The sequence below is a fragment of the Neomonachus schauinslandi genome, chromosome 9 (assembly GCF_002201575.2).
Source record: "Neomonachus schauinslandi chromosome 9, ASM220157v2, whole genome shotgun sequence".
NCBI lineage: Eukaryota > Metazoa > Chordata > Mammalia > Carnivora > Phocidae > Neomonachus > Neomonachus schauinslandi.
The window spans coordinates 15103277-15247455 of NC_058411.1; the positions used below are offsets into that span (position 1 = coordinate 15103277).

Genomic DNA, 144179 nt, shown 5'->3' on the forward strand with positions numbered 1-144179 from the left:
GTAGTCCAATGTAGGAGGAAATTATGAAATCAGGATTAATTCAGGCAAGTGTCAATATTCAGGAAATTTTCTCTTTTTACAACCTAAATACTCCGTTAACTCTCTGGGTTTATGACATGTTTTAAGTCATTTGAAACAGAAGTTTCTAATAATCATGGTTACTTATTGATGATTAAAAAAAAATCGTATGTTAAAAAAAGAAATTTCAATTCCATGGTTTGGGCATGCAAGAATTGTAGATGGTAGGTGTTTTAGTCAGCTCAGGCTGCCGTGACAAAATACCATATACTAGGAGGCTTAAACTGATTTTCTCATAGCTCAGGAGGCTGGGAGTCCAAGAGCAGGGTGTCTGCTATTCAGTTTCTGTTAGGGGCTCTTTTTCTGTCTTGTAGACAGCTGCCTTCTTGCTCTGTCTTTACCAGGTGGGGTGGGGAATAGAAGGGTGGAGGGGGGGAGAGAGAGAGGGCTTGTGTGCATGCAAGTGCACTAGCGTGAGCACTCGGGTGTCTCTTCTTATTAGGACACTAATCTTACTGTATCAGGGCTCTCCTCTTATGATCACATTTAACCTTAATTACCTCCTGGTAGGCCCTATCTCTAACTACAGTCACCACAGGGGGCTAGGGCTTCAACATATGAATTTTGGGGGAAACAATTGAGTCCATAGTATTAGGCAATAAAGTCTGAGATGGGAGTGGGAAAGCATGTTGTTGTCCAAATTCTCCTTTCCTGATGTTGGGGAGTGGGGCAGTAAGGGGTAGTGGGAACCCAAACAGTATTTGAGGCTTCTATGGGGCTTCCATTATCTAAAACTGTTGGTGTCAAAATCACATAAGCAAAATGGGGAGCCAGGGCTGCTGAGGTAGCCTCTAAGTTGAGGTGGAAGGCCAAGAAACAATATTGACAGCCGGAGTATGGAGCCAGGGATCTAAAATCTAGGGCGCAAGATCAGAGAGCAGGAAGACAGTACGAATGCAGCAGGTAGTTCATGCAAACAGGCATGAGTACAAACGATGGGCTTATGTTTGCTGCAGGCTGGTGCATGGGAGGACTGGCTGCTACTATGGTCTGTTTCCACCCAAGTGCCTAAAGGATTAGAACTTTTAGTCCAACTAAAAGTTGGACAGGAAGTTGGACTAAAAGTTCTAATCCTTTAGGCACTTGGGTGAACACTTTTGATACCAAATATGTATGATTTCCCCTTATACCAACAAACAATTGTCCAACACTCCAGACACCGGTTACATGTCCTACAATATAATTCGATTTTGTTACTAATTTCCTGGAGCTAGAATTAGATCCCACAAGTTAAGGGCTCTGTTCCACAAGACCACCCCCACTTCAGATGCCAGTCAAAAGTCCTGGGCCTCCACTACTTCTGACCAACAAGCAATAAATGGGGGTTCCTACAACCCCTTCCTCAGATTTGATAATTGCCTGGAATGGCTCCCCAAAATCAGGAAAGCATTTTACTCACATTTATCAGTTTCTTATGAGGAATATTTATATAAAAGATTATGTAAGGATATTTTCAATGGTACAGATAAATGGCCAGATGAAAAGGTACCTAGGGGAAGTCTAGAAGTGTCCTGAGCTCAGGAGCTTTTGTCCTGTGGAATTGGGCACTCCACTTTCCCAGTATGTGGTTGTATTTACTAACCCAGAAGTTCTCCAAACCCCACAGTTTATGTTTTTTTTTTTTATGGAGATTTCATTACACAGGTATAATGATTAAATAAATCATTGGCCAATTGGTGATTAATTCAATCTCCATCCCCTCTCCCCTTCCAGAAGGTCAGGAAGTTGGACTAAAAGTTCTAATCCTTTAGGCATGCCTTGGTCTTTCTAGTGATCACCCCTTATCCTGAATCTCCCTGGGGGCCATAAGCCACCAGTCATTTCATTAAGATAAAAAGGGATACTCATCATTCTGCAGATTCCAAGGGTCCTTTAAGCTCTATCAGGAACCAGGGACTAAGGCCAAATATTATAAGCAAAGATGCTTCTATCACCTTGATCACTCACAAAATGATGAGGGTTTTATTTGGAACTCTGTGCCAAAACTGGGGGCCAAATATATATTTCTTACTATATCACAATACTACAACCACATTAAATGGGACAGAGATGGGGTGGACATTTGTGGGTCCCAGGCATTCAAACCATTGAGAGCAGGACTCAAGGTGGCAGGCAGAGAAAGAAGGACCTGGCCTGGTTCCTGGGGAGTAGGCAATAAGTAGGGAACATGTCAGGCCCACGTGAATGCCCTGAGGTTGGGCTAAACTCTAATCCTGGCCCCCAGAATTACAAATAGAAAACAGAGACAGAAGCCCAGGCCAAGGCCAACATAGTAGTAGGATTAGACTAGAGTCATTTCCAACAGTTCATTTTTTCATAGGGTCTTTGTTCTGACCAGGGTCCATTCTGAGTACAGTGATAAAACTGGTTAAGCCTCTCAGTTCTATTCTGTTTTCTACTCCTTCCCTGACTCTCTCAGATGCCCTGGACCTGCTTGTTTTATTCCTTCCTCCTGCTATCCAAATGTGATCACTTGAAAGATTCTGTGGCTAATGCATTTTAACAGCATCTTAATCACATGGGCTGAATCCCCCAGGATGGAGTTTTGGCAGCGGGTTAAAGAGGTACTATTTTGAACCTTCAGATTAAGTATTCTTTCAGCAAATCTTTCCACAAATATTTATCAACACTTATTAGGTGTCTATTATGAACAAACACAGTCTGTGCCATAGCGTAACACTGTGTTGCTGTAATAGAAATTATAATGAATCACACATAGGGCTTAACCTTTGTCCAACCTTAGAGTCTTATAAAGAAGATGCATGAGAGATCAGAGGCAGGGACGTTTGCTTTAAACAGATAAATCAAGGGAAACATAAAGAGGTAGCATTCAGATGTATCTTTAAAAACGAGACTTTAGACATTTAGATATGGAAGAAAGGATATTTCCAAACCACAACAGCATGAGGTAAATCATACAAAAGAGCACCTGTCAGATGTGTCCTGGGAAGAGCAAGTGATCATCTTTAACACAGTCTATAAGAAGAAATGGGGAACTATTTTTTCCTCCTTCCAGTCTTAATGTGACTTTTGTGTGCACAGTTGTGAATTCTCAAAACATACAGTTTTCCCTTGGACACCAAAGTATACATTTATGTTTTATGAAGAAAATTCTAAATTCTCCTAATGACTTTGGTTGTAAGTTTATTGATCAGAGATCAACCATATACTCGATAGTGTGTTATTGTTGAGCAATGGGGTGATACTTACCCACGGTTAGAGACAGTATGGGCTGAATTGTGTCCCCCTCAAATTCATGTATTGAAGCCCCAACACCCAGTGCCTCAGAATGTGACTGTATTTGCAGACAGGGCCTTTAAAGAGGTGATTAAGTTACAATGAAAGTGTTAGCATGGGCCCTCGTCCAATCTGACTGGTATCCTTATAAGAAGAGATTTGGGCCCATAAAGAGACACCATTGACTTGCAAGCACAGAGGAAAGATCATGTGAGGATACAGAGAGATGCAGCCACCTGCAACCCAAGGAGAGAAGCCTGAGAAGAAACCAAATCTCCTGTCACCTTGACCTTGAACTTGAGAACTGTGAGAAAGTAAATTTCTGTTGTTTAAACCACCGTTTTGTTGTATTTTGTTATGGTGGCTCTAGCAGAGTGGATATTCTTCAGCCTCATCGTTAGCCACAGAGGTAGACATTTACTGAGTGTGCCTAGCCCAGGACCCAGCATCCACTAGATCTGGTCTGTCCAATACAGGGGCTGCTGACCACATGTGGCTATTGTGCACTTGAAGTGTAGCTAATACAAACTGAGATGTGCTGTACATGCAAAATACACTCTAGGTTTTTGAAGACTTAGTATGAAAAAAAGAACACAAAATATTTTATTAATATATTTTATATTGATTACATATTTGGTCATACATGGTATTTGGGAATAAATAAAACATACCATTAAAATTGATTTCATCTGCTTTTTAAAAAAATGTGTACTAGAAAATTTCAAATTACACATGTGCTTTGCCTTATATTTGTTGGACAGCATTGCACTAGATGTTTAAAAAAATCTTTTGAGTGGTGGAAACCTCTTGCACTGTCATTTTCTTCATGCTTAGGATTTGGGATTAGGTGGATTCTAAAATTCTTCCCCTGACAGCAGTGAAGGAAAAGGTATTGACAATCCAAAGAAGAACAGACATATCAAGGGTGAAACATAGGAGGAGAGCAAAACTTCCTGGAGCTCTCTTATTTGAGCAAATCCACACAGTCACAATGACCAAGGGAAGGACGAGAGGTGGCAAAGACAGTGTTTTTGTTTTTTTTTTTTAAGATTTTATTTATTCATCTGAGAGAGACAATGAGATAGAGAGAGCATGAGACGGGGGAGTGGGAGAGGGAGAAGCAGACTCCCCGCCAAGCAGGGAGCCCAACGCCGGACTCGATCCCTGGACTCCAGGATCATGACCTGAGCCGAAGGCAGCCGCCCAACCAACTGAGCCACCCAGGCGCCCCGGCAAAGACAGTGTTTTAAGGCCGGGGGCGGGTAGGGGTGGGGCTGCAGGGGGGCGGTGGGGAATGCAGACACAGGCTGAGAATTCTTTTGGATGATTGCCTTCACTCAGGATCACCACCTCGTATACTGGTCATGGTTCTTTGCTGAGGGCAACAGCGCCACCTGTGGCTGACTTGGGCAGCAAACGAATGACTTAGAAATCAGGACAGGGCGCAGAATTGCTGCTGAAGCTGTGGAACCAGGCTTGTGAAACGGGCCAGAGCCAGAGGACCAGAAAGACAGTCCAGGTCACCCTGCCTGAGCCATAGGTTAGGATGGCACTTCTGACCCTGCTGTTCCAGGCGCTCGGGACTCCTCTGATGGAGCCTCTGTACCTGCTCCTCCTCTGGACTCTGATACGGCTCCAGGGTGCTTTCTTGGCTGTCCATACATCTAGTTACCCTTACACGATCAAAGTCGCAGGTTCAAGGAACTGGCTGAGGGAGGCTGGTCGCTGCCAGAACCCTCGCTGCTGGGGGCAGGAAGAGGGATGATCTGCCTCCTTTACTCCTGAAGGAGTGTGGAATCCGCCTTCTACGAAGACTCGCCCTGGGGAATCAGCCACACGGGGCATGGGTTTGAATGACTGTAGATAACAAAAACGGAAAACAATTTCAGATTAGTATGAAGACAGGAACAGTCTTCCCCCCCCAGAATTGTCTTAGTTTCGTGGAGAGTGGTAAAGTAGGCGGGGACTTCAGGGCTGATTCTAACTACCGTACCACATTGTTCTCAGCTATAGCAGTTTTTATCTGAGTTTTACTTAAGAAAATGTTTAGTAAACAATATATAATTTATTCCATTATGTGGGTTCTGTCCTCTGAACTATTGTTATTGTCTTTATATAAAGTCCCGAATTAACAGAATTCCTACACATATTTTAGAAGTCACTGAACAGAATGACATTATTAACAATTGCAATCAAGCCATGTACATCAAAGTAAAAAAAAAAATCAGATTAACAGCAGATGTTACAGGATAGTTCATGAAGAGAATATATTTTATATTCTTTTATGCCCCAGGAGATTCTACTTTAAGAAATGTTACTACATTCTTTTATAAATAATCCTTTTTCCTTATCCCCTTATATTCAGTGATTTGTTATTATTTAAAAAAAAAATTAAAGGTTTTATTTATTTGACAGAGAGAGGGAGTGTGCACTTGAGCGCACAAGCTGGAGGGGGTGGGCAGAGGGAGAGGGAGAAGCAGACTTCCCACTGAGCAGGGAGCCTGACCCCACTGGGGCTCCATAGATCCTAGGACCCTGAGATCATGACCTGAGCCAGAGGCAGATGCTTAACTGACTGTCCCATATTCAGTGATTTTTTAAAATTAAACTTATTTTTTTTGCATTGAGATATTAAATCATATTTAGACCCCCAAGTTGTACAGGAATTTACCCATGTTTTGTATTAGAAAATGTAAGGTTTCATATTTTACATTTAGAGCTCTATCCATTTGCAGTTTATGTGTGGTGTGAAGCATAGATCTAAAATTTGATCTTTTTCCAAATACTTATCCAGATGTCTCCATATGTTTTAAAAGTTCCATACTTACCCCAGTAATTTGAGGCACCATTTTCACAGTGATTTTTTTTTTTTTAAGTTCAAGTCAACTAATACATATTGAGTACCTACTGTGGTTTGGACACTGCATTTAGAAAGTACAAAGAGGATAAAGACTTGGCCTCTGCCCTTGAATTTGAGTGCTGGATTCAGATTTCTAAAAGTAGAGCCATTTTCCAGAGACAACAGACTACTATCAGACTTTATTAGTAACTTTTCATTAAAAGGCAAGATCTCTCATCTTTCTCAAGAGACCATCTGATTTTAATCACACTTTTCACTTTGGAAAAATGAGAAATTTGTGGTGGCTGAAGTGCGGTTGTTACTCCAAAACACTGTTCCTTTAAGACAAAGACAGTCTTTACTTTCAAAACTCATCTGAAATTTGAGAACTGAGAGGCACTCATTTTCTTGTTTAGCTCATGCCCCAAACCACAGAAGCAAGGGAAGCTGAGCACATGATTACTTGTCTGATAACTGCTATTTGATTTATCTCACCTCTTGAGCAAATCTGACTCCTCTGTCCAGCCATCCATGGATCTCTCTTCCTCCTTATATTTAATTGCCTTTTTATTAGAAACTTCTTTTCTAATGGTTTACTGAACAGAGATTAGAAATTTGAAATGAGATATTTTCTGTGTAAGGAATTACTTTGGTATATGAACTAATAAGAACTAGTGATATGTTCTAGGGATGAGAACACTTTTTCTGTTAAATACTCTGTGTTTCCTCTTCTACAGAGATCACAAAGTATACAAATATTTGTGGTGTGCCTTTCAAATACTGGTGTAATGGTGTGTTACAGGATGATGTATGCTGGGCACTGGTTTCAACTTCTCAATTAATTTGTGTATGGTATTTTCTTCTATTTTCACCCTGGTACTTCCCTTCTAGTTGCATTATTACACCTATGTTATATACACATCACAGATACAAAATCTCAGAATTGGTAGGGAGCTTAGCATTCCTTTGATTTATCATCTATGGCTTGCATCCACTGGCGCTCAAATTCTAGCTTAAAATATTGTATGAGAACGGATAGATCAGAGTGAGTTCTGGGAAGGTAAATCTATGGAACCTGCATAGTTCCTGACTTGTATCATAGAATGGTGGTGGTAAAGAAGGTAGAGTTCAGACATGTGCTGTACTGGAAAAAGAAGAAATGGAAGAAAAAGTGGCCCATTTGTAGGGATATAACTTATCATCCAAGCCAGAACACTTTTGAGGGTGAAAGGGGCACTATTAATAATTATACTAGAACAATAGACATAAGCTGGGACTGTTCTTGGTAAACCAAAATAGATCTACAGTAATTTAAGAGGAGAAAAAGCAAGCATAGCTATTGTTCATTAAGAACGAAGGGATAGTAGAAGGGCCTGACAACTTCGTTTTTGGGACTGCACAGATACTTTTCTTCCTAGTATAATTGTGATCCTGAAACTTAAGTCTAGGTTTGTAGTTATGGGGCAAAACAATCTGACTCCAAATAGGGCCCTGAAGATAAAGACTTGTGTGTCCTGTAGCCTTTGGGTCTTCTCTTTGACATTTTGGGGTCTCCAGGGCTTGTGAAGACACTGAAAACCAATTCCATGGGTCTACAAAGGGAGATTATGGGATCAGAAATGCTTTCTCGGCAGCTACACAGTCTCTTCAATTTTCTCTGATACCAAGAAAATCAGAAATCTCAGATTGACGCTGAACGTGGCAAAATCCCATGACACAACTTCCCTACCAATTTAGGGTTATCTGCCTGGAACCACGTCAACCGGCAACGTAGGGTAATTGATGAAGCTGAAAGCTAAATACCTATAGTGGTTACCAGAATGGAGAACCTTGACAGCTAACGTTTGCCAAGTGTGTAATGCATTCAGCTCATATTTACTGAGGGCCTATTACCCTGTGTTTCAATTAATCACATGTTCCCCACATACTTATCCAGATGTCTCCGTATGTTTTAAAAGTTCCATACTTACCCCAGTAATTTGAGGCACCATTTTCACAGTGATTTTTTTCTTTTTTTAAGTTCAATTCAACTAATACATATTGAGTACCTACTGTGGTTTGGACACTGCATTTAGGAAGTACAAAGAGGATAAAGACTTGGCCTCTGCCCTTGAATTTGAGTGCTGGATTCAGATTTCTAAAAGTAGAGCCATTTTCCAGAGACAACAGACTACTATCAGACTTTATTAGTAACTTTGTGGCTGCTCTTATTTCATCGTACACAAAAGGAAACTCAGGCTCAGAAAACTAAGTGACTCAACCAGGGCCACACCTGAACTGGGACCTAGTTAGGGGCTGCGAGTTGGGTATTTTTTCTTGCTTTGCCACAGACCGCACGTGGTAGATGCGCTCTCAGACGGTGAGTTCCCTAAGCGGTCTTGAACATCCCCTGCGTTAACGTGCTCCAGCAGATGAGGCCGGAAGAGAAGCACGGAACTGAGTACACTTGAAGGCCCCACCCCAACAAGGTCACAACCAGAAAAGGCTCGCTCGGCTACTCCACAACACTACTGCGGCTGCGTAGGCGACCTGTGGCCCTCACTCAAGATGGCGGCTTCGGCGTCAGCGGCCTTCTGCCCTTCCCCATCATGGCGGCGGCCGGACCCGCCTCCCTGGGCGCGGGAATCATGTGACCCACACAATGGCCGAGCGCCTACTCCAGGCTTCCCGGCAACGCCGAGTGAAAGCCATGACGGCCGCCGCAGGTTCGGCGGGCCGCACCGTGGTGCCCCTACTGCTGTGCGCGCTGCTGGTACCCGGCGGCGCGTACGTGCTGGACGACTCCGACGGGCTGGGCCGGGAGTTCGATGGCATCGGCGCGGTCAGCGGCGGCGGGGTGAGCAGCAGGCGGTAGGATGCGCGGGCGTGGCCAGGGGGGCGCCCCACAAGCCCCCGCGACGCAGCCCCGCGTGTCGACAGTCGCCGGTCCCGACTCCGCTCGCGGCGGGCGCTTCTGGGCCAGGGGTCTGTGCTCCTACAGGGTTGGAAGCGGGTCTTGCTCGTTTAGATGAACATATAGAGGCAATTAGTTTTAAAAGAGGAGGGTGCGGAGGTCCACCGAATAAGTGACAGGTGTAGATAGTGACAAGGCTGGGGCTCGTACTCTCATCCCGGGCGACGGAGCCTGGGCTCGCTTTGCCGCAGAGAGGGCATTCCTGAGGGTCGTTCCAGAAATGGTCAGGGAGCCGGGGAGCATCTCTCCTCCCAAGGGGCTGCCCCACTGAGGGTCGGGGAGTCGGAAGCCCTGGACCACAAGTGTAGGGTGCGATTGGCTAACTTCAGAGGGGCCAGTGCGCAATACGTTTTGTTTGGAGGCGCGACAGGTGCCTCAAGGCCTCTGTAGGAAGGTAAGAGGTCAGGCTGGGTCTGTTTTTGTTTTTTTTTTTAGTTGTTGTTTGTTTTTAATGGCAGGCTATGCTAGTATTAACTGGTAGTCTAGGTTGTTTACTGTTGGGGGGCTGTGTTTCTTGGGAGTCATCAAGGCCCAAGGTGGGGTGAGTTGCCCAACGGAAAGGTCAGTGCCTCTGTGACTCTTTGGTGGCTATTTTTGTGTACAGGGAGGGGGAAACATTGGATCAGCATCCAAGGAGGTTCGCCACCTTTAGGGTGTGTAAGAATCACCTGGTATGCTTGTTTAAATGCACTCCCCATTCTGACTGTAGTTCTGGATTGGGGCCTGAGAATCTGCATTTTACCAAGTACACCAATTGATTCTCATACTGAGTAGTGAGAGACCTTTTTCTTTTAAGTAAACTTAATTTTAGAATAGTTTTAGATATACAGAAGAGTTTCCAAGAGAATACAGAGTTCTCATACACCCTGCACCCATTTTTCTGTTATCAGCATCCTACATTGGTATGGTACATTTGTCACGATCAGTATTGATAACTTATGAAAATCCATACTTCATATTTCCTTAGTAGTTACCTAATGCCCATTTTCTGTTCCAGGATCCCATCCAGAATACTAACTGCATTTAACTGGCATGCCTTAGTCCTCTCTTGGCTGTGACAGTTGGGATGAATGAGTTCATTTTCCTGGACATTCCTTAAGATTTATGTGAAGGGAGACAGGAGGGCCATTCCAGCTTTGTGTAAAATTGTATGGGCACAGCTGGTAATTGTCTGAATTTCCTGGTCATGCTGTCATGTGGCCTCTAGGCCTGGGAGCTTGGTTTAGTAGCATGATTCTTTTTGGCTCTAACAAAATTTACTTGCTTCTATCACATGCCCTCTGTAACCTTTTTCCTGTCTTTGTGTTATTCCCTTCCATTTTACCCCAAATCAACTAGAGTTAATTTTATTTGATGTTAAGGCCTAACTCTTAAATGGGTTGTTTGTTGGGTTGAGTCAGATGGAGCTTGTATATTCAGATGCATTTCAGAACTAGCTTGACTGATTGCTTGCTGAATGGATGTTTTGTGCTGATCTCAGCCTACTGATAGCCGGTGTTGTGGCTGGACTGGCCCTTATGGTTCTTATGATTGTAAGATGTTCTCAGCAATAACCATCAAGAAACTTAAAAAAAAAGGTTTATTATTCACAGATCCTGGCAAGCATATGGCACACTTGGGACCACACAGTAAGGTTGTGGGGGGCCGGGGGGAGGAGAGGGGAAGAGAGAGAGAGAGAGCACTGGAACTTGAGTGTTCTGTCCTGCTTTTATTGCGGGCTCACTCATTGGTGAATTTAAAACTTAAGAGGGGGAGTTTAAAGTGCAGGAAGAGAAAAATCAAGCAGCCTCTGTGGTCAGTTACTGAAATCAACCAAGGTCTTTAAAACAAAGAAGGCTGGGGTCCCAGCTGGGGGAGCCTGGCTCTTTATCTAGAAAGGCAGTGTGGTTCTTTGAAACAGCCATCTTTGAAGTGGATGCCTCTTTGAAGAGGATACCCTCAGGCACTTGCATTACAAAAAAGAAAAAAAACTGTCAGGGTTTATACTACAGTCCACCTTGATGCTGAGGCATTAGTCAATGGTGACCCTGGATACCTGATAGGTTAAAAGTCAGGGATAGGGCATGTTGTAACCCAGAAAGTACACATCTTAAGTAGGACTATACAGCACTTCTATAATAATTATACAGACAGTAGTCTGCAATCTAGTCCGTAGCCATTGTCCCAAGCTTAAAGGGACATGAAACCAGGTCAGGGATCCTAGGACTCAGGAATGTGTTCAAAGATTTGGGTAATATTGTGAAATAATTAAACATCTTTGGCCATCTCATGAAGTAGGTCTGATCAAATAGGCTTTTCTTTCTTTCTTTCTTTTTTTTTTTTTAAAGATTTTATTTATTTATTTGACAGAGAGAAATAGTGAGAGAGGGAACACAAGCAGAGGGAGTGGGAGAGGGAGAAGCAGGCTTCCTGCGGAGCAGGGAACCTGATGCGGGGCTCGATCACAGGACCCTGGGATCATGACCTGAGCTGAAGGTAGACGCTTAACGACTGAGCCACCCAGGCTTTTCTAAGTGTGCTTTGCTGGATTTTTTTTTCATAAGGAATCTCAGATTGGACTCTAAAAGTCTCTCAGGGCTGGGCAGTCAAGCCAAGGACTTGCCTTCATACTTCACCTATAATACCTGTAGATTTGAGTGAATGCCTCTCTTCTCAAGGTCCCCCAAATATCCTGATATTTTTGGGCCTCACAATAAGTGGTTTCCATTATTCACCTGGTAAGGCTGCTGGGAACACTTAAAGGCTTAAAAATAGCCACGTTAAATACCTATGGGAGTTCATTACAATGCAGTTGGCAAGGAACTTTGGTTATTTCTGTGACATATAACATTCTACGATAATAACTAGAATTATAAGTGACAGCATCATATCAGGACACAGCAGATGTCTAGGAATTTCATATGATTTCTGGAACATTTATATCAGTCACACATATCCATACAAATTTAATCTAAAGAGGGTTTCTCATTACTTATTTGATAATGCTTTCCATGTAGTTTAACATATCAAATAAGCCTAATTAGTTTAACATCTCTCTTTTAATAAGGAGAAGGAACAAATCATTTGAGATGTTCCAGGGACCCCATGGAAAATCCCAAAGTTAGTTCAAGGTTTAAAAAGGCTTCATTTAGAGGCGCCTGGGTGGCTCAGTCGTTAAGCGTCTGCTTTGGGCTCAGGTCATGATCCCAGGGTCCTGGGATCGAGCCCCACATCGGGCTCCTTGCTCAGCGGGGAGTCTGCTTCTCGCTCTCCCTCTGCCTGCTGTTCTGCCTAGCTGTGCTCTCTCTCTCTCTGTCAAATAAATAAATAAAATCTTAAAAAAAAAAAAAGGCTTCATTTAGAATTTGATTCTGGGAAATTTGTCAGAAATATCAAAAGATTTTGAAACCCTTGATTACACTGGATCATAGATTGCTCTGAAATACTAGTTATCCATTTAAAAAACATTCACCAAAATTACAGCTAAAGACTTCATAGGCAAATACAGAAAGCTACATAGTTTATTAGGAAAAAAAAAAAAAGAACTTTAGCTCTTTAAATAGAGAGGACTTGTTTTCTTAAGTAATCAAAAGACATGATAAAAGACAACTTGAGATACTGGAAGTTATTTTGGTAAAATACAGAATCTTTATTTCCTAGGCAGATTACTTAAAAGGTAAATAAAAACATTGCACAGTCTTATCAAGAACAGACCAGTAATCCAAGAAAACTATCCTTTTAGCAGATAAAATAAAATTAAGCTTTAGTTTTCAGAAGTACACTATTTATTAAAGCTTATTTAAAAAATACAATAAATTACTTCATTTTTAGCCAGCTTGTCTACACAAGATAAAATTCTCCCTCTCTTTTTTTCTTTCTTTCTCCTACTTTCTATATCCATTTAGTTTGTCTACTTTAGGACAAAATTACTTTCATTTGCCTTAACAAAAATGCATATCCATACCTTATACCATAGCTAAACTACATCCTATTTCTCTTGCCTAGGTTGTTTCTCTTATTTCTTGTACTTTTAATTACATATATTGTTAGAATTCTTGACTCTTAGAAACCCTAATTTCTAGTGAAAACTAGTGAGTAAGCAGTTGTGAGCTCTTTACTAGCATTCTGTATATTGACAAATTTATGAATACATTTCATAATTTCTAGAGGCATATGCCTCTTTAAATTAATTAATTAATTTTTATTATGTTATGTTAATCACCATAATTACATCATTAGCTTTTGATGTAGTGTTCCATGATTAATTGTTTGTGTATAACACCCAGTGCTCCATGCAATACGTGCGTAGTAAGTTTTTCAGTATAGCACAGGACATGTTTACCAACAGATCCAGACATCTAGCTTCTCTGTTACAGAAAACCAAAAGTAGATAAACCTGTGGTTCAGTAATGTTTCAATATTTAATATCTAGCAATGATCTATATATTTAATGAATTTCCATCATTGAACTTGGCAAAACTCTAAGGTTTCAAGTTACCAAAAAGATTTGGGTAACGTTTTAAGTACACATACCATAAAACATAATTGTTGTTGTAAAGTGGATGCCTTAGCAATCAAAGCTTAAGTCAGATATTTGCATTACAAAAAGAAAAAACCCAATCACTGTGGCTTACACTAGAATGGATGACCTGGTCTTTAGCTGATCTCTCCAACTTTGTGTGTGTGTGGGGGGGGTGGGGGGTAGGGGGGTGTTGGAGTGGGGACAGACAAACCTTTTCCTTAACCCAACTTATTCTTCTTGATTTTTATGTTTTTATTTTCTGATGTTGCAACCTTCCTCATAGGTGCTGGAGCATATTTCAGAGTCACCTGGACTAATGGGTCAATGTGTGTGTTTTTTACTACAGTCATTCTTCTTTTCATTTTTGTGGTTTAAACCTACAATAGCCAGTATTTCATGAAATGAGGACCCATCTGTCCTAGTATCTTTACTTGTGGCATTAAATCCAGTATTTGAACTTGCTGAAAAATGGAAGTCTTCGTTATTTATATTTATTAACTCAGTTTAAGAGTATTAAAATGAGAATATTGCATAACTCAGAGTAGGATACTCTTATCTATACGATAGTGTCCCTGTGTATAGTGCGTGTCTCATCTTAGAAGCTTAATATTAATCGAAGGAAAATGGTTGCAACACTACCTTTGCCCATCACTTTAGATTTCTATGTGGAGTCCCTGGTACGTGGCACAGTTTATAGCAGTTCTCACTTGGTCTTCCAGTCTGATAGGGAAGGCAGTATGGGGCAGTAGTTAAGAATGTGCTTTTAAGGGCAGATTGTCAGGGGTCCATTCTGGGCCCTGCCATTCACTGTCCAGCCACGGACAGGTTACTTAACCTCCCAGTGTCTCAGTTTCTTTTCTGGGGAGACCTTGAAACCTGGTGGGAGCATCATGAGGATAGATGTAAAGTGCTCAGGGTGGCATCTGGCACATGATTATTTTGGTTAATATCATCCTGTTTCATTGATTAGGAAGGAGGAAGTTACATGAAAAATGTATTTGGGTATAAAATATCTGCCATTTATTGATAACTTACTGTGTGTCCCCTCTTGTGCTAAGGCTTCTTCCTGGGCTGGTTGGAAACAGCCCCAGGCCTTTTCCAGGGAATGTGACTGTAATTTGTTATTCCTTGATGGTGCATTTCAACATTTGGCTATACTGCTCTGAACTATTGCCATTGACTAATGCTTTTGTACTGAGAATGACATAGGCTTGCAGTAGCATGGTGATATGGTGTGTTTGCTTAAAGTTGGCACTTTCTGTGTTAAGGATAGGATTGCATAGACGCAAAATAACCCCCAAACAGCCAAACGCACTGTTCTAATGACATAATTCAGGGTCAAAAGAATTGTTTCCCTTTGATCAAGGATGGGTTATTGGGTATATACAGGGTTCATTCACTTAAGGAGTGCCTGCTTTAATATTTGAGCCTCCGCCAGTCTGTAAGCTCTTTGAAAACAGTGACTGTGTTTTTAAAAACAATTTGTATAATGCCTGTCATTTATTGAGAGCTTACTGTGTGCCAGCTACTGCGCTATGTCCTTTACATACATCTTATTTCAGCCTTAGAACAGCTGAAGGAGTTATAAGGAGTAAGATAGCCTGCTTTACAACAGATTGCCCTTGGTCACATAGCTTGTAAATGTTGCAATCGGGATGTAGGCTCCTTCTGACTCAAAGCGTCCTGTATTATGTTGCCTTTGCTGGTGGAACAAACAATACCATAAACGATATTAAATGTTTACTAAATAAGAGAATAAATGGGGACATGAACTTGAGTAAGACATAGTCCCTGTCCTCAAGGAACTCAGAGGTGAGTCAGAGAAGTATGGCAATGAGGAGGGTGCAGGGTTAGAAGAGTTACAGTAGAGATGTAGACCCGAAGCCAGAGGAGTCCACAGGACTACATCAAACTACTACTACCTACATCAAACCAGTGGGCGGAGAGGAAGGGGTCCTTCCCTGAAGAGGATGCATTGAAGTTGGCCAAACGAGGGCGTGGAATGCATTCCAGACAGAAGAAAGAGAAAAAGTAGTTAGATATGTCAAGATAGAAGGCGCGAGAGTGGTACTGGGTAAAGTGTCAGAGTTAGGATCCAAATAGTTAAAGAGATTTGGGTATAAAACTGAGCAATTTAACTTTATCCTGAAAGCTCTTGGCAGAGGGGAGGTCTTAGTAGGTTTAAACAGAGTACTTTCATGGTTGTGTTTTGGGAAGATTAATGTGGCAAGTAGTGTGGAGAATAGAATATAGGGAGGCAGACGGGAGGCCCTGAGACCATTTAGGCTATTCTAACGATTGAGGGGGGCCTGGATGAAGGAGGTAGGGTTGAAGTGAGGGGATGGATTTGAGAGATACTAAGGAGGTCTTGGTGACTAAAGATGGATGGGAATTGGTGAAAGGGTAACCCTAAATTTATGGTTTAGGCAGATGTTGTCCTTTGCTAAGATAACAAGTAAAGGAGAAAGAACAGACTTAGGAAAAAGTGCCACGTTTGATTGGTGATGTGTTGAACTTGAAGGGATGAGAGGGTAGCTCCATGGGTCTGTGTCTCAGTGGCAGGGGCTGGGAAGATTGTGGGTGTGAGGGAGATAGATATAAGGGTGCCACTAGAACGTCAGTGGAAGCATAAATGAGAGTCTGAAACGGAACACTGAGCCCCATAAAAGTCAAGTATCTTGCCCTTGGTGTCAGTTTTTTGAACCTAAGTCCTGTCTGGCTTCCAAGCCTAGGGGCATGCCACTGTTTCATGTTAAAACCTATTTCTTTTATTCCCCTTGTGTATATTGCTCCCCAGAAGATACATTATTGGTCCACTGTTGGTTTTGTGATTTCTTTGTTGAAGCAGTCATCGGCCATGGGTTAGTTGTGATCAAGTGTTGGTCTCTGCACCCTCCACCTCTCTCTTTCCATGCATTCTGATGCCAGTCTTGTGTGAGGTTTCCTTAGTACAATTTGGCCTGGGGATCATTGTATGGTCATTCCTAATAGTAACAGCACTTATAAATCTCTAGTAAAGAAGGGGGGGAGTAGTGATTCCTTTCAGCATTGCTGCTTGTAATAATTTCTTGCAAGATGTTGAAGGAGAAAATTACCTGATATTTATCCTTTCCATCCTGGCCCCCCAATGTTGTAGTTGACAAATGGTCTTAAGATAGAGAACATAAGTTTCATTTCTTCTAATAACCACTCTCTGAGTTAAGGTCCCCAAGACAAGTCTGTAATCATGGTGTTCATCAGTAGACTTTGTTAGCTTACCTCCCAGCCAACCCTCATCTCAGTAGAAGAGAAAACTGCTGTGGCTTAAAACCTGAGTTTTAGCTATTGGATAAACAACAGCCCTATTTGCCCAAAGATGGGTAAAACATAGGCAGGTAAACAAATAACCTGGGAAATGACTTTTCCACATGGGCCTGCCGGGTGGAGTGCATCAGCACTTTGAAAACATGTTCGTGATTGGATTTGATTTATTTATACTTTTGAACTTTTTTTTTTTTAGGCAACCTCCCGACTTCTAGTAAATTATCCAGAGCCCTATCGTTCTCAAATATTGGATTATCTCTTTAAGGTAATGAGAAAATAATTACTTAATGGCATCTGTGGTATTTTTGAAGCTATGGTGAATTCTAGCGGTAGAATTGATCGCCTTCACAATTTTAGCTTTAAAAAAGAATGGCAAATTGCTTTTGGAATAAGTTGCTATTTATTTGAAATTGGTTTTCTCATCTGTAATTGTCTTAATGTGCTTTGCCCTTCATGCAGTGAATCACAGTGTTAATACTCCTACTTCCTTCCCCAGCCAAACTTCGGTGCCTCTTTGCATATTCTAAAAGTCGAAATAGGTGGTGATGGGCAGACAACAGGTAGGAGATTTGGGAAATGGGATTGATTTCCTTCAACGTTTTAGTCTATACTTAAACTTCGGGGCTGTAAATCAGAATATAAATGATATGAACATTTTTGATGTTGATTATTGCTTATAGATTATTTCATATTGTTCCTTTTTTATTCTATTAAAAATATATCAAAATACTCATTTTTTCTCATAAAAATAGCATTTGGACTTTAGATTGCTTATATAGTTGGATTAATCAGTAGTAAACAAACCCACAGTTTTTAAAAAAACTATATTCACTGGGAGGATAGAGACAGTTTGAAATTTTTATTGAGGAGTTCAAAAAATAAAACTCTTAATGTGGAAAACATGTAAAATGTTATAATGTTAATAGCTGTAAATCAAATCATGTGGCAAACATGTAAGTCATCAGTATTTTAGAGGTACAGCTTTTTTCTCTTTTAAAAACAAAATTATTTTTAACCATTAAATTTTCAGTCTTCATTATCACCCTTTTGATTGGCTTTGTGTAGTCCATGTAGTCAGTTAATGTACAGGAAGAAGGAAATTCTCTCAGTGATAATGCAGCTAATTACTTACAGGCCAGATTCCATCATAGTGAACTTTATAGTATTGTCTGTATACGCGTGTTCCTGTTGGTGACTTGGGAGTAATTTTTGTTAAAGAGATATGTCTGTGTGGTCATATTAGTGTTTAATTAATATTGAAAGAAAAAAGAATGAAAATCAAAAAACAAAAGAAACTTCTGTAACACAGACTTCCTCCAAGTTACCATAATAGGACATGTATTTTATTGTCCACTCCTCTTATGCAGGATTGGTAATGGTTGGCCATCTACATTTGCTGAAGTGAAATTAGAGGTAGAGATACAGGAGTGGGTAGTTCTTGTGAATCTGATGTTTAAGAAGAAAAGGGCAAGACCCCTCTCCTTGTGAGGCCCTTCTTAACATGGGCAGATGTTTGTGAAATGTGGTAACATATGAGGACTGATATCAGCTACCTACCTTGTCACACCATGGAGGTTAGGATAGAATTTTCTTATAGAGTGGTATGCAGATGTATACTCTTTCCTTTTTTCTCTCAAAGCGCTGTTGTCTTGGTGTAACAGGGCATGTTATAGGCTCAAGGCCTGGGGTATGAGAATGGGGCTTAGGAGCCCGGAGATTCACATCTAGGATTGAGAAGCCAGAAGTTGAGGTGATCTGAACTCATGTGTTGAATGTGGGGATTTGAAAACCCCAGAAAGACCAGACCAAAGCCTGGGAGAATGTAGTCCTAGGACTTTTCAATTACGTGAATTGATAACACTTCTCTCAACGCTGCTTATAATAGAAAGATGTGGTTTTGTTTTTCAAGACCTTTATGATACTTAGAGTAATGAAAAAACATGAAATAATACGCTTTGATCATCCATCCTCAAGTTATATAAGTTCATTCTTATTTGTCCCACATCAGGATTGGAACCAGAAAATGTCTTCTCTGAAATGTGTGTATGTATAGGGGAGAGTGGCCCTATGAAACACCATTAAACACCATGAAGTGGTTTCCTTTCTCTTTTGCTCTCTCCCATGCAGATGGTACCGAGCCCTCCCACATGCACTATGCATTAGATGAGAATTATTTCCGAGGATATGAGTGGTGGTTGATGAAGGAAGCTAAGAAGCGGAACCCTAATATTATACTCATGGGTAAGAAGTGAAGTTTGCCATGCTTTTGCAGTCTGTTTAACTTTCAAATTCTGAATTCTGTATGTGGAGTCACTATTAATACTGAAGTACTAATAATGTTAATACTACCATTATCCTACTAGCAGCAAAGCATGTGCCAGGCTTGATTCTTTCTTTGCCCTTAGATATTATTTCTGCTCTTTATATGTAATACTTCTGGAGTGAGGCATTACTCTTCCCATTTTACAGAAGCAGTAGAGACTTAGGTTATGCCACTGACTTAAGGCCAGGTAATTAGTAAATGGTAAAATCAGGTATAGAACCTAATTCCATTCTGGTTGTTTTTGTGATTGCTAAACTCTTATCTTCAACAAAATTTCTTACCAAAATTTGTAAAAGGGCAATACTCTCTAGAAAATTATATATTAGGTGCAGTAGTATATACCAACTATTTGTAAAATTATGCATTACATGCAGTAGTAGACCCCATTTCTAAAAGAGGTACACATAAAAGTTTGTTTTGAACCTCAGCAACGTGGTGGTCACTGTTCTAGGCATTGGAGATACCGAGCAATCCAGCCCCGGCTTCCCACCCTTGTGGAGCTTACGTTCTAGTAGCAGGATCATTGGATTTCTCAAACAGGACTACTGTATTCATTTTACAGTTCTCATATAGCGATGCAGAGACCTGTAAGATATTGCAAACATACCCAGTGATGGCAGTCATCATTTGAGATGAATTTGATATTTTGAAACAGGCTTCCACATCCAGTCTGTGTGAGACCAGTGAGATCCATTTTATAGGCTTGATTTCAGGTTATTTTAAAAATCATTTTCAACAATCAAATTAAAGGACAAGCGTTAAGTTTTTCTAAATTAAAAAAATGAGGAGTTAGTGTGTTCTTTCAAAATGGTCTTTTGCAAGAGATTCCAGAAATGTTTGGAGCAGTAAAAAAAAAAGCATCATTGACTTCAGCGCATACTCACCCATTGGGCTGCTTTCAAGGTCAGTTCTCATTTAAATGTAGAAAATCTGGCACGCTGAACCATGTTCTAACAAAGACTTACACATGCTGGGCCTTGAGAATGTATTTGGCATTTCATTGTTCTAAAATGTTCCAGTATTTTAATGTCACATTTCTTATGGGATACACAATGAGGCATTCCTCCTGCGCTTAGAAAAATAAACATTTTGTTCTTTTGTTCATTTTGATTTTTTTCAGTGGTGAACTAGATTGGTGATATATATTAACAGTTGAGGAACTTAACTGTTGAGCTTATTTTGATATATTAATAACAGAATTAGGATTTAGAATTGTGATTAGTGCTTCTCTACTATTCTCATTTTCTTACTTGAAAACAGTAATTAAGGTGCTGGCAGGATGTGGGTTATTTGATCTAAATCATACCACAAAGAAATATTTTCCTCTTGAGTCATTGGCATTTATACTGATATGATGACAAACTAGTTTTGCTGAATTTGATTATCTGACTAATTAGTATTTTAAGGAACCTTAAGTTTTAAGAAGTTGTACTAGTGAATGAGGAATTTGTATTATACTTAACCTGTAGGAATGATTAGGCATAAGCCTTTCAGAATTCTTTGATTTGACTTCAGAGGAAAGAAATTGAATATTAAATATCCCTATAGCAGGTGGTGGGCATGTTAAGTTAAATTGTATGTTACATTTCTTTCTGTTGGTTAGGATCTTTGAAAGAGTGTTTTTATTTCTTTTTCTTGAAAGAGCATTTGGAATTATGGAAGCTGATTCTAGGGATCAGTAAGTAGTTGCTGAGTTCATAAACTAGAAGGGATTTTGAGAATTTGTGCACAGTATATAATCTTTAGGAAGATCTGTGTTGGCTTTTTGCTTAGCCTGTGTTCTTCTTGGTTTCTTTTGCCTTGTTTCTAACAGTGCCAGCATGGGTATACCCACTCCACCTTTACCTTTTCCTTTCTGCAGGCTTGCCGTGGTCGTTCCCTGGATGGCTGGGAAAAGGTTTCAACTGGCCTTATGTGAATCTTCAGCTGACTGCCTATTATGTCATGACCTGGATTGTGGGCGCTAAGCATTATCATGATTTGGATATTGATTATATTGGGGTTAGTAATACATTGAAAACTTGATTAACTTTTGGACGTTTATTTGTAATTTCTTAAAGTAATTTGATTCTGTGGCATTTTGTCGACTAACCATTTTGTGTCTTGGGACTGATTTGTTCTATTGGCCTCTGATAACAAATTAACTACACGTGACCTTTTATTCCTCCTCTTGCCCGTCCAAATTCTAACCCCTTTTGAAAACTAAGTGTTTAATACCTTCTCTGAACTACCTTTTTTTTTAATTTTGATTTTGGTATCACCCAGCCCACATTCTCCCTCTTCAAAGCTTTCCCTAGTTTCTCTAGCCATGCAAGAATACTATATTTACCAGACAGTTTAATGATTAGTCTCATTTTGCTCTATGAATCTTCTATTGTCCTAAACCAGGGGTTGGCAAACTTTTTCTTAGTGTGTCAGACAGTAAATATTTTAGGTTTTGTGGGTCACAAGGCAGTATTAAGGATATAATGTAGGTAATTATACAACCGTTTAGAATGTAACCGTTTAAAACTGTAAAAACCGTTTCTAGCTCTCAGGTTATAAAAAATACAAGCGGTGGGTGGGCTGGATTTGGCAGGCTGGCTAAAATTTGCCTACCCTTATCTTAAACTGTTATTTAACACCTTTTAATGACTGAAAAAATGTAAAAATAATGTCTTTCCAGTTGGTCTGTTGGCAGGCCGAAGGCATCGTACCTCACAGAGCCTCACACATACACATGGTGGTCTCTGTACATGTTTGCTTATTAATATGCCATCTGTCAAAACTGATTTTAAAAGCGTTCATGCAATTGGCAAGCAAGTATCGAGCTCCTACTATGTTGCCGGCACTGTGACTGTTATGTTCTAGGGATACCAAGATGAATAAGCCCTTAAGGAGGTTAGTGAGAGAGAGAGAAACTGGGACAGATAAACTGTAGTATCACAGGAGGAGAGAGGACATGAGGATGGGCCAAGGGCTGTAGGGAGCCAGAAGCAAGAATATACTTGTTTTTTGTTATCTTTCTCCAAATTATAATTGAAAATTAGTTTGTATTTGAGAACTTTCAAATGTCAGGGTATTTTTAACCTGTAGTGAAACTAAATGTAGGTTTGGATCTAAATAGCATTTTATTATGGTGAAGTCACACTTAGAAAATGTTTCTGGTAAAGAACGGGTAATTCGCATCTCTTTTAAACTCACAGGCTGTGGTGAGGAGCTTCTTTGATAAGAAGTACTTTCCTGTATCACAAGAGTAAAATAAATTATAGTGCCTAGACTCTAGGCCATCTCAGTTATTAACAGTTTTCTCAGCTGCAAAATAAATGTCATGGAAATTCTCTTTCAATTCTAAAACCTCATCCCCCCTGATTCTAAACCAATGAGAGCTGTGCATCTTCCTCTTACCTATCCTCATTAAGAATTTGCCTTTGTAATGTGGCACATCATGTGGGCTAAAAAAAATTACTTCTACAGTGTACTTATTAATACTTGGCTTTAGGTGTGCTGGTAAGATCTTGTAAGAATTATTACAACACTCCCCATGTCTGCTAGGTCTCCAGTGCCTAATAGAGTTCTGGCACACATTACATTGTCAATGTTTGTTGAATGATTGAATTGGATATTCCAGTTTTAGAAATCCGTGGAATGGGGTGCCTGGGTGGCTCAGTCAGTTAAGCGTCCGACTCTTGATTTCAGCTCATGTTGTGATCTCAGGGTCCTGGGATTGAGCCCCATATCAGGCTCCATGCTCAGCGGGGAGTCTGCTTGAGATTCTCTCCCTCCCCCTCTTCCTCTGCTTGCCCTCTCTTTCTCTAAAATAAATAAAAATAAAATAAAAAAAAAAAAGAAATCACTGGAATAAGTGACTAAAAATACCCGCCAAATATTCAAGGCTTTAAAAGATAATATTTTAATTTTAAAAAGTTATGTTGTCTTCTAAATAACTCTAAATTCAAGAACAGGACATTTCATAAAGTAAGAAACATTGCTTTTTAGACGATATGAAAGATGACGAGAACAGTGGCATCTTAATGGGAATGTCTACTTTCTGACCTTTAACTTTCAATTCAGACTGTTTGACTTTCTGTTTTGCAGATTTGGAATGAGAGGTCATTTGACATCAATTATATCAAGGTCTGTATGACTTGAAAATCTTTTTATCTTAAAGTTATTAGTAAATGATTCCCTTATGGTTCCATGGAAATTAGTAGTAGAACACTGTTTTTTACAGTACAGATATTTGTTTGCTAGTTGTGACATAAAATTCAAGCAAAAGCTTAATCATATTTAAATTCCTGATTAAAGCATAGGTAATTCCTTGTGAACCACAAATTTCCTTTGTCTGAAGACTTGTGTCGAATTTTCCTATTTTGAAATTCATTATTTGTGGAATTATGGTAATCATTATGAAAACAACTGCATCATGTTAGGCTTTTAGGATTTAAAGAAATGTAGCTTTTTTTTTTTTTTCATTGTCAGATGAGAAAAGGAGGCAAACCTAAAAAAGAACAAAGATTTTTATTTGGGGTGTCATAATTGCAACTCAGGGAGCACAGATTCTGGAGTAACCAAAAAAGTGTCCTGCTCCGGTGGGGAGGGCAAGGAGTTTTTATGGCAAAGAAGGAAGAGGTAATTCCATGAAGTAGATAAAGAAGAGAAAAGAAAACACTGCTAATTTGGGGCTGACCAAATTAGTTGAGCCATTTCTGATAACTCTCTCATTGATTATTTTATTGGTGCTATCATAAACAAAATTATCTCTGGAATGTATTAATTACCTTTACTATCCTCATATGGTCTGAAGCCAGTTGTTCTGTTGAAATGTTATGAACAATTGCCTGTAAGACTCTTGCCACTTCTGGCCCAGGTCAAGAGTTCATCTGTTGGAAAGGAAAATGGAGCTTGGAAATGGAGTCTCTTCTGGCCAGAAATTTTATACAGTTCCACATCTTAAATCAAAATTTCTCATATATAGTCTCACTGTTATTTTCTTTGGAATGCCTATTACGTTGGAATGTTCTATATGTTTCTTTTTTTTTTTTAAATTTAATTTTATTATGTTATGTTAATCACCATACATTACATCATTAGTTTTTGATGTAGTGTTCCCTGATTCATTGTTTGCGTATAACACCCAGTGCTCCATGCAGAACGTGCCCTCCTTAATACCCATCACCAGGCTAACCCATCCCCCCACCCCCCTCCCCTCTAGAACCCTCAGTTTGTTTCCTGAGATTAAGAATTCCTCATATCAGTGAGATCATATGATACATGTCTTTCTCTGATTGACTCATTTCGCTTAGCATTAGCAAATGGTAGCAACTAACATTTGCCAAGTGTGTTTTTTGGGGTTGTTTTTCCTAGTTACTTATCTCCATTTCATTCTTACTTACTCCCTTATTAGGTAATTACTATTATTGCTGTTTTTCAGGAAAGGAAAAACTGAGAATAACAACTCCTCTGTCACTGGGAAACTCATGGCAGATTAACTTTTCAGGTGGAGGAAGTCTATGGTTTACTTTCCAGTTCTATTTGTCTTGTGTTTCCTCCAAAAAACATAGTTTTATGTTAGATTTTGTGTTTCGGTTTTTAAAAAAATTTCTTTAAGTGTCTTATGTTTTTAAGCAGGTAATACCCACTAAATTTCTTTCATTTATTTATTCATTTATCCCATCAGCAAGCATTGACTCAACACCGGGGGGGGTGTCAGGCATTCCATGCATGCTTAGAAGACAAGGACACAAAATACTGTTGCTGCCCAAAAGGAGTTCACATTTGAGAGCTATAGAGTCCCGGATGGATAATGAAAATATCAGTCATAATTTCTCTAACAGAATAATGCCCATGCAGGGTTGTCAGAAGGTATAGAGTGGACATGACACTTCTGCCTGGGTGGATTAGGGAATGCTATTAGAGAAGGTGACGTGAGGTTGGAATCTTCAAGGTGGGGTGGATAGGAACTCCCCTGGTTGCTAGGGCAGGGGCAGGACACCGCCAAGAAATGATGATTGAGAGTAAAGGGATTTGGGGGAAGAACAAGGGTGAAAGACAGAGTAGACAAGTGGGGACTCTGAGCCTCACGTAGGCCTCTGTGATCGCTAGGGGACCGGCATATACAACATACACTTTAATCTGTAGCTGTGGGGTTTGATGGGGTGGCTTGCAGCCAGGTCCGTGTAAGTCAGGGTCACGTCCAGGCTGCAGGCATTATCAATGAAGTAGTGAGAACGTGGTGGAGGGGGCATTGTGGGGCTGTGGGAGGTGGAGCAGTGGAACTAGTATAAGATGGAAGCACAGGGTTGTTTGTGGAAAGTTGTGGCTTCTGTGAGCACAGGGCTGATGAGCGCAGCAAGAGCCTAGAGTGGAAGCCAGGTTCGTGCATGTGTTCTGTGTGACCCTGCAGTGGGGGGCGGCTTCATGACAGGGTCCCAATAATGAAGGTGGGGAACATTTTTATCCACCCAGATTTGACATTTCACAGCTTATGTTTTTCCTTGTGATTATTCATATGCCTCTCTAGTTGTGCTCATTTCATTTGAAGGAAGCATTGGAAACATTAGACTCTGGTTTCCTTTTTCTTTTAAACTAATGATCTGCAGCTATGGTGGTGGTTTATTTAATTTTTTTTTTACTATTGTGAGTCTGTTGTTGATTCCATTAAGGTCAGAGGGAGAATCCCTCTAAAGCATTTTTACCTCTTGGTTTTTTTTTTCTTTTTACATTCCCATGAAGTAGGTTATCTTAATGCTTTATGTTTTCCATAGGAGGCACATTTCTATTGAGAAATAATATTAATACTATTTTCCAGGATGCTGATTTTGAAAGATACTTCAGCTATTGTGGTTGTAATTCAACAGCTGAAAACTTATTTGTAAACTTTCCTGCATTCTGTTTATCTCTCCAAAAGGTGTTAAGAAGAATGCTGAACTATCAGGGTCTCGATCGAGTGAAAATCATAGCGAGTGACAATCTCTGGGAGCCCATTTCTGCTTCTATGTTGCTCGACTCTGAGCTCTTGGAGGTGATTGATGTTATAGGGTAAGGAAAGTTTTGCTTTGAAAGCTTAACAGTTTCTGATTGCTAGCTTTCGAAACTTGACTGTACCTTTGTTTTTGCTTTTCCTTCCGACTTGATTACATTTTCAGAGGGAGCTTTCTTGTATTTACTTAACTGAAGCACATGTAACTGATGTTTCATTCCTTTCTCTTTGAAATGTATGTGCAGGTGACCCTTGAATAGCACAGGTATGAACTGAGCCAGTCCACTCATGTGTGGAATTTTTATAATACTTTAAATGTATTTTCTCTTCCTTGTGATTTTCTTAATAACATTTTCTTTTCTTTAGCTTCCTTTATTATAAGAATACAGTATATAATACATAGAACATACAAAATATGTGTTAATCTACTGTTTATGTTATTGGTCTTCTGGTCAACAGGCTATTAGTAGTTAAGTTTTTGGGGAGTCCAAGCTTATATTTGGATTTTCAGATGCACATGTTTGGGGGGGTTGGCACATTGTTCAAGGTTCAGCTGAACTTTCATCTTTCTATGACAATGAAATATATTGGTACTTTTCAAAAACTGTTAATGTTTGGAGTAATGACACATGGCTTTGTTTCAATTAAGGGACAGAGTAGTATTTAAATTTTAGAAATTACAAGAGGCAGACTTCCTGTGGTTGGGAGTTCTTCCATGAATGAACACTTATGTAAATTGCACAGCTGATTACTGACCATGGCTCTTGTCATGTTTCCTTAGCAGGCTGGCTTTGACCCTGCTCTTTAGTCCAGCTCTGCCAGTCAGTCCTCTGGGCCTTGGCCTTCTTGAGTTCCAGTAATTTTTTTTTTCTTTTTAAATTTTTTCCAGTTTTATTGAGAAATAACTGATATCCATCATGGTATAAGTTTAAGGTACATAGCATGATGATTTGATTTACATATATGTGAGATAATTACCATGATTAGTTAACATCCACCATCTCCTATAGATACAGTCAGAAGGAAAAATAATTTCTCCTTATGATGAGAGCTCTTAGGATCTACTTACTTAACAACTTTACTAACACACAGTGTTAATTATAGTCATTGTGGTGTACATTACATCCCTAGTACTTATTTATCTTATAACTGGAATTTTGTGCCTTTTGACCACCTTCCCCCAATTCCCCCTTCTTCTACCCCTCACCTAGCAGTATTTTTTAAAGTGAATTTGAAGTTTGTCTATTGTGATAACATATACAAACATTTGAAAAATAGAATACACATATATGTGGAATGTGTTCTTTATTCAGTGTGAAGACTACTTGATCTACATGTGCCTTTTTCTTTTAAAGGAAGCATCTTGAATATACACGAAGTAGGCAGAATAATATCATGACTATCCATGTTCCTGTCACTCAGCCTTGATAACTATGACCCCATGGCCAGTTCTCTATCCACATAATTGTCCATTCTGTTACCTGAAACTGGGTTCGCCTCTTGGTGCATGTGGAGCCAAAAGACACAACGAAGCCAAAGAATAAGAAAAGGAAGGGTTTTACTTGCAATAAGCAAAGGAGAACAACGGGAATGTTTCCCAAAGCAGGGTCTCCTCGAACAATGAACTGGGGAAATTTTAGGCGAAGGGGCTTGCGCAGTGGGGCATTCAGCGTGGAACAGGGTCAGAAATCATCTTTTTTTTTTTTTTTTTTTTAATTTTATTTATTTATTTGACAGAGAGAGAGACAGCGAGAGAGGGAACACAAGCAGGGGGAGTGGGAGAGGGAGAAGCAGGCTCCCTGCTTAGCAGGGAGCCCGATGTGGGGCTCGATCCCAGGACCCCGGGATCATGACCCCAGCCCAAGGCAGACGCTTAACGACTGAGCCACCCAGGTGCCCCGGGGCAGAAATCATCTTAAAGTGACAGAGTCCAAGTCATGAGGGTCAGCATCATCAGTTCCTGGTATCTGAGTGCTCAAAACGGTTCAGATCCTGCAAAGATAGCTCAAGAATGTGCGTCAGGTCGGTCTTTATTTTTGAACCAGCACTGGAAGATTTACCACTGATTTGTTGTCCCTGATAATGATTAGGTTATCTCCTGGCTTGACAGTGGCTTTTTGTGCTTATGTTTTTTGGTTCCCTTAAAATTGTTATCTACTGGGATCTACTGTTCCGCAATTTCAACATATCTCAGGAAGTTCTGCAAGAAATGTGCTTTGGGCAAGTAGTGCCAGTCAGGCAGAGATGGTAAGATGGCTGGGGGCCCAAGATGACTTTTCTCATGTCAGGAAAGCTTGTCTTTTCTTTCTTTTTCCGGAGACCCCTAGCTCTTTCTGCTGATAGTTTCTCTTCCTCCTTCCACATTATTCTGAGGCAGATTCCATACATGACGTTATTTCTTCCATAAAAATTTTACCATGCATCTTTAAAGATAAGAATTCTTTTTCTTGGGGCGCTTGGGTGGCTCAGCTGGTTAAGCAACTGCCTTCAGCTCAGGTCGTGATCCTGGAGTCCTGGGATCGAGTCCCATATCAGGCTCCCTGCTCAGTGGGGGGTCTGCTTCTCCCTCTGACCCTCTTCCCTCTTGTGCTCTCTGTCTCTCATTCTTTCTCAAATAAATAAATAAAATCTTTAAAAAAAAAAAGAATTCTTTTTCTTTTTATTGTAAATAATACCATTACTACATCTAAAAATGTAAATATTATCAAATATTTGTTATTGTTATTTTATAGTTTTAATTGAATCTGGATCCAATTGAAATTCATACATTGTGATTGATTGATATTTAAGTCTCTTCTGATTCCTGCCCCATCTTTTTTTTTTTTTTAAGATTTTATTTATTTATTCGATAGATTGAGAGAGTACGAGCAGGGGGAGTGGCAGGCAGAGGGAGAGGGAGAAGCACAGGGAGCCCAATGTGGGGCTTGATCCCAGGGCCCTGGGATCATGACCTGAGCTGAAGGTAGACGCTTAACCAACTGAGGCACCCGGGTGCCCCGCTGCCCCATCTTTTTATTCCCTTTCATTTGTCAAAGAAACTGGATTGTTTGTCCTGTAAAGTGTCTCACAGTCTGGGATTTTATAGTTTCATCCTTGCAGTTTGGTTTAACCTGCCCATCTGTCCTGTTTCTTATTGGAAATTGACAGAGACATGATTAGGTTAGATTTAGGCTTATATTTATTTATTTATTTATTTTTGGCAAGAAAAGTAAGATGTATTTAAATACTTCATACATTGAAATTAGAATATAATTTTTTGCCTTTATTGTTAAAACTTTCATAAATAGCTCAAGTCTTGGGGGAAAACAAAGTTGTATTGATTTTGAATATATTTGGCCAGGAAAAAATATTTAAATGAAGGTATGGGTTTTGCTGTGTCTTCATGAAGAAGTTGGATGTTAATTCATTGTATCTTTATTCATGTGGGCATCTAATGCTGCAAATACTCCTTTGAGCACTGTTTTAGCTCTTTTATTTTCTCATTTCATCGCACTGTGGTCATTTAATGTCGAATGTATTTAAAAATTTTTTTTCAAAAACTTTACCAGGAGTTTCTTTTTGTCTTATTATATTAGGATGTATTTTTCTATCAGGATATAAGGGTTGAGTGTGTATTATCTACCTTAGTGATTGCATCGTTCAGGTGTTCTTTATCCTAATTATTTTGTTCACTTGAACTATCTAGGGTTACCCAGAGTGCTAGTTTCCTCTCACTAGTGGGTTTCAGTTTCATGCAGTTTATGCTTTCGAAAGTTGCTCTGTGTTATGTCGCAGGTATTAATGTCTTATCTTCTTATCTTTGTAACTGTTGACATTAGAAAATGTCATTCTTTGGGGTGCCTGGCTGGCTCAGGAGGAAGAACATGTGACTCTTGATCTTGGGGTCATGAGCTTGAGCCCCACGTTGGGTGTAGAGATGACAAAAATCAGCGAAAAAAAAGAAGGAAAATGTCATTCGTTGCCTCATTGTGCTTCTTGGTATGAATTTTTTTTTTTTTTTAAAGATTTTATTTATTTATTTGAGAGAGAGAGAATGAGAGACAGAGAGCATGAGAGGGAGGAGGGTCAGAGGGAGAAGCAGACTCCCTGCCGAGCAGGGAGCCCGATGCGGGACTCGATCCTGGGACTCCAGGATCACGACCTGAGCCGAAGGCAGTCGCTTAACCAACTGAGCCACCCAGGCACCCCTTGGTATGAATTTTGCTTTGCCTGTGACTAAGAAGGAGATCTCTGCTTTCTTTTCATTTATAATTGCCTGAACTATCTTTGCCCATACTTTCATTCTTTACCTCCTGAGGTCATTTTATTTTGTGTGTGTTGCTTGCATAAAGCATAGATTTAGATACTGCTTTTTTAGCTGCTCTAAAAATCTTCATATTTTAATGCTTGGTTTAAACTCATTTATACTTAATGATATAATTGAAACCATATATACTTAATGATATAATGATATACTCTATTCTATATTGTCTTGTTATTTAATTATATACACTATGTATATACCAATACAAAATCTTGCTATGTGATTTTTCTTTGCTCTTTTTGAAGGAGGTATCTTTTTTGTTATTTAGCAAGGTTTGATTTTTGGTTCTATTGATTGCATTTATACTGATACCTTTATACCAGTGGTTCTCAGCTGGGGATAATGTGCCTCCCAGGGAACATTTGGTAATGCCTGGAAATATTTGCGATTGGTACTGGCATGATGAGTGGAGGCCAGAGATGTTTCTAAATATCCTTCCAAGCACAGGATAACTTCCCCACAGCAAAGAATTATCTGGCCAAAATGTCAATAGTGTTGAAGTTGAGAAAATGTTTATACTGATACTCTTAGTTCCTTTTCTATTGAGTTATTATGTATTGGTTTACTATAAGCAATGTAAAACTTATTTCATTACTCCCTCTTTCTCTCCTTCTCGCTCCTACAATGGAATTTAAATTACCGAAATTTCTTAATCTTTGTACTCTTACATGAGCTTAAGCTTCTACTGTCTTGATTTGTCAGCTGCAAGCTGTAACCTTTAACTCCCAGACAGTTGGCAAACTTTGTTTACATTTCATTTTCTTTCCTCCTCCTCCTATTTTGCGTCTGCTATATTAGTTATACATTATCAGAACATGTAACATTTGGGCGCCTGGGTGGCTCAGTTGGTTAAGCATCTGCCTTCGGCTCTGGTCCTGGGATCGAGTCCCACATTGGGCTCCCTGCTCAGCGGGGAGTCTGCTTCTCTGTCTCTCCCCTGGCTTGTGCATTCTCTCTCTCTCTCAAATAAATAAAATCTTAAAAGAAAAAAAGAACATGTAACATTTATGTACTAAATTACTCTTTCTTTTAGTCTAGTTCTACCATTAAGCATATGCAATGTTCACCTTCAAGTCTTTTGCTGAAGTTTCTTCCTTAGATTCTTGGGTGTCAAAAGCTTAGTATTTGTCATATTTTTCAGGAAGTGCTAATGGAAACAATATTTCTTGATCTCTTACATGTTTATTAACTCTTTTTCTGTGGCCTTTATATATGAAGGACAGTTTGGCTAGGTATAAACTCCTTGACTCACACTTTCTTAATCTGTGAATGTCATAAAATTTACTCCATTGGTTACTTACATAAAATGTTGCAATTGAGAATTCTGATGCTAGACTTCTTTTCTTTCTTTCTTTTTTTTTTTTGTTTTCCCCCTCTCTTGGGCCTCTCACTTACCCTAATGCAGAAGAAGCTGCTGGTGATCTACCAAAACCTATCCTATTCTTCCTGGGCCCAAGGCAAGACTATCAGCATTCTTTGCAGTTAACATATGACAAGATGGGGCACCTGGGTGGCTCAGTCGGTTAAGCATCTGCCTTCGGCTCAGGTCATGGTCCCAGGGTCCTGGGATCGGTCCCACATCGGGCTCCCTGCTCAGCGGGAAGTCTCCCTTTCTCTCTGCCTGCCACTTCCCCCTGCTTGTGCTCTCTCTGTCTCTGTCAAATAAATAAATAAAATCTTAAAAAAAAAGATATGACAATATGATTAAGTTTCTGGTGATGAAATGAGAGCACAATCGATAAGTAACACCTGAGGGTTTATACTCTAGGATATTGGGTACATTCTCTTCTACCCCTTTTCCTTCCTACTGGCTGGAATCTGAAGCAACCATTTGACCAAGGAGAAGATATAAGCTCTGCTTCCACCAACCTTGACTCTCAACTTAGGATGATTAAATGGAAGAAACATAAACTCTTTTTTTTTTAAATTTATTTGACACAGGGAGAGAGAGACAGCGAGAGAGGGAACATGAGCAGGGGCAGAGGGAGAGGGAGAAGCAGGCTTCCCGCCAAGCAGGGAGCCCGATGCGGGGCTTGATCCCAGGACCCTGGGATCATGACCCGAGCTGAAGGCAGACACTTAACGACTGAGCCACCCAGGCGCCCCATAAACTCTTTTTCTTTAAGCCACTACGTTCTTTGTAGTCTGAGGCCTCTAAACAGTATTTCCTATTTTTTGTGTAAACATTTTATTTTGCTCCTGGAATTCCTTATTTTTGCAGAATGGAAATAATAAAAAAAGCCTCATATTAGTCAATGAAACCGTCTCCAAGAATAGCAAATATCCTTTTGTAGGTATGCTTATCTTATATTCCAGTATAAGGAATTAGTTCTGTTTCCATGGTGAGATAATTGAAACTATAACCTGGCTTCTTGGATCATTGAGCTATGTCAGACATCTCCATCTCTAGCTTCCATGTGTTAGGATATCATTTAAATTGTTTTAAATTGCTTTCATAGACCAAAGCAGAATGTGATTAAAGTAAGATAGATGCTTATTTCTTGAGTAAAAGTACAAAACAGTATACAAGAGGATCGAGCAACTGTGTTCTACGAGGTGCTCTTCGGTCTTGTGGTTCTGCCATTCTCGAGTGTATTAGCCTGGGTTAGACTTATTTTTTTCTTCCTTATAAATGACTTGGCACAATTCCTGTATATCCAAAGAATATTTTTCTTTAACTTTAAGTCTAGTAGTTCTATATGATTTAACATTTCCAGGTGTATATTATATGCCTTTTCAGTATCTGTATTTAAGTGTTTTCTTATTTCAATAAGATTTACTTAAATTTTAATTTAAGTAATTATCCTGCTCCATTACTTTGGTTTTCTTTCTAGAAGACCCAGTTATGCATTTTGGATCTTGTTTGCATATTGCCTTTGTTCTCTATTTCTCTCAAACCATTGCTATTATTTCTGTTTGATTCTCTATACTTTTATCCTTGCTAGCCTCTATTTTCCTTATTGTGTTTTCCACAATGTCTGTTCTATCTTGTGTTTCTTTTTCCTGTCTTCATTTCTAAAATGTATTTTTTATAATAATTCTATAATTCTCTCATTTTAGTTTCCTATACCTCTGTTGTCTAATAATCTCATCTCCTTAAAACTTTTTTTAACAAAGTATAGCATACATACATACACATACCAGCATGCATACATAAAGGTATGTAAATCATAAGAATATGGCATAATGAATTGTCACAAAGTGAACATACCTGCATCACCACCACCCAGGTTAAGAAATAGAAAATTATCAGTATCTGAGCAGCTATTCCCTTGGAAATCTTTCCAATCATTTGCCCCTCCTCTGGTGCCAAAGGCAACTACTAATGTTAGCCCTAACATCATAGACTAATTTTGCCTGTTTGAAAACTTTATTTAGAGGGCATGTGATGTGATGAGCACTGGGTGTTATATGCAACTGATGAACTACTGAACTCTACATCTGAAACTAATGATGTACTATATGTTGGCTAATTGATTTTAAATAAAAAAAACTTTATTTAAATGGCATCTTAGAGGGGCACCTGGGTGTCTCAGTCAGTTGAGCATCTGCCTTCGACTCAGGTCATGATCGCAGGGTCCTGGGATGGAGCCCTGCCTCAGGCTCCCTGCTTAGCGGGGAGTCTGATTCTCTTTCTCCCTCTGCCTCTCCCCCTGGCTTGTGCTCTCTCTTGCTCACTCTCCCTCTCTCAAATAAATAAATAAAATCTTAAAAAAAAAAAATAAATGACATCTTAGAGTATCTATTAATTTGGTCAACATCGTATTTTTGAGGTTAACTCATATTGCCAGGTATAGACATGGTTCATTTTAATTCCTGTTTTGCATTCAGTTGTAGGAATAAGTCACAATTTATCCATCTGTTCTTTGTTAATGGTCATTTGGATGGTTTCCAAATTCAGGTTATTGTGGTATATTGAGATTTTGTTCAGGAGTTCTTCATTTCTCTGGCTGCCCCCTCCATGGGAAGCGTAGATCTCCCTGCCCCCTTCATGTTGTACTTGGCCTGCACTGTGGAAACTCTTGTTTTGCAGTCATAGTGCGTTCTGGGGTCTGCTCCTTCTGGGCCCCATTCTCCCTCCTGCCTGAATGTTGTCTCTCCCTCCTGCTGAGTGTTCCTGCCTTAATCAGTGTGGATTCTCGTCAAGCAGCTTATCTCATAGTGAGGCTCTACCATTCCAGATAGGATTGTTGGCTGCCTGTTTCTGAAATTGTGAAGAGTTTAAACCCGTATTGTCCAATATGGTTGCTGCTAGCCACGGTTAGCTAGGGGACACTTGAAATGTGACTAGTCTGAATTTAGGTGTGTTTTAAGTGTAAAGTAGACACTGGATTTTAAAGGTTTGGTATTTAAAAAATGTAAAATGTTATTAATTTTTTACGTTAACTACATGTTGAATGATAATATTTTGGATACACTGGGTTAAGCAAAGTATATCAGGAAAATTTCCCTTTTGCTTTGTTTAAATGCAGCTACTACAAAATTTAAAATTATACACATATTGCTCACCTCATTATTTCTGTTGGTTTAAACTGTCAACAGTATTGTGTTTGGATCTCTTAGTTATCTGTAACTTTAAAAGAGATACTTTTTCAGATTATAAAAATAATTTATGACTATAGAAAATTTGGAAAACGTAGAAACCTTGTAAAGATAGACTTAGAACTTACTCAGAATCCTAACATCTGGAGATATTAGTAACACAATAGCATATTACTTCCCAGGCTTTTACTTTTTTTTTTTTTTTATGATTTATTTATTTGTTTTAGAGAGAGAGCACGGCAGGGCAGAGGGAGAGGGAGAGAGAGTCTCCAGCTGACTCGGAGCTGAGTGCAGAGCCCCTTGTGGGGCTCGATCCCATGACCCTGAGATCAAGATCACAACCTGAGCTGAAACCAAGAGTTGATGCTTAACTGACTGTGCCACTCAGGTGCCCCCAGGCTTTTACTTTTTCTACAAGTATATATATATATATATTTTTTAAAGATTTTATTTATTTGACAGAGAGAGACACAGCGAGAGAGGGAACACAAGCAGGGGGAGTGGGAGAGGGAGAAGCAGGCTTCCCGCCGAGCAGGGAGCCCGATGCGGGGCTCGATCCCAGGACCCTGGGATCATGACCTGAGCTGAAGGCAGACACTTAATGACTGAGCCACCCAGGCGCCCCAGTCTACAAGTATATTTTGACAAGAGATACACCAAGTATACATTTGGCTGAGTAACAATGGGTTGAGTCTTTTTTTTTTTTAATTAAATTTTTTTTTTTTTTTAAGATTTTATTTATTTGCGAGAGAGAGAATGAGAGATAGAGAGCATGAGAGGGAGGAGGGTCAGAGGGAGAAGCAGACTCCCTGCTGAGCAGGGAGCCCGACGCGGGACTCGATCCCGGGACTCCGGGATCATGACCTGAGCCGAAGGCAGTCACTCAACCAACTGAGCCACCCAGGTGCCCTGGGTTGAGTCTTAATATTAGTGGCTGTATATCATGATCATAGAATGAAGTTTTGGGGTATTTTAGTTCTGGGATATTTTAGATTCATTCTTATGAAACTAAAATGTAAAAATTTGTTAAAATTGTTACAAAGATTAGTAACAGACTTCATGTGTTGGGCATTGTAGTGCCAGAATAATAATTTCTTAACCCTGTTAGGTGCTAGCTTGCTCTTGAGGTCTCTGTAAGTATAATGTATGTTTACACTACTGAATCAGATGCCTGTTTTTAGCAGAGTTCAGTGATGCTGCAACATCTTGCTGGTACCTGATTTTTCTCAAATACTTCTTTTTATGTCCTCTATTATCTGTTTCATGTTCTTTTCTTCCTCCTGAAATCCTGAAATGCCAAATTGATGCTGTGCCCTAATTCATCTTCATGAGGTAGAATGAATTCCCAAATAGGACTTTTTCTTGAAAGATTCATGACCTAAATGGAATTAAATAACTACAAACCAAAACAGGTCTTCATTTTTTTAACATAATGAATACTGCGACACCAAACTGTGGAAAGGTTAGAATTATGATATAATCCGGTCCCCATTATTCTGCTTGTATTTTTATTAAATTTTCTGTAAATAATTGTTGTCCTAGAAAGTAGACACTCATGTCCCTAAAGTTACTTAGCTAATGTGCTCTCTTGTTCTTGTGTTAACTGTCCATCTATTTTCTATTTCACATTTGAAATTTCTTAATTGTTTTTATTCAGTAATCAGTAACTTCCAAAATCATCATTAAGGCAATATTTTACTCAGAATAATAAATATACATTTATACTTTGACTGACTTTTCTTAAATAATGGAGTAAGGGAGGGGTTCTCAACCTCTGTACTTTTGATATTTTCACTGGCTAATTCTTTGTGGTGAGGACCTGCCCAGTGCATTGTTGGACGACAGTAGCAAGTCCTGCTTGGCCCCGCCTTCTCCACCAGACAGAATCACCAGGGTTAAGAACCACCACTGCTTTGGGATGATAATTTGTAGTTTACTCAAGGAAGTTTCTTCTTTTTATTCAAGAAATAACTCTCTGGGTTTTTGTTGTTGACTTTTTGTTTTTGCCTGGGAATAAATACCCAGCTGTCTTTCTCTCTCTCTACTTAGGGGTGGGTATATAATAGACTCATTAGTCTTATTTTTGGCTTTCTTCATACTCCTTTCTTCTGTTCTGAGCTCTCAACTTCCTCTGCGAAGTCTGAATACTCTCTCCATCTCATTCATCTCCTGGAGTGTTCTAGGCTGTGGCCTCCTCTGCTATCTCTGTCAACGTGCTTCCATCCATTTTATGGTTTCTAGAAACAACTCTCCCATCCACTGGTGATCTTCCTTCCTATTCTGTGTGTGGGTATAGGCTTATCACATTTTATGGGCATCCTTAGACACAAGAATGGGAAGCAGAAGCTTCTAGTTGGTATGACATCTACCCACAAGCTGCCCATTGTTTTAAAATAGAAAACACTGGTGAAGACATGTTTTTATTCACTCAACAAATAGAAATAAGTGGCGTGTTCTGCCTTTTCCCATTTCCACCCTTTCTTTTCTAGAGCTCATTATCCTGGGACCCACATAGTAAAGGATGCGAAGCTGACTAAGAAGAAGCTTTGGTCTTCTGAAGATTTTAGCACTGTAAATAGTGATGTGGGTGCAGGCTGCTTGGGCCGCATATTGAATCAGAATTATATCAATGGCTACATGACTGCGTAAGTTATTGAAAACCTTTAAAGGTTTTTATTTTGAAAAATTTCAGAAACACAATAAGAAAAAAGTACAATTGGCTTCCATATTCTCTCAGTCTAGATTCGATGACTGTAAATATTTTGCCTTATTAGCTTCATCTGTACCTACATCTACACCTAAGCTTATCTATTTTTTTATATTTGAATATCATCTATATTGAATAAAGTCAGGCTTATTGAGATATAATTTATTTATAGTAAAATTTATGCAGTTCTGTGATTTTTGATAAGTTATGTATACCTTTTAATGAACAGTTATAAATTATAGATGTCATAATACTTCACCCTTAAATATTTTAGCATGTGTTACCAAAACAAAGGATATTCTCCTACATGAGCTACTCAGGTGCCCCAGAACACAACTCTTTTTTATTTCTCAGGGAAGCATTTCTTAAATGCTCTGAGAAGCTTTAACTGTAATTAGATTCAAATTTGCTTTCTAAAACAATAATAAATAGAACAAAAGTAAGCCAATACTTTTATTTGTGATGTTAATGTGAGCTGATATATTCTTTTTATAGCTTTTGCTCTTTTTCTTTTCTTTTTAAAAGAAAAGATGCTTATCATGGAGAGTTTGGTTCTAGGAACTTAATTTGGTGTTAAGAGTAATGCATGCTCATGACAGAGAATTTAGTAACTGCATATAAGTACAAAGAAGGATACAAGATCACCCATATTTTTGCCATCTAGAGGTAACCATCCTTAAATATGTTGGTGTATGTCCTCCCATTTATGTTTATATGTATAAAATTTTAATGTAGAGATAAGATCATACTATATAATGTTTAGTAAAGAAGGTGCTTTTCACTCAACAAGGCATTATGAACTTCTTTCCATATTTAAGCATGCTTCTATTTCATAATTTTTAATGCTTATGTATATTCTGTTACGTAGAACATGGTTTCCCAAACTTGCCTTGTCTCAAGAAGCACCCGAGACAGTTGTTATATTGATTCCTAGATTTGCTGAATCATAATCTCTCCAGAAGACTTTGGAGACTCTGTCGGTGTCATCAGTACCCCAGCTGACTCTGATGCCCCACAAGTTTGGGAAGCATTGATGTAGAAAATAGACCTCATTGAATGTTCTTCTCTTCCAGAAATGGAAGTTGTTTCTATTTTAAGTTAACAGCTTTGTACACATTGAAGTGATCATTGTATGCAGATATCTTTGTACACATCTATAATTATTTCCTTAGGGTATATTCTTAGAAGGGGAATAAATATCTGGGTCAGAGGTATATAGATTTTTTAAAAAAGATTTTATTTATTTATCTGACAGAGAGACAGAGAGGGAACACCAGCAGGGGGAGTGGGTGAGGGAGAAGCAGGCAGAGGTATATAGATTTTAAAGACTTTTGTGTATATCACAAAATGCTCGTCGGGTAGTTTTTGGTTTGAACATCAATCCCTAGCCAGAAAAGATACTGTGCATCTTGTAATTCAGGGGTAAAATCATGGGAACTCTTAAAGTTTTCACTGGTAGTAAGGATTTTTGAAAGTTGGACCTATTATTTCTACTTTGTGTTGACAGAATTAGAAGGCTTTGATTTCCTAAGAAAGTCATTTTATGATGAGTGAGGACTTGGTAAGAAAAAATGAAATTCTGTGGGTAAGCTCTGGGTTTTTTATTGTTGTTATTGTTTTTTTTGTTGTTTTGTTTTTAACAATTTTATTTATTTTTTTAAGATTTTATTTATTTGTCAGAGAGAGAGAGAGAGAGCACAAGCAGAGGGAGCGTCAGGCAGAGGGAGAAGCAGGCTCCCTGCTGAGCAAGGAGCCCAATGCGGGACCGATCCCAGGACCCTGGGAGCATGACCTGAGCCGAAGGCAGATGCTTAACCGACTGAGCCATCTAGGCATCCCTGTTATTTTTTTTGAGCTGTGAGAAACCCAGCAGTACCAGGGGCCAGAGCTTCCCTTTTCCCCTTGGATTTTCCTGAAAACCACAGAGTCACTATTTCAGGGTTCAGTACCAGCTGTAGGATTCTGAAAGAATGGGCCAAAATGCAGACCAGCAAGCTGACCCACTAGTACTTGCAGATGAGACAGAATCATTGCAGTTTTAGACCCCAAACCTTGTTCTAGACACTTTACAGGCATTAGTACAGTGACTCCTCACAGCAATCACGTGAGCTAGGTACAGTTATTATCCTCGTTTTACAGATGAGGAAACTGAGGTCCAGAGAGGTTAAGTGGTGGAATCATGATTTGAACCCAGGCAGTCTGACTCTTAAAGAGTTCTCAATTGTAAAACTTTGCAGCAGCTCAGAGTCAAGTTCATAAAATTATGTCATGAAACTGGGACGTTAAGAAGGCCAACTGTCAAAGGGAAAGCAGGTATGGATAAAGCCTTTATTTGTATTTGACTCATATCTGTGACATGTCTGGTACTGGTAGGGCATGATTCTTCTTCTGGCTATACCACCGTTAAGCAAAAATTATATACCCCATATACATTTGTGTTTTTTAATTATGCAATTCACCATCAAAAATAACTAGATGGATCCAGCGCTGGAGTTTTCAAATGTGAATGAACTTAGGTGACTTACATTTTCTTGTTTTGGGTGGTCATTTTTTGGTCCTTCACATATATTTATATAAATTCTAATAAAGTTTTTTTTTTACTACAGTCTTCTAGACATTTACATTTTGATCACAAGCTGTTTTGGCATTTCTCTTTTATCAAACCAACGTTTTAGCACAATTGCTTGGAATTTGGTGGCTAGTTATTATGAACAGTTGCCTTATGGACGATGTGGATTGATGACTGCTCAGGAGCCATGGAGTGGGCACTATGTAGTAGAGTCTCCTATCTGGGTATCAGGTATGGTTCACATTCCATCTCTCATGCCTCAGATTTCTCTTTAGGAGAAAAAGCAGAAAACAGAAGGGATTACACAAATTTGTGTGTGTGTGTGTGCGCGTGCGCACGCATGTATGTGCGTGTCGTGTGTAAGTTCTAAGTTTGTGTCTCTGTTGTAAGCAGGATTTGCCATACTGTTGTATAAGAGCCTTTTGGATTACTAGACTACTTTTTGTATTCCATTCTTGGTTATCCTAAGACCAGGCTCTTAGAAAAGAAAAGGAAAGGGAGGAGAAAGGAGGGAAAAGGATTATCATCTGGTGATGGAAACAAATACATGAAATAGTTGATAAATGTATAATTATAAATTATGATAATTGCTAATAAAATGTATTTGTAAAGATTATTACAATTCAAGAGTATCTAAAGTCTTAAAACTAGTCTTGGAGATGTTTTATTGTTTTATATTAGTATAGTTATGTTGATGAGAATAGAGTGCTAACAAAATCAAATGAATTATTAAATGAATAAGTAAATGTAAAAGCTATGTGAGATATTGTGGCTTTATACTGTTGAGTATTGTTACAGATAATTTTAAGAAAAATGGAAAATCATGACTGTCACGCACATAAAAATGAACATATGTTAAAGATTTTATACTACTCGTGGTAAGTGGGAACCAGGCAGATGAATCAATTCAAAGGAAAAGTCAAAACAGTATACGTTTATTTAGAATAAAAGAATTTGAGATAAATTGCAAATGGAGACAGGTTGGGTTTCCCATAGCATGGAAGATAGGAAATCAATTAAGTCCTTACCAGATAGGAGATAATTTACACATCCATCAGTTACCTATAATTTACAGAGTTTCAAAATAGTTTAAAGACAATCGAGAGGGCTGTAGGAACAAAATTTTTGTTACACTATCAGTTTTTAGTCACAAGGGACATTGAGATCATGCGGACAGTGGATGAGACTGTACCACTTTTTCATGAATAATGTAACCATACTAAAAATAAATATAATTTAAACAGAATAAAAATCCTATTGTCAAATAATATTCAAGTTCTTTCTATAATTTTTGGTAAAAAATTAAACATTTATGATCATTTTGTTTTAACATCATAATTACAGTCTTTTAAAAAAATCCATTTCTTCAAAGGCAGGATGCTTTCCTAGGAGAATTCTGAGTATGAACATAGTGAAGTTTTCATTTTAAACCTTTATTTTGGGGATTTTATTTTTTATTTGATGTGTTTTCCTCAGAGAGATTTGTAGTCATGATGTTAGTCATGAAATTATGACATTATTCTAAACTCTAAATTGTACTTTCAAAAATGTATTTGTATGTCCTCGTGGGTTAACCACTTAAATGTTTTAATCATTGGTCCCGTGTTATCTAGGTTAACTACTCTTCTAATATTGTTGCTGTGTTTTGGGGGTAGGATGGGACATGGAATATTGCTCAGTACATTTTCAGGGCCAGCTTTGGAGGTACCCAATAAACATATATTCTGCAAATAAAACTTGTTCGAAACCATAAAACTTAATTTTTGATATGCAATATTAACTATTTTTTAGTCTTATTTTTTGCAGTTATATTAGGATGGGTTAAATAGAGAGGCGCAAAAGTTCAGAAGAGATAACTTTATCTTACTCTTGGGGAAAAAAAAACCCTTTATACTCTTGAATTAATAGTGTGGTTCATTTATCTTTAGCAATAATTCTAACTACAGTTATTCTTACTACAATTGTACCATTTAACTGAACTAATTATTCAAAAGTTGAAACACGAGGTTGGCAAGTATTTGTATCTAAAATAGAAAACAGCTTGTTAGGTTCGATCAGACTCAAGCCAGTAGACAGCTTTATTTTTTAATTTTTTAAAGAAACCCTTCCATCACTATTTTATTGGATCTTTCTCTGCTTTTCTATAGCTCATACAACTCAGTTTACTCAACCAGGTTGGTATTACCTGAAGACAGTTGGTCACTTAGAGAAAGGAGGAAGCTACGTGGCTCTGACTGATGGCCTAGGTAACCTCACCATCATCGTTGAAACTATGGTAATTCTTTGTTGTTTTTTATGGAATTAACTCATTCTCTTAGTATTGGAAAAACAGTAGAAAACACAACTAAATACTTCCTTTTTAAAAAAACCCCAGCTTTACCAAAGTATAATTGACATAAACAACATGTAGGGGAGGAAGAAACTTCTTCCTATTAGGTTCAGAAGCTGAGGCCCCACAAATTAAACTGACAAAAAATCCCAGATTCACAGGAGAAAAGAAAAGTTTATTTGTGTAAGCAACATGCATACACGTGGGAGATGCCCAGTGATGAGTAACTCTGAGGGGTGGTTATAATTTGGGTTTAGTAGTAAGTAATGGAGAAAGGGGAGAAGGGCACTTAATGGAAAATAAATGACTTTTTGGGAAGATAAATGGGTTTTCAGGAGAACAAACAGGAATGATTGTGACACTGTGTGTCTGTCCTGGAGAGTGGTCTTTCCTTCTCCTTCAGGGCTGTAATTTACAGTCCTCTGTAGAAGGGATTTGGGGTAGGTTTTATTCCCATTTTTCCGTTCTGGGAGTAAATCCATTCTAAAGAGTAGATCCATTTGTGGCAGTCTTATTTTCCAGAACTTGCTGCTCTGAGTAAGCTAAGGGAAACTCAGAGAAGACTTCTTCCTGGCATCTTTTGAATCTCAAATACCTTCAACTTTAAATAATCTTTATACCAAAGTAGCCTATTTTTTGGTGGCATATTCTGATCCCCTTCAAACACATACTTAAAATGCACAATTTTACAACTTTTAATAGGTAAATCCTCAATAAACCATTGTCACAATCAAGATAGTGAATGTATCTATGGGCCCCCAAAAGAACACTCATGTCCCTTGTTAAATATTCCCTCTGTCCTACTCCTCCTCATATCCTGTGAGTTCCCTGATCATTATTTTTTGTCACTATAGATTAGTTTGCATTTTCTAGAGTTTTGTATCCATGGAATCAGTATGGAATCATAACAGTATGTACTGTTTTTTGTCTTGCTGCTTTCACTCAGGGTAATTATTCTGAGATTCATCCATGTTGTGATATACCTACTGCTAAGTTGTATTCCATTGTGAGGACATACCGTAGTTTGTTTATCTATGCACTTGTTGATGGATGTTTGGCTTGTTTCTACTTTCTGGCTGTTACGTGTAAAGCTATGAACATTTGTGCACAGATTTTATATGGGTATATATTTCTTTTCTCTTCGGTAAATACATAGAAATGGAATGGCTGGGTAATATGATACGCTTCTGTTTAGCTTTTTAGGAAGCTGCCAAACTGTTCTCCAAAGTGGTTGTGCTGTTTTAAATTTCCATCAGCAGCATAATTGGAGTTCCAGTTTTTCTTTATCATTATGAACACTTGCTGTGATCAGTTATAAAAAATTTTAGCTCTTAGTATGTATGATATAGTACTTTTTTTTTTTTATGATATAGTACTTTATTTTGGTTTTAGTTTGCATTTCCCTAATGACTGATGATGTTGAACTTTTAATGTGCTTGGGCTTCATGTATCTTCTTTGGTGAAGTGTGTGTTAAGTCTTTTGCCTATTTTTTGTTGGCTTTTTCTTATTGTTGGATTTTGAGAGTTCTTTACATATTACATATTCTGGGTCCAAGTCCTTTACAGATATGTGCTTTGTAAAGATAATTTCCCAGTCTGTAGCTTTTCATTTTGTTAACAGTGCCTTTGGAGGAGCAGGAGTTTTTAATTTTTATGAAGTCCAGTTTATTCATTTGTACTTTCATGGAACATGCTCTTGCTATGGTTTCTAAGAAGTTTTTGCCTGTGGGTATCCATCTGTTCTACCACCATTTGCTGGAAAGTCTATTTTTCCCATTGCGTTGCCTTTGCACTTTTGTAGAAAATCAGTTATCCATGTATATGTAGGATTATTTCTGGACTCTATTCTGTTTCTTTGACCTATTTATGTATCTTTACACCAATACTATGATTACTGTGTGCATGTGTTTATAAAACAATTCCTAGAAATAGGTAGTGTTAGCCCTTCAAGTTTGTTCTTTTTCAAAGTTGTTTTGGCTCTTCTAGGTCACTTGTAGTTCCATGTAAATTTTAGAATCAGCTTGTCAGTTTCACCCCCCCCAAAAAAGAGAAAAGCTTGCTCAGATTTTGATTGGGATTGCCTTGCATCTATAGATCAATTTAAGGAGAATTAATATTTGAACAACATCAAGTCTTCCAGCCCTTTAACAAGACATATCCTCAAGTTTATTTAGGTTTTAGTTTCTCTGAATAGTATTTTATAGTTTTCAGTGTACGGGTATTTCATATCTTTTACCAAATTTTGGCTAAGTATTTCACATTTTCAATTTTATTATAAATATTAGTTTTTAAATTTTTAATTCAAGTAGTACCTAGTACATAGTAATACAGTAGATTTTTGTATGAAGATCTTGTTTTCTGTAACATCACTAAACTCACTTATAGTTCCAGTAGCTTTTTTTGCGGATTCCATTGGATTTTCTTTGTAAATGATCAGCAAGTAGAAATAATTTTACATCCTCCTGACCAACAATTGTTATTGCCTGTGCCTTTGTTATAGCCATTTTGGAAGTGTGAAGTGGGATCTTATTTCAGTTTTGATTTGTATTTTCCTAGTGACTGAGGGTGTTGGGCATCCTTCATGTGTATATTGGCCATCTGGATTTCTTCTTTGGAGAAATGACCCTATAGACCCTTTGCCCATTTTTAAATTGAGATGTGTGTCTTTTTATTATTGAAATATAAGAGTTCTTCACATATTCTAGATAAAAGTTCCTTATCAGATATAGGACTTGTAGACATTTTCTCCCATTCTGTGGGTTGTTTTCCACTTCCTTTTTTATTTTTATTATTTTTTTAAAGACTTTTATTTATTTTTTTGACAGAGAGAGACACAGCGAGAGAGGGAACACAAGCAGGGGGGAGTGGGAGAGGGAGAAGCAGGCTTCCCGCAGAGCAGGGAGCCCGATGCGGGGCTCGATCCCAGGACCCTGGGATCATGACTTGAGCTGAAGGCAGACACTTAACGATTGAGCCACCCAGGCGCCCCTCCACTTCCTTTTTTAAAATTTAAACTTAACTTAAAAAAATTACAGTATAGTTGACATACAGCATTATATTAGTTGTTTTTCCCTTTTTAATGATGCCCTTTCAGGTACAAAAGTTTTAAATTTTGATGAAGTCGAATATATATATTTTTCTGGTGTTTTTGTGTCATATTTAAGAAATTATGCTTAATCCAAGGTCATGAAATTTATACCTATGCTTTCTTCTAAGAGTTTTATAGTTTTAGTTCTCACATTTAGGCCTTTGATCCATTTTATTTTTTTAATAGAGGGTTAGATATGTATCCAACTTCATCATTTACAGGTGGATATCATTTAATTGTTTCTGCACCATTTGTTGACTGTTCATTCCTTATTGAATTGTCTTGGCTCCCTTGTTGAAAATCAATTGGCAATAAATGTGAGGGTTTTTTCTGGACTCTCAATTCTGTTGCATTGACCTATAGATCTATCCTTACGGGAGCATTATGCTGTCTTAATTACTATAGCTCTATAATATGTTCTGAAGTTAGGAAGCATGAGTCCTCCAACTTTGTTAGTTTTCAACACTGTGTGGCTATTAGGGGTCCCTTGCATTTCCATAGAAATTTTAGGATCAGTTTGTCAATTTCTGCAATGAGGCCAGTTTGGATTTTGACAGAGATTACATTTAATCTGTAGATCATTTGGGTAGTATTGCCATTATAACAATATTAAATTTTCCAGTGCGTGAGCATGGATACCTTTTCATATATTTACATTTTTACTTCTTTTAAAGGTGTTTATAGTTTGCAGGGTATAAGTCATGCACTTCTTTTTGTTACAGTTATTATTTCTGAGTATTATTTTGGTGTAACTGTAAGTGAATTGTGTTCTTAATATCATTTTCAGATTTTTCATTGCTAGTGTATAGAAATACAATTGATTTTTACATATTGATCTTGTATCCCACAAGCTTTCTGTACTTCTTTCTTAGTTCTAATAGTTTTTTAATTGCTTCTTAGAGGATTTTCTATATACAAGATTATGTCATCTGCAAATAGAGATAGTTTGCTTCTTTCTTTTCAATGTAGATATCTTTCATTTTTTTCCTTAATTGTCCTTTAGTAATATTGAATAGAAATGGTGAGAATGTATATTCTTATCCTGTACCTGATCTTAGGGGAAACACTTCCAGTCTTAAGTGTAATGTTAGTTGTGGTTTTTTGGTAAATATTTTTTATAAGGTTAAAGAACTTCCCTTCTATTCCTAGTTTGTGGAGTGCTTTTATTATGAAAGGGTATTGGATTTTATCAAATCCTTTCTGGATCTATTGAGGTGATCATGTGGTTTTTGTTTTTTATTTTATTGATATGGTGTATTACATTGATGGAATTTTGTCTGCTAAACTAGCTTTGCATTTCTGGGATAAATTCCACTTCATCATCATGTATAATCTTCCTGTTTGTTGCTGGATTTGATTTGCTAGTATTTTGTTGAGGATTTTTGTGTCCAAATTCATAGGAAATACTGGTATGTAGTTTTCTTGTAATATCTTTGTTTTTTTTTAGATTTTATTTTATTTAAATTCAGTTAGCCAACATATAGTACATCATTAGTTTTGATATAGTGTTCAATGATTCATTAGTTGCATATAACACCCAGTGCTCATCACATCACGTGCCTATCACCAGTTACCAGTTACCCCATCCCCCCACCCACCTTCCTTTTTGCAACCCTCAGTTTGTTTCCCAGAGTCAAGAGTCTCTCATGGTTTGTCTCCCTCTCTGATTTCTGCCCATTCAGTTTTCCCTCCCTTCCCCTATTGTCCTCTGCACTATTACTTATATTCCACATATGAGTGAAATCATATGATAATTATCTTTCTCTGATTTCTCTGACTTATTTCACTCAATAAATAAATAAATAAATAATAAATAAATAAAATAAATAAACTCATAAACTGAGTTGGGAAATGTTCCTTCCTCTTATGTTGTTTAAGATAAGTTGTGAAGGATTGGTATTAATTCTTTATTATGTGTGGTAGAATTCATCAGTGAAGCTATCTGATTTTGCAGTTTCCCTGCAAGAAAGTTTTGGTTTACGGACTCAATCTCTTCTTATAGGTCTATTCGGGTTTTATGTTACTTTTTGAGTCAGCTTTGGTAGTTTGTGTTTTTCAGAGAATTTGTCTCTTTTACCTATGTTACCTAATTTGTTTGCATGTGTTTGTGATAGTATTCCCTTACATATTGCCTTTTAACTTCTGTAAGGTTGGTAGAAATGTTCCTCTTTCATTCCTGATTTTAGTAATTTGTCTTTCCTTTTTTTCTTGGTTAGAAAACCTAAAGGTTTGTCAATTTTGGTCATCTTTTCAAATAAACAACTTTTGTTGATTTTTCTCTGTTTTCTTCTTTATTTCAGTAATTTCCACTCTAATCTTTATTCCTTTCTGTTAACTTTGAGTTTAGTTTGCTCTTTAAAGATTGTAGGTAGAAGAAGCTTATTTTTTGAGGTATTTCTTTCTTTAAATTTTTTATTTAAATTCAATTTAGTTAATATATAGTGTATTATTCGCTTCAGGAGTAGAATTTAGTGATTCATCTGTTGCATATAACACCCAGTGCTCATTACATCAAGTGCCCTCCTAGATGCCCATCACGCAGTTACCCCATCCCCCTCTCCCTTTGCCTGCCACTTCCCCTGCTTGTGCTGTCTGTCAAATAAATAAAATCTTAAAAAAAAAAGAAACGTTTTTCCTATATAGCTCTATTCTCTTTCCCCCTTTTTGTTGTTATTATATTTATCAAACCTCTATCTACTGTAAGCCTAATGAGACCTGTTTTAATTACAGCTTAATATATAATTTCAAGTCTTTTAAAAAATTTGAGAGAATAAAGGAGAGAATTATATGTTTATAATATTTATGTTAATCTTACCATTTTTGATTGTTTTTATTTATTCCTGTGGATTTGAGTTATTGTCTGGTAGCATTTCCTTATTCTACTAGTTTTTTCCTCACCTGGCTACTTTGTGCTGTTGTTGGCAGTTACAGCACATTTCTATATTTTGTAAGCCCAACAGTATGACTATATACATAGTATTTTATGCAGTTGCTTTTAAAAATCAGTTTATGGGAAGAAAGAAGAAATAGGCATTTTTACTGTCTTTTATAATTACATAATTATCTTTGCCTATACTTTTTGTTTGTGGATTTGAATTACGGGGTGTGATCCTTTACTTTTAGCTTGAAATTCTTATTTTAATATTTTATGAAAGTTGTGTCTGGTATCAACACATTCTTTCAGTTTTTGTTTATGTGGAAATGTATTTTGCCTTCATTTTGTGGAAGATAATTTTGCTGGATATAGGATTCTTGATTGACAGTGGGTTTTTTTTTTTTTTTTTGAGCATTTTGAATGTGTTACTTTTTGTTGTTTCTGATGATGAATCAACTTTTAATCTTACTGAAGTTCCCTTGTTTCTCTCTTAGTAACACCTCTGATTTAGGAACACAGGGTGATGGGTGGAGGTTGGGGACTCCAGTGTTCTCAGTATTCCAAGGTGAATCCATGAATAGGAGATGGGCAGAGCAAGGGAGCCCTCAGCTCCCTTGCTGCTAATTAGCCTTGGACTCAAATATCTGAGGGGGTGGGTGGTGAGAAATGCTGAAATCCTGCTTCTCCCAGTAAACTACTGTAGCCTTCAGCTGCGAGTTGGGAGGAGGGAGCCCTGTGTTTTTGGCTGCACCTACTTGGCACGCAGTTTCTTCTGCTTGGCTAAGAGAGACAGGGGATGGATAGATCGTGGTGTAAATGCCACAGGCTCTTGCTCTTTTTACTGAGTTTTTGTACATTTTCTTGAATAAATGTTTATTTGTTGCATGGCCTTAGGATCATTGCCATTTTTTTAAAAGATTATTTATTTATTTGAGACCCAGAGAGAGGATGTTGGGGGAGGAACAGAGGGGTAGGGATAGGGATAGAGAAAGAATCTCAGGCAGACTCTGCGTCGAGTGTGGAGCCCAGTGTGGGGACTTGATCTCAGGACCCTGAGATCATGACCTGAACCAAAACCAAGAGTTGGTTGCCTAACTGACTGAGCCACCAAGGCACCCTAGGTCATTTCCATTTTTAAAAAATATTTTTCACCAGTTTTGAGGGGCACAGCTTCATGGAGCTCCTCATATCATCATCTAGCTTTAGTTTTTTTAGATGTGGTTTCCTTTGAACATATTTAAATACCCGATTGAATGTGTTTTGTCTAGTAAGTCTAATATGTGGCAAGTAATGCCTGAGCTTCGTCAGACATGGTTTCTGTTGACTGCTTTTATTCCTGTGTATGGGCCACTCTCCTGTTTTGTTGTTGTTGTTGTTTGTTTTGTTTTGCAAATCTCATAATTATTTGTTGAAAACTAGACATATTACATAATGTATTGTGGCAGCTCTGGAGGTCAGATTTCTCCCGTCTAGCATTTGTGGTTGTTACTCTTTATTGTTGTTGCTCTTTATTTGCTTAGTGACTTTCCTGAGCAAATTCTGTACTTTGTCAGCTTTATTATATGTAGCCACTGAAGCCTCTGCTTAGTTACCTTAGTGGTCAGCTCATGACTGTACAGAGGTTTCCTTATGTTTGGAACTGGCAAGTCTCCTGGCCTTGGCCGATGGGCTGTGTGCATGGGCTCCGTGTCAGTGCTCAAGTAGGCAGGGCACAACCTGGTAGTAGCTTTACTTTATGTTTGAGCAAAGCTTCAAGGTCGACCTGAATTTCCCAGTACAGCCATCGGGCCTATTTGGGTTATCCATATCTTCTTCAGTGAACTTTGGGTTTTTGTGTCTTTTTTTTTTTTTTTAGAGTGGGGTTGATGGGAATGGGACAGAGGGAGAGGGAGAATCCCAAGTAGGTGCCATACCCAGTGTGGAGCCTGATATGGGGCTCAGTCTCACAACCCTGAGATCGTGACCTGAGCTGAAATCAAGAATCAGATGCATAACTGATTGAGCCACCCAGGTGCCCCTGGTTTTTGTGTCTTTCAAGAATTTTTTCTGTTTCATTCAAGTTGTTCCATTTCTGGACATAAAGTTATTGGTGTTATTCCCTATTATTCCACTAAATATCTCTGTAATTTGTACTGATGTCACCTTTCTTACTGTTGACAATGGCAAGTTGTGTTTTCTTTCTTCTAGCCTGATTTCCTGATTAGTCTAGCTAGAAGTTTATCAATGTTATTGATCTTCTCAAAGAATCAGCTTGTGGTTTCTTGATTATTCTCTCATTTTTCTCAGTTTTGTTTAATTGATTTCTTCTTTGATCTTTATTGTTTTCATTCTGCTTACTTTGGTTTTAAATTTGCTCTTCTTGTCTTACTCTCTCCAGGTGGAAGCTGAAGTCTCACATCCTTCTTCTCTAATCGGTGTTCAGTGCTATAAATTTGCTCCTAAATACTGCTTTCGTGGCATCCCACAAATTGTACATTGTATTTTTATTTTGATACAACTCAAAATTCTTTCTCATTTCCCTTTTTATTTCTATTTTTTCTTTGAGCCATGGATTATTTAGAAACTTGTTATTTAGTTTCTAAATATTTTGGAATTTTTCTAGAGGTTTTTCTATTATTTATCTCTGATTTAATTATCTTGTGGTCAGAGGACATACATTGTGTGATTTGAATCTTTTTGAATGTATTGAAAGTTCTTTTATGGCTAAGAATATAGTGTTCCTTGGTGAATGTTGCTTGTGCACTTGAAAAGAATGTGCATCTGCTGTTGCTGGGTGAGGTGATCTATAGATGTGAATCCAGGCAAGCTATGTGGTAGCATTGTGCAAATCGCCTCTGTCCTTGTTGATTTTCTGTCTAGTTGTACATCATTTACTGAGGATAAAGTATTGGAATCCCTAACTACAATTGTAATTTTTTTAGTGTCCACGAAGCCTGGCCCAGAACCTTTCGCTTAAGTGCTCTGGGATCTTTGTATCCCCTGAAGTAGGGATTATGGCTCATAATTCTTTTGATCCCAGTCAATAGTAGTGACTATTTAGTAAAAAATGATGTTGTCAATGTGAGAACTATTTGTTATATGTACTTACTGACTAGTTGAATATGAAGGTTATATTTAGATTGAGATGCCTTTTCAGTGAAAACATACAAGCATTTGCATTTTATTTGATGTGTTTTACTTGGAAAAGAATTATAATATAAAAATTAATCTGTGTGCCACAAAATGACTCTGTAGGTTAGTCATGAATTCAGTTTAATTCAGTCAAAATGCCATTGAACTTTACTTTGACTAGGCAACCACAGTAGACTTTCAATGCAGGTTATATTAGGAAAAAAGTCTTTAAAAATTTGAAATAAACTCTTATTTGTCACCTAATATGTGCCATTTCTGTTAATCTTGGGGCATTAAATGTTTAATTTTCTTTTCCTAAGGTGGCTTGTATATCATTTGGATAACTTACATGATTTTTTTTTCTCCTAGAGCCATAAACATTCTAAGTGTATACGGCCATTTCTGCCTTACTTCAATGTGTCACATCAGTTTGCTACCTTTGTTCTTAAAGGTTCTTTTGTAAGTAAATATGTGGGACTTTTATTTTGGTTTTCATTTGAGAAGTTATATATTTTGTCACAGACTAGCAGTTTATAAGTGAAGACTTCTATTAGGAGCTATAAAGTATTTGCATATAAAGGGATATAGGCACTGGTGTCTTCTAAATGCTGACTGGTCTTAGTCAAACAGTACAGAAGCCACTAGGAGGCAAAACTGTGTGGCTAAAACTCTCCTGGGCTTTGAAGAACACTTAACAAAAGTCAGTTTGTAACAAAGGTGTTCTTGTTGGTAGAAGAAGCATCAGATATGTAGTCTAGGGAACTTTCAAGCATTTATCTTTTCAGTACTCTGTACAGAAAAACCAACAACATAAAAAGACACCAGATTCTTGCTTTTTCTACCTATTGTTAGTTTTGAACACAGAAAATACAGTGCCTTTTCTGACTACTAATTTCTACTACTAATTTCTGACTGCAGTGCCTTTTCTGATTACTAATTGCATAAAAATTGTTTTTTAATACTAGAAAATTCCTAAAATGTGTTTTACACAGGTACAGTAGTGAGTATTTTTGAAGCAAAGGCACTAAAATCAATCTTTTTAAACATTTGCCAAAAGTCTGTGGCATTTATAGGAAATAAAATATTTGCTTGAACAATATCTTCCTACTTTCAGAATGTTACTATTTAAGATTTGAGGTGGGTCTTTTGGCAACTAGGAATAGACTGCACATTATCAATGGTTCATTCTTGCTGGTACTAATGTTGGAAATCCTCAGAGGATATGATGAACCACTCAACTATGACTTTTTTTGTGTGTTTTCTCCTCAGAGTGAAATACCAGAGCTACAGGTGTGGTATACGAAGCTTGGAAAACCATCTACGAGATTTCTTTTTAAACAACTGGATTCTCTATGGGTAGTTTTAAAATAAATTCCTATATTTTGAGCATTGCAGATAGTAAAAGAGACAGACATTTGATTAATGAATTAATAGTTTTTAATTTTATAATTGATTTTATGACTGAAGTATAATAGAGCTAAAGTTGTCCCCAGCTGTTGTTTTTTTAAAATAGAAATCTTCCTGAAGGCATAATAGAAGTGTGTGTGTTTATAGGTGTGTTTGCTCTTAGCATTTAGTTTGTTGGCTTGCCCTTGCCCTTGGCTGCCCAAGTCAGAAAATTGAGTTTCATCTGAGACTGTCTTTCCCGCCCACCCTATCTTTGTATACCCGCATTGGTCAAGTCCAGAGCATTCTATCATTTCTCTTAGACATTCCTTATTCTCCATTCCCACTGCTACTGCTTATTTCAGTTCCTTATTATCTCTCTCCTGGATTTTGGAAACTACTTCCTGTTTTTCCAGCCTCTAATGTGACTCTCTCTGGCCACCCATTACACTGCTACTAGAATGATGTGTCTAAAATGCAGATCTGAGTTTTGTCAATCCATTGCTCAAAGTCCCTCAGTGATTTTTCCTGTGAATTCACATCCCTTAGCATAGCACACGACCCTCGTTACCACCTCATGAGGTAAAAGACTGCTTTCATTTCTCGATGCATGTTCTTCTACTAATGTGGCCTGTCCTCACAGACCAAACTTCTTGTCTTTTTCAGAGCATGGCATGTCACTTTATTCATCTCTGTGACTTTGCACTTGCTTCTTCCTTCTCCTAGAATGCCTTCTCTTCATCTCTTTGTTGTTCTTCAAGACTCAGCTCAGGTGCTGCTTCCTGTGAAGCTTTCCCCACCAGTCCTAGCTCATAGCCATCTAGGAGTAGGTGCTTACCTAGTTAAGCATTTTCCCCACTACACTGGGCACCTTGAGGATTGGGGCCCTGCCTTCTTTAGCTTTTTACCCCAGGTCCCTGCTATCACACTTAGCACATGGTAGTTCCTCAGGAAACGTTTCAAAGAATGTGAATTGGTCCAAGTGAACACATTACTTCACCTAATTGACACAAATCTACTTTTCCTGGAAATTATTAATGTTCTGTGAATCAACTAGTCACTATCAGTGATTGAACACCATTTCTGTATTAAATTCTAAAAAAAGAGCAGTCTGCTTTTTGCACAACAAATTGCTAGAAATAGCACATTAAAATCAATTTTCCCCATAAGGAATATATCATTTGGGGTATTACCTGAGCCAGAATATGGTGCTACGTATTTCATAGATCTGACCAATAATTTATTATTAAAGCAAAGATATGGTATAAGCCCCTTGAATTCAAAGTAGAAAAAAAACTGCTCAAATTTCCTAAAATGGGCATACATCTAATGCCTACATTAATTATGCAGAGGATTCTAGTGTCTTCAGAGGTCTACATGTAGCATAGAACAGCTGTGATATAGGGAGTGTTTCTATAGAGAAGGTCATGCACTGAGCAAAGCACTTTATAAACAGTATGTTGTTTAATCCTTGCAACAGCCCTAGGAGGTATGTATTTTTCCCCCTCATTTTGTGGCGAAGTGGCTTAAAAAGATGAAGCTGCCAAAAGCATAAATGTGACATAAACCTAACTTGCTAATTGAAATATATATTGAACATGTCAGAAGTAGGACCTTTTTTTTCTTTTTCTTTTTCTTTTTTTTTTTTTTAAGATTTTATTTATTTGCGAGAGAGAGAATGAGAGACAGAGAGCATGAGAGGGAGGAGGGTCAGAGGGAGAAGCAGACTCCCTGCTGAGCAGGGAGCCCGATGTGGGACTCGATCCCGGGACTCCAGGATCATGACCTGAGCCGAAGTCAGTCGCTTAACCAACTGAGCCACCCAGGCGCCCAGACCTTTTTTTTTCTTAATAGTAAAAGGTTTTCTGTGATTAACAGCTGAGTCATCAGTGAGATTTTATGGATTTTTCTCCCTTAGTAAAGTCCTAAAAAGTAAATAAGCAGATCTCTTATTTATGTGTATTGAATATAAACAGGCTCTGAGGAGCTTACAGTGTAATGGCAAAGAATAGACAAATAGAAATTTTGGTGTCATCTAGTCCTCCTTCCCTCCACAGAGGGAAATTCTTTTAAAATCCTATCTACAAAGTATAATTTTATAAAGTCTTCTAAATAAGGAAAAAGACCCCCAAGGCCTTGATTTTGGGTGTGGCCTTCATGAGTGGTTATGAAGTTTTAGCAGAAGTGAGTCTGGCTTTTCTTTAAGTTGATTTTTCAAGAAGTTGATTTTGCCCAGATGCTATGAGCCAAAGCACCTGGCTTTGACCTCCGCATTTTCGTTTTCCAGCTTCTCGACAGCAGTGGCACCTTCACCCTGGAGCTGCAGGAGGACGAGCTCTTCACGCTCACCACTCTCACAACCGGGGGCAAGGGCAGCTACCCACTGCCTCCAAAGTCCCAGCCCTTCCCACGAATTTATAAAGATGATTTCGATGTTGGTAAGTTTTGTTTGTTTTTACTAAAACTTAGTGTGGTTTCCATTTCCAGCAGTAGTGGGTAGATTTCTACCTGTCAGACGGGTGTGTGATGGAACACCTGTAAAGTGTAGCTCTGACGTCCACATGGAAACTGAGACCTCATTTTGGTATTTCCTCAAGGAGACTCTCAGCTTGAGAGCCCTGTATTTTTCAGCGCCAGAAAAAACATAGAAGTCATTGTCAGAATGAAAGCTATTGGTTTTGGTGAAGCTTAAGGTTTGTGACCCTGCCACTGCCCTGTTACCCACATTCACGAAAGCCATTCCTGGTTTCCTCCATGAGTGTGGAGGTCAAGGTCCTTCACTTTCTGCAGGGCTAGTGGACTGCGTGCTGAGGGCAGTTATGCTCCCCTTGGGTACTTCACCTCATTATCTACCCGGGCATTTTATACTTGCACTCTCCTGGTTTTCTAGGAAGATCTGTCCTAAAGCTGCAGAAAAGCTTTTGATTTTAGGTAATGTAGGAAAACTGCTTGAAAAGTTGGAAGGCACCGTCCTTGTGGGTATAACCCCAGATCACTCAGTACGTGCCAGAACTTGTTGACCAGGAGACGTACAGCTTCTGGATCTCACAGACAGGGTCAGATGGCCCTCTTCTTTGCTCCTCAAATCCGCAGCTGTAGGAGAGAAGCAGGGAGGGGGACTGCCATTGAGAGCACTCTTGAACCTCCTGTCTGCAGGGCTGCTCTTTCCAGCATGGCTGGTTGGAGACTCCTGCTACCCCCTCCCAGTCACCCTCACGGTTGCAGGGTCTCCGCTCCCTTTCCCCAGAAGGGATATCTTGGTTAATTGCAGTACAAGGCCCTTTGGACTGTGTACTGGAGTCCTCTCGGTTATTTGCATAACACGGACAACAGGGACCCTCAGGGGGGCTCTGTGCTTTGTTTTCTTGCGATTCTCTAAAGTGGCCTCTTAGATGAATCCATGAATTATGCCACCAGGAATGTCTTTGCAATCTGTTGCTCACTTCGGTGTTGGCAAAGGTAATTCCTCTTGTCTTCAGTAAAGGAGTCTGTGTGGGATATGGCCTAGTTAACAAGAGGGAAGTTCCCCCAATACCAGAATTACTTATTCTATGACCTGAAAACTGAAAGGCAATTCTAAACCTTCAAATCTAAAGTATAATACTTCATTGACTACAAAATAAACTAAAAACTCTAAGTCAGGCTGTAGCACTCCTTTACGTGGTTCTTAATTTCTCAAATGATGAACATGAAAACACTTAGAAAAGCATGAAGTGTGAAATTAGGTGTAAGATTATGACTAAAATTGCTCTTCTATAGCCTTTGTCATTCTAAGACTGTGATTTAATTTAATAAAACTAAAAGAAAAGATTGATAGATAGCTTAGGCCCAACTGCTTTTGCTTCATTTTAGAAATAGAAGAAAATTTGTAATTTGTAAATTCTATAGTTGATATAGTGAGGCTTTTCTAATCCTCTGTCAGCTGATGCCTGTGACCAGGGATGTTGAACCTCGTTTGGCAGATACTAGAAATAACAAAACTATCTCTTATTGAGCCCTGGCTAGGTGCTGGTTTATGTACACACTTTACATGCGTTCTTTTATTTAATTCTCTTGTCCTCATGCCCACTTAGAAAGGAGGGTACTTGAGACACAGGGTAGTTAAACAACTTGGCCAGGAGGACAGACTGAACTAGAATTTAAACCTTGGGTCTGCCTTTCTCTAAAACTCATGATCTTTCCTCTTATGCAGTTGCAAGGATTAAATATGTAAAGTCTGTCTATCAAACTGATCATGTTGGTATTAATAACGATGATACAAAAATCAATCTCTTTATTAACCTAACTCCTAAACTTCCGCTTGTTATAAGTATCATTTACTTATTTAGGACTTTTCAAAAGTGTTTCAAAATATGCCATAAAATATCAGAGAGGAGGATTTTATACTAACCAGAGAATTTAATTGTGTTCTGAACAGATTACCCATTTTTTAGTGAAGCTCCGAATTTTGCTGATCAGACTGGCGTCTTTGAATACTTTACGAACATTGAAGACCCTGGAGAGCATCGCTTCACGCTACGCCAAGTTCTCAATCAGCGGCCCATTACTTGGGCTGCTGATGCATACAACACCATCAGTATTATAGGAGATTACAAATGGTATATAAAATTGGTGTCCTTAATGTAGATCTAGCTGAAATAACCTTGTAATATTGTCAGGTACATTCTGAAGTGAAGACTTTTCAATGGTCTTCCTTGTACAAGAACTAAATGGGTGTGTGGTAATTGTTGAATGTCATGGCCACAAGCCAGCACGTGGTTATGCTGCCTCAGTGTCCTTCCCTCAGATTTGCCCAGTTTAATAGTGATTGCTGCCGGAACAGATTGCTTTTAATATAGAAATTGAGGACTTTTGGATCCAGTTATAATTTAATATTTATTTATAAACAGGCTTTGTGATTTGTGTGTTGTTTTTGGTGTTGCTGGAGAGTTGATTTATTGATCTGGTGTTGCCACCTGCTGGATCCATTCTAGACTTACACCGTTTCAGCCTTCGTAGAAAATCTATTTGCCGGGTGACGGTAGATGGCAATAGTGAAAAGCAAATCAGCTTTTACTTGGTGAGTGAATTCAGCTCTTTTCTTCAGGCATTTGTTCAAGGGACAATGCGTATTTATTCTACACTTAAAACGTAATGACAAACCAAAACTTCACCTTCCCTATAAGTCAGTTGTGGGATTCTCATGTACTGACTTATTATACCTGTTTCAGGTGTTTCTTTTCTATTTTTTCTCTTAACTAGTATAATTCTGTAACACAGAAGTCAAGCATTCCAGGTTTAGTGGTAGTAACTGTTTACGCGAAGTCACCAGGCAGCCGTATCTATTACTTGGAAATCGGACCGGGCAGGGAAGGTAAATCTGAAAAGAGTCTTGACTTATTTATCTGTGGAATGCTGCACAAAGTCTTTATCCCTTCTCTATTGCCTTTCTCCCTATTAGAAATCCCAAATTCTAGTTCTAAGCTCTGCTGTAAGTCTTGAGAAATTTTCAGTTACCCGGTTTCCGGAACCTGTACAGTACCATGGAGATTTATGGGTACAATGAAGAATGCTTGCCTAATTTGCTGGCTTGTCTTTTTATACAGCAAAAATGCCATTTATCCCACATCTCTGTAGTAGACACTTTACCTTGGATTTTCTGATCGTGCCAGTGGGATGTGTGGTTTTTCATTTGCTACCTATGGTCTTATTATGAGACAGGTGGCTGGGTTTACTGGTCTAAGGGATGGGCCCCATTATTTTGGTTACCAGTTTGGAAGCCAGCCACCATAGAAAACCTTTAAGTTTCTGCAACAACTGTTATCCTCCTTGCTTGTGAATACTACAGAAGAGTGGCTCTCCCTGACAAACTCTTATTTCTGGCTGGGACTCTAGAAAAATCGAGAGACTCTTTAATTGTAGTAGAGAGGGGATAGAGCACTATTCAGAGAGTAACCAAACGACTTTATAACTTAGAAGATTTTGCATTATTTAAGTAGTAATGATCATCTTTACTGCTGCAGTGGGTAAGGGAGTGGGAGGGGGAAGCGGGGAAAGAGGGAAAGAGTGACATGGTTTGAATGAGAAAGAATGAGGAAAGAGCAGCGATGCCCTTCAAGAAGGGACTGTTTTCATCTTTCTTAGCCCTGCTTTCATTGTGCAACCGCCTGCTCAGGAATATGCAGTGACTGTCTCCAGCAACCCAGTCAGATCTACACGTCTATGCCTGACTTCCAAGACCCTTTCACATTTGGGCTCTTCCTATTTATTACGTGCTATTTCCCAATATTTGGGGATCTGTTCAGAGATCCCCACATGTGCCATGCTCATTTCTGTTTTCTGGCTGCAATCCCCCCTTACTGTAGGGAAAGGAGGGAGTGAAAACTCGATCATACTACCCACGGGTATGAGCCTCCCATAACTACCGATGGCAGAGTTATCATCCTCCCCACCTTATGGATTGGGAAACCAAGGCTTGAGGGTAAGATTTACCCAAGATCCCATACTTGTAAGTTCTAGAACTGGGGCGAGAGGCCAGGACTGTCTGGTGCTTAGCTTAGCCCATACCCTTTGGACTACCACCTCACAGTTTAATCATTGTCTCCTTCCTAAGAGGACGAGAGGGAGGATGAGGGTGGTTTACCTGTAGCGCTATTTTAAAGTCGGCTCTCAGTGTGCACATACTGTCATCAGTTCTTAGGATGTGTTTGCAGGGGGACTTCCTCGATCATCCTTAGATTTAGTTAAGTACCAGCACAGTAATTGGACTATAGAGGGTAGACTTTCCCAAAGCTACTCAAGACTTCCATCTTGTTAGTAAGCTTTGGTTGGGACCTGAGGACAATCACAAAATCACAGAATTACCTTTCACTGCACACATCCAAACTCTGCATCCTTTTGGTTAAATTTACTTAATGTACTGGCCAGTTTTTGTGTCCTCAGCACTACCAAGAGATTATGGCCCTGGAAGACGAGACCACACTTTTATTCTGTTTCATTCGTTGTCTTCGAAATCGCCTCCAAGTTCTGATGTGGGAATATTTATTCTGGAAAGGGATGTAAAAAAAGGAGGTTAGATCTTCTCCCACTCTGACTCTAAATAGAGTAAGTTTCTGGTGCTGACAGTTCTTACACTTCCGATGAACCAGAACAGAGGGAGGGGATGTATGGAGCACTTTTGATCCCTCATGGTTTCCTGCTGGGGACAGTCTACAGAGAGAAAAGCTCCCTCTACTTGGGAGGAGGTACAAGACAGATTGGGCTTTAGTTAACTTTGCATCTGATTTTCCTGTAAAGTAGCCCAGCTTTGATTAGATGATTCACTGTGGATTTTCCGGATTGTTGCACGTCTATTGTAGCTACTTCTTTTTTTTATATTTTTCTTTACAAAGTAAAATCTTATTGTGCAAAATTCACTGATAAGAAACTGAGAAATATAAAAGCCACATCATTCTAGGTCTCTTTTCCCCCCATTTCCAAAATATATTTCTTGACATTCTTAGTTATATTTTAGGTAAATTGCTCGCTTTATTACTTGGCTTTGTGCAGGCTTTCTTTCCTGTTTGCAGTTAGAGTTTGAGTAGGAGGTATATTATTTTCAGAGATCATGTAGGTTTGGGGATGGTTGTATCATTGCAGAAGGCATCTAGTAGCATTTATAAGAGAAGCCTGGAGCAGAGCTCACTATTAAAGCTCTAGTAGTTTCTGGTTGGCTGAATTTTCCCCCTCCTTTGATGTACCCCTGTCAATCAGTAATGGCAGGCAGGGTTTTACTGTCCCTGTATGGACAGAGAAGCTCCGTAGGGGAAAATGGCTCTCAGAGTAGGATTCCTGGACCAGGGACACCAGCATCACCCGGGAATTTGTTAGACAGGCAGATTCAAGAGCCCCATCCCAAACCTACTGAATCAGACACTGTGGGGTGGGGCCAACAGACTGAATTTAATAAGCCCTCCAGGTGATGTCAGTGCTGTTCAAATTTGAAAACCTGCTGTAGAGTCAATATAGAGTTGTCTCTGTGTTTGCAGAGAAATAATTTGAGATCTTTCTTCTGGAGTTTTTTTTTTTAAAGATTTTATTTTTATTTCTTTGACAGAGAGAGGGAACACAAGCAGGGGGAGTGGGAGAGGGAGAAGCAGGCTTACTGCCGAGCAGGGAGCCCGATGCGGGGCTTGATCCCAGGACCCTGGGATCGTGACCTGAGCCGAAGGCAGACGCTTAATGACTGAGCCACCCAGGTGCCCCTCTTCTGGAGTTTTTAAGTCTTGGTAGGGTTAAAGATAAAAATTAGCCCCAAAGTAGCTTATGTTCTCCTAGGGGCCCCTAGCTTTGCCTACACTGCTTCTCTTAGCTGATGGAAATTTAATAAACTTTCTTTGTTCTGAATTGAATGGATCTTTTATGTATTCCTAGGGAAAAAAGAAAAAGCCTTCTTTTAACATTATATTCTTAGGATGAGAAGTTGTTTTATTGTAGAGAGACAAGAAATGTGTTGAGACTTAAAAACAATAAATATTATTTTCCAGTAACATTAAAAGAGGCAATGAAATGACTTAACTTCAGCCACATAAAACTTAAAACTGTCATCAATGAAGATATTTTTTTTTTCATCACTGAAGATTCTCGAAGCCCATCCCTGCTATAAGCACAGACTTAGCACAGGCTGTGAAGGGACACGTTTGTGCGGCATCCGGAGCAGTACAATTAAGAGCGCTAACGAACAGTTTCATTCTGCAGGTCCAATCTGACTGTAACGTGTGATGTTTACATAGAGACTCCTGAGAAGGGAGGCGTGTTCATTGCCGGAAGAGTAAACAAAGGTGGTATCTTGATTAGAAGCGCCAGAGGGGTTTTCTTCTGGATTTTTGCAAATGGAACCTACAGAGTTACAGGTGATCTAGGTAAGTGACTTCTTCTGTAGCACATGACTCACTATGAAATATGCCACGGTGAGCTTGTCACTTACTGTGTAATGAGAGAGCTTTACCTCAAGGGGCTTGTACGTCTAACTGCGAAGAGACGCAACACATGTAAGCACATGCAACACATGTAAATGATTCAAAATTGGAGAGTTTAGAGAGGCAGCTGGTTAAAGGAAATGGTGCAGAGTTTTTTCAGGTAGAGCCGAGCTAGGCTGTCAGGGTAGGATTTGCATAGACTGGGGTGAGGTGGACGTATAGGGACAGAATGGCCAGGAAACCCCATTAATAAAAAGCAAGACTGCAAGAGTGTGCTAGTGTGCTTATGGAAATACAAGGAGAAGGATGGGTCTGCTTTAAATGGAGAAATCCTGTTTCCCAACTTAGTTAATAACTTGAAAGCAGCTTGACTTTTTTCCATTCATCTTAAACAGCCCTTGTCTTATGTAGAATAGCGTTTTATACAGGATAGGTGCTTAGAATGTGTCCGTGTAGAATTCTGTCCAATTCACTTTGGTGTTAGTACACCCCGCTCTGTTGAAACAGACCGTATTGGTGCTGCGTCTTCTTGATTCCTTGTCTCTTGGCTTCCCCCTGCATTTGTAAAAAATCTTCTCTCCTATAGTTTGCTACTCTTTGCCTCTTCCTAAGGTGGAGAGGGCTCCACAAGTAATAAAGAGTGGGTTATAAGGACCCTAGAGTAAGATTGCAAAATCATAGCATGACCCATCTAGAATGTTCCTCAGTAATTGCCCAGTCCAATTGATTTTCCCAAAGGAGAGGTTAATTGAGAGGTTAATTGATTTACCCAAAGTCTCAAAATGAGTTAGTAGCAGAACTGGAACCAGCAATTTACATCCAGGTCTTTAGTCCCCACTGTTCTTGTGTTTTAAACTGCCCACTCAACGTCTTATTCTGGTTTCTTTCAGGCATTCAAATATAATCTATCCCCAAATTAACTCACTGTTTTCTCCCTCTAATTCTCAGTTCATGCTATTCCCATGTAACCAGTTACGCCAGCTAGAAATCTTATAGTGACCTTTGACCACTACTCCTTATTCTTTATATCCAATCCGATCGAGCATAAATCTACGCCTGAACTGTAGAAGTTAACACATTATACTGTGGTTGGTTTGTAAGTTTATGTCACTGGTTCTCCTGTGAGCTCACATATGATATATGACTCAGAGTAGAATCCCAATACATGCTTGTGGAATGCATGCCTGAATGAAGGATGTTTTGTTTAAATCAGTGGTAGATCTGGAAATGCAGATCTTTATTAAGGCTTACTTTACTACATACAAATGCTGCCTGAGAACCCTAACTGAGCTATGTAATTCTGTAATTTCAATTTTAAAAATATATCACGTTAGGATAATCTTTTTGTGTTGCAGCTGGATGGATCATATATGCTTTAGGACATGTTGACGTTACAGCAAAAACTTGGTATACACTCACATTAATTATTAAGGTAAGTATTGCTGATCGGAATGCCTGGAGGTAAAATATTCTTTTCTTATGCCTTTCTGGCATTTTCTGTTATCAGATGAGAGGGGAAAAGTGTGATAAATGTAGTAATGGAAACAGGCAGAGAATCTGCCAGGATATCAGCAAACCAGCAGACCCCAGGGTGATACTGTGTGTCAGGGTAAACCCGCATGAGAACCACCAGCTATTGACTTTATCACTCCGCAGTTTTTTAAAATTTTGGTTCTGTTTTTTAAACTCAGGGGTAATTGGTAGATAGTCAATAATTGAATTATTTTTTTCCAAGTTGGCTGAACCAAGATTATAAATTGGAGCCTATAAATTTATTTCTGGTGGCTGAGAGTAACTGTCAGCGATAAGTACAATTTTTTAGAAGTTGGTTTCCGTGAATACTTTTGTCAAAGAAGATACCAGATTAATTGTAGGATTATGGCATCTAAAAATATTTGTCAAAATCACTGGGCGATCATGAGTTATTGATGGACATGCATCCAAGGGATGCTATGTAGAAACTTCTGTGTAATGCACTGCTGCTGTCTGGCAATATGGTTCTTCCGTAAGTTGGTGTAGTTTAGGGGGTGCCTGGGTGGCTCAGTCGTTAAGCGTCTGCCTTCGGCTCAGGTCATGATTCCAGGTCCTGGGATCGAGCCCTGCATCGGGCTCCCTGCTCCGCGGGAAGCCTGCTTCTCCCTCTCCTCTCCCACTCCCCCTGCTTGTGTTCCCTCTCTCGCTTTGTCTCTCTCTGTCAAATAAATAAATAAAATCTTTAAATAAAAAAAAAAAAAGTTGGTGTAGGTTAGAATAGCAGTTAAATATGGAAATCAGATAACTTTTTCAAATTGTTCTCATCTCTTACCCAACCACCCAAAATGACAATACACGTTTTTCAGGCGGTAACAATATGTTCTGAGCATCTGGTTTGGGTGTGGCGTTGTGTATTTAACTCGGCCGTACTCGATGGGCCCAGCTTTGTTCCCAGTTCTTCCCTTTCATGGCAAACAGAGGTGGTCTGGGCTGGCTTTACTTGCAGGTGGAGGGGAGGGTCTTTTACATGCCTCTTGGGGCGCACATGTGCTGGTATTTGATTAGGCAGATAATTAGAAATGGAATTGCACTTTGAATTTTGACAGATCCTGCCCTATTGCTAGCCAAGCTGTATCCATTTTATAGCAGTTATAATAATATTTGATACTACCTATTTTTTAAAAAAAGATTTTATTTATTTATTTGACAGAGAGAGACAAAGCGAGAGAGGGAACACAAGCAGGGGGAGTGGGAGAGGGAGAAGCAGGCTTCCTTGCCGAGCAGGGGCTCAATCCCAGGACCCTGGGATCATGACCTGAGCCCAAGTCAGACACTTAACGACTGAGCCACCCAGCCTGCCCTTGATACTACCTATTTTTTTTTTTTAAAGATTTTATTTATTTATTTGAGACAGAATGAGAGAGAGAGAGAGCACATGAGAGGGGGGAGGGTCAGAGGGAGAAGCAGGCTCCCCGCCGAGCAGGGAGCGCGATGCGGGACTCGATCCAGGGACTCCAGGATCATGACCTGAGCTGAAGGCAGTTGCCCAACCAGCTGAGCCACCCAGGCGCCCCGATACTACCTATTTTTAAGGATTGTTTTTCAAACTAATTGATATGATTTATATTTCCTTGATAATGAGGGAGCTTGCACCCCTTATGTTTATTGGTTATTTGTATTTTTCTCTCTTCTCTGAAGTTACCCGTTCATATTCTTTTCCTCATTTCTTATTGTTTTCTTTTTCTGATGGATTCATATGAATTTATTATATATTCTGAGTAATGACCCGTTGTCTGTTACATATGTCACAGATATTTTCTTCTGTCCTGTCATGTGTATTTTAATTTTGCTTATGGTATGTTTCATGAATAGAAGTTTTAAATTTTGGTTCTGTCAAATATTTCACTTTTTTTTTTTTTTATTGTTTTTGTGTTTTAGTTAAGAAGAACTTCACCTTTCTCAAGGTGAGGAACGTTTTTTGTTCTCTAAACTAAACCAAGTTTAGGATTTTTTTATGTTAAAGTCTTTTTTTATTTTTATTTTTTTAAAAGATTTTATTTATTTATTTGACAGAGAGATTGAGAGAGAGCACAAGTAGGCAGAGCGGCAGGCAGAGGGAGAGGGAGAAGCAGGCTCTCCGCTGAGCAGGGAGCCCAATGTGGGGCTCGATCCCAGGACCCTGGGATCATGACCTGAGCTGAAGGCAGATGCTTAATCGACTGAGCCACCCAAGCGCCCCTGAAGTCTTTTTTTTTTTTTTAAAGATTTTATTTATTTCGGGGGGAGGAGCAGAGGCAGAGGGAGAGAGAGAATCCCAAGCAGGCTCCCCACTGAGCACGGAGCCCCCACATGGGGCTAGATCCCAGCTGAGATCATGACCTAAGCTGAAATCAAGAGTCAGACGCCTAACCGACTGAGCCACCCGGGTGCCCCCATGTTGAAGTCTTTAATATATCTGGAATTTACTTGTGAATCATGAAGGGGAAGAGCCCAGTATAATTTTTTTTAAACAAATGGATAGCCATCATCATTTATTACATAGACTGTCCTTTTGCCTATGATTTAACGGCCACCTTTTTGATGTAACAAATCATCACAAGTGCATAGGTTATTTCTGAACTTTGTTCTTTATATTGCTTTGTCTTTTATTATCCAGCCTCACACTTTAAAGTGTGTTGACTTTCCAAAATCTTTGATTACATAGTTTACTCCCTTACTTCCTTCAGGTTCTTTCCTGACCACCTTGTATAAAACAGCCCCCATCTTCCTTTCTGCCCCTCTTCCCTTAGGGAATGAAGTGAGTGTTGTTAGCAGTAGGGATTTTTTTTTTTTTTAAAGATTTTATTTATTTATTTGACAGAGACACAGCAGGAGAGGGAACACAAGCAGGGGGAGTGGGAGAGGGAGAAGCAGGCTTCCCGCCGAGCACGGAGCCTGATGCGGGGCTGGATCCCAGGACCCCGGGATCATGACCTGAGCCGAAGGCAGATGCCCAACTAACTGAACCACCCAGGCGCCCCGATACTACCTATTTTTAAGGATTGTTTTTCAAACTAATTGACATGATTTATATTTCCTTGATAACGAGGCAGTTTGCACCCCTTATGTTTATTGGTTATTTGTATTTTTCTCTCTTCTCTAAAGTTACCCGTTCATATTCTTTCCTCATTTTCTTATTGTGTTTTCTTTTTCTGATGGATTCATATGAATTTATTATATATTCTGAGTAGTGACCCGTTGTCTGTTACGTATGTCACAGATATTTTCTTCTGTCCTGTCATGTATTTTAATTTTGCTTATGGTATGTTTCATGAATAGAAGTTTTAAATTTTGGTTCTGTCAAATATTTCACTTTTTTTTTTTTTTTTATTGTTTTTGTGTTTTATTTAAGAAGAACTTCACCTTTCTCAAGATGAGGAACGTTTTTTGTTCTCTAAACTAAACCAAGTTTAGGATTTTTTTATGTTAAAGTCTTTTTATTTTTATTTTTTAAAAGATTTTATTTATTTATTTGACAGAGAGATCGAGAGAGAGCACAAGTAGGCAGAGCGGCAGGCAGAGGGAGAGGGAGGAGCAGGCTCTCCGCTGAGCAGGGAGCCTAATGTGGGGCTCGATCCCAGGACCCTGGGATCATGACCTGAGCTGAAGGCAGATGCTTAATCGACTGAGCCACCCAAGCGCCCCTGAAGTCTTTTTTTTTTTTTTTTAAAGATTTTATTTATTTCGGGGGGGAGGGGCAGAGGCAGAGGGAGAGAGAGAATCCCAAGCAGGCTACCCACTGAGCACGGAGCCCCCACGTGGGGCTAGATCCCAGCTGAGATCGTGACCTAAGCTGAAATCAAGAGTCAGACGCCTAACCGACTGAGCCACCCGGGTGCCCCCATGTTGAAGTCTTTAATATATCTGGAATTTACTTGTGAATCATAAGGGGGAAGAGCCCAGTATAATTTTTTTTAAACAAATGGATAGCCATCATCATTTATTACATAGACTGTCCTTTTGCCTATGATTTAACGGCCACCTTTTTGATGTAACAAATCATCACATGTGCATAGGTTATTTCTGAACTTTGTTCTTTATATTGCTTTGTCTTTTATTATCCAGCCTCACACTTTAAAGTGTGTTGACTTTCCAAAATCTTTGATTACATAGTTTACTCCCTTACTTCCTTCAGGTTCTTTCCTGACCACCTTGTATAAAACAGCCCCCATCTTCCTTTCTGCCCCTCTTCCCTTAGGGAATGAAGTGAGTGTTGTTAGCAGTAGGGATTTTTTTTTTTTTTAAAGATTTTATTTATTTATTTGACAGAGACACAGCGGGAGAGGGAACACAAGCAGGGGGAGTGGGAGAGGGAGAAGCAGGCTTCCCGCCGAGCACGGAGCCCGATGCGGGGCTGGATCCCAGGACCCGGGATCATGACCTGAGCCGAAGGCAGACGCCTAACGACTGAGCCACCCAGATGCCCCAGCAGTAGGGATGTTTGAACCAGGCAGACCTGTGTGCATACTTCCTTGCTGACACCTGCTAACTTCCTGCAAGTTAGTCACCTCTTTGAGCTTCTGTTTCCTTATCTGTAAAAGGGGGATAACTTCTGTAAGGTTGTTTTAGGGTTAAATGTTTTTATTCTTTCATTCAATACATGTCTATTAAGCACCTTGTATGTATACTTTACTAGGTGCTAGGGATGCAGCAGTGAACAAGACACACAAGGTTCCTGCTCTCCTAGAGCCTGTATTCTTCTAGGACACAGGTTGGCAAAGTCTTTATTTTAGGCTTTGTGAGCCATCTGGTCTGTGCAACTTTGCTCAACTCTGCTTGTGTCGTGAGAAAGCAACTACAGACAGTAGATAAATGAATGTGTGTGGCTGTGATTCCAATAACATTTTATTTGTAAAAATAGGTGGCTGGCCTGTGGGCCATAGATGGCTGCCGCCTGTTCTAAGACAGTAAAAAAACAAATCAGTCAATCAAATTGTGAAGAAAAAAATGGGACAGTGAGACAAAGTAGCTCCCCTGTCTGGATTCTCTAGGTGGAGAGACCAGGGGAAGGGCTCTTGACGTTGGTGCTCTTTGAGCTGAGATGTGCCTGGTGTGAGGAGCAGCCTGGAGGGCGCGCCCAGCAGGCGGCTGTGGGGAGGGGATGAAGTGCAGCTAGGCTGTGTGACCCTGTATTGGCTCAGTGTTAATAGTCCCTATTGGCCCCTTTGAGGGCTGCAGAGAGCTGCGCACGTATATGGCAGTGGGAATGTGAGTTCCCTGAACGTGGAGTTGGAGAACTAAGATTCAGGTTCTAGCTCTGCTGGTGAATCTATGATTTTGACTTTAGTCTCACATCTCCGTATCTCCCTCCATAAGATGAAAGAATGAAATTAAGGCCCATTGCATTGTAATTCTGTGACTTAAAAACAGATTTTATTTTGGTCCTTAGCCTAGTGCTTTGGATCTTTAGCTCTTTACCCTTTGAAATTAGCTACTTGTAAATGTTTAGCTGCAATTGATATGCTGTGAATATATGCTCATACACGTGCTAGAATAATGATAATAAGAGCTAGTGTTTATTATCTGCTGTATCTGCTGCCGGGCACTTGGCTCTGCAGGAATGGCAGCTGTCTGAGGAAGTTATTTTTATCTTTCTCTGTCAGTGACCAGTAAGTCATTTCTATAGATATTTTCCCTTCTTACCCCCTGATCTCCCCCCACCCCAATCATCAGTTTAACTGATGGTTACTATTTTTCTAACCTAAGGGTGGGCTCTTCGTGTGACTTTGAAGTGATATTCTATACATGGGGACAAAAAGGACTTCAATAAATGGATGCTCTGGCTCCAGGAGCCACGTCCAAAGAGCTGGCGGCTGTTAGACAACGTGTGTGCATGCAAGTACTTGTAAATTACAAATGTTTATTTTAGTGGGCTTTTGTCTAAAACTTTATGATGTTATGGAAAGTTTTACATTTCTGTTGGTTTTACAGCATCTCGGTGGGGTACAAGGAAATCCTGAGGTCTTCCTTGTGCCTTGAAAACTTTTTACATATGTAGATAAGAATTTCCTCTAAGAGAATTTTTCCTGTGTTTCCAGCTTTTGCTCAGACTGTGGAATTGTGTTTTGCCATGGTCTGAAGTGAGAAGGATGTTTGCTCCACTGACTAGATTGGCCGTACATATTAAGAAACAGACCTCAGAGAATCACTTTTATACGTCTTCAAGGGGTGCGTTTGTCTTTCCTCCAGGGCCGGTTCTCCTCTGGCATGCTGAACGGCAGGTATGTCTGGACGAACATCCCTGTGAGTTTCCCGAAGAATGGCTGGGCTGCCATTGGAACGCACTCCTTTGAATTTGCACAGTTTGACAACTTTCATGTGGAAGCCACAAGCTAATATTCACGGAGCACCATAGAACCACTCTCTGGGTTTTCTTTCTTTCTGGTTTTGGTTGAGAGCCAGTTCTTTTGATGGATCAATATATGAGCCTCTTGGAGGCTAGCAATAGTGAAGAGTAAATGGGGAGAGAAATACATGTTTGCTTGATCTTCTGGAAGATATTTTTAGAACTAGTGCCCAGGGAAACCGATGAATCTTTAACATGACCTGATATGTCCCCTAAAATTCAAGCTGTGCAGCGGTCCTCTTGTGAGGCGTGGTTTGGGTGGTTCACACCTCGAAGCCTTGGCACTGATGCTGAGCTGGCTTTCTCCATCGCACGCGCAAGGGATCGTGTGGATGGCAGTAACCCGATCATCACAGACCGACTGTGTGTCTGAGTGAGTGGATGGCCTCGTCCGGAGGTCACACCACACCGTAGGGAGCTGAAGAACACTGGAAGTGCTGCTTTTTGAAAACCACTTCAACACATTAGTCTTAACACTCTAAAGAGTATTTTTTCTTTTCCTTTTTACGATGATGCTTTTGAATTATAGATATGATGAGTGGATGTGTCGTGATTGCAAAAATGCCTCACTAATAAACTACCTCTAAAGCTAGTCCTGCAGTAATCGATATGAGCAGATTAATTGGGTTATCTGCAGTTATTAATTCTTTTAAATCCAACCTTTAGTCTTGTAACCCTTAAGACTCTCTGTGAACATTTCCCCAGGTGGCTGGAAGGAGGAAGAAAATCCCACATAGCCAGTGCTTTCCGTGGGTCTACAGATGAAGCTGGAGCAATTTTCTTGTGTCTCATGTCATGGTGCCTCTCGCGGCCTTCTTGTGTGCTGCTGGCCATGGACTAACACAGCTAATGCATTCTCTTATCTTTGTGTGTGGAAGAAGGGGCACGCTAAGCTTCTGCTAGCTCATAGAATTGGATCATCCTTTAATATTCAGTGTGGTTAGATGCATTTATTTCATGAAAGTACAAATGTGTTTATATTTGAGTGTGGGGAGCATATTTCTCATGCAGTATAATTTATATCTAAGCATTAGTGGACCTCCTAGAAACAACTCCATTGTTCATGTCAATAAAGTAAATTCTGGAATTCTCTAAAATGAAAGTTCAAAACTTCACTGGACTAATATTAGAATTTTGGTATTTGTAATGGTTTAACATAGGCTAAACTGAATGAAGTTTTGTATGTCTATTAAAGACAAAAAGCTCAATATTATAATATATCAGATTATGGAGAAAAATTTTTAATTAAAACCAAGTCTAAGTGATTTCCACTTCAGGTCTCTGCAGATTTTTTAAGTTAGCTTTATTGTGGTATAATTTACATACAATAAAATGTTCCCATTTTAAGTATACAGTTAAATGAGTCTTGATAAATGGATACATGCACAAAACCAACACCCCAACCAAGCTATGAACATTTCCATTGCCCCAGAAAGTTCTCGTGTTGCACCTGAGCAATAGTATCTTCTCACCTGCCCCCATCTCAGATTTCTGTTGCTACTGATAAGTTTTCATTGTTCCAAAACATTATAGAAGTGGCGTCATACACTATGTACTCTTTTGTGAATGGTTTCTTTCATTCAGCATAATGCTTTTGAGATTTGTCTATGTTGTTATGTATATCAGTGGTTTGCTCCTTATTTCAAAGAATATTCCACTGTATGATTAAACCACAATTTGTCTTTCTCTTCCCTCACTTTTTGGGATTCCAAATAAATCTGTTATGAACATTTGTGTACAAGTCTTTGTGTGGACATATGTTATCATTTCTTTTTTTTAAAGATTTATTTATTTTAGAGAGAGCAGGGGAAGGAGCAGAGGGAGAATGAAAGAGAGAATCTCAAGCAGACTCCCCGCTGAGTCTGGAGCCTGACTCAGGGCTCGATCTCAGGACCCCAATGTCATGACCTGAGCTGAAATCAAGAGTCGGACACTTAACCAACTGCACCACCCAGGTGTCCCTGTTTTCATTTAATACCAAAGAGTGAAACTGTTGGCTCTTTTGGGAAGTGTATGTATAAGTGTATAACTTTATAAGAAACTGCCAAACTGTTTTCCAAAATGATTGTATGATTTTACACTCTGATCAGAAGTGTTTGAGAGTTCCAGTTGCTCCACATTCTTTTCAATGCTTCATATTGTTATTCTTTCCAATTTTAGGTGTGTGGATGTGTAGTAGGCACATGAGATGTTGAGCATCTTTTCATGGGCTCAGTCATTACTCATATATTTTGTGAAATGTCTATTCAGATCTTTTGCTCATTTAAAAAATTGGCTTTTCTGTCTTATTATTGAGTTGTAAGAGCTTTTTTATATATTTCAGATTCATTTTTTAAAGAGATTTTGTTTATTAATTTGAAAGAGAACACATGAGTAAGGGGGAGGGGAGAAGAAGAGGTAAAGAATCCTAAGCATACTCTGTGCTGAGTATGGAGTCCGATGCGGGGCTCGATGTCATGACCCTGAAATCATGACCTGAGCCGATACCAAGAGTCGGAGGCTTAACCGACTGAGCCACCTGGGCGCCCCCAGATGAAATTTTTTAAATCAGATAGATGTTTTATAAATAGTTTTCTCCAAGTCTACAAGAATACAAAATTTTAATTTGGAAGCGCATTTTATATTTTTTTCCTTTTATAAAAGTAAGTTTTTTTTTTTTTTTTTTTTTGGTGTCCTAAGAAATCTTTGTCTATCCCAAATTCACAAGGATCTTATTCTTTGTTTTCTTCTAGAAGTGTTATATTTTAGCTTTTATATTCAGGTCTGTGAACCATTTTGCATTCTTTTTGTATATGCTGAGAGGTGAGGTTTGAGGTTCATTTTTTTTCCTATATGGATATTCAGTTTTTTTTGAGAATCATTTGTTGAAAACACCATCCTTTGTCAAAAATCAATTAGACTATCTATGTGTACATCCAGAAGTAAACACTGTATTCTATTCTATTGACTTAATGTCTATCCTTAGGCAAATACCACACTGTCTTTATTTCTGTAGCTTTATAGTCAATGTTCAACTCAGTTTAAATCCTCTCAACTTGTTCTTCAAAATTGTTTTGGCTAATATAGGTAAACATAAAGTTTCCGTATAAATTTTAGACTCACCTTATATATTTCTGCAAAGAGCTTCTAGAATTTTTATTTGGGATTACATTAAAATTACAGTTCAATTTGGAGAGAAGGGATTTCTTACTTGTATCGACCCTTCAATCCATGAACATGCTCCACCTCCACATTTTTAGGCTTTCCATACTTTTAGCCATTTCTGTAGTTTTCTGTAGAGACCAGGTTTCGCATGTATTTTAAATTTATCATTAACTATTTTATGGTTTTTTAATGCTGTTGTAAATGATATTTTTTTAAATTTTCTTTTTCAATTATTTGTTGCACACACATTGAAATATAGTTGCCTTTCTTCTGTTGACCTGTAAATACCACTGCTTGTCCCAGCCTTCCTGGGACGGGTGCATCACTGAGTGTACCAAATGCTTCTAGCGGCCACACACCACTGGAGCAAGGAGGAAGAGCACCCTGGGACAAGGATGGCAAGTTCCTCTCTGCTGCAAGGGCCCTCCAGTACCTCTATGCTACCTGGCAAAAGAGAAGTTATCACAGTATCACAGAGCAGGTCAAAACCGGGATTGGGGCTGGAAAACCGTAACAGAAGCAGCGCGGTTCCAATTTCTACATTTCTTTTTTTTTTTTATTTTTTTATTTTATTATGTTACGTTAATCACCATACATTACATCATTAGTTTTTGATCTCTACATTTCTTGTGTTAGTTTGGGCCATTTGTGTCTTTCAAGGAATGTGTCCATTTCACATAAATTGCCTAATTTATTGGCATAAACTTGTTTGTAATATTTCCTTATTTTATTGTCTATGTTTCTAATGTGGACAATTTGTGCTTTCTCTCTTTTCATCTTTATTAGTAAGAGTTTTGTCAATTTTATCTTTCAAAGAACCAGCTTTTGGTTTCTTAAATATTTTTTTTCCTATTTCTTTGTTTTTTGTTTCACTGATTGCTGCTTGTACATCTATTTACTTTGGGTTTCATTTGCTCATTTTCTAGCTTCTTAAGATGTAAGCTTAGATGTTTGGGTTGCAATTTTTTTTTTTAAATATAGACATACAACACTATAAAGTTTTGTGTAAAATACTGAGCAACATCTCACATATTTTGATATGTCATGATGTCTCTTTTTTATTCAGTTGAAAATGTTTCCTAATATCCTTTTTATTTTTATTTTTTGACATTTATGCTAATTAGAAGTGTTCCATTTCCAAATACTTGAGGATTTTCCAGATTTTATTTTGTTGTTATTATTGATACTTAGTTCTGTTGTGATCAAAGGATATGCTCTGTTGGGTTTCAATTATTTTAAATGTATCTAGGCTTGTTTTATGACCCAATTTATCTTAGTCAATGTACCCTTCAAAAGAGTACACATTCTGCAGTGATTGGCTGTAATGTTTTACAAATATTAAGTCATGTTGGCTGATTGTATTGTTTAAGAATTCTATGTGTTTACTGATTTTCTGTCTACTTGTTCTTTTTTTTTTTTTTAGATTTTATTTATTTATTTATTTGAGAGAGAGAGAATGAGAGACAGCATGAGAAGGAGGAGGGTCAGAGGGAGAAGCAGACTCCCTGCCGAGCAGGAAGCCCGATGCGGGACTCGATCCTGGGACTCCAGGATCATGACCTGAGCCGAAGGCAGTCGCCCAACCAACTGAGCCACCCAGGCGCCCTCTGTCTAATTGTTCTATCAATTACTGAGAGAGGAGCATTGAAGTCTCCAGATAAAATTGCGCGTTTTCTCTTTCTCCTTCAGCTTTGACAGCTGGACTCTCCTGAGGCTTTTAGAGCTTTGCTAGGGGCCGTCTGGGTGGCTCAGTCGGTTGGGCGCCTGCCTTCGGCTCAGGTCATGATCCCGGGGTCCTGGGATCGAGTGCCGCATCGGGCTCCCTGCTCACTGGGGAGTCTGCTTCTTCCTCTGCTCCTCCTCCCCGCCCCCCCCCCCCCGGCTTGTTCTTTCTCTCTCTCACAAAAATAAATAAATAAAAATACTTTAGAGCTTTGCTAGGGCACTAGGGTGCTAGGGCACTCCTCCAGGTGTAGTATGGCCCTATTCCCAAGGCAGAGAATTCTCTTGGGGTGGAATGAACACTCTCCACTACAGTTGTTCCGACCTTGACCATCCCCCAGCCCTGTGAGAATCCTGATAGTTGTACAGCTAATGGGACCCCGGTAGCTGTTCTTTCCTTATGTATCCTTTGTCTAGCTCACAGAGTTTTGCTCTATGAATACACCAAGGGAGCCCTCTGCCTATGTCTGGACCTCTTTTTCTGCAGAGCTTCCTTCTCTCTGGTGCTCTGCATTGTGTGTCTCAGCCTCTTCGGATTTGGATTTTATCTTCACAGCTCCACAAGCCCACGTTCCATATTTACCCCTGTGTACTGGAATCTAGTAGATGCCTCCAGACAGAAATTGGGGGTCACGGGGTTCACCTCTTTTGTTTCCCTTCTTGCAAGGCTCACAGCCCTGGGCTGCCTATTGTCTAACTCCCTGGAACAGTTTCTTAGAGAGGAAGGGCTGATCCAGTTCCAGTTATTCTCTCGTGGCTGGAGATGGAGCTCTCAACCCATTCAATTTAATATTTAGTCTTCATGGACCTTTTCCAAAATCCTTTAACACGAATACTTTGATCACTATCCCATTATGACTTTGATGCTGTTTCACGTGGAATCTTGCTCTTCTCAAGTAACTTGTAGCTCTTAGGGTATGAAGAATGTATCTCATGTTTCTACATTCCCTGTTTCGGGGCTCGGCAAGAACCTGACTTCTGATCAGGTTGATTTGAAACACTGGATTTATATGTGGTGACAGGTAACCATGAATTGTATTTATTGAAGCAGATCCAGCAGAGCCTCTAGATGAAAGCGCTTTGTAAACTGCCAGACTGACTTCACACACTTAGTCCTTTCAGGCTGTTGTAACAAAATACCACAGACTGCGTAGCTTATCAACACCAGAAAGTTCTCACTATGTCCTCACACAGTGGCAGGGGCTGGGGTGCTCTCTGAATCCTCCAAGAGCACTCATCCTAGTCGTGTGGGCTCTTCCCTCATAACCGAAGCACCTCCAAAGGCCCCACATGCATCCCCATTCCATCACAACAAGCATTAGGATTTCAACCTAGAATTTGGACACAAACATTCAGAGCACAGCACATACCTCAAAGTGTGGGGAGCACCATGGTGAGAGTATGGGATTTGAGTCCTAAGGTTTGAGTTCAATGCCAGCTCTGCTACTGATTTAACTTGGGCTAAATCATTTAAGCCTTCTAGATGGAAGCTGCGGTGTGTAAAGCAAAGATCCTAGGCTGGTCACTAAGACACCTTCCAGCCCTTACTCTCTAATTCTGTAACTCGTAAAGCTGCATTTCTTCATTTCATTCAAATCTGGCTTACCCGAAGAGGTAACTTTTTTTTCCCCCCCTAAATCACTAATGTTTGCCGCTCATTGTTTCCCAGACTCGAAGATGATCATACAATGCCCTGTATGTTTTCATTCTGGCAAAATGGCTTCATCAACTGAAATCATTGTGCAAATGGTCTTTTACTTCATTTTAAAGTAATATGGATAAGCCATATTGCAGATTCCATTCTTAAAGGTATGTGATCTGCATAAAAAGGATTGTCTTTATCACTCTTGCAAAACTATTCATAATATTCTTAAGCTATCACGGTGTCCAAACAAGAGGTAATCAAGAGGCATGATTTAGAAACCACAGTGTTCTGGTTTTTGCTCATGGGTAGATTCTTCCTAACACTTGATTTTCTCTTGTCTTGTTAATATTTTACTTTCACTTGAAAGAAAGCTTGCTTTTCTTTGTTTGTCGTATTATAATTTGATCATATTATTCTAAAAATAGCCTTTTTTGCTTAATTCAAGCCCATCGCTGATTTGAAACAGTTCTAAAATGTGTTCTTCTTCTCTTCTCCCTCATTCTTTTCCCTTTCTTCCGTCCTCCCCCCTCTCCTTCTCCACCGCCTTCTTTTCTCCACTGCCCCTTCCTTCACCAATAAAATAGAAATGGATGCTCCAGAGAATTGATAATTGTTACTGAACTAGGAAAAAATGCAAACACTCTGAGGGATTGTACAGGGTTGTTGGACAAGAAATTTGAAATGATTTTGTTCCAACAAGATATTTATAGTTTGCACATTCCTGGGGGCGGAAAACGTTATAGAAGTAAGCGATTTGAAGATTATACTGAAAAGGCAGTTTATTACTCTCTGTATCTGTTTAACAGATTGCACTGATTAATGTTTTTGAATTGTGTGGTATGTATTTAACACAATGTGGCAAGTGTTTTTAAGCCCGCATTAAAGATTTTATGTGCGAGGTGGTACCATGTGCTTTGGGAATCAGCATGGACTTTGGGAGCTGTGATGTCGCTACGGTGGATTTACTGCTCTGTTTGATAACAGACAGGCTGTCAGCCGCTCAACTGGAAGACCCCACTAGGCACAGGCAGAGGATACAAGTTCCTTAATGTAGGCAAATGGCACTAAATCTTAACCGTGTATGGGTGGCTCAGCGTGGGACACACAGGGGCATCCTGCCAGGTGGGCTTGTATAATTTCTGGCCCTGAAGGCTCACAAGATTCCTCAGCTGCTTCTGATGGGGATGGGAATTGGTCAGGTTGTTTGCAAATGGGAGGATTCAGGATGTTTCTACCCACCTGCCTCTTCCCAATTGCTCTGCTGGTTGTGTGCGTAGCTACTACCTAGGTGTAACTGATAATAGTTTCAGAACAATTTGAGGATTCAGTGCAGGACTAGGTGAGTTGAAGGTCAATTTCTCAGGTATAGACTCCTCCTGTCTGTCTGGGTCACAGAGCCTCCAGATCTCTCTTTCCACACACCCACTGTGACAGATTTATATATACTGTTATTATTTTTGCAAATAAAACTACCCAAGACGCTATGAAAATCAATTTTATGTGTCAACTCGGACGGGCCATGTACTCAGATATCTGGTCAAACATTATTCTAGATGTTTCTGTGAAGGTATTTTTGTGGATGAGATTAACATTTAAGTCTGTAAACTGAGTAAAGAGGATTACCCTCCATAATGTGGGCGGACCACAGCCAGTCAGTTGAAGGCCTCAATTTAAAAAAAAAGACTGACCTCCCTGGAAGAAGAGGGAATTCTGCTAGCAGACTGCCTTTGGACTCAAACTGCAACGCTTTCCTGGGTCTCTATCCTGCCAGCCTACTTGGCAGATTTTGGACTTGTCAAGCCTCTATTATGGTGTGAGCCAATCCCCTAAAATAAATATTTCTATATGCATATATCCTACTGGTTCTACATCTCTGAAGAGCCCTAATACAGATGGTCTTATCCTTGAAGTGCATCTTGGAATTCTTAAATGAAAGTAGATAAAATTTTCTATTTGGGGTACTGCATTACATTTTCTAATAAAAATGTCACTTGGAACGTGAGGATTTGGGTCTGTTTTTCATAGGGGAATCGAGGAGAACATGAGAAACCTTCAATAATCACAAACCTTTGTGAATGAATGTTGAATTGAAAGCTTACCATTAGTCTAATTGTGATGACATTTTTCGCTCTGGCAGGTGTAAAGGATGTAAGGGCCATTAACTTAATCCTCTAAAAAGAATGCATATGGCATGCTTGCAGGGTTACGGTGATATTTAAGTAAAAAGTTTGTTAAAAAATTGACTTTTGAAAATTTATCTTTTGCATGTTTCAGTAGCATTTTACTCCCACATATTCCTTTTGCTTATTGCTGTTCAGGAGAGGAAAAAAGCAACCGACCCTTCCCTTTTCAGAAGATGTGCTGGAAAGACTAATTTACATGCCATTGACCAGAATTCAGTAAAATTCTACCTGGAGTCACAAGAGAGGCTAAGAAGCAGGTCTTTTCATTGGGCACCTTGAGACCTCAAATGAAATTGGGGTTCAGTTACTAAGAATAAAAGGAAACATGAATGTCAGGGCACAGGTCTCTATTTTTATTAATGTTATTTAAAAGCTCAATCTAGGGGCTCCTGGGTGGCTCAGTCAGTTAAGCTCCAGACTCTTGTTTTCTGCTCAGGTCATGATCTCAGGGTTTTGAGATCGAGCCCTGCTTTGGGCTTCGCACTCAGCGGGGAGTCTGCTTAGGATTCTCTCTCTCTCTCTCTCTCCCTCTCTTAAAAAATTAAAAATAAAATCTTTAAAAGCTCAATCTGTAGAAGAACATTTTGCCTATCATTCTCAGTACTATTATCTTAAAGCCAGTGGACGGAATCATCATTTTAGGGGAGACCCCTGTCGCCCCCCACACTCATTCTTACTGGAAAATCTTAGCACTGGCAGGGGCCCGAGACATCACCTGCCACACCTTCGTCGTTTTGCAGAGGAAAACAGTAGAACCCAGCGAGGTGAGTTTGACCTGCGTGAAGCCACGGTGTCCTGGGAAGGCTTCCTGGATCAGGCAGTAGGCCATCTCAGGCCGTGTCTACGTACGTGCCCCTGATCCCTGTCATTGCAAGTTTAATCGAAGTCAGAAAGTTGTCCGGCCCTTTGGTGCTGCACTGTTTCTTTCCATGGAACCCAACTACAAATACCTGCCATTTGGGAATCGCAAGCCTGAGTAAAAGGCTGCAGACGTGTGCTGTACCACTCACACTATTTTTTAGCAGTGCAAGGATCATTCCCATTCTCAGCATCTTGAAATAATAACAGCTGGCATCTATTGAGAGTTAGTTTGTGAGCTCCATGGAAGCAGGGATCAGGTTTGGTTTCACGCACCACTGTGTTCGCGGTGCCTCGCGTAGTCCTCGGTGCAGAATATAACACAAATCAACAGCGGCTGTGTGGGTGGAGGTCGTGTTTACGAGGTGGCAGACGCTGCGTTAAGCGCTTTGCTCCGGGTATCTCATTGCATTCGTCACAATCCCATGAGGTAGGCAATACTTGAAACTAAAATTTTTGAAAATGTGCCCAAGGATACAAACACAGTAAGTGTCAGGGCCCACACTGGTCCGTGTGACTCCATCCTGAATTACTAGGGAAGCTGGAGATTTTGGGGTTGCCACTGATTATCACAGAGATGTATAAAACTGTTAGACTAAATGTGGGGAATTTTAAAATCCTGTGTAGCTGACATGTTATCCAGCACTAAAGATACATTATTTTAACCTTATAAAAAATGAAAGAGTAAGACAGGAAAAGGCTGACCTATGGAACAGCCAAAGATAATTGCTCATATTTCTGGGGATGTGGTGAGGTGGAGTGGAGAATAGTTATTCAGTAAGCTTCTACCCTATCTTGTTGGAGATGTCAAGAGACTTTCTTCTGAGCCATACATTCCATTTGAAAATGCCATCCTATGGTGTAATCCCATCTAGAACACAGATGAGAGGCACTGAGATCTAACTCCCAGGATTCATTTCCATGATGCTCTTTTCAAAGGAAATGGGATATTTATGCAGGAGGAGAGCCATGGGCTACAGGAACCATCTCTCTGAGGTATCTATGTCTCAGGCACTGCTTCTCCACCTCATTGGGAGAGAATTTTTGTATTTCCGTGTATGAGGTTTATTGTTTTTCCTTTTTGTTTGGCTTGAGGCATTTCTAATGCCAGAAACCTGTGTTAGGTGGTGAATACATGATCCTGTTTCTCAGACCCATCTGGAGAGACTTAAGCCATTGTGTCTGGAACAGAATCCCTCAACAGACCCGTGGCACTGATTTGGTCTAGGGGTCAAGTCTTCCAGTGGTCGATGTGGGTTAGAGGCCACATGGCTGCACGCCTTCAAAGGTTTTGTTTTTCTCTCCCTCCATATTTCTGGAGCCTAGTTGTTCTCATCCATGGGTGCACGGTGGAATCATCTGAAGAGGCCGAAGCTACTGATGCCCAGGTTCTACCCCAAAGGATCGGATTTAATTGGTTTGGAGGAGGGGTCCAACACTGGTCCTTATTTTAGAAGTGTGCAGGTGATTCTGAAGGTGCGTTTGGGGCTGAGTCATTCTTGTGGCCTCCCAAGGCTCCTGCCCTGGCAACCATTCTTCTTCTTTGCCCTTTCCCCCTTCCTGTGTTCTGACTCATTTAGCATGAGGGCTGCTGATTATATTGGATGGCATTTCCAAGACTGTTGAAGAGTGAGTTTGACTGGGGTAGAGGGAAGGCAGGGGAGGATGCCTTCTACAAAAAGCCTGGAGTGAGGTGTATGTAACAAGGGACTGTTTTTCTTTTTAATTAGAAATTAATGAACCTCAGGGAGGAAAAAATAAAAAACCAAACAAGTGTGAACTAGAAGAGTTTTATAGTTTTTCTGTAACCAGTAAATCTGAGTGTAGGTTATTTCCTAACAAATGGAAAAATTAGACCCAATGAATGCTTTTCTAAGGAAGACTTTCATAAAACGGACTCAAGAGGAACTGAAAACAAGAGAATGACCAATTATCATGATGGAAATTGAGCCATTTGCCATGAAACATCAGCTGCAAACAGTTTCCCATTGATAATTTTAAATTATTGAGGATCTGATGGTTCTTAGGCTTGTTTAAAGTGTTCTAGAGCAGAGAAAAAAGAAGTAAAGCTTCTGAATTACCTTCAGGAAGCAAGCACAACATTGGTATAAAGTAATGGGTCGGGATGGTACTTAAAAACAGCTAAGAATCTAATCTTCCTGAAGAACATTGATAAGAAAATTCCAACTAAAGTTTAAGCACATAGAATCCAGCAAGGCAGAAAAGGATAGGACCATAGCCAAGTGAGGTTCATTTTAACAAATCAAAGATGGATCAGTAGTGGAAATCTGCTAATGTAACTCTCTCTTTCGATGGGTAAAGGAAGGGAAAAGAATGTTGATTTCAGTATAAGTGGCAAGAGCATTTGATGTAAGTTCATAATGTTCCGGATACACAAAACAGTAAAATGGTAGTAGATCATATTAGGGAAATTTCCATGAGTTACTTTCATTATGCTTAGTGGTAAAATATGTTCAGAACCAGTTTCTAAAGTTAGCAATGCATGGGACGCCCACAGCAACAACCACTCTGATTTAACAGATATAACAGGAAGTTTAGAGCGCCAAGTGAACAGCGTTTACTATGTTCCAGGCAAGTCATCTCATCCTCCCAAAACCCTGCAGGGAAGATACTATTCTTCCCATTTTTCTGATGAGAAAATAGAAGTACAGAGAAGTCACTTGCCCAAAGTCACCCTGCCTGGAAGTGACAGAGCTGAGATTCAAATCTGTGCCCTTCCAGGAAGGAAGTTTTTGGTAACAGGAGACTTGCCTACACGGAGATTGGAAGATAATTTTATAAAGATGGCATTCCCTTTACGTTTATTAGTGAATGAAGCTATACTCCAATTATAATTCCAGTACGCTTTTCTTAACTCGAGAAAACAATTCTAAAGTTCCTTTGGGGGAATAGGTACTCAAGGATAGCAAGAAAAAAGCCAATCTGTGAAGAAGTATAGTGAGAAAGGAGTTACAGTTGTACTAAGACAATGAGCATGATAATGGCCCGGGAACAGATGAAGGGAGGACGTGGAACAGGAAGTTGGCAAACTAAGGCTAGCAGGCCAAATACAGCCATGCCTGTCCACTTACATCTTATCTACAGTTGCTTTCATGGTTCAGTGGCAGAGCTGACCAGTTGCCACAGAGATCCTAAGGCCAAGAGATCCCAAAGTGTTTGCTGTCTGTTCCTTTCCAGAAAAAGTTTACCACCCCTTGGCATGGAATAAAGTCCACATTCAAGTGTCTATGGAAAGCATTTAAAAATCAGTGGGACTATTTGATTATGGCCATTGTCTTATTTCTTGTGCCCCCCCCACATACAAATTGTAAATAGTAAGTAATAATTGTACTGAGTGAAAGAAAAGATCGTTTTTATTTTCTTGATGTGGGAAGAGGCGCCCTCATGTCACTAGAAAGTCAGACAACCTTTATAAAGGGCAGAGTCAGCCCCCTGACTTAGCAATCTTACTTCAAGAAGTATCAGCCAAGGGGTGCTTGGGTGGCTCAGTAGGTTAAGCGTCTGCCTTTGGCTCAGGTCACGATCTCAGCGTCCTGGGATGGAGTCCCTGCTCAGCGGGGAGCCTGCTTCTCCTTCTCCCTCTGCCTGCCGCTCCCCCTGCTTGTGCTCTCTCTCCTTCTCTCTCTCTGTCAGATAAATAAATAAAATCTTAAAAAAAAAAAAAAGAAATATCAGCCAAGGAAGGAGATGATCTCATGAAGTTAGCAAGAGGCGTATCCAAGCATCAGAGTATTGCTATCAAGGTATGGCTCCTAATTGCAAAATATTGCAAACAATCTAAATGCCCATCAGACAGGGACTAAGGACATAAATGATGGTACATTTGCACCATGAAATACCGTACCTCCTTTGAGAAAGAAGGGCCTTGCTCAGGGACAGTATTATGTGCTAAATAAGTCCACGAGCTTTGAAGCTAGAGTGCATGGGTCCGAACCCTGACACTTAGCATTAACTAGCTGTGTGATCTTGGAGCGTAGTCAGTTTGCCATTTGCGAAACAGCTAATAACAGCCAAGCAGGCATAACACATAATAACCTTTGTGGCTGGGGTTTTATGAGAATTAAATGAGTTAATACGATGCCTCCTTTTTAGCTCTCAGTGAATATTCGATGTTATGTTTGTTGCTCAAGATCAAAGACCATGGCATGACATTTTAAGTGATAAATTAAGGTTTGGAAAGATCAAGTACATTATGATCTATTTTATATAAAAATCAGCCTACGTGTGAGCACATACACATAAAGGATAGAAACAACCACAGAATTTTCCAGTGTGTTCAAGATATTAACAGAAGTCCTCTTTGAATGAGATTTCAGTGATTTTACTTTATGTGCATGGTCTTATTTATGTGTGTATATGTATGCGTGTTTATAATGCACAACATAGCAGTTTTCAAAAAGTTATTTAAAAAACCCAGAGGGCCAGGGTTTAAATTCCCTCCTTTTATTATTTTGCCTAAAATAAGACACAGCCCACTCCTGGCAGACAGAGTGCCAATGTCCCCAAAGAGAAGCAGGGAGTGTCAGCCATGCTTGGAGGGAGCTGGGGTCTCCTCGCAGGAGTCTGGCACCAGCTCACATCACCATGACAACCACAATGGAAAGTTGAAACAGCACTTTGGAGGGAAGAAAGCACTTTTCTTTGTCATTCGGGGCATAAACATAAGAAACTTATAATTTTTATATTTTTGACAGCAACCTTCTTTCCTCCATCACCAAAGGCCCAAAGCAAGAATTCCAGTCCTTTGACATAGGCTCAGACAACTGTGAATGATCTGGCATGTGAGCTCTTCTCACTAGCAGTCCTCTTTGGCAGATTTTGCCTGTTCTGATGACCTGTGGACTCTGGAGATTATTGTTTAATAAACATGTTGGAAATGAGGCATCTGAATGAATGGTACTCTCCTTAAGGTAGAATTAGCAAATCTTTGAGTTGTTTGGAAGGTGCTTTGCAGCACCTCTGACCCATGATGGTTTAGCATCAGCCTGGCCCCTCTGCTGGCAGGTGTCCCTACGTGTCTAGAGAGATGTCTGTATTGTAGGAGAGTTATAATCACGAGAAATGAGTTGTTTTGAGCCCCAAGCCTGCCTTTTTTGACCTTCCACAAATTGGTTCTAATTCTAGGTCAGAATTAACTCCCCGAAAGTCTAATTCTTGTCCCACTTCAAAGCTCTTCGAGTAGATAGAGGTCACTGTCCTGGACTGCTCTGGGAAGTGGTATTTATTGTCCCTGGTAGGGTATTTCAGAAACTCATCGGTTCTAGGGGTGTGATGATAAAGCAACCACTCATCTCTTTACTGTCTTGTTTGAAAAGCTCATGTCGTTTCTTCTCATCGCCCCTAACATGTTCCTTTTGATGTAGCTTTGCTTCAAAACTCAGGACAGATGTTACACCTTTGAGAAAGTTTCCCGGTTCTCTGGGGGATTTGCCTGCATCTGCCGCCGCTCCTTGCCCCACGGGGAGAGGATTTGCTTTCAGATCTGTCTCCTCCGTTAGACTGACAGCCCCTTGAGACCAGCTCTGCTGGGCTTCCTGAGAGACACTAGCCAGAGAACTGGCCCCATCCTGCTGGAGGAGGGCTGGGGCCCGGGATAGAGGAAGCCTCTTGGGGTGTGTGTGTGTGTGCACGTGCGCATGTGAAAGAGAGACTGTTTCCTCTCCTTTTCAACATAAGGGATGGGAGACTCCCACAGCCATGGAGAGTCCTGAACCATCCCTCTTGCCTCTAGTGTGGAAGCTGACAGTCACTGTGTCTGCTCTGCCCAAGTTCTAGGGCTGTTGGCGTGTGGAGACAGGGCCCAGAGGGAGAAGACAAGGCTCAGATGTAGCCCAGCGAAGCCACCTGCACGTCCCCTGTGGGCGTGCGAAGGACAGACACGCATCCCGTGGTTCTAGAGCATGCCCCAGGAGGGCTGGCTGGCTGCCTTATGGGTCTCCCTGCAAGAGAGCTGCCTCCTGGGGCACCTGGGTGGCTCAGTCGGTTAAGCAACTGCCTTTGGCTCAGGTCATGATCCTGGAATCCTGGGATGGAGTCCCATATGGGGCTCCCTTCTCGGCGGAGAGTCTGCTTCTCCCTCTGACCCTCCCCCATCTCATACTCTCTCTATCTCAAATAAATAAATAAAATCTTAAAAAAAAAAAAAAAAGAGCTGCCTCCTGGGAGAGGGGCCCGTGCGGTCTCCTCTGGGGCTGCTGAGGGAGGTGGGTACAGGATACACCCAGCAGGACTTCCCATGGGAAGGGACCCTGAGGACCGCTCTCCCTCACGAGACTCCATGAATGCGCTCCTGAGAGCCCATTCTGAAGCCTTATGCCATGAAGGGGACTGATGCCCAGCAAGGTTACACAGAAGAGCAGAGGCTACCAAGAGAAAGGAGCTGACACTTGGTCACAGGTGGCGGCCAGTGGGGACCTGGCCTCCTCGCGGTCTTCCTGCCCTGACCCCACAGCAGAAGGAGGCCAAACCAGAGGCTAAGGGAGGCTGTGTCAGCTGCAGGCCGCAGGTCGGGGTTTGAAGAGTCAAAATGGAGAGCATGTCTTCAAGAACTGGAATTATGTTGTTCTAATAATTGCAAGTGATCAAAAAGTGAGGGAACTGGGCTGAGCTATTACTCAAATCCTCTTCTCTCCAGCAGGAGGAGGCTGCAGAGCAGATCCCTGGGGCAGGGCAGTTACTGGCCAAAAGGAGTATATTCCATGTTTATATCACCAGTGAATGAGTGAGACCGCCAGTGAATCACTGGGCTTCTTAGGGTGTGCTTGTAAACAACCGGTGTTTCCTGTACTCCCATGAGGCTGCCAGGGGGCTGGGTCACCTTCCCATTTTTAGAAAGTCACCAAGAAGTCACCTGGTCTGGTGCACGAGGCTGTGAAGAGACAGCGGTCTCCTTGCTGGAGGTTCGTGGCACAGATGTTATGTGGAACAGGCCGGAGGGCTTGCAACGAGTGGGGCCCATTTCCTGACCAAAGGAAGGATATTGTTAGGATTGTAAGATCGAGTTACCCAGGCAGCCAGCTGTGAATGAGGCATGTCTCTTAGACCAGAAAATCATAACGGATTGGATGAATTTAGGAGTATGGGAGGTTGGAAAACCCATTCTTCCTTCCTCCCTCCCTCTTTTCTTTCTTTCTCTCTTCCTCTCTCTCTCTCTCTCTCTATTTCCCTCCTTTGTAGGATTGATAACAAGTGCATAAATGTTTGTTTAATTTCTGTTTGTTGTCTGCCTCTTCCACTAGTTCTCGGGATTTTGAGAATGCAGCCATGTCTGTTACGCTCAGCATTCTGTCTCCATTACCAGCCCAATGCTGGGCACACGGCAGGCACTCAGTCAATATCTACTAAATGAATGAGTACATGAACATTCATTGGTGGTCATTAAAATAATGTTCTTTAAATTGCTGATTTTATTGTAAGCCAAATGTCCTGGTCTTCCGAGGCTGTGATCCAACATGAGATCACGGTTCCTTTTGAAGTATCCACATTGTCATGTTCTGCGCTGTCTTGACCGTGGGAGCCCCCGCCCCAGGGGAATTCTGGGAGTTGTCTGAGGGACTGTCTGTCACCGGTGCTCAGGACAGCTGGCCCCAGCATTCTTCCCCGGGATGTGCTCATTCTCCTGTCGCAGCTCCTGGTGACTCGCCCCAGAGGGCACGGCTCCCCTGGTTGGTGTCCCTCTCTAGCACCCCCATTCTGGCTTCAGGGGAGCATGCACTGCCCTCTCCCCGTTGCTGTTCCATGTTTGCCTGGGCCAAACTCTTCCTCTGATTCCCAGGAGTGCACGAGAGACCCAGCAACCGCAGAGAATAACTTAAAACCACCGCCGGTGTTGGCACGCACACTGCCTGGCCCAGGCCTGTCCTCAGATGGCTCCCCTCAGGGAGCCCTCCCTGCCTGCCTCCGGGCCAGCATCCACGCAGCAGGGGCTGCTCCTCGGGCTGCACTGGGAAGGCCCCAGGCATCTCCCTTCCTCAGGGTCCAGGACAAGCTTCCTCGGCATCGAAGGGAAAAAGGAACCCTATGGTTGTTTGCCTTCCCCTCATCTAATATCTCTGCTGAAAGACACACCCTGTTTGCATGATTAAGGGCAGTGGCCTTGAACATCGTTTACTTCACCACACTGTACGCGGGACTTTCTCAGGGGCAACAGGGGAGAACCCGCTAACCCATACTTTTCTAAACCAAAACATAGTCTTTCTTGAAAGTAAATTCAAGACCCCTCTCTTAGGAGGCAGAAACCTTTTGCAGCATCCAAAAATTTTGGATCTGTTTTCTGTGAGGTCTACCCCCATTACCTTATTATTACAATTATCGTTTTTTTGCAGGACGACATTCATTTGGAGGTCACATTCTGACACTTTGTGGGAACCCCGAGCACTACTTTGCACTTCTATTTGTTTATGATTTATCTAACAAGTATTGATTGAACATTTACAAAGTCCCTGCATCCGTGGATTTTATGTCCTTAGAGCAGGGATCAGCATATTTTTTCTGGTCAGATAGTAAATATTTTAGGGCTTTGTGAGCCATGTTAGCACCAAAACAGGTGTAGACAAGATAATAAGCGAATAGACCTGGATCTCTCCGATAGAACTTTATTTACGAAACAGGTGGCTGGCCTGGGTGCTGTCGTTTGCTGACTCCTTTTCTAAGCAATAAAATAGATATCTACTATGGCAGGTATGACTAAGTGCTACAAATAAAAAGACATTCGGTGAACAGCAGGGAACAGATCATGTAGGAATTTATGTTGAGTGAGATTGGAACTCCTTGGAAGATTTGAGCAGAGAAATGGTCTGATCTGACTCCCAGCTCCTATAGAGCACCTTGTAGAAAGGAGAGACACGTGGGGACTGGCTGGGAGGTTACTGCAATGGTCCAGATGCAAAGGGATGGCAGTTGGGAGTGATGAGGGGGTCAGAGGTAGTTGCATTCTAGATAGATTTAGAAGGTCTGAGAGACACTAATGTTAATAAGTTCTGATAGCCCACTACCATCAGACCAGCCTAGAAGGTCTGAGAGAAAAGAGGGTCAAGGGCAAGGCTAAGACTTGAGTCTGAGTAGTTGGAAGAATGGCCTTTCTATCGACTAAGCTGAATAAGAGAGAAGGAGGGACAAGTTTAGGGTAGAAGACGGAGACTCCTGTTTGGGACATGTTATATTTGAGGTACCTGTCTGACACCCAAGTGAACTTGTTGGGTGGGCGGTTGGATATACACGTCTGAGATGAGGGGAGGGAAATGGGGTTACAAATTTTTTTTTTTTAAAGATTTTATTTATTTATTTGAGAGAGACAATGAGATAGAGAGAGCATGAGAGGGGATAGGGTCAGAGGGAGAAGCAGACTCCCCGCCGAGCAGGGAGCCCGATGCGGGACTCGATCCAGGGACTCCAGGATCATGACCTGAGCCGAAGGCAGTCACTTAACCAACTGAGCCACCCAGGCGCCCCATGGGGTTACAAATTTGAGAGTCACCAGCATGTGGGTGGTCCTTGCAGGATCAGCAAGGGAATGAGAATTGATGTAGAAGACAAGTCCACGGATTGAGCCCTAGCATGTTGTGGTGCTTGGAGGTCAGGGAGAGGAGAGAGCAGCCTGGGAGACAGCGGGAGTGGGCAGCATGGCTGGAGAGAGGCAGGGAGAGCGGGCTCAGGTGGAGAGTGCGATGGGCCAGCCAGATGCTACTGGTGGGGCGACAGGGGTGTGGGCTGAGAGCTGCCCTTGATTAGGTGCTGGGGCTCAGCAGGAGAGCTCTTCCCTACCGTGCCTTGCTTCTCCCTCGGTGGATCCCTGCTGCTGGGGGAGAACTCCCAGGCCATCGCTCTTTCCTGGTCCCTTATTGTCAGAAGAGTTGTATTTTCTTAGTGACTTGGTGACTTGGTGGGCAAATTGCACCTCCCAAATTGCCCATAATCCTCGGCTAAGCTGCTCTCTTTGTACTGAAAAAAGAAGCCAGCAGAGGCAGAGAATGATTTCTGGAATGAAGAGGAAAATAAATTTTGACCAAAATACAGGCACATCATAACGGGCCCCCGCCCCCTGTCCTCGTGTCCCGGGGCAGGATGGAACCTCTGTGCCAAGGGAGCGTTATCCTCTCAACTGGGTGAAAACGCAGCTGCCCAGAAGGGGTGTGGGCAGCGTTCTGCTTTTCCCATGAAGGCAAAAGCCCCAGGAATGGTCTTTCATGCGTGGGCCAGGGTGTGGGTTTCAGGGCAAATACAGGGGAGAAAGAGGATGGGCAGAGAGGTGAGAGAATGTCCTGGGGGCCCGAGGAGGAAAGCCCAGTGCAGAACCAGTGGGAACAGAGGGGGCAGGCTTTTGTGCTGCATTGTCTTGTCTTTGACCTAGAACTGGCCCCACGTGTAAGGTCACGGATCCAGGAAATTGGTCCCCTCCTTCTTCTCTCCTTTTTTTGTCACAGCAAAGATGACACCCGGCACTCTGGGCTCGCATCTGCTCATGCCTTTGTTCTATTTTTTTCTTACTCTGTTCAATTTGGGTGTTTGGCATGACGGTCGGAGGTTTGAAAGCAACACTTCAGCTGTCCCTTCCATGCCCACTCCTACTGAATTATCTTGAAATCCCTCCTGCTTGGCATGACTTTCTTTAGTCCCCGCTAAGCAGAGTCTTGGGCAAGCCTCTGTTTTGACACAGAATCATGCACTTGGTACCTCCCCCAACTGTCTTGTTGGATTATTGAACATCTGTCTTCTAGGCTTCAACTCTTGTGGTTGATGGATGACCAGCTGTCCCTGAATAGAGCTGAGAGCCACGGAACCGATGGGGCCTCTGCATGGTTTGGATCCGAAGCCAAGAAATACACAGTTCCGCCCTGTGGCCAAGAAAGTCCTTTCGACTGGCGGGACATCCATAGCAATGGGGTATTTTAAAATTATTTAATGCTTCTTTTTGTTACCAGGCTTTATCAAATCCAAAACAACCTTTGTGTATTGTCCTGGCTACCAGGTAGCAAGTCATAAAAAAAAAAAGCAGGCAGAGGAGATAGAAGTACATATGTAGATGGTAGAAGAATGCATTATTTTAACATCCACTACCAGAAATACTCCCAGGAAGGGAGTTATTTTAGGAAAGGATCTTGACAAGTCATTTGGGGATGGAAGGGGAGCCCTGAGGGCTTAGAGGAGTCGAGACAACCAAAGGAATTTTGAAAGTGCTTTGCACATGATATTAAGACGTGGGGAGAAGGACAAGAGAGGAAGTAGTGGGAGAGGGGGCCAGAGGTCTGTGGAATGTCAGTACCTCTGTTGTATCAGTCAGGGTTCTCCAGAGATGCACATGAACCAAGAGCATATGGACATATACATAAATGTATGTGTATGCGTATATCTGTCTGTCTATCTATCTGTCTACTGACTTACCTACCCACCTACCTATCTATGAAGAGATTTATTATAAGGAACTGACTCATGCAATTATGGAGGCTGAGCAGCCCCATGGTGTGGTGATGTGCTGTCTGCAGGCTGGAGACCCAGGAAAGCAGATATTGATATAGTTCAAAGGCCTGAGAGCCAGAAAGTTGATGGCATAGATTCCAAGTCTGAGAGTTAAAAACTAGGAGCACCAAATGCAGGGGAAGACCAATGTCTCAGCCCAAACAGTCAAGCTGGATTAATTCAACCTTCTTCCACTCTTTGTTGTAGTGAGGCCCTCCCAATGGGGAGGCCAATCTCTGTACTCAGTCCACACTGATTCAACCCCCCCGCCCCCCATCCACCCAGACACAGCCAAGAGTAATGTGTAACTAGAAATACGAACATCTCCTGGCCCAATTACGTGGACAGACAAGATTAATCATCCCAGTGCCCCTGTTAGTAAGGAGCTCTAGGAATTTTCTGCACATAGATGATGAACGCTCACCTTGAAGGGGCTGCATTTTAGCAATGCGGACCTCCCAGTTTGCTGAAATCCTTAGTCAAGTGTGTGGTGCACACAAGTGCATGTCTTTCCTAAGTGGTGTGCTTGTGCGTGCACGCGTGTGTGTGTGTGTGTGTAGTATGTATGTAAGCTTGTGTGTGCCTATGTGAGACAGAGAGACAGAGACAGAGACATTTGTGCAGGTGGAAGGACCTGAGGCTCCAGGGATGGTTGCTGCCATGCAGAACAGGGTTGGATGAGTAGATAATCCAGATATTAGCGAATTCAGCAGAAGCAGGACCCTAGGTCAGAGGCGGTAGAAAGGCATGAACAGCCAGGAAACATTTGGATGACTGAAATTAAATGGGAGCAGGGCCACCCTAGTCTAGATGATAGGGGGTGCGGTGGTGCAGGTGGTGTGACCCGGATGTGTTCTGGAGGCTCGATGAACTCTTGCTAAAAGAGCAAAGCCCAAGGCTAATAAATTCTCACCATCACTACTCTCTACTCTCAACAGAGCGAAAAATCTGGATTGTGCCTCTACTTTATTCTTCCCTCTACTTGTCATCCTGCAACAGAATCAATGTGAGTTTGCTCCTTGGTGAGTCACAGGTAGAAACCACACCAGGTGAGTTGTCCCACAAAAGAAACTTTATTTGCAGCAAAAAAAGAGATTATGGGGAATAACTTCTGTGAGCGAGTTCCTTTTGTTCAGGATTAGGATGAATATTTAGATAGGGAAACCTTGTCATCGTGCGTAGAAGCAGGCATAAGGACACGCATGTGCCTTAAGGAAACATGCCTATACATACATTGTATGTTATGTAAATGAGGCTTGTGTTCCTGTTTGGGCAGAGATTTTGGTATTATAATGAGGTAAAGGTCACTGTTCGTCACTCTGTGGGTCAATCTATGGTCCACCTGCGCAGGTGTGAGTTGGGGGTTAAGTTCAGACTGGGCTGGGTGGTCTGGGCTAGCTGGAGCTCTTTATCAGGGTAAAGGTGCTTGAAAGGTATTTTGGGTTTCCAGCATGGGATGCTATGCCCCATGGGTCTTTTGCCTGAGTTAAGAGATAATCAGAAAAGACGAGCTTAAGGAAAAATGTGGGACAAAGATCAGTGAGTTACAAGCAGGTGGGCAATAAAAGTCAGTTCCTGAGGTCTAGCTGGTGACAGTCTATTGATAGCTTTCTATATCCTTTATCAAAGGTACTTCTGTTGCATTTTAGCAGACAACATCGCAAAGGGTGAGGGTATAATTTCTTGCAGTGGCTTGGGATAGAGGGCCTTTCCAATAGGATTTTTATTCAGGGCCTTAAAGGAATAATTCAGTGAAGGCTTCTTGGTTTGCATAGAATTTCTAGGACACTGGCCACATAAGACGAATGATATTTTCATGCAAGTTTCTGAATGGCCAAACGTTTTCCTGAAGCCTTAAATGGCTTTGCAGACGTGAATTGATCTGTAATATCACAGAGTACTGTCTTTGGCGTGTGTCGGCACTAAGCCCTTCCCTGGTCCTCCATAGTGGACGGCATCATTACTATGTGTCAGCTACTGTGTTTGAGTCATCAGACACTCATCAGATAAGAAATGTATTAGTGAGGAATCATAGAAATTGTATTTTCAGAGTGGAAAAAAAAAGTGCAAATTTTAAATTCACCGCGAGGCTGTCACAGCTGTTTAGGATTCAGTAAAAGTCCATTTTAATAAGTATCACAGTTTACCTATTAAGTGCGTTTCAGAGATAGGCAAAGTGAAAAGTGTAATCTGCTTTTTAGCATTTTCCACTAATATAAATTACCCAAATGAAGTATTTGGGCATGCTTGGCCTGCTACACGAGACAGAAGACTTTACCAAACTTGATGTTACTAAGACCTCTTACAATATTGGCTCTGTCAGGAACGAATCACGCAACGTAAGTGAAAATCCTTCCACAGGGTTGGAGGTCAAATAGACCTCCCTCACCTCTGTCTCTTGTTCTCTGTTCCTGGACAACCACTTCCCTTCTCTGGGCTCCAGGTTCCTTAGGTTTAAACGGACTAGGTTAATTAATCCTCTGAGTATTGTTATTTGGGTTAAATGAGATAGTACATAAAAGAACTTAGCTCAAGAGTGCATATACTTAGTACTCCATAAATGATCGCTATTTTTATTAGAAGCTTGTAGTATTTAACTCAATGCTATTATTTTTAGCATCCAAAGTTCTATTTATTTTAACCATTTAAGAAAGAGATTTTAAATAAATTTTGTGCTTCCTGCCTGTGAGACTCAATTTTATTGTTGTCAGAACACACTATAACAATGGAAAAGAATACATAATAACAATGGAAATTTAAAAAATAAAATAATTTACTCATTGTCCTCATATCCTAACAAAACATTGCTTTTCCTATTTTTGGATCCCTTTGCCCGTGTATAAGCACATTTTGACATTATTATAATCCGTGTTCATAGCCCTGTTCCACAGTCTGCATTTTCATGAAAGGTACTGTATCTATTTTTTGTATGTTCTCTATAATTGTAATTTTTGGTAGCCAGATAGCATTCAGTTGAGTTTGTGGGCCCCAACTTCACAGTCCCCTTTTTTAGTCACTTTGATAGATGAGTATCTTTTGTAAAAGGAGCCCAAGGATTCTAGATGTGGAGACTTGGAGGAGGTGAGTCCTTTTGTTTGGGGAGGGGCTTCACAGCTGAGGTGCGTGGGGACCGATGATTGGTGCTCATGCTTCTGGAGAACCAGCAGCAGTGGGGGTGAAGTGGGCGGGGTCCCCAGGAGAAAACACTGCCCAGCTGGCTGCAGGCCAGGCTGACTCAGTCTGTATGGTGACTTTTGGAAAGCCCCTGGGTCACCTAAGGAAGGGGGCTGGTTACCAGAAGAACCAAAGATTGGAACTTTCAGTCCCACAACCCTGCCTCCAGGAACAGGAGAGGGGCTGGAGGTTGAATAGATTGCCAATGGCCAACGATCTAATCAATCGTGCCTATGTAATAAAGCCTCCGTAGATCCCAAAAGGACAGGGTTGGGAGAGCTTCTGGGTTGGCGGACACATGGAAATAGGGGGAGGATGTGCCCCGAGAGAGCATGGAAGCTCTGAGTCCTTTCACGCCGTGCCCTATGCATCTTTACATCTGGCTGCTGATTCACATCCCGTAACACCTTTTGCAATAAACGGATAATCTCATGAGTGAACTGGTTTCCTGAGTTCTGTGAGCTGCTCTAGCAAGTTAATGGAACCCAAGGAAGGGGTCGTGGGTTTGCTGATCTACTGCCAGGTGGTCAGTACAGGTGACCACCTTATAATTGGCATCTGAAGTGGAGAACAGTCTTGTGGGACTAGCCCTTAACCTGTGGGATCTGATGTCATCTCCAGGTAGCTAGTGTCAGAATTGATTTGTAGGACACCCGTCTGGCATCTGGGAATTGCTTGGGGGTGGAGGGAACACCTCCCTCCCCACCATACACACATTGCAATTGGTACCAGAATTGTGCTTTGCTTCTGCTACTTTCTGTGAGCTCATTTAATCTTATAAAGTACTATGGACCCTATAAAGTCACTTAATATCCCAGTTAAACAGATGGGGAAACTGAGGCCTAGGGAGGGGGTGTAAGTCGCCCAAGTCAACAGCTGGAACCTCATTGGCATGCCCCGCTCAGCAGGACTTCCCTGAGCTGAGAGCAGCAGAACCCTAGGGGGTGTCCCTCTGGGAGTCATGTTAACAGCCTTAGACCAGTGAAGGGCCAGTTCTGCCCTACAGTTAAAACCAAAATCTTGCCTTTCCTGCTGGGTAAATTGGGGCACTGCAGAGCAAACGGAGAGAAAATGGCTACCAGGGGCTCAGCGGGGGCTGATTGTATCCCTCGAGTGTGGCGCCCCTGAGAACATAGCAACCCTGCGTGTGTGCATGCAAAACAGTTCTACCTTGGGAGGCTCTGTACCCTGGACTTCGTGGCAGTTTGTGGTAAGGAACCCGTCTTAGCCGGCCGAGTCAGTCATACTGATGATGCCCATGTGGGACTTGCATTGTTGTAGCTCATACGAGATATTATGAAAATGGATAGCTTGATCAAATAAAAAGACAGCCTTTTTTTTCCACCTATTACATTGGCAAATACGTATATAAATATTTATTATGAATGCTATTTTACATATAATAGGTAATGTGTAAAACAACATATGGTGCATTTTATGTATTTATAAATGTTATGTATGCTTACATATGTTTAAAATATAGTTTTAGGTACAAATATGTGTGTGTAAGGGTATTTTTTTTTTTTAAGATTTTATTTATTTATTTGAGACAGAGAGAATGAGATACAGAGAGCATGAGAGGGAGGAGGGTCAGAGGGAGAAGCAGGCTCCCCGCCGAGCAGGGAGCCCGATGCGGGACTCGATCCCGGGACTCCGGGATCATGACCTGAGCCGAAGGCAGTCGCTTAACCAACTGAGCCACCCAGGCGCCCTGTAAGGGTATTTGTTACAGGGTTCTTTATAATAGTGAAAAATGAGAAATTACTTAAATGTCCAGTGATAGAAGCATGGTAAAGAAGTTATGTATACCCATACTATGGAACTGAAGCCTTAAAAAAAAACACGCTTGCAAAAAAATGTTTAATGACAGGGGACACTGCTCATGATGTAATATTAAGTTTTTGGAGGCAGTATATAAAATAGAATTTACATACTATGTTTCTAGTTTTGCAAAGACAATAAAAAAGTATTCGTAAAAAATAACTAGAAATAAATGCATAAAAACATCAAAGTGAAAACAGTGATTATTTCTCAGAGGTCAAAATAGGGGGGCCCTTGTTTTCTTTTATATACTTTACTGTGAAGTTTACACAGTTTCTTCAAAGAACGTGACAAACACGCACACAAAACATTTGTGCGTACGAAGCCACTAGAGAAAAACCACACCGTGTAGATTTTCCCTATTTATCCCAATTTCCGAGTTGCGCCCTGTTGTCAGATTATGACATTTCATTCTGGCTGGGAAATAAGATGCTGTAGGGATTTGGGGACGAGAAAAGTCAAAGTTTTTCTAACGTAGATTTCTAATGAGAGCCGGCGGGTGAGTTGCTGTATAAAGTTAAGAGTTCAGGTCAGTCAAGTGGACAATGGAGGGCAGTCGAGGTGTGGTGGAGGGACGGCCCTGAGGCTTCAGGTCCGACCTGGCTACCCGGAGTTCTGGGAGCAGGATTTTGCCTGGTATAGGAGCTGGATGGGTCTAGGTGCAAGTCGATGTCCAGAGTTACCGATGTGACTTAATCTCATGAAATCTCAACATAATTGTAAAATGACCACCTTATCGGTCTGTAGCGAAGCGTTCATGATACAGTGTACGTAGAAGCAGGAGTGAGGAGTCTGGCCTGTACCAAGGGCGTATAACCAGCGTCCAGCTCATGATCTCCCCTGGTCTGCGTGTTCAGCTGCCAAATCAAGGAATTAGAATAGATCATCTCCAAATTACCCTTTCTCTTTGAAACATCTATGGTGCTTAAATAAGCCTTAGGCAAGGAGAATTTAATATTCCCTTAACTTTTGTTCATCCTCCTTTGGCGAAGAGAGAGTTATGGCAGTGCATGCGTATACATCAAGGAGCCAGCTAGCAGGGCGTGGAATTCAGCAGTGCGAGTAGAGGGGCTTAAAGGAAGCCAGAGGGCTGTGGTTCTTAAGGTGATGGATGACGAGGAATGGGGCGGCTGGGTACATGTGCCTTGATCTCCTGCCCTGTCTCGCAAGGGCATATCCAAGGACTCTGTGTTTTGTTTTCTCTAGAGCAGAGGTTCTCAAGCTTTATTGCAAATGACAATCACCTGGAGAGCTTTAAGGCCATCCCGTGGCCCCAGAAGCCCCTCACGCCAATTAAATCTGCGTAGAACCCAGGCGTCAGTATTGTTAAAGCTCCCCAGATGGTTCCAATGTGCACCCAAAGTGAAGATCCATGTGCCTAGTGAATGCAGGGCCCAGAAACAAGTGTGAATCCCACATGTCAACTCTATCCACTGAGTGTATAGAAGCAACGCTTTTCTCTAAGACTTTCCAGATAACGGCGAGGGCCTGACATCAACTCAGGAGGGTGAATCCGGAGAATTCCTGCCATTGTCTTATATGTTTGCAGTCCAGACAAAGTCCTGGCCCTGCTCCCAGGGTGGTTAAATCACATATGTAGATAGATCTGAAAGAGCTTTTGAGACAAGAGGTATTTTTTTTTTTTTTAAGATTTTATTTATTTGAGACAGAGTGAGAGAGAGAGCATGAGGAGGGTGGAGGGGCAGAGGGAGAAGGAGAAGCAGACTCCCGGCTGAGCAGAGAGCCTGATGTGGGGCTCGATCCTAGGACCCCCCGGGACCACGACAGGAGCTGAAGGCAGACGCCTAAGAGGATGAGCCACCCAGGTGCCCTGAGGGAGGAGGTACTTTAATCATCCTCTAATGCCACTGCTCTTTTTGCCAGGGGGAGAAACTGAGGCTCAGGGATTTGAAATGACTCTTTCAAGCCCCGAGCAAGCCCCGAGGCTGAGAAAGGAGCCCAACCTCTGCTTTCCCTTCTACTTCCTCTGTCCTTGGTGTGACCTCAGTAGTGCTGTGATGCATGGAAAGGGACTAAAGGGAAATGTCCCTTTCCAAATAGTAGCATGTCTGTCACACAACAGTGTTTGTAAATGTCTGGGGACAGTAACAAAAAGAAAAGAAAAAAAAACCCACAAAAAACCCAGGGAAGTTGTCCCTAGTGTGAGATCTGGTTTCTCAAGGACACACCATGGAGCTGAACTAAAGGGAGGCTGTTGCCAGACTCACGGTGCTTCTTTCCAGGGGGACACATTTCCTCTTGTGGGAAGCTTCTCACTCGTAAACCAAAGCAGATAAAAAAGTTCTGTTCCGGCCCGCTGAGTGTGACTGACACATTTGAAAATATCTTTCTACTAAGACAGGGGAAGGGGATAATGCAAGAATACACAGACAAATACACAGGGAAATCTATTCCAAAAATTGGTGCCCTAAAGAAAAATGCATGTCTGACATGAACCTCAGGGCCTCAGGGTCCTTTCTTGACATTTCCAGGTAACAGAAGAACCTCCGTTCTAAGGTCTGTCCACTAGATGGCAGCATGGCCATAGTAAAGTATCCTCCTGGCCTGCTTTGGCATAAAAAAGGGATTTATACTGCACGGAGGTTGGAACTCAGATGGTTTTATGGACAGGAACAGGCTGTTAAAATATTCTAAATTATAGTATATATATCTAATATATAATTCTTACTATTGTGCAAAGTATATCAGCATTCTCACTATAATTCTTACTATCATTAATTATATCATGTGTTATTTAAGCAGGTTTAATGTTATGGCTGAACGTCCTTTGGCTGCCACCACCTTTGCTTGGCTAATCCCAACTTTTGCTTGGCTAATCCCAACTTTTGCTTGGCTAAAACTACATTCTTCAAAGGGCAGTGTATGTTTATTTATCAAATGGCTTTAGTCTATAGCATTAGCCACACAGCTGTGATCCTGCTCATTACGGCTCTGTCATGACTTTCACTCAGTTGTATGATATAGTCCGTTTCTTCTTTTTCTTCCGTGATTTCGTATCAACTAGAACTTGATTTTTGATATTTCATGGATGCAATATGTTAAAGCATTATGTTTTTACTGAGCGCCAGGCCGTGTGTGAGCTGTTGGCAATGTAGAACGAGATTTTCATGGAGGTTACCCGCTGGTAGAAGATACCAGGACACATATGTAAGTACAAAGTAAACTCTTTTTTTTTTTACAAGTCCTTTTAAGATTTAGACCCTTATCCTGTGGAGCATGGAAAGTTCTTTCGGAAATAGCTGGGTGACCAGGAAAAGGGTTTGGACCTGAGAATATCAGAGGTGGCTTTACAAATTTAAGGATTATTAGGAGACCGATGGCAGCCGTGTTCGCTGGGGACCAGGGCCAGGCTGCAGCTGTCCCCTATTGTCACCATCTGTCATCTTTAGGACACATCCACACGGCCGAGACAAAGTAGGTTGGAAATATGCAGAGAGTCTGGTTAATTTAGTTAGCTAAATAAGTGAGTACACACACAGACTGGTCCACAAATAGAACAAGCCATTGTGGGAGGCTATTTAAAGCACTCGAAGGTTGACAAAGAGTGTTCAGATATACCACATGTGAGTTTAACAACCCTAGGCCCTGAAAATGCAGCCATCTGCCCCAGCTGCCGTAGCGAGCCAGTGAAGAGAGAATTCAGAAGCAGAATGGTAAGACGTGTCAGGTGCATGTCGGGGGTACCCAGTAGGTTATAAATATACTATGGCTACTATTTACTAGAAGCCTGGCCCTTGGTACCCAGGCATGGCAGTCTTAGATCATGCTGTTTCTGGTTCAGTAATTTATGACTTGAGATCTTCAGATGATTTTGTAAGTTCCAACTTTGATTGTGTGTGTGTGTGTGTATGTGCATGCACCTGATCTTCAAATTCTGCTCCCGCATTCCTTGTGCATCTGCTTAACCTGTGTTTTAGAAAATGGTGGAAGAAGAGGGCATGCCTTGTTGATCTGGCATCACAGGACCATACACCCAACCAGCTTTGTTACTGGGCAGGGTGTAAATTAAGCAACAGGTTCTTCCTAAGACAAGATGTGAAATGACTGTACATCATCCGATTAGCCTGGAAAAGGCTTGCAGTGAGCTGGGCCTGGAAGTGACGCTCATTTATAACCTGGGCAACAGGAGTTCTCATGGTGCATGGCCATTAAAGAACGCGGACATGTTAAAAGGAAAAACTGTTGCCCATAACCTTATAAAACGGGCTTTCTGTTTCCAACAACAACAAAAACAAGCAGACAAACAGAAAAAGAAAACTGTGAAAAAGTCAGAATAGCAAAACGCTGGAAAAGCGTCGGTCAGTATGGGGCAAGATGCCAGGGTTTCTAGGGAGTGCATTTCCCATAAAGGAACAAATATATTTAGAACGTGGCAGCACCTTTTGACATTTGCTAAGTGATTTTGATGATTGACTTTTCAGTTGGGTTTCTGTAAGTAAGCGAAGGAGGGGTACCAGGGAAAAGCAATTTTCCCAGTGGGAGTATAAAATCCTTCAGCCTAATGAAATGTTTTCTCTGGTTTAGAGATAACAACCCACTTTTGGGTTTTATGCCTAATATTGATTCTTTGTGTATTTTTTATAGAAGGCTTGATGAAATTCGGTTAGTTGTATTTTATTAGACTGAGAGATTGTCTTTTTTAATATTGTCCAATCCTCCTCACTCATGACTCTTCATCCCTTCTCCCTGCTCCCTATCAATAGTTTCACTTTGATGGATGATTTGTGACAGTTAAAAAAAAAAAATCAAACTCTCACTCTACCTTTTTGATCTGCTTCCAGTTTGCAGGATTGCAAAGCGCTGAAAAAGCCAAGTTCCTTTAAGCGGTTAAAATGCTGAAATATGGTCATTAAATCCTGATGGGTTTTTCATTCTGCATCCCATAATTTTAAGGAGAACCAGTTTCTGAAATGGTTGGATAAATGCAGAAAACATAATAAGGTGGAAGGGAGGTCCCAAAGCAGCTTTTGAATCTGTGGGACACTGAGTTTATTTACAGACACCGAAAGAACTCGTAAATAATCAGGGGCCACCTCACTCAGCAAAGCAGACCCAGGAAGAGAACATGGTGGGTTTGGGGGGGGTCGAGTGCCTTGGTGGCGGGTGGTGGGGGCTGCTGTGACTTCCACCTTTTTATGTCTTTGGTGTTTTATCTACTGAAAGCATTATCTTGAGAAAACAGCTTTGCTATTGGGCAATAAGGTGACTTACTCCTAGGGATAAAGGGTCTCATAAAAGAATTTGGACAAGAAGAATTAGTAATTAGTGGTTTGTGGAAACTATAATCTTTATTGACTGGGGTGGGCATGGAAAGCAGAATTAAAATTAGAATTGCTTAAAGGACAAAAGGGTTCAGATTGATTTAAACCCAAAGAATAATGAAAACGAAAAATAAAAGGCAGCATATTATAGTGCAAATAGTTCTGCCCTAGTGTTTAGGAGACTTAGATTTTCGCCCTGGTTTTGTGACTTAGAAGCCATATGTCCTTGAGTAAATCACTTAAATTCTCTGAGCTTCGGTTTTCCTGTCTGTGAGGTGGGGTTTTGGGGGGGCTTATTATGGGGTGGGCAAAGAACATCACGTGTGTTATTTAATTTAACTCTCGCGAGAACCTTATGAGCCAGGAACGATTATTATTCTAATACACAGATAAGAAAGTGGAGGCACATCAATGGTTGGAAATTTCCTGAGTCTGCGACAGGGGCAGGATTTGGACACAGACTGCTGAAGGCCAATGTCTGAAAGCACTGGGTACTTTCTGCTCCCATAGAGCCCCCCCCGGAGAAATCCTGGCCTCACTTACATGATCGTGGTGTGTTCCAGTTAAGTTCATACTGGGGCAAACTGTTCTATAAAATAAAAACTCATGCCAGCGTCAGGTGGCATTGTTTTCCATTTATTACCCATAGGCTCCCTAGCGTTAGATGTGGTGAACGTGTGGAAGACCAGACTCAAGTGCAATGAGGCTGCTTTGCATCGTGGGTGCACTAATTTCCTAGGGCTTCCAGAACAAAGTACCAGAGATTAGGTGGCTTAGAGCAATCCACTTTTATTGTCCCACAGTTCTGGAGGCCAGGGTTTCAAAATCAAGGTTTTGGCAGGGCCGTGCTCCCTCTCAAGGCGTGAGGATGTTCCAGGTGTCTCCCCCAGCTTCTGGAAGCCTCAGACGTTCCTTGGCTTGTAGGTGACCATCTTCTTCCCGTGTCTTCACGTCACCATCTTCTCTCTCTGTGCATATCTGTGTCCAAGTTTCACCCTTTCTAAGGACCCCAGTCATACCGGATGAGGGCCCACCCCAATGATCTCATCTTAAATTGATCATCGGTAAAGACCTTATTTCCAGTTCAGATCACATTTACAGATACTGGGGATTAGGACTTATTATTATTATTATTTTTTTTTTCTGAGGGTGGTGGTGGGGACACATTTTAACCAGTAACAGTGAGAAAGCCCAGGGATGGAATTTGGAGTCAGGCACACCAGAGTCTAAATCCAGCCTCCATGGTTGATTAATGCAGGTGACTGTATTAGTGTTCTTTTTTTTTTTTTTTTAAGATTTTATTTATTTATTTGACAGGGAGAGACACGGCGAGAGAGGAAACACAAACAGGGGGAGTGGGAGAGGGAGAAGCAGGCCTCCTGCGGAGCAGGGAGCCTGATGCGGGGCTCGATCCCAGGACCCTGGGATCATGACCTGAGCTGAAGGCAGACGCTTAACGACTGAGCCACCCCGGCACCCCTGTATTAGTGTTCTATTGTGGCTGTGACAAATTACATTTAATGGCTTAGAACAATACATATTTACTATCTCTGAGTTCTAGAGATCCGACATCCAAATGAGTGGTGTCCTGAGCTAAAATCGAGGTGTCAGGAGGCCTGTGTGCCTAGTGGACGTTCCAGGGGAAAATCTGTTTTCTGCCTTTTTCAGCCTCTAGGAGCTGCTTGTATTCCTTAGCTCAGGACCCCTTCTTGCACCTTTGAAGACAGGAATGTGCTATCTTCAAATCTCTCTTTGAATTTGACCTTTACCTTCTACCTCTCTCTTCCATCTTTCAAGGATCCTTGTGATCCCATTGTGATTATAAGGAGCCTTGTGATTACCACCTGGATAATCTAGTATCCTCTTCTCAGGGCAAGAATCATTCTCAAGGAATTATTCCACCTCCCACAGTGCTTATCCTAAGCTCCCTCTGTAACACAGGAATCCTCATGGTTTTACATATGTTGTTGAGAAGGTTGAAGAAGTCATTCTCATGAAGAGCTCAGGCCAGTGCCCCCCACACGGCGGCAACTCATGACCTGTTGGCTGCAGACACGCTATGCATGTCATGTTTTAATGGAAAGCTATCTTTTTAAATCCTCTTGAGGGGTTAGGGAAACTTGTGCAAATATTTCTGATGTTTGTGTGGATGCAAAGCAAAGCATAAGTGTTCTGGGTCTGAGTAATCAATAAAGATATGTGTGCTGCACAGAGGGGGGCTTGAACCTCGTTTGTGTTGCCCACATTTCATTCTGTTGGTTCAGTCAAGTGGCAATTGCTACAGATCATGCTTGGAAGACAGCCAATTTAATTTGGTGATCTTAATACAGTTAAATATTCCATTTTTAGGCACCTTAGTGTCTAAGACATTTTAATGGCCACTGTAACACTTACTCTATCACCTCCCAGTCCCCAGCCCCCATTTAAATCATTCTGGAGTGTTTAATGTATCTTATATAAGCAGCCTAAAGCCATACCGATAGAATGGAATAATAAAAATTATTGTTTTTTTATAACTACAATAACAATATAAATAATTGAGGAATACTTTATGGTTTTACAAAAAGCTTTCTCATAGACCATCAAATAAGTGACTGATCTGATGGCTCCACCAGCATTCCAGTGTGAGAACAGAGGTTGGAGGAGCCCTGGCCTCAGAATCAGACTGACCCGCTTTTCATTCTCACCATCACCCCTTACAAACTGTGATCCCGGCCAAGTCACAGACCCTCTCTGGACCTCAGCTTTCATCATCTGTCAGGTGAAACAAATATCAAAGTTCCCTCATAGGGGACAGTGAGGAGTCAAGAGAATACCCATAAAGCGCTTGGTACAGTGCTCAGCGCATTTCAGTGATGATCAGCATTGGCCGCCATTGTAACTCTCACTGCAATAAGATATTAACACCAAGCTCTACCAGTTCCAATTGCAGTTGTGCATTCAAGTTAATTAAGGCTACAGTCCAAAGTCAGATGCAAAACCATAAGCAAGACTTACAAATGGAGGTGAGCAAGACATGGGTTCTGACTCGCTCCTGACCACCAGCTTGGAAGAAGCTGGAAAGATGGATGTATGGGTGGGGACGTGAGAAGGGGGATTGTGCATAGAGTCGTTGGTGGGGTGAGTTGCTTCCATAGGGAGAAGGGTGGGGTGATTCTTCTCAGGTCCAGAGAGAGGGGCTGCAAGGAATTCACCCAGAGAATGTAGTATGTGTCTCTGGCAGTTTGGTGGACATGATGGACTAGCACGTGACTCATCTCTAGAACTCAGAGCGTGAGAGACTGACTGGCTGGTTGCTGACCGAAAGAAGTGAGGGAGCAATTGAGCTGCCCTGGGGCCAGTTGCACTCCCTGCATTTCTCTAGGCAAAGGAAGTGTGTCTTGTGGAGCAGATGGGGGCTGTGCCTGTGAGCAGTGGGGCCGTCTCAGATCCTGACCAAGATGGCTGCCAGCAGGGGTGAGGTCCATTCCCCTCCACTACCCCAGAGGAAGCAGAGGTCTGAATCTCCAAGTGTTGCTGGAAGGGAGACATTTGCCCAAGTCAATAGAGCTACAGGAAAGAAATGCTCACCTATGGGGTGAGACTCAGGAAAGAGCCCCTGGAGAGAAGCTGAGGGCCTCAAGCTAGGTCATCCTAAGATGAGACACCTTTTCTTCTCTCCTTCCCTTACATTCTGATCCAGAAAGGGTCAGAAACCATGATTAGCACATTTGAGGAGAAGGCATGAATGCACAAGGTGAGGAAGGAGAAGTCAAACATTATCTTTTCCCAGGCAGGCAGCCAGCCGGCTCAGCCAGCCGTGAACACAGAGAGGTTGTGAGTGAGAACATAAAAGTGGAAAGTTTTATTTATTCCTTGGGACCCAAAGATATGAATTACCCAACCAAGACTGCTTTGATTACAGTTGACCCTTCAACAACACGGGTTTGAACTGAGTGAGTCCACTTATACAGCGATTTTTTACAGTATAGGAAGTGTATTTTCCTTTTGATTTTCTTAATCACATTTTCTTTTCTTTAGCTTACTTTATTGTAAAAATACAGGATATGGAATATATATAACCTACAAAATATCTGTTAATCGAGTGTTTATGTTATCAGTAAGGCTTCCAGAGGACGGTAGGTTATTGCTAGTTACGTTTTGGGGAGTCAAAAGTTATATGTGGTTTTTCGACTGGGTGGGGGTCAGTGCCCCTAACCCCTGCATTGTTAAAGGGCCAATGGTACTTTAAAGTGTCTGAGGGATCCTGACACTTCCCCTAAATCTGATACAGGGGCCAGAAAAAGCCAGTCCCATGGAATGAACCAGAAAAGCCAGTGAGGGAGAGACCTGGAGCTGTTCCTGGATTGTGTCCCACCAGTTAAACTTGTGCAATGGAGTGATTCTGTCATTATTTCTCACAATAACCCCAGGGGGTAAGTCTTAATGTGAGAAGAGATAATGTTTCCACAGATGAAGTGATCAAAGCTCAGAAGGGTCAGGGGTGGGTGCCAAATCCCAGATGGAAAGTAAACGGAGGCAGGCCTTGAACCCTGGATTCCTGATTCTACTTGTCCCATCCTGGTCAGAAATGGCAGCAGAACCAAAGTCCATGGGGACCCTGGAACCCAAAGCATACTGGCATAAAGTCAGAGATTCCTTGTCAGGAGCCTTGCATCTGGCTTACAACATGGCATCCTTCATCCTGCGTCAATATGTGTTTAAATGAAATCCAGATCAAGTTTATGTTCTTTTCTTTTAGCACGGTACCTTTTAGGGTATTTTGGTTTGCATTTGTGGCAAGGTCTTAATGCCTTGCCATCTTTCTTAGAGAAGAATATGTCATAAGCCATTTATTTTCTGCAATACCTCTCTTTTACCACTGTGTGAATGAGGCCATCTCAAATGGAATTATCTAGAGGAGAACCAAAAAGTTACAAATGGAAACTGCTATAGGAGATCACAGGTCAAGTTCTTTTCAGGAACCCAAAGACCCCACTGAAGCTGACCCTGAAAGGGATAACTTTTCCCTTTTTATGTGAGAATAAATTGGCTTAACTGAGTGTGGGCATTTTGCATGTGCTCAGGACCCTTTCCCAGGGGATATTATGGCGTTGTGACAAGAAGCTCCTTGCCCAGAAATTATGCTTGCTCATGTCTCTGGAGATGGAGAGGGACCACTCCTTAATGCTTTAGAGGAGATAGGAACGTTCCTGCCTAGGAGAGGAAATACAAGGGACCCTCCCCGACTCCAGTGTGGCAGTTTCCTGGTCATGCCCACGGGGTAGGCTGTCAGGTACAGACCATGCTATGGGTCACCCCCTGTGTGCAGATAAGCAGTGCCAGCCCCCCTGGGGGGGGGGCGGTTGCCCTTCATTCAACTCACTACTCCCTTGGCCAGGAGCTGGAAGCAGCAACTGGAAGAACTGAATATTATATCATACTCTCTTGAATAGTAACTAAAGGAAAACAAAACAAACACAAAATCTCTGACTGGCCTCTCCCTCCACATCCTGCAGCATCCATCTTGCTGAGATGATATGAGTTGACATGACTAAAGTCTAGGAAACAGCCAGGTAGGGAGTCACCTCTGATAATGACAGATTCTGATGCAGAAACCTTCTACTATCAATCTTCTATAATTCTGTCAACGGCATCTGAAGAAGAGGAGTATGGTTAGCTCAGAAACAAAATCTTAGGGAAGCACATCAGGTCCATTGGTGGGAGAGGATGTAGGTTTGTTGCCTGTGACTGCAGAGGTAAGATCCAGGGAAGGGGGTTGAGGTCACAGGCAAACAGACTTGGGCTCAACAAAATGAATAATGTGCTGGCTTAGGGTGCCTCATACCTAGAAGTCACTGTGTTCTTTGTGGAACCCCATAAGACAACAGACTAAGCTGTTCTGTCTTGCCTCCTCTGGCTACTTCTCCTCGTCTCTCCTCAGAGCTAGTTGATCTGCTGCCTGCCAGTCCCTCTAAGGGACTGAGGGTGGGAATGTCCTTCTAGATGACATCTTTTGTTGGGGGGGTGGGGCAAGTGGATAGAGTTTGCCAGTTTTCTTCCCTCTCAGAGGGGTTACAGAATTTGGAATCAGATGGCTGTTGGTTTCAACTGTGGCTCTGCTGCTCATAACATGGATGACTTCAGGCCAGTTGCTTAACGTCCCCTGCCTCAGTTTCCCCATGTGTAAAATGGGAAGAATAAGAAATCACTGGCATCCTAGTGTAGTCATGAGCATTAAATGCTTGTCATGGCCTGGCACCTGTCAATAGTAGGCACTTATAGACAAATGGCAGGTCTTAGAGGGCGCTCTGTATTTGTTTCCAGTTTACAATGCTTAGAAACACTGAGTATAACTAAATGGTACCTTCTATTAAACAAAGTAACATTACAAGTCCAAGTACCTAGTGTTTTTAAAGCGGTGAACTGATCTTAGGCATTGATGATTCTGAGTTTTGCTGTTAATGTTATTATTTTTTTCTAGTTCTTTTGTGTGGACCTCTGCTAGCACATGCCGAGAGGTAAGTGATAGTAGACCTCATAAGTATAAGAAAGTGAGAGAAAACTTAAATTTTATATAAATTATACATATATACATTTTTATATAAATTTTATATATTTTTTTATTTGTTCAATTCAGTGTAATTATTTAGGGACTCGAACTGGGTTTGAATTCCCATTTGGCTACTTCATTAGCTTTATGACTTTGGACAAATGACTTAACCACTTTAAACTTGTTTGCTCACCTGTAGAAAGGGAATTAGGGTAAGGGTTAAATATAATGAAAATATACAGAGAAAAGCTTAATGATTGCTATGGTCTGAATGTGTCTCCTCAAAATCCATATGTTGAAATCCTTATCCCCAAAGGTGATGGTTGTTAGTCAGTGAGGCTTTTGGGAGGTGCTTAAATCGTGAGGAGGGAGCCCTTATGAATGGGATTAGTGCCTTCTAAATGAGGCTCCAGAGAGAATGTTGTCCCCTTCCATCCTGTGAGGACACAGTGAGGAACCAGCTATGAAACAGAAAGGGGGCCTCAGCAGCAGGCTGCCACCTCAATCTTCGTGCCTCCAGATCTATGAGAAATAAAGTTTTTTTTATTTTTTTATTTTTAAGTGACCCAGTCTGTGGTATTTTGTTATAGCTGCCCAAATGGACTAAGACAATAGTATTATGTTTTCAAACACTGGTAACCTTTATTAATATTTTTTCCTGTGATGGATTATTCGTTATTTATGCATAAACTAAGATAATCTCCCCTTCTCAAAATCCTTAACTTATTCACCCCTGCAAAGTCCTTTTAGCCATTTGAAGTAATGCTCATAGGTTCTGAGGATTAGGATGTGGATACCTTGGGGGACATGGCAGAGGGTGATTCTTGTGCTGGCTGGAAGCTTCTTTAGGAGGGACGTGTGGGGACTTAGAATCTGTGATTGTAAATGGGAGACAATGGGGAAGACTGTACCAGGCTAAAATGAAAGTATTTCTCTTTTCCTCTCTGCCCTGTGCTATAATGTTTCATCTCACCCCAGCAAACCTTTTATCTGTAAATGCATTGTCTTGGGGTTATGTTTCATTGAATTTGTACTAATCTGCCAGCTGGTTGAGCTCCTTTCCTACTTTGTTTTTGGGATCCCCCTCTTCTGACACATCCCTTTTTTGTACTTGCTTGCCCCAAACTGATATTTATGTGGCATTTTTATATCAGCACTGTTCTAAACACTTTTATATATATTAAATCATTTAATAGAATATTCTATGATAAATATATTCTCATTTTTCAGATTAGGGAACTGAGGCACCAAGAGAGGTAACTTGCTCAGAATCTCAAGTGAGTGTTCAGAGCATGTGTGGCTACAGAGCCCACACTTGAAACCACTATATTCCGCTGCCTCTCTGCAAGAAGTCCTCACCAAATAGTCACTATTACTGTTTTCATCGATCCCAGAAAAAAAATGTTTTGGAGCCTGCTCGTGTAGTTCTGCTCTGCTTTGTCTCAGAAACAAACCAAATCAAACCAAAACAAAACAAAAACACAGAGACAGAGAGAGTGAGAGAAGTTCCCACTGACTTGATCTCGAAGTCACCCCATCCCATGAGTGAGCAACAGACATGTGGGTGACACCATACGTAAGCAGTTAACATGTTTCGTCATCTAGCAGTTAAGCTAGTGCCAAGCAGATATTGATAGAAAGATTTCAGAGAAACATCATAAAATGGTGATTAAGCTAAAAAGAATTTGAATGGTAAAAACTTAGAGTCTTAAATCTATAAATTTAGGACTACTCTGCATTTGTGTAAAAATTCAGTCTTAAATCTGTAGGCGTGCTGAGGATTTGGAAAGACAGAGAGTGGGTAGAGCGGGGAGGGGAGAGGGTGCCCATCTCCGCTTTGGCAGGCCTCCACTCCGCGCACAGACATGATGGAAGAACAAGATGGCAGACCGCCTGATGGGTGACAATCCAGGGTCTGGGCCAGACAGTCCGTGTTCAAATTCTGACCCCACCCCTTATTAGCTGTGTAACCCTGACAGTGGTTATTGAACTTTTCTGTGCCTTCCTTTCCTCAGTAGAAAATGAGCATAATAAGTACCTACCTTATAGCGTTCATTAAGTGCACTAATATCCGTAAGACCTTTTGCCTCCCATGTAAATCCTTTATACCTGTTGATAGTTATTATTGTCCCCTTACCACAGGTAGTAGTCTTGTGAGAATGTCATGCATTTGGGAAGAGGGAGATGTTTTTCTTTAGATGGGAATCATAAGGGAGTCACTCATTGTCTGAGGGAGAGAAGAGGTAATAAACTGTCTTAGCTTGGGCCGCTGTAACGAAACACCGTAAGAGGTGGCTTAACCAACCGACATTTATTTCCCATAGTCTGGAGGCTGGAGGTCTGAGAGCAGGGGGCGAGCGTGGCTGGTTCCTGGTGAGAGCCTTCCTCCTGGCCTGCAGATAATCATCTCACTGTGTCCTCACATGTGGAGAGCGAGGACTCTGGTCTCTCTTCCTCTTCTGATAAGGGCAGTGATCCCGTCATAAGGCCCTCATGACCTCATCTAAACCTGATTCCCTCCCAAAGGTCTCACCTCTAAATACCATCCCACTGGGGGTTAGGGCTTTACACATTTTAGGACCACACTAACATTCAGTCCATAATATTGGTGCATGGAAAAGTTAAGAAGATGGATTCAGATTGTGGAAATTGCCTTGAAGAAAGGGTTTCCTAGGAATGGGCTCATTTGTGCCTGGGACTGGGGTGGGATGGAGAAACCTACTCCAGGTGGTTAGGTGGGCTTCTTTGGCTGGGATCTGAGGGCAGAGATCTGACAGGAGAATTCAGGCCATGGCAGCAGGAGGGCAAAGGCCCTGAGACAGGAAAGAGCAGATATCCAGGGTGGCTGGAGGAAATGCATGGAGAAGCACAGGGTTGGAGGTGATGTCTGGGGTGATGGGCAGGACCTGGCAGGTGAATGCAGGGAGGGGGGTTTATGCTAAGTGCAGTGGGAAGCCACTGGAGGACTTTAGCTAAGTGGAGACATGCCTTGATCTGTGTTTTAAACCTGCAGCTATTGTGCCAAGCACCGTTGTTTATGACTCACATTATTACTTTGGATAGACACATTTATTAAGTACTTACTGTATGCCAGGCACGTGCTGACCACTCTGCATGCGTGTGATAGGAGGGGAACTGGAAACGTCAACAGAAGCACCAGCACACTGTAGATATGCAATTCCAAGGTGAGATGCCAGACCGTATGCAGATGTTCAAGGGTGCAGGCATTAGATGGTGTGAAAAATCCCCCTGTAGGGCATAAAAGGGTAGGGAGAGTGGGCTTGTGAGGAGGATTTCTTTCCTTTTTTTTTAAATTTAAGATTTATTTATTTATTTGTTTGAGAGCGAGAGTGGTGGGAGGGGTGGAGAGAGAGGGAGAGAGAATCCTCCAGCCGACTCCCTGCTGAGAGCGGAGCCCGACACAGGGCTTGATCCCAGGACCCTGACCTGAGCCGAAATCAAGAGTTGGTTGCTTAACTGACTGAGCCACCCAGGCACCCCGAGGAGGAGGATTTCTTTGAAGGAAGCTGGTGCCAGATCCCTCCCTCCCCCACCCTCCCCCCATGAGGGCTTTCAGTGAGGCTATTCGGAGAGGGGGTTGTCTGGTTGGAATTTGGGGGGCACGTTGAGTCTGGGTCTGATATGAGAGAGTGGGCAGGATGGAGGAGAGGAGAGATGAGGGAGAAGGAAGTAGGGAAGAGGTCAAAGGTATATGAATGGGTGGGCCAGAGGTGCAGACTGGTCAGGGTCTAGGTCATTTATAATGTTGGGTCTAAGATCATTTAAAAGGAGACTGCTCAGGAGAACAATGTGGAGGGGCTGAGTTCCTCCTGGGGAGGACACTGGCTTAGGGAGAGCAGAAGTTTCGAAGACAAGTCAAATGTGATTATTGTCTAGAACTGGACCTTCCAATTTCTGAAATGAGACCATATTTGAACCGTGATTTGAGGACATTTTATGATCTCAGGTGCATGTGTTGTGGGCCGAACTTCAGACAGTCTTCCACCAAGTGCAGAGAAACAACGTCCCCGACTGAAGACATCATAAAGGGAAGTGTTGAGTTTTGATTCTAACCTCCGAACCACTCTCTTTCCATCATTACTGGTTATAGATGATATTTTACTGAACCTTCTCTGAGGTGGTAATCTTTTTATCCCCATTGAAAAGGTAAAGAAGTTAAGGCTTGGAGAGTTTCCACTGGTCAGCACGAGGCCACAAAACTAGTCGGGAGACAAACAGGGTTTGAACCCAGCGCTTCTCTTAGCCACTGTGCCATGCTGCTTGGAGAGCAGTAAAGGGCCCTGCCATGGGCAGTCTGACAATGAACTGTTGGAAAAGGCCTGCGGGGGGGGGGGTTTGTTTTTTTTTTTTTTTTTTTTAAAGAAAGAAGGATGTTGCCCAATACATCAAGCTGAATTTTCCATCTCTCGGTTGAGGCCTTGAAAAGCCCCCCGAATAAAGCAGGACTTTGGCCCATGGCTCATGGTATTTTCTCTGGCACATTCGAAGAGGGCAGAGCTGGGTCTTCAGGGAGACGAGGAACATGGGGGTGCTGCTTTCTTCCCACCTCCCCACGACCCTCTTCCCGTGCTTCTCACTGCCAGCTTCAGAACCTGACAGTTCAGGGCCAGTCCTGTGGGCTGTGACTCTTCACCAAGGTCTTCATCTTGTGCCCAGTTTGCTGAGCTTTGCAGGGCTGGTGGCAGTTTTTAAAACTGCAGAGCCATGCGGGAGAGGTGAGGAATTGTTTTTCAGCAGGGCTCTCAGGTACCCCTGAAACAGCCTGTCAACCTCTCCTTGCTGTTCTGTTACCTTTCTCGGGGAGTGTCCCAAAACCAGCCTCATCTGTGTGTGTCACCAACTCCAGGAGAGCTGTTGTTGAACACCCACTGTTAGGATCATGACTATCAGGTAAATAAAATACTGCTGTATATTCAAACATGGCTCTATGGCATTATATTAAAACAATAAATCAAGTATCACAGACTCAGCATTTGAGCCAGCTTTTATTGCATTATTCCATTCTCTCCATTATCCAGCTTTAAAATCCCTCCCCCTGCATTTATGATTTTTGAAACATTACATCAGTCATGTCCCCATGGCACTTTTATCTAATCCCAACCTTGAAGGGGGTAGGTAAGTGTTTAGGGCACTGGGCCAGGCTCTGATCATTTCATGGAACCGTTGTTTTATAGAAGAACATTACCTTTATTATCAAATTCTATGGTGTGTTGGGGGTGACAATCTGGTTACAATTACAAATAGGATTTTTTTAAGAGCTGCAGTAGAAAGCTCAGCCATTTGAAGATGAGATACGGCTTCCTCGATGGGTCGTAGCATATTGGTGCAAGATGTCAGAAGGGAGCATGTCAGTGCCTCCGCCTGGTGCGTCTCCTTGGGATTTTTATGTTCACTCTTGGTGCAGGTGGTTCCAATGGAAACCCTCGACTTGATTCTGAGCCCCGAAGTGATGTTAGTCATCCATAGCACAATAGTCATCTATATCAAAGAGAGCCTTTATGTACTGGCTAATGCAGTTTGTGAAGTTTACCCCAAATGAACTGGATGCCATTAAACCTTTAGAGTAATGGCGTCTGTCTTACCAGACGGGAGGTCAGACTCCTGGGGGAGGGAGCACGTTCTGCAGCACTGTTCTCCACTTCTCGGGGAAGAGGTGGGTGTCTGTCTCCATCGACCATCAAGCAGCTGCCAATATCCACGTTTGCAGTTCTTCAATCCCCATTTCTTTTATGTAACTTGTATCGGAGAGGGAGTGCCTCGATAAAAGTGTTTTAAACAGTAACTCAAACCATGTCCGTAGGATACTGGTTAACATTCAAGTGGTCTGTCTTCCATATACCATGAGCCTCTGAGAAGTCAATAAATGTCAAAGAAATGTCAAATTATGTATGTATTTACTGGGCCCACAGTGCATTTCTGAGGAAGCTTTGTGGCATTTGGTCATCACATTCTTTGAAGGTATCACACAGAGTATGTGCCATAAATACATCAGACAGATTTCAGCATCCACCCCTGCATGGTCAACGGCCCAGCATCGAAGTGTGCAAGGCACTTCTCTCTTGAGGGTTTGCTTAGCCAGATGATTCTTTTAGCTCTGAAATCAAAAGGAGGTGGGCAATCATGTCCCCACAATCAGTAAAGGCCCAAGTTTGGGTGTCTTTGATGTTCCTGTCCCTTTTAGTAGAAACCTTTTAATGTTGCATGGAAACAAGCTGCCAGGATTTTTAGCAACTGCCTGGTGGGTGAAGGAAGGTGAGCAGGGAGGTGGGCACCGTGGAAGAAAAGTAGGAAGATCATTGGCATCAGCAGCCGGTATCAGCAGGGCTTTCTAAGACCCCTCTGGCCCCAACCTAGAAGGACACGTGCATCTTTGTCTCTGCAACTCGTGCAGAAAGACCCTGAGGGGCCCGGCCTTTCTGAGGCAGCATGGCCTTCAAGGACTGAGCAGAACTCAGAGGCAGCCAGTTTGGATATCTGTCGTTCTCCTCTTTACTGAAACTGGAAACGAATGTGACAAACTTCTTATAAAAAAGGTGCATCGATATGAGAAATAAATTATTTATTTTCTTTTTGCTGTCTCTTCCTGCAGCCATTCTCTCAAACTACCTGAATTCTACTGCCCCAATTTTTCCTTTTCTGATATTGAGAAGCCAACATTTCTGATGTACCTACCATGTGACTGGCACCACGTTCAGCCATTCACGCTTACGTTGTCTCTAGCAAGGCCTGCAAAGCCTTGACTAGTGATGAGACTATGTAACCTAACCTGCTCAGTGCCAAAGCAAGAGTTTGAACCCAGGTTTTCCTGCCTACCCCAACTCCCCTGCTCCATTTTGGGCCCATCACCTCAGGGAAATGCCCAGAAAATGCCTGCTCCTGAATTTTGGGGGCCTTTCTGAACAAAAATAAACATCTGGGCAATATATTTAAAGCTGTTCTGTTCTGAGGTCCATCCAGATGCAGAATCTTTGCAGAGGGCTTCAATCCACACCCCCTGCTTGCCCAGCAGTTGTTTTTTTTTTTTTTTTTTAAGTAGGAAATGGAATCCCAGTCTCCTTGCCAACATGTTATGGAGAAGATGCAAGGTCAATCATTAATCAGTGCAGTTGAAGGCAAAAAGGATGAAGAATGGGATAAACTGAAATTGAGAAGAGTGTCGCTAACTGTAATAATTCTGTTATATGTTACCTATTTGAAGCCTTTTTAAAAAAACAGAGTCTTGAACAGAACGATGATTGGTTATCCAGGAAAAGCATTAAGCATGGTGTTGCCGAGAAGTTAAGGCTGGGCATGTCCTGCGTGTAAAACGCACTAAAAGATTTCAAATAATTTTTTTTTTTGACTGTCTCTCTGATAATAAAAAGGTGGGGGGGAACCTGAAACTACATATGGACAAAGTCATGTTTCTAGAAGAACTTTGGAATTTTGGAGAGAAAACTTTTGAAAGGAGACTCCATCAATCTAGTTTTATTGTTAGAATCACCCTTCCCTTCCCCTGTGGTAAACTGCCTCATTTGTTTTGTCTCTTTCTTGTCTCTCATGAAGCAGTTCTGCACTTGAATCAACCTACACATTGTGCCTCAGTGTGGCCTCCTTGAAGAGGACTCGGTCTCTCACCCAGCAAGTGTTTATTCCTGCGCCAGACATTTGCTTATATGTCCTTCTGAAATATTCCTCCCCTCAAGAATTCTGTTGACCACACTAAAAGGGGCATCCCTCACTGTGGAAGACAAGGGACATTTTCTGGCTTTTTCTCTGGCATTGCACCAATGGAAAGTTTTGTGTCTTAAATAGAAAGTCCAGATGCCCGGTGAAATTGTTAGACATAGAAGAATTTTAATAATTTGGGCCTCACTGATGTAGGGTGTTTTCCAAGTCAGACATATGTTTGAAAGGTTATATTCATCAATCTTGAAAACCAGGCTACATGGCAGGTGCTTCACCTCCCCTGAGAACACAATTTTGAAAGTCCATTTGACACCTATTTCCATATCAAATATTGATGTGCTGTTTACTCATCATTTAAATCTGATTATTAAAACAAATCCAGAAGGAAATTGACTTGCTAATTTGTAGTGATCTCATTTTTTTAAAAGATTTTATTTATTTATTTGAGAGAGAGAGAGAGAGAGAGAGAGCACAAGCAGGGGGAGGAGCAGAGGAAGAGGGAGAAGCAGACTCCCCGCTGAGCAGGGAGCTTGATGCGGGCCTTGATCCCTGGACCTGAGATGATGACCTGGGCCAAAGGCAGACGCTTAACCCACTGAGCCACCTAGGTGTCTCTATAGTGATACCATTTTTGGCTAAAATATACAGTTGTACTTAATACGCTTGCACTTCTTTGAATATCCAGTAATTCATGACTTTTTCTTGGACAGAGTCAATCTAATTAATGAGATTCTTCTGTATTTCAGTGTTGACAGCTTTCTTTTCATATATTTAAATTATATTCAAGAATTTTTATTCCTAGACATAAAAACAGATTACACAGGGGTTTTGAAAATATTAACAAATGCCAACTATATAGTGTTTAGTAAGGAAAGTTGTAGATGCTTTGAAGCTCATTTCTTAATCTTGGTTGGTATCACAGGTTCATGATGGTTGATTTTATGAGTCAACTTGGCTGGGCCATGGTGCCTAGATAGCTGATCAAACATTATTCTAGATGCTTTTATGAAGGTATTTTTTGGATGAGATTAACATTTAAACTGGTAAACTTTGAGTAAAGCAGATTATCCTTCATGACGTAGTGGGTCTTGACCAATCAGTTGCAGACCTTAGGAGATCTCAGATCTCCCCTGAACAAGAAAGAATTCTGCCAGCAATTGGCCTTTGAACTGAGCTGCAACTCTTCCCTGGGTTTCTAGCTTGCTGGCCTACCCTGTAGATTTCAGACATGCACCTCCACAATTATATGGGCTAATTCTTTACATAGATTTCAACCCCCCCCATATACATATGTCTATAGATTTAGATATAGATCTTGTTTGTTCTCTGGAAAACCCTGACTAATACAAGAGGCTTCTCAGAATACTAACTGTCTGAGAAAGTACCTAGCACCATGCTTGGCCCATTTTAGAAAATGATTGTTTAAAGCTTTCTATGTGTGGTGAGCTGGCCGGCTTTTAGTGCGATGAATAATGACATTTAATGAAGTTTATTTGTCTCTATTTTCTGTCTGATGCTTGTATAGTATTCAGCACAATAGTCATGGTTAGTAAACATATGCAAGAATTTTGGAGAACACCTGAATGAAAGAAGGCAAAGCCATCCAATGGCACAAAACCAGAGAGAAAATAAACTTTTATTTTGTGGCAGGTTTCCACTCACAGAAATGGTTTTAGGCAGTTTCTAAATGTCAGGCTTAAACTAGCACGTGTGGGAAGTGGAAGAGTAGAGGCTGTTGAATTTAAATAGAAGATGTTAATTTTTTACGTGTTTAAGGGGACTTTGGAGTATTTATACAAGCACAATTTGCCTCCAATGGATAGTTCAGATAATTAGAGGAATGCTGGTTTCTGTGCAATCAACTGATGGAATGTGTAATGTTCATTCATGAAATGGTATTTTTTCCTTCATAAAGGTGATGCATCAGAAAGTATAGACAATTTGGGAAATACGGAAAGATAGAAAGTAGGGCAGGAATCACTTTTAAAAGATGATTATTACCAATATTTTGGGGTATTTTCTTTTTTTTTCTAGGCCTTTTCTTAGTGTTTGGATTTTACATAGTTGTGTTATGTTATAATATATAAAAAGATTTGTATTCTTTTTTCTGTTTATGTAAAATAAATATTTATTGAAAATTCATGGAAGGGTGGCTACATTATCCAAGGAGAAGAGTTAACCTCCCTGGAAATCAGAGCAAAAGACTGTAAAAATTTAAAGAGAGAATCTGTTATTACTGTTAGAACATTCTTTCCCCGTTGGTTGGTAGCATCTCTGCTCATTTCTCAGGACTATAAAACCACAGTGGTATTTCAAAGGGGAGCAGTCCAGGCTAGTGTCAAGTGTCCCAGTTCTAGAACCAGACAGCCGGGTTCAAAATCCCAACTCTGCACACACCTGTGGAGTAAAGTTGGGCAAGTTTCCTCATGGGTAAAGTGGAGATTAGAAAACTTCTTCTTGGGATGCCTGGGTGGCTCAGTAGGTTGGGCGACTGCCTTTGGCCTGGGTCGTGATCCTGGAGTCCTGGGACTGAGTTCCGCAACGGGCTTCCTGCTCGAGGTGGGTGGGGGAGCCTGCTTCTCCTTCTGCCTGCCGCTCCCCCTGCTTGTATGTGCGTGCGCTCTCTCTGACAAATAAATAATTGAAATCTTACAAAAAAAAAAAAAGGAAAACTTATTCTCTCATAACATTTTCAAGGATAACATGAAAACATGGGGAAAACACTTCGAACAGTGCTTAGAACATACTAAGCTCTCAATCGATGATCGCTTGTTATTAGATGACAGGAGACTGCTTCTAATTACACCATTAATATAATTTGCAAAGACATAAGCCCCTAGTTAGCGAGTGCAAGGTAACATGTGCGTTACATACATATCTCATTAATTCAACCATTCATTACAACGGTTCATGAGATAGGCATGGCCATGCCCATTTTGCAGATGAGGCATCTGAGGCTTGGGGAAGTTACTTAGCTTTGCCCAAATCTAACAGTTGGTCAGTGGGAAGACAGGCCACTAATTATTTGGACCTCCTTGTGGTCTTTAAAACAAGGAAAGCCCAGGTAACCCCAGTCTCCCCTGTGCAGGTGTGGGAGCAGCTATAATTGGAGAAGGAAGCGGAGGGGAAAGGAAAGGGGGGATTTCAAGGAAGTTTGTCATGACCTACAAGTCCTGAGAATTACCATAAAGAATGGGAGTGACTCTGGAATCTCTTTCAGGGGCTACACTCATTCTTTCAGCCCCACTACTCAGACTAGACCATGTGAGTTACAGATTTATGGTCATTGTGTTCAAGATCTTTTCGTTAAAAATATGAAACAACAACCAAAAAGGAGAATGTCTGTTTTCCAGGAGGAAATGCAAAAAAGGAAGACACATTTCCCTCCTTCAATTTTCTCTAGAAAATAAGTCATTGTATCTGAGAATGGTAGCAGAGAATTCGAGTCTGTTCCTATGCATGATTATGTCATGTGCAAACAGCTTGCGAAAGGAACACCCAGGGTAATTTATCAAGGAAACTGCTTTTGACTCTGTTCTTTTCCCTGGGGTTTATGAAACTTCAGCAGGTGGCATTTTGGTGGTTAGCATGACAAGCTTGTGAAATTGCAACAGCTAGCAAGGAGGGGGGCAATTTGATCTGGCTTTCCCTAGATGAAAGAGAAAGGCAAAACGAAACTAACATGTTTTGAGCCTTTTGAATGCACTGGGTCCGGGGCTAGGGGCTTTCACATACATCTAAATTTACATCGACTTTCACACATCCAATTTAATTGTCACAGCGTTCATTTATTAATTCAGCTAATATTTATTGAGTGCCTACCAACGAGCAGATCCTAGGTAAGGGGCTGGGTTTACTAGGTGAGCAGGTAGAACTAGTGAGCAGGATAGCCACGTGGGTCTCTGTCGTGCTGCTGAGCTAGAGGGTGGTGTGAGAAGGAATAGCAGGTGTCCCTCTCCTGATGGGGTTTGCAACTGAGGACACTGGAGCTGAGGGTTTTTAGAATAGCTGTGCAAGTGAGTAATGAGGCCGGGTTCTTTATGCCTGTGTGACCCCTTCAAGGCCTCTCTTGTATATCATCTCTCAGGGGGTCTCTAAGGAATCCATTTAAAATGCTGTGTTTCCTAACTCTCTTCCTCAAGCTTGTAAGTAGTTTGCCTCGACAGCCCCCATTGCTGAAGGGTGACCATGTCTGTTGTCCTGTGTGTTTTCCTCTGTAGCTCTCTGCTCCTCCTTCCCTCCCTTCTAACCTCCTCTTGAGGGCTGGAGACATGGTAATAACAAGTGAAGTAGCATAAATAACCCTAACAATAAAAGAAAGAGCATGTGACCACTGTTCACAGGTTTTCAGCTACTTTTGCATTCCAGGAAGCTCTCTCAGTGGGAAAGCATGGTTCCTGAGTCTCCTTTCTCAGGCTTTATGGTGGCAGCCATAGTGCTTCTCTGTGGCAAGTCTTTCCTGTTCAATTAAGTGGCGCATGCGCACAATAACAGGCCATAGAGAAAGGCTCTGCAAACATTTTTGTAAAGGGCCAGGGAGTTAGTATCTTAGGCTTTGTGGACCTTACTGTCTCTGTCCTGGGCTGCAGTTTGCCAACACCTGCTGGAAAGCATTGTGAATAATATTCCAGACCTCAGAAGCTAGACCTCAAATCTCACTCCTGTAAGTTTCTAGCTGACCCCTTAACTCAGCTCCTTTGACTCTCAGTTTCTATATTGGTCTTTATTTTTGTGACTATGCCAAGCTCTTTCCTACTTCAGGCTTCTGTGCTTTGCCCTTGTGGCATCTTCTGTGTGGCCTGCTCTTCCTTCAGGACTTTGGGTTATGGGACCTCCTTTCATTAATCAGACCTTAGCCTGAAGTGTCTGCCTTCTACCTCAGTCACCCCCTATCCTGTTACCTTGCTTTATTTCCCTCATAGCATTTATCAAATCTAAAACTTTCGTATACATTTACTTGCTTACTCATTTATGGTCTAGCTCCCTCCTAGAAGAGGCTTTATGAATGCAGCAAGATTTTTTTTTAAACTTTATTTGCCCCTGTATCCTGAGGGCCTAGATTGGTGTTCAACATCTAGTAGATGCTCAGTAAATACTGTTAACAAACAAATCTGTAAGATGATTTCTTCATTCTACATCATAGGATTTCTACTTTATAGGATTTTGGTGAGCAGTAAATGAAATGATACATCCACTTGCTACAAAGTAAAGGCTTAAGAAAGGCTAGCCTTTTTTATTAAGATTGTTATGAAGAAACATTAGTAAAGAGAGATTAGTAAATAATAAAATAATAAAATGAGATCTGCCAAGTTATGCAAGTTATTATAACGGTAGAATTTTAGTAATAGAGTCAGAAAGGAGCATAGAGATTAGTTAGCAAGATGAACCACCTTTTGTTTTTGTTCATCCTTACTTTTTGCACATAAGGAAACTGGGTTATGGGAGAACTTAAGCAACTTGTTTAATGCATACAAGCTTTCGAGAGCATGTGATGAGTAATATCTATCTATACATCCAACCAACCAACCATCCAACCATCCATCCATCATACATACATAATTAATTTGTATGTTTTGGGGAGGGGCATATTCATTTTCTTTCACTATGTAACAATTCACCAAATGCATAGTGTCTTAAAGCAATAACCATTTATTATCCCATAGTTTCTTAGGTCAGGAGCCCAGCTTGCTCTACTGGTTCTCAGCTTGGGGTCCCATTCTCAAGGTCTCAGGTGGCTGCAATCTCATCTGAGGCTCTGAGGAAGAATAGGCCTCCAAGCACATTGAGGTCACTGGTAGAATTCTGTTCCTTGAGATGCAGCACCGAGGGCCCCTTTACCTGGCTGTCCGTGGGGTTGTTCTGTCATGAGGGCCACTTATGGTTCCTTGTTGGGCACCTTCTCACATACCCTCCCACCTCATCTCAGCTGGCAGCGAGACACCTCCAGTTGAATCCCCTTCACTCTGTGAATGACTCCTTCTGCTACCAGCTGGAGAAAACTCTCTGGCCCACCAGTTAATGCTTAGGTTAGGCCTGCTCAGATAATCAACTTTTTGATTAACCAAAGGCAACTGGTTGGTAATCTTAATTACATCTCAAGAATTCTTTTTGCCATTTAATGTCACAGAGTCACAGGAAGGATCTCACCATATCCATAGGACAAGGACCACGGGGGTCATAGAATTCTGTCTGCCACGAGGGGATAGATATTTTCAGCAGTTCCTCTAACAATGGCAAATACATTTTTGCTTGGTTTTCAGTTCTGATTGTCTCCTGGCTTCCTGGTAGACCCTGAATACTTTGTATGTTTTCTAATAAATCTCTGGAGTAGATAGGTTCAGTGACCATGCCCATATTCTACTCAGAGTCCCTGCTGCAGAGAAGGTCACTGACTGATGGCTTTAGCTCTGACTCCTTCCCCGGCCTCATACAAAGCTTCGTTTTCCATGGGCTACTCCAGCCAATGACTGCTCAGCATAAAGCTATTTTGGCTCATCATTTGAGGACCCCCCTTCAGCCTGGTTGAAACTTTCTAGAACTGCATTGCATTCTGAGATTTTCATTTGAAACCCCCTTCTTCCCTCTCTCCCTCACAGGGCCCAGACCCACACTACGGTCTGATGGCTTTCCCCACCTCCTCCGGGCCACCTTGTTTTCCTTACAGGAATTTCCTACAATAAATCTCTTGCATATCTAATCCTGTCTTGGCATCCACTTGTTGGAAAACCCAAATCAATGCAGGTGATGTCAGAGATGTTCCAGGAAACAGGTAGTAAGATGGGGTTCTGGGACTGGCTCACTTACGACCTGGTAGCAGAGAAGATCTCATTCTGACTGGGTTGTGGGGCACAGATAGTCCCTGGCACAAGGTGGACTGCCATTGTGTTCCCTCTAAACTCATCTGTTGAAGCCCAATGTGACTGTATTTGAAGACAGGGCTCTTAGGAGGTAATCATAGTTAAATGAGGAAAAGGGTGGAATCCTAATCAGAAAGGATTGGTGGCCTTATAAAAAGAAAATGAGAGACAGAGTCTTTTTTTTTTCCCCCCCAGTAACTGACTGACATTCAGCCTGAGGCTCTTCAGTATTTCCTGTGAAAAAAGCTTTCTTCACTGAGAACAGACTGTACACTGGGGAAAGGGGATATTTTGAAGACATTTAGATACAGGGTCTGAGTCGACACTGCTACTGAGAGACCAAAAGCATCATCATGACCCTCTGTTACAGTGAAGGCCTAAGGGGGCAGGTACTGAATAATATCCTGGCTAAAGTCTGGCTCACAGTGGCCCGCAGGCTCCATGGGCTCCCTCAGTGGTCATGTCCATAGGCTTTCCCTGGGCCGTTCCAGCCAATGGCTAAGCACAGCGGCCACACGGATGCAGTCCCATTTTTGCAAGATGTAAGACTCCTCTGATGGGCAACCATGGCTTCAGGATTCCTGGACAGCCTGTTGGAACTTTGGTCAGACCGCATGACAGATGAGGACAGCTCACTCACACTACCTTCTTCCCTGTCTCTTTCAGACAGGTCAGACCTGCACTGTGGTCTGATGGCTTTTCCAGTTCTACTTGCTCCCTCTCCGTTTTCCCTCACTGGCCCTTTCCCCAATAAATATCTTGCACATCTAATCTCATTTTAGCATCTGCTTCTGGGAGAAGCTGAACACAATAGGATTTGTGGGCAGGGCCTTGTTTATGCACGTGGCTGAACATGCCGTTCAGTTGGAGTCTTGTTTTAGTTAACAGGTAGGTCACATCACTTGCTCCTTTAATTAAGATAAAGCAGCAGAGTGAAATGTGTTCATAAGCTGGCAGGGCTGTGGTCGCCCCGGGAGGTGATAAAATGCCACATTGTCCTCTGACATATTTGTGTGTCAGCAGCTTACTTAAAGGGGTTATGCCTGCTCTTTACTTATGTGGGTTTTGCCAAAGAAGGTCTCTCAATATCTGGGAACAACTCCTTATGGGACATTTCTTTTTGTCAAGATGCAACAAATCAAACACCTGTCCCAGGGACTCAGCATTGATCACTTTCCTTCTGAAGCAATTTGTAATCCTTCTCTCTCCTCCTGACAATGTAGCTCCAAGTGCTGAGTTCATAAACTAGTTTATAAAGAGATTGGCTCCATCCCTTACTCAAAGTGATTTCTCCAACTTCAAGATACAGAGCTGTTATTACCTAGGCTATGAGCTTGACTTTTACCAACTGTTGTGTTTTGTGAGAGCTATTGTATTGTTATTCTAGTTTCTAAAAATTTTTTTAAAAGGAACCACACATACATATAAAAAAAAGAATTAAGAGAGCAAAGGGTTAAGAGAGGGAGGGTCTATAGAGTTGGAGTGGCATTCTGGTATTTTGGGAAGACACAGGTTCTGATACCAGCTCAGATGGCCACTGACCATGTGCCCTGTGGTGAGTTTTATAATGCCTACATACCTTCATATTCTCATCTGGAAAAGGGAATGATAATGCCACAAGAGTTGGGGGAAATAATTTATGTAGAAGCTCCATTTATGAAGGAACCCCAGCATAATAAAGGTGAGGGAGCAGGGCTTAACCACTGGAAACCAGGAGGCAAAAATCATGATGGCTGGCAAGGTCCCAGGGGCAGCCAAGGGGGCTTGACTTGCAGGGAGTTAGTAGCAGGTGTTAAATAAATGGGAGCTAATATTTAAACTTGCATGAGTACTATGAGCCACAAATTTAGAAGTATAGACTTCTAAAGGGCAAGGCAATTGGGGTCCACCTTGCCAAGGATAGGCCTTGTCCCTGATAAGCACTTCATCCATATACTGAATGGATGAATAGATAGCAAAGATGTTGAGATGAAATCTACCTGGCAACTCGGGAAGGGTAGAAGTGCAAGAATCTATCTTAGCCATTCTCTCCCTGAATCTGCATTCTTCTTCCCAAAACATGAACGAAAGGAGGGAGGGATGGCTTTGAGAGGAAGCCATTTGCATGCTCAATTTCTCACTCACTTAGCAAGCATTTTTGAGCCTCATCAAAGTGCCAGCCTCTGGGCTTGGTGTCCAGAAGTGAAAATGGAAAAAGACTCTGGCCATGTCTTCAGAGAGCTATCAGTCCAGTCATGGAAGGACGCTATGGCAGGTCGCCATGGGGACCGACCGGAAGTAAGGAAGGGCGGGTGCGGAAGCCTCCGGAGAGGGGATGCCACTGGAGTCTGGTCTGCGAGTTAGCAAGGTGAAAACAGGCAGTTTAAACAGGGAGCATCACCCCGAAGGCTCAGTGTTGTGAAAGACCTTGTTGTGAGGACATTGGGGAATTTTTCGTAAGTTGTACAATAGTGAAAGTACAGAAAGAAAGCTGTCTCCCAAGTGAAGGAGATAGATGTTGCAGGAACAGCAGGTTGGGCACGATTATCACTTCTTTTCACCAACAAAATCTTAGGTAAAGTGCTTCACGTGGGAATGTGTCATGTGGTGTACAAGTTGGCACACCCATGTCTCCAAAGCAGTAAGCACTTGGCGGAGGGGAGCCAGTGTCTCTGACTGATTTTTAGGCACAGTCTGTCTCCAGAGAATCTCTTCCAGAACTGGAGTAGAGATGGATGAATGTCGACATCAGAATCTACCATCTGGTTCTCACAGCCACGGTTGGACAGATGGGCTCTATGGGGTTTATTTCTCCACCGGGTTGTGGGTTACCTTCCCTGGTTGCCCAGCAGGAGGTATGTAAGAAATCGCTCGAAGAAGCTCTTGGGTTTCTCTGAGCAGTCTGTCTCATGCTCTCTTCTAGCTGTCAAGTGGATTCTTCCTCATAAAGGCGTCCATCCTTCATATGCCCCTTCTGGGCCACTCCAGGACGCTGATTTCTGCATTTCAGGACAACGTGTGCATGAGGGAGCCCCATTTTATTTCCCATCTTGCCCGCCATTGTGTTAAGAAAACATGAATGAATTCTCACTTGGTGTTTCGAGCCAGCCTAACTTCTCTGCTTCATTGTAGCAGTCTGCCCCTTCCCCACCTCATCCCGCAGACCCTCTTTGGCTGAATATCTCTCTTTCTTCCTTAATACGTCCTCATCTCTGTTTCCTGGAGTCACTTTTATTTACCCTATAATCATTTTCTCTTCCATTTAATAAACTGTGCTTTATTTATTTTTTTCCCTATTCAGCGGGTAATGTGGCTTCAATGAGCTTTCTGTCATTTGCCTAAAAACTGTTATTAAGTTGTGTGGTAACAACATCACGTGCTTCATCCCACTGAGAAGGCTCCTGCTGGGTTCCAGGGGGCCTCCCCAGTATCGTCTCCCTATTTGTTCACACAGAGAGTAAGTGGTGGAGTTCGACCTCGCAAAGGCCAAAGAACACAAGCCTTACCTTGCTGCCTTCGTGCCTGATAGGAGCCCGCTGTGTGTGCCCGTTCTCATGTTTATCTGAGTCACAAGGAATCACTTGAAGCCCGTCCAGTCTGCTGGGCTCGAGTGGCTAAGCACTTTATTTTCCTGGCCACCTTGGGGGTGCCTTGGATAAAATGCCAAGCCGACCGATCGAGAATCAGCATGCATTTCTTTTTCCTGCCACACTTTTGCCTGAAGTTGAATTACGGTCATACATCAACCTGTGGCCCCCATAGGCTCTCTGGCAGGCCCACTGTTGTGGCTCTTCGTCTTATTTCATGGATTAATTTCCCCTGAGAGTTTGCTTTTTAACATTTTAAGAGGTAAACTTTTTTTCCAATATCTAAAGCCATATGTGTGTGTCATATTAAAACTATAAAATGCAGATAATTAAAAAGGGAATAAAATGCACCCCTGAATCCCACCATCCAGAGATAACCACCTTGGTATTTTCTCATATCTGTAGTTATAGACATACACACAAGGATGCATAATAGGCTGGTGTGTGTGTGTATGTTTGTGCATGCATTATACACTTTTTAAAAACAAAATTAGAATCATATCATACATAAAATTTTGTAGTATGCTTCGCATGTCATGAACATCTTTTCATGCCAATGCATATTTATCTGGTTCAGTTTTAATAGCTGAACAGTACCTCATCATACTAATGTAGCATAATTTCCTTAACTGATTTGCTGTTTTTGGTTGTTTAGGTCCTTTCAAACTTTTTATGATATACATAAAAATGGACATAGCTAAAATCTTTATGCACAGCCTTATTTTTTCCTTAGCATAAATTCTTCCAAGTAGGGACGCCTGGGTGGCTCAGTCGGTTAAGCGACTGCCTTCGGCTCAGGTCATGATCCTGGAGTCCCTGGATCGAGTCCCGCATCGGGCTCCCTGCTCGGCAGGGAGCCTGCTTCTCCCTCTGACCCTCCCCCTCTCATGTGCTCTCTGTCTCTCTCATTCTGTCTCAAATAAATAAATAAAATCTTAAAAAAAAAAAATTCTTCCAAGTAGAATTATTGGAGCCAAAGAAGGCATATTTGTGAGGCTTTTAAAACATCCTGCCAAACGATCCCCTCCAATCCCTGGATGAGTTGTGCCATTATACACATTTTCCATTAGCTGGGGCGTGCCCATTTCTGCTCATCCTGAGATTTTTGAGTAGGTAAGAATTTTGTGGTCCTGGACAGATTTTCAGAAAGACAGATAGCAGGCATCTAGAATTTAGAAGTCTGAATCTAGCTCCATGTGATGGTGGGTAGGACACGACCTACAGTGTGGAGTTTGGAACCCCCAAAGAGTGCCTGGAACCCCACCAGCAGAACTATGCATTCTTCTAAACTTGTCCAGAATTTCCCATCTCATGTTGCCTTTCCCATTGCCTTCCTTTTGTCCTGACCGCCTTTATTTCTACTGTACGTACACCTTGTACTGGATTCTGTGCTCATCTCTTTTGGTCTCTGATTTTGTGTATGGAGATGCTGCTTCTCTAACCTGACTTAACTTCCCTAGGGAGAAGAATGTTTGAATTTCTTCTGTAAATTCCATCTTGCAAGGCACCTGATGACATATACAGTAGGTGATAAATATTTGCGGACTTAGCCGACTTTCAGGCCAGACCTGTAGCTATTGCTTAGTGGGTCTTTCTAGGGTGTTGCCTAAGTCATAGAAAAATAGCAGTGTGGAGGAGAGGAGTGCTTGCTTCTGATTTCCAGAAAATAAAACTACATATGGTGCTGGGGGATCCTTTTCCTAAGCCTTCAGAGAAATGCATCATGTTCTTTATTATCCTCTTAAGGAGTTATACAGCTTGCTATCTTCAAGCTGCGTTACATGGAAAATTGAAGCTTAAATCAGCTTTGCCTCTTGTTGTCTCTCAGTTCCAGTCTCTTGATTTTATTTCCTGAGCTGGAATTCGTAGGAGGAAGGACACCTGCGCTGGCTGAGTGGAGACAATGGGCTGTTTACCGCAGGGTCACTGATGCCCGAGGAAGGCTTGCCCTCCTCCCTACGCTCTTTCCCACCCCATCGTACTCTTCCACAGCCTTTGGGCAGGTTACAGTTGAGGTGGAGGCAACGGCCCTTAACTTTAATGCTAACACACAGATCACTTGGGATTCTGTTCCACTAGCTTCCCCCACCTTCTCTAATATTGAATTATCTTTCCATGTCTTTGAGTCTTGACATCACTGGGTTGGGTTGAGAGGATGGTGTTGAGTGATAATCAAAGAGTGAAATTGGGATGGTGGTTATAATCTGACAGTAATTTGATGTAGCAGCAATAGTGTGAGTCACATATGGAGAGGGGGGCAGAGAGCATGGGGCATGGAGGCCACTCACACCCATACTTCCCTGACAGTGGCCATGTCCCATGTGAGGTGTGGGACTCTGTGAAGAAGTAGGTTCAGAGCAGAGAAAGGGAGGAGCATGGCAGTCTCTCAGGTCGGGCTTTGGGATCAACAGATTGACCAGGGTTTGTGATTCATTAGTTGGGAATAGCCACACTCAAGTGCTTAGCATTGATGGATATTTTTCTCATTACATTTCAAACATAGAAAATGGTCTTTTCTGAATGAGAAATCTGGGGCCATTTTAGTCATTAGTCATTTGAAACTTTCTCTCCTGGTGTTACAGAGAGAAAAAAATGACAAGAACTAAACATGTTCCTTGCTCTGAATTGCTTATATAGAACACAATGAAATGCTTAAGTTCAGTAACTCCATTAGTTTGGCGGTTTGCCTCTTTTTTTTTTTTTTTTTTTCTATTTCTGTTTTAGCAGCCTCTTGTATTCAGATCTTTTATTATGTAGGAACAAAAATAATTGAATGCATACTGTGCTGGGTACGTATGAGTATATATTAACTCTTTGGTGGGTTCCTGTGGCACTTATGAAATATAACTCCCTACCATGATTCAAGGAAGGTGCTCAATTAACATGTGATTATTAAGCTGAGTGGGCTCAAAGAATAAAACCTCAACTCCACACGAGTGGAGGCAGATATTCTGAAAATCCTGGGGAATTTCAGTGTTGATTTATCTTTGGGTGTGTCACATATGCTTAGAATTCATTCTGCCAGGTGGCCTGGTTGCAACCTCAGCCTAATTTGAGGCTACTCTTAGCAGCCGAGTACGAATGGTTGGATGGTCTGCAGAGAGCCATTGTCCTTGAAGGAAACCAGAATATGTCGCCCCAAAATATGTCACTTTGGCATAAGGATCATTTTGAGCTGAAGGCAATTGAGAAGAAGCAGATACAAGGAAAGCTCCCCACCTTCCCCCTATTCACCTGAAAGCAGGACATAACTTTTCAAGGGTGTCCCTCCTTCTTTCTCTACTAAGGAGGACAAAAGTTAATCATAAGAGACAATTTTAGCTCTGTATCAGCCTGGAGATGGCACCAGAGGAATCTACATCACAGAACTATGCTAACTAGCTTTTAACTACCATCAGTTTCCATTCTATTTAACTTACCATAGTTTACTACCCTTCGAAGTCCAATATCATTTTTCTCTCTCCTATCATTTCTCTATAAATGTATTCTTCTTTGTCGGAACTGCTATATAAGCCTGAATTCTAAGCCACTGCTTTGAGTTACTCATCTCTGAGTCTTCTCATGTGTTACATGTGCAATACACATGTCAAAACACCTGTTTTTCTCTTGAAAATCTGTTATTACAGATCCCCAACTGTAACTGTAGTAGTTTGTAGAAGTGATAGACACAGCTATTGCATCTGGACACCAGTGCCTACACTGGCTTTATTCATATATCTTCTGAACAGGAAGAGGAAGTAGAAATTATTTCCTCACTTCACAAAAGGAAATTGAGGTTCAGAGAGGCTAAGGGACATAACTGAAACCACTCAAGATGCCATGCTGTAAAGTTTGAACCTGATGCTGCTATTTTGGCTTCATATACTAGTTAGTTTTCTCTTTATTCTGGGACAACATAGGAAGTTGGTGAATGGCAAGTTTTAGGGGCCAGGTCTATTTACCAAGGGCTCATGCACAAATATGATGAAGATGTATGTCAGCTTGTCTGAGGTACAAATTGCTCTCTGTGAAAGGGGCTTGAAATTATTAAAATCTCAGAGAATATCCACAAATGAAATTGCCTTTGAAACACACACACACACACACACTCAGCACTTCTTAAAGGCACAATAAAAACAAACAACTTAAGCATCAAAGCTTATTTTAATTATTTTTGATAGAAATGTTTATAAAATGAGGTGAGATTCATTCTTCCTGCCTTCTTAAACAGATTATATGAAATTAAGTCTTCTACCTTGTGATGGCAGGAATTGTGTGTATTTTGTTCATGTTACTTCCTCAGCACTGAGTTCTGTGTCTAGCACAGAGTAGGTATTCTAGAAACATTTGTTGAATGAATCAATGAATAAATTAAAAAAGAAATCTAGATAGAACATAACAAAATTTAAAGAAGCAAGCATATTTTGGGTGATGATCTCATTTTAAGTCAATGAAGAGCTCTGTTTGTGGTCTGTCCTGCACCCTCATTTTATTTCATACATATATATATATATATATATGTATATATATATATTTATTTTATTTATTTTTTAAAAATTTTATTATGTTATGTTAGTCCCCATACAATACATCATTAGTTTTTGATGTGGTGATCCACGATCCATTGTTTTCGTATAACACCCAGTGCTCCATGCAGTACGTGCCCTCCTTAATACCCATCACTGGGCTAACCAATCCCCCCTCCTCCCTCCCCTCTAAAGCCCTGTTTGTCTCTCAGAGTCCATATTCTCTCATGGTTCATCTCTCCCTCCAATTCCACCCCCTCATTTTTCCCTTCCTTCTCCTAATGTCCTCCATGTTATTCCTTATGTTCCACAAATAAGTGAAATCATATGATAATTGACTTTCTCTGCTTGACTTATTTCACTTAGCACAATCTCCTCCGGTCCATCCATGTTGATGTAAAAGTTGGGTATTTATCCTTTCTGATGGCTAAGTAATATTCCATTGTATATATGGACCACATCTTCTTTATCCATTCATCTGTTGAAGGGCATCTCGGCTCTTTCCACAGTTTGGCTATTGCGGACATTGCTGCTATAAACATTGAGGTGCATATGGCCCTTCTTTTCACTACATCTGTGTCTTTGGGGTAAATACCCAGAAGTGCAATTGCTGTGTCATAGGGTAGCTCTATTTTTAAATTTTTGAGGAACCTCCACACTGTTTTCCAAAGTGGCTGTACCAACTTGCATTCCCACCAACAGTGTAAGAGGGTTCCCCTTTCTCCAGAAGCTCTCCAACGTTTGTTGTTTCTTTCCCTGTCTATTTTTGCCATTCTAACTGGTGTAAGGTGGTATCTCAATGTGGTTTTGATTTGAATTTCCCTGATGCCTAACAATGATGAACATTTTTGTTCAAAAAATGATGAACATTTTTTCATGTGTTTGTTGGCCATTTGTATGTCTTCTTCAGAGAAGTGTCTTTTCATATCTTCTGCCCACATTTTGACTTGATTATTTGTTTTTTGGGTGTTGAGTTTCAGAAGTTCTTTATAGACCTTAGATACCAGCCCTTTATCTGTAGTGTCATTTGCAAATATCTTCTCCCATTCTGTGGGTTGCCTCTTCGTTTTGTTGACTGTTTCCTTTGCTGTGCAGAAGCTTTTTATCTTGATGAAGTCCCAAAGTTCATTTTTGCTTTTCTTTCGCTAGCTTTTGGAGATGTATCTTGAGAGAAGTTGCTGTGGGCAATGTCAAAGAGGTTACTGCCTATGTTCTCCTCTAGGATTTTAATGGATTCCTGTCTCACATTGAGGTCTTTCATCCACTTTGAGTTTATATCTTTGTGAATGGTGTTAGCGAATGGTCGAGTTTCATTCTTCTGCATGTGGCTGTCCAATTTTCCCAGCACCATTTATTGAAGAGACTGTCTTTTTTCCATTGCATGTTTTTTCCTGCTTTGTCAAAGATTATTTGACCATAGAGATGAGGGTCCATATCTGGGTTCTCTATTCTGTTCCATTGGTCTGTATATCTGTTTTTGTGTCAGTACCATGCTGTCTTGGTGATCACAGCTTTGTGGTATAGCTTGATATCGGGCAACGTGATGCCCCCAGCTTTGTTTTTCTTTTTCAACATTTCCTTGGTGATTCGGGGTCTTTTTGATTCCATACAAATTTTAGGGTTGTTTGTTCCAGCACTTTGAAAAATGTCATTGGAATTTTGATCGGGATGGCATTGAAGGTATAGATTGCTCTGGGTAGCATAGACATTTTAACAATGTTTATTCTTCCAATCCATGAGCATGGAATATTTTTCCATCTTTTTGTGTCTTCTTCAATTTCTTTCATGAGTGTTCTGTAGTTCCTAGAGTATAGATCTTTACCTCTTTGTTTAGGTTTATTCCGAGGTATCTTATGGTTTTTGGTGCTATTGTAAATGGAATCGTTTCTCTAATTTCTCTTTACAGTTGCGTTGTTAGTGTATAAGAAAGCAACTGATTTCTGTGCATTGATTTTGTATCCTGCCACATTACTGAATTTCTGGATGAGTTCTAGTAATTTGGGGGTGGAGTCTTTTGGGTTTTCCACATAAAATATCATGTCGTCTGCGAAAAGAGAGAGCTTGACTTCTTCTTTGCCAATTTTGAATACCTTTTATTTCTTTTTGTTGTCTGATGGCTGTTGCTAGGACTTCTATGTTGAACAATAGTGGTGAGAGTGGGCATCCTTGACGTGTTCCTGCTCTTAAGGGAAAGGCTCTCAGCTTTTCTCCATTGAGGGTGATATTCGCTGTGGGTTTTTCATAGATGGATTTTATGAACTTGAGGAATGTTCCCTCTATCCCTATACTCTGAAGAGTTTTAATCAGGAAGAGATGTTGTATTTTGTCAAATGCTTTTTCTGCATCAATTGAGAGGACCATATGGTTCTTCTCCCTCCTCTTATTAATGTGTTCTATCACATTGATTGATTTGAGAATGTTGAACCACCTTTGCATCCTGGGGATAAATCCCACTTGGTCATGGTGGATGATCCTTTTAATGTATTGTTGGATCCTATTAGCTAGGATTTTGTTGAGGATTTTGGAATCCATATTCATCAGGGATATTGGTCTGAAATTCTCCTTTTTGATGGGGTCTTTGCCTGGTTTGGGGATTAAGGTAATGCTGGCCTCATAGAATGAGTTTGGAGGTTTTCCTTCTGTTTCTATTTTTTGAAACAGCTTCAGTAGAATAGGTATTATTTCTTCTTTGAATGTTTGGTAGAATTCCCCAGGGAATCCATCAGGCCCCGGACTCTTGTTTTTTGGGAGGTTTTTGATCACTGCTTCAAACTCGTTACTGGTAATTGTCCTATTCAGGTTGTCCATTTCTTCCTGTTTCAGTCTTGGCAGCTTATAGGTTTCCAGGAAGGCCTCCATTTCATCCAGATTGCTCAGTTTATTGGCATATAGTTGTTGATAATAATTTCTAATAATTGTTTCTATTTCCTTGGTGTTAGTCATGATCTCTCCCCTTTCATTCATAATTTTATTAACTTGAGTCCTTTCTCTTTTCTTTTGGATAAGTCTGGCCAGTGGTTTATCGATCTTATTAATTCTTTCAAAGAACCAACTTCTAGTTTCGTTGATCTGATCTACTGTGTTTCTGGTTTCTAATTCATTGATTTCTGCTCTAATTTTAATTATTTCTCTTCTAATGCGTGGCTTAGGCATTGTTTGTTGCTTTTTCTCTAGTTCTTTAAGGTGTAGAATTAGTTGGTGAATTCGGGATTTTTCTATTTTCTTGAATGAGGCTTGGATGGCTATGTATTTCCCCCTTAGGACCGCCTTTGCAGTATCCCATAGGTTTTGGACCGATGTTTTTCATTCTCATTGATTTCCATGAATTGTTTAAGTTCTTCTTTGATTTTCTGGTTGACCCAAACATTATTGAGCAGAGTGGTCTTTAGCTTCCAAGTGTTTGAATTTCTGCCAAATTTTTTCTTGTGATTGAGTTCCAGTTTTAAAGCATTGTGGTCTGAGAATATGCAGGGAATAATCTCAATCTTTTGATATCAGTTGAGACCTGATTTGTGACCCAGTATGTGGTCTATTCTGGAGAAAGTTCCATGTGTGCTCGAGAAGAATGAGTATTCTGCTGTTTTAGGGTGGAATGTTTTGTAAATATCTATGAGGTCTATCTGGTCCAGTGTATCATTCAAAGCTCTTGTTTCCTTGTTGATTTTCTGCTTAGATGATCTGTCCATTGCTGAGAGTGGAGTATTGAGGTCTCCTACAATTAACGTATTGTTATCAATATGATTCTTTATTTTGGTTAACAGTTGGCTTATGTAGATGGCTGCTCCCATGTTGGGGGCATAGATATTTACAATTGTTAGATCTTCTTGTTGGATAGACCCTTTAAGAATGATATAGTGTCCTTCTGTGTCTCTAATTACAGACTTTAGTTTAGTATCTAATTTGTCTGATATAAGAATTGCTACCCCAGCTTTCTTTTGAGGCCCGCTGGCATGGAAGATGGACCTCCATCCCTTCACTTTCAGTCTGGATGTATCTCTAGGTTCAAAATGAGTCTCTTGTAGGCAGCATATGGATGGGTCCTGTCTTTTTATCCAATCTGCAACCCTGTGCCATTTTATGGGAGCATTTAGGCCATTCACGTTGAGAGTGATTATTGAAAGATATGAATTAATTGTCATCATGTTGCCTGTGAAAACGTTGTTTTTATAGATTGTCCCTGTAAATTGCTGTTGTATATGACTCTTGGGGTCTTTCTCCTTTTATAGAACCCCCCTTAGTATTTCTTGCAGGGCCAGCTTAGTGGTCACATATTCTTTCAGTTTCTGCCGGTCATGGAAGCTCTGCATCTCTCCATCCATTCTAAGTGACAGCCTTGCCGGATAAAGTATTCTTGGCTGCATGTTATTCTCATTTAGTACCCTGAATATGTCTTGCCAGGAACTTCTGGCTTGCCAGGTCTCTGTGGATAGGTCTGACGTTATTCTGATGTTCCTCCCTTTGTACGTAAGGAATTTCTTCCCCCTAACTGCCCTTAAGATGGTTTCCTTTGTTCTAAGATTTGCAAGTGTTACTATTACATGCCGGGGGTGTTGGCCTGTTTTCCTTGATCTTGGGAGGGGTCCTCTCTGCCTCTAGGACGCGAATGTTTGTTTCATTCCCCAGATTAGGGAAGTTCTCAGCTACAATTTGCTCAAATACATCTTCTAGTCCTCTCTCTCTCTCTCTCTCCACCCCCTCCGGGATTCCAATTATTCTGACATTGGAACACTTCATAGTGTCACTTATTTCTCTGATTCTATTTTCATGGATTCTGAGTCGTTTTTCCCTGGCCTCCTCTTTTTCCTTTTTATCTATTATATTGTCTTCCAGGTCGCTTATTCGTTCTTCTGCCTCAGTTACCCTAGCTGTTAGATTATCTAGATTGGATTGGATCTCATTGATAGCATTTTTAAGTTCTGCCAATTCAGCTTTCATTTCTGCCCTTAGAGACTCTATGTTGCCATTAATTGATTTCTCCATTCTAGCCATTGTCTTCACAAATGCTAGCCTGAATTCCATCTCCAACATCTTGGTTATCTCTGTATCCATTTGTAAATCTGTGGCAGAAGTCACAGAAGTCTTTCCTATTTTGGGGGTTCCTCCTCCTAGTCATTCTGTTGAGGGGTGTTTGAGCAAATGTATAGAGTCCAAATTATTGACCAGAACCCAAGCAAGATGCACCTGTTTTCTTGGGACCTTAGGGTTGCTGGCCTCTTGTTTTCCCAGCCTGTCTTCTGGGGGAGGGGCCTGCCGCACTGTTACTCAGGCAACCTTGTTTGATCAGAGTTGCCCTGCCCCCCTGTGGTGGGGGATGGGCTCAGCGGGAATCAGTTTTGGGGGCTTTTGTTCTCTGGCAGCTTTCTCTGGCGGCTTTCCACGTCTCTTCCGCGAGTCAGAGCAGAAGAGACCGTTTCCAACCCTCTGCCTCAGAGCAGAGAGATCACAGTCTGTTCTTCAGTGAGCTCTCCAGGCCACACCATCTCCATTTCTGTCCATGCTGCTATAAACTGCAGCGCCCTGGGTTGTGCGCCCCTCCGCAGCGCTCCCAGTCCTGCCTCCAGGTCTGGGCACGTCTCTGCCCTTTGTCCTTCTAAAACCGCCAGCGGCTCCCAGTTTGCCTGCGCGACCCTGCAGCTCCGGGTTCCTGCCCCGGGGGCTGCCCTGGAGTCCTTTCCCCGCCGCTACTGGTCTGCGAGTCTGTGCCCCGTCCCCAGCACGCGAGGCTGTCGCTCACCGGTGGTGTAGGATGCCCACGGCTGGGCACCCTCCTGCTGCCATTTATCCTCTGATATCTGCCCGCAGAATCAGGGCTCCCTGCTTCATACCGCAAAACCAACCGCCTGCGATATTTTGTTTGTAGAGATCCAGATCTTCTTACATCTCAGGCTGGTTTTGTGGGTGCTCAGAGTGGTCTGGTAGATATCCAGCTCAGTTCCGGGGACCAGTTGAAATAGGGTCCCCTACTCCTCCGCCATCTTTCCTTCTCCTATTTTATATATTTTTTAAAAACTCATTACTCTCGTTACTTTGCTCTGGACTGCATGGAAGCACTTTCTTAACCATAAATTCACAGTTGCTAAATTCAGCTAGAACCAAGTCAAGTTCTTCTTCAACTCCATCTGATTTGTGTGGCCTATGGCACCTTGGATTATTTTTCTAAGTAAAAGGAAGCCATTTGCTTGCTGACAATCCACTAATTTAAATATACCTTCAGGTATGGATTTTCCATAAACCTGGTAACCAGCCCAGTCTGTTTGGCTTTTAATTCTGAAATTTATTGGCTCTTCCTTGCCTTTTGCAGATACAAGCTCATTCTTAATTGTTCATTTTTATTCTTACCCCAAACATAGTAAATCTTAATAGCTATGCTTCCAACGTTAAGGGGGAATGTGGTAGCTGTGGAGAAAAGTATTCAAAAGCACATTAGATTCGCAACAATATAATAATGTTCCCAAGCTCATAAGAGCTTATATTGACTTTCAGAATTATTGTGCAGAGATGTTTTTGAAAGGACCCTCCAGATGGATGCGTTCTCCCCACCTCAAGATTGTCATCACATGTTTCTTCTTCCATCTCTGAGTCATTCAGAACTGTGAAAATTCTATTTTTCCACTTTAATTACAGAACTGGAAGAGAATGTATTCTGTTGTTTGGCAGTATTACTAACGCACTCTATTTGTTTATGGCTCTTTGAGAAAGCCATTTTAATAAGGTCAGATTTGCAATTTAAATGAACTTTAATATTTCTTGCAAAGGCTGGGGCTGCTTATTTATGCAAGGGGTGAACACGGTAGAAATTTATGGTTTAAAAATATGTTCTCCTGTTTTCTTTTCCAAATGGTGCATCTCAGGTGATAAACATTTTCAACTATATTTATAATTTTTTTTTTCCAGAAAAGGGCAGAAAATCCAAATCAGCGAAATAAATCATGACACTAAATGGGGTTGTTAATACTGTATTTTCTGTGTTTCCCATTAAAATCTCTACCCCAAACCCCAAATTCATGAGAAAATATTACTCAGTCACAATCCTGTGGGTGAACTCTTTGTTCTACCCCTCCGATATCACACAAACCAGCAAAGCTACAAACACAACCCAACAAAAACTATTCTCTGAACTTTAAGGAGTGGCCATTTATTGAATTTAAATTGCTCCTGGTGGACAGAACTTTAGGTAAGGAATGGAGCCTCTACATTTACATGTCAAAGGAATCTGTGCCTGAATTGTCAGGAAGGCCAATTTATACCATAGCCAGACAACTCAGGGATCAGGAGGGATGGGCTTTAGAGGAATTCATTTAATTGGCTGAGAAGTTGTTACTTGATTGGAGTGATGAGAGACAGATAAGTGCCACCATCCTTCCTCTGGCCTGAATTCTGCCTCCCACTTTTTAAGTGCTTTAAAGATGCTCTGTTGGAAACACAAAGACCAAAGCAAGGGTTGGAAGATCTGAATAAAGCTTTAGTAAATGCTTGCAGGCACCACGTTGAAAATATTTGAGTACATTGGAATAGGATGACTTTTACATACTTTGAAAACTAAGATAAGAAGAAGAATTAGATAACTTGTCTACTTTAAATTTTCTGTTAGCTTAAAAGATTCAAATACATTTGCAGAAACAAAATTCTACCAGGAATTAAATCTTGATAAAATTCCTTCACCCTCGGGGCGCCTGGGTGGCTCAGTTGGTTAAGTGACTGCCTTTGGCTCAGGTCATGACCCCGGAGTCCTGGGATCGAGTCCCACATTGGGCTCCCAGCTCAGTGGGGAGCCTGCTTCTCCCTCTGACCCTCTCCCCTCTCATGCTCTTTCTCTCTCTCTCTCAAGTAAATAAAATCTTAAAAAAAAAAAATTCCTCCTTCCTTCCTTCCTTCCTCCTTTCCTTCTTCCTTCCAACAAATTGCTATTCAGTTTTACCTATATGAGAGGCTTAGAGTTCTTTTGAGTCAGGTAACTCTCAGCCTATGAGACCTTGTCTCCTCACCTGCCCAGCCAAGCCTCAGAGAAGAGGAACTTCAATGATCATTTACATTCCCTCACTTCATATTCACTCCTCAGTTCATACCCTTTCCATGTCCATTCCTGACATTTTGCTAAAACTCTTCTCTCCAAGTTCAGCAAGACTCCCACAACTGGAAATCCAATGGACACACGCTTTCCTTGATTTGTGTGACTTCTTTTGAGAATAGGCCCTGATTGTATCATTTGCTTTACACTTGGGCTTCTCTTCTCTTATGAAATCTTGGTTTTCCTCATGTACCTGTGGCTATTCCTTCTGGATCTATTTCAAGAGTGCTGAGACTAAATGCTGGTGTTTCTCAGAGTGCTCTTCGGTCCTCTGCTCCTCTTACTCCATATGCTTTTCCTGGTAACTTCATCTGTACTCAAGGCTTTAGTTATCACTTACAAGAAACATGAGACATGGGATCTTGTGGTGTCCTGAACTGGGGTGACATGGTGGTTCCCACTGGTTTCTTTGGTGGCCACCTCCATGAAAGACCCCCAAATCCACTCACCCAACCAGATGTCTGACTTGTAGACCCTTTTGCTTGCCCATCCCATATCCAACCAACATATCCTCACTTAAAATGCCTCTCAATTGCATCCCACTCTCTCCATTCCTAGAGAGAGTGCCTTTCTGTGCCTGTCTTGGTCCCAGTTATTTATTGTTATCTGGATCCCTCCCTACTTTCAATCAGGTCCTGTTCTCAGAGCCATCATCCATGCTACACCTGGAGAGAATTTCCTAAAACATAATACCTGGTTATGTCACTCTCCTGTTCATACTTCCAATGCCATCCAAAATTTTCCCCACAAATTCCAAATTTCCATCACCCAATTATCCCTCCCTTCCCCTATGATCCTCTTCGCTGTTTCTTATATTCCACATATGAGTGAAACCATATGATACTTGTCTCTCTCTGATTGACTTATTTCACTCAGCATAATGTGATGAGCACTGGGTGTTATACATAACTGATGGATTATTGAACACTACATCTGAAACTAATGATGTATTATATGTTGGCTAATTGAATTTAAATTAAAAAAAAGAAAAAAGAAATTAAAAAAAAAACAAATTCCAAATTCCTTGACTATCTCTTTGTTATTACTTTAGTGTTATTTTAAATTTTTATATTTATTTTTCTTTCAAGACTTTATTTAAATTCAAGTTATACTTGAATTTTAATTTAAATTAAAAGTATTTAGTTTAAATATTACTACATACAGTGTAGTATTAGTTTCAGGGGTAGAATTTAGTGTTTATCAATTGCATATAACAGCCAGTGCTCATTACATCAAGTGCCCTCCTTAATGCCCTACTCCCAGTTGCCCCCTCCCCTCACCTACCTCCCCTCCAGCAACCCTCAGTTTGTTCCCTATAGTTAAGAGTCTCTTATGGTTTGTCTCCCTCTCTGTCTTTATCTTATTTTATTTTTCCTTCCCTTCCTCTATGTTCATCTGGTTTGTTTCTTAAATTCCACATATGAGTGAAATCATGTGGTCTTTGTCTTTCTCTGACTGACTTATTTCGTTTAGCATAATGCACTCTAGCTCCATCCATGTTGTTGCAAATGGCAAGGTTTCATTCTTTTTGATGGCCGATTAATATTCCATTGTATATATACACCATATTTTCTTTATGTATTCATCTGTTGATGGACATCTGGGCTCTTTCCATAGTTTGGCTATTGTGGACATTGCTTCCATGAACATTGGGGTGCCCCTTCGAATCATTATTTTTGTATAAATACCTGGTAGTGCAATTGCTGGGTCATAGGGTAGCTCTATTTTTACCTTTTTGAGGACGATCCATACTGTTTTCCAGAGTGGCTGCACAAGTTTGCATTCCCAACAACAGTGCAAGAGGGTTCTCCTTTCTCTGCATCCTTGCCAACACCTGTTGTTTCCTGCGTTGTTCGTTTTAGCCATTCTGACAGGTGTCAGGTGGTATTTCATTGTGATTTTGATTTGCCTTTCCCCTGATGATAAGTGATATTGAGCATTTTTTCATGTGTCTGTTGGCCATCTGTATGTCTTCTTTGGAGAAATTTCTGTTCATGTCTTCTGTCTTAACTGGATTTTTTATTTTTGGGGTGTTGAGTTTGATAAGTTCTTTATAGATTTTGGATACTAGCCCTTTATCCAGTATGTCATTTGCAAATATTTTCTCCCATTCTGTGGATTGCCTTTTAGTTTTGTTGATTGTTTCCATTGCTGTGCAGACGCTTCTTATCTTGATGAAGTGCCAATTATTGCCTTCTTTTTGAATACCACCATCAAAGAACATACGAAGAGCTTGTTCTTTATGATACTTAGTCTTTGGAATTTGTCAAGATCCCTTTTTGTGGGCTTTTACAGAATGAATTTTTTTATTATTAGATCAATGTTGGCTTAAAGAGAATAATTTTCTCTAATTGTTTTTATTGATCAAGATTAGACTTCCCTTTGATTATTCAATCTGGGAACTTAAATTTTTCTTCAATCCCAGGTAGTTCAAATGTTGTCTTTCTCCCATCTTTATTTTCTTCTCCATGGTTTCATTCTATTCACTACATATTTGAACCTTTTGTTGACATTGTTTATCTCTTTATATGCTTGTGTGCATTCTGGATGGTTTCCTTAGCTATTATTTCTGGTTCATTGATCTGTTGTTTAATTTGCCCATTGCATCTTGTATGTCAATCTCTGTGCATTCATTTTTTTCAGTCTTACTTGATTTAAAAAAAAAATCCATTTTTAAAACCGGTGTCTTATTCTATCATTAATATTTCTATTCTTTTGTTCTCTTTAATGATTTTAAGAATACCAGATTTTAGTATTTAGGTATTGCAGGCATTTCTGGTTCTTGGGAAGCTAATTCTACTGTTTGCTGCAACTGCTGATTCTCCTTAGGATAGTGTATGTCCATGATTTTGTTTTTCTCCCTGTGATTTTGAAGTTTCAATTGTGAGCTTGTCTTTGGTGGGGGTTTTTCTCCTGCAGTAGTCTTATGTATTTGAGCTGTGGGAATACCTCCTATAGAACAGGTTTAGATTTTTTTCCTATGGGATCCGGAAGTTTCATGTTTTAGTGATAAGATTTGATGTTAATTTTTCAGCTTGATATTCTTGAACCACATCTCTAAAGTGATTTTGGATGCTGCACCTGTCTTAATACAAGCTGGGTGGTATAATATCCTAAGATACTTTTCCCCACTCAGAGCTAGTATGGTGGTAAAAAAAAAAGAGAAGGGGCAAGGGTGGAGTTCTAGAATAGACCAAAGTCTACTATAAAAGCAGGCAGAGGTATAAGAAACAAGGAAGGAGACAGAGAAGGGTGCTCCTGGAGACTGGAGGAGGGCCAGGGGAGAAGAGAATTTCAGTAAAAGATGTGAGTTTCCCTGGGTTAAACTTAGCACATGTATAATTTAATCCAGTTAAACCTTTCCTCACCAATTGACTCTGAGTACTGCTGAAGGCTGAGTTCATATGATTTGCCTTTGTATAGGCTCCCTTGTGGGACCTTTCACATGATGGAGAACCATAAATTACATGAAGGGCATAGAGAGCACAATGTACATGGGATTTGGAAACATCAGTCAATAGGCCAACTCTAATGACAGAGGTTGTATGATTAAATTATGCCTCCTTGAAGGCATTTCTGCCTGTTCAGTTAAACTCAGACTCAGCTTGACATTCAAGGCCTTTGCCTGTTGTTATCCATTTATATTCATGGCTGCTTGCTTATTGACCTCTATGTGGGCCCAGAGTCAACACAGACCAATGTTCCTCCATATGTAAAGACTTCCCTGTCTCAACTTGCCGAGTGATCCTTTAAGTCCTACCTTCTTCACGAAGCCTTTCTAGATTTCCCCAGACCAGTTGTGACTTCTTTCTCACCTGAATTCTCATAATCTCATGTTGCAATCTTCATCACCCTCTGTTTGGTCTTGCATGTTTTCTCTAGTTGTGTATGTGTCCTATGACCTCTCACTCCCTCACTTTTACTTTCCAGTGGGTGAACCATCTTCATTGTTGGGGCACCCTAGTGTCAAGAACCATGACATGACAAATGTTTGATACATAGCTGATAAGTGATTTTATGGAGGAAGAGGGGGGTGATGTGCTTTGTGCTTTTACTCTGCAGTGGGGTCTGGGATCAGAGCAGTTAATGTGTGGAGTGTGCCAGGGAGGACCTTCAGAGTGCCTGGAGTTCGAACTCTGTGCAGTGGCCATACACATCCCTATAAAGACAACCATGTTGAAGCCAGGGGCTTGTGCTCTGGCAAGAGAAGGGTTTGAAGATTTGATTGAAGGTGAAGGCCATGTTCTTCAGGGCCAGAATGAGGGAGGCTCAATTGAAACTTTCTGTGTATCTGTCCCAGCCAAAGGTCAGCCACTGTGAACATAAGCCCATTGTATCTCAGATAGCCAGAGGCAGAGAAAATATACACACTCACACACCCATACTTTGTGTCAGTATACACAATTTTTTAAAGGCACACGTTTCACTCATCTCAAAGCATTCTACTGATAGATTGAGGCCCCACAGATCTAAATCACATATTAGGGGGAAGCCAACTTTATTCAGAAAAGCATTTAGAGCAGCTGTGACCAAATGCCTCTTGCAGCCTGGTCTTAGCAGTAAAGGGCATGTGTATTGGAAACCAGGATGAGTCAGCAGCACAGTGGTCATGCAAGTACTTGGGAGATGTAACCTGCATAGTTTAGGAATGATGATTCAGAAATCACTGAAGCCTAAAAAAACCCACTTGAGTTTTGGTGTAATTCATGGTAAAACTCTTCCTTCCACAAGAGTGTCCAACCAATGGCCCCTGCTTTTGTAAGCTTTTCCCCTTATATTTTATCCTTTCTTGTTTTGAGACAAAAGGGACATTTGGCTCAGTTGGTCAAATGTCTGCCTTTGGCTCAGGTCATGATCCCAGGGTCCTGGGATCGAGGCCCGCTCAGGCTCCCTGCTCAGTGGGGAGTCTGCTTCTCCCTCTCCCACTCCCCCTGCTTGTGCTCTCTCTCTCTGCCAAATAAATAAATAAATCCTTAAAAAAAGAAATTGTTACTATTTATACTTAGATCTTATTGTCTGTTAAATATGCTTGTCAGTGACAGTGAGGGTGAGAGGCCATAGGCAGGAACAAATGAGAAAGCAGTATAAAAACACATGATGGTCTATGTGCCAAAAGTCTCTGGGGTACAGCTTTTGGATACATTCCAATTTTTAATCAGCAGATTTGTAGTCCCAATTATGTACTTGGAATTCATTTGTGCTCCTAAAGCTCACAGCATCTGGGGGGCACTGGCTGGCAGTGGGGCACATTGGCTCAAGTATATTTCATGGTATAGATTATTTGTGCACAGGGCTGAGTAATGAAAACATTCCAGAATGGAGACGCAAGGTGGACCTGCAGGGGCCCCTGAAACCATGATGTTTTTCTCCATAAGCAGTGACACGTGTTCGAACATTGACCCAGCAGGTGATGTCTGACACCAGCCAACCGGGGCGGTAGCTCAGAGCCAGTGGAGAACCTAGCTACTTCATAAAAGCTGCCAGACGAGGAAAAAAAAATTGCTTTTTAAGTGACTTGATATATTTGCAGAGATCACGGAAGTTCAGGCCAGCAACAAATGTGTTCACCTATCTTTTTTAAAAGAGGAATGATCCCCGAGATTACCTCTAGGGAGTTTAAGTGTATGGAGAAAAATACCCAGAACATCTAAAAAGTAATGGAATCATGAGTGAATAAGCAGCTTGGTGTTGCTACAAATAAATCATCCAGGACAGATCCGAAAGCTATTTAAAATTCACAGTGGAGGGGAACAAAGTCA

General features: G+C 41.1%; 1 protein-coding gene across 3 annotated transcripts; it reads left to right on the forward strand.

Annotated features, from left to right (window-relative positions):
- Positions 1-8795: 8795 nt before the first annotated feature.
- On the forward strand, positions 8796-71623 carry GALC (galactosylceramidase). 3 transcript variants are annotated; one of them, XM_021679619.1, is made up of 18 exons: positions 8796-8990; positions 17108-17176; positions 17408-17471; positions 19039-19152; positions 21096-21235; positions 23312-23350; positions 26124-26254; positions 37530-37685; positions 40423-40547; positions 42464-42591; positions 52089-52178; positions 52989-53075; positions 55393-55543; positions 57523-57703; positions 61821-61984; positions 63397-63473; positions 69743-69774; positions 70605-71623. In XM_021679619.1, exons 1-18 carry the CDS (start codon positions 8796-8798, stop codon positions 70738-70740), a joined length of 2079 nt encoding a protein of 692 aa, XP_021535294.1. In that variant the 3' UTR covers positions 70741-71623. The 3 variants fall into 3 exon arrangements, with proteins under 3 accessions (XP_021535294.1, XP_021535295.1, XP_044774364.1); XM_021679620.1 differs by having other exon boundaries at positions 69743-70677; XM_044918429.1 differs by lacking the exon at positions 17108-17176 and having other exon boundaries at positions 69743-70677.
- The last annotated feature ends 72556 nt before the right edge of the window (positions 71624-144179 follow it).

What these genes read in the sequence shown, in the direction of transcription:
- GALC (XM_021679619.1), top strand. Translation starts at nt 8,796, where the DNA reads ATGGCCGAGCGCCTACTCCAGGCTTCCCGGCAACGCCGAGTGAAAGCC. An exon ending in AACAACTGGATTCTCTATGG is followed by an intron (nt 53,076 to 55,392) that starts GTAGTTTTAAAA and finishes TTCGTTTTCCAG; the next exon opens with CTTCTCGACAGCAGTGGCAC. An exon ending in ATTATAGGAGATTACAAATG is followed by an intron (nt 57,704 to 61,820) that starts GTATATAAAATT and finishes TTCATTCTGCAG; the next exon opens with GTCCAATCTGACTGTAACGT.